Genomic DNA, 144,179 nt, shown 5'->3' with positions numbered 1-144,179 from the left:
GTCTGAGTATTTGTGTGTGTTTGCAACTGCAAGTATGTATATGCAAGTACGAGTGTGTGCGCACATGTGTGACGGCAGGTTTGTCTAGGCAACCCAGCTGAGCTGCGTCGGGGGAGGGGACGCTCCTGGAGTCAGCAACACAGGCGGGTCTTAAATGCGTATTATTTAGTGAAAAGTAAGGAACAATGAGAACTTTAAAACAACACATTTGCATACATTTGAAGATACATTTACCTGGCCTATATACATTTTGTAAAAATACACAAAAATGAAAAACTGCACGAGTTGCATACGGAAGGGGAAGGGACAGGAGTGGGTGGATGAGGAGCTAAAAGGAGAGGCCCTTGGGACCGTGATGATAACACGTCATGGAATAAGCACGCGCATAAGTCAAGTTACTGCCATGAGGGGCAGCCCTGTGGGGCTTTGTGGGGTTGAGAAGGCGTTGACCAGGCGAGGGGATGAAGCGGGGAGACTGACTGGACAGAAGTCTGAGTGCTCGTCTTCTGCTTGGGACTGCACATAGCGCAGTATGACAAGGACATAGCCGTCGACGTGGAGTAGTGGTACAGCGAAGGGACCGAGAGGCCGAGAAGGGACGGCGGGTTTTGTTTTCAAGGAGGGAGTTTTGATTTCAGAGAGAAAGTTCCAGTCTTTTGGGACTATCTTAGGGCTTGTGAGCACCGTCTCCCTCCCTTGGGTGTGCCCTTTATCTTAACAGGTCTGATAACCTGGATCAAAAAACGTAACAGCTACTGAATTAGTTGTCACCTGCAATGTTAAGACAGTGTCTGCATTTAGCACCGGATAGATGATAGCCCCTTAAAAATGCGGAGCGCGCCTCCCAGTATACGCGCAGCCCTTCAGCTCTGTGAAATAAAAGGCTAGTACTTGTGGTTAGAGAAAAAGTAATAAAGGAAAGGTTTCATCATTTGCTTGAATTCACTTTATTAGGTTACTCATTATGAAAACTTCTCAATCCATAACTTTAAAGCACACTCCTGCTAAAGTCTCCTGTAAATAAAATAAATGTTAGGTAACTCAATCTCTGAGTTGAATCTTCCCTGGCCAGCTCAATCCCAGACTTCAGAAAATAATACAAATTTCATGTCAAAATTTTCCAAAAGCTTTTGCTCGTGCAGTGGTAATCCCCAAATGGTTTGGCAGCAAACCCATGAGCATGTTTGTTCGCTGTCTCCACACGGCCCGCAGTTCCCGCCGCCTCTTCCTGCCCCACCTCTCTCTCCTCTGAACCTTCCTATCAGCTAGGAATTCCCACGGGGTTCCAGTGGCTCGCTACTGAAAATGTTTACTAAAACTTCGGTGTAGTCACAGTGATGGAAGCAGTTTCAGAAATCTGCAACTGGCCCTCCATTCCTAGCTGCACTGAGCTTCTGCCCAAGCATCTGTCCCTTTTCAGCAAACACCCCTCCGTCTGCCGCTCACAGGCAGCCTGTGGCGGATTCAGTTCCAGCAAAGTGGAGGGCCGTACAAGCATTGCTTCATTTGGAATATTCTCGTAGTCGAATATTTACACGGAGCACCCAGTCCTCTGGCTGGAATCTTTCATAGTTTTTCAACTCCCTGTCTCTTTACAAAATCATTTATTTTGGAGGGCGGTATAGGCCTAGTTTCTGAGAGGAAGCAGGCGAAGCTCCACCATTGGTCACTGATAAAACAAGATTAGCTCTCACGCTGGGAGCTGCACAAACAGGAGAGCTCGTACTCCCGCTAACATAGTCTTCTTTCTTCACAAATTTATCTTTGAAATACACCAAAAGGCATTGCTTTTTTTAAATTAATTCTTAGAATGTTATTCTGAAAGTTTCCTGAAGCTCTGATTGATAAGGGCTACTTGGAATTGTTGAGTAATTCTTTTAAAAAGACAAAAATTAGCTGTCTAGAAATCTATGACAGGGAAGTTAAAATAGTTGACAACTTGCATGAATGTCGAGGGTCAAATTTTAACTAAGAAACTATTGCTTTAAATGTAATTATCTCATTGATACTGCAAAGTCAACATTCATAGGCAGTCTGTAGACAAAAATTTATTATGTGGAAGAAAAAACTGTTTTACATAACATATTCTTTTATGTTCTGGTTAATACAGTAAACAACTTCTAAGTATCTTAAGGACCAGCTAAAAGCACCGTTCCTGTAGGTGAGCTGATTTAGGTGGGTGGGTACGTGAGGCTGAGAGACAAAGGGAGGTTCCCCCTGAGGACAGAGCATCCTGTCCGACGGCATCAAAGATACTTAACTGCACACACAGTTTAGAACAGCAGTGAGCATACCAACATACATGCGCAAGCATTGACATACGTGATGTGCACGCTGTAGTCAGTTCTGGTGCCATTTCCTTTATACCGCCAAAAGGTTTGATAAACCAGGGGTCTAATGATCACCGCGTACTTCGAACTCAGTGTCACTCAGAGGTACTAGCTTCCTCACGGAGAGCCATTCGTCTGCAGGCGGGAAAAAAAAAGCCTTGTCTAGCATTAGGGTTTTATATTGTTTCTGTAGAAGTGCTATTCAAATATGTTAGTGGATTGAATGACTTTGCAAACTGTTATTTTTTATATGTGCATTTAGATTTTTAAACTGAACCGGGCTTCTCGTTATCTTGAACATTCTTCAGAGCGCAATCATTTGGTCCTCTTGGATCTAGACTCTCAATAATCTGCTAGTATTTTGCATATGTTTCCATTGCAATGTTTTATGGTCTTACATTAAAATTTTCTTAAATAAATCTGCTCCCAGATCAGATAGTTGAGCTCTGCTGCAAGAAACTGTAAACGGACTTCTTTATTTTCGATTTGGCATAGGATTGGTATATCCTAGAGATCTGATACGGGTTTCATAAACGTTGACTATATATTACCTTGCAAGGCACAGCTACTTCCTGCTTAGATATGCATGTAGTGAGAAAAACCTCTATTAATTGCTTCACTGATTTAAATTGGATGTTCTCTCATGCATTAATTTGTTTCAAAGAAAGTAAAATAAATAAAAGAAATACTGATACCGGTTTGACCTGCTCTTCTTGAACATTCTAATAAATTTCACTCTCAAAGTTTCGACAAAGCAGGCCCTTGAAGCAATAGTTTTGCAAAGTCATTAAGCATTAGACCCAGGAAGCCTGACACTTTCTGCAGAACAGTAAACTTGCTTCACTGATAGGCTTAAGACAGAGCATAAATATTATTCTTAGTTCTCTGATAGCGGTGGAGTGCACAGTCCATGCCTTGCTGTTCTTTAAGCTGTTCGTTAACAGTTATTTCCTGGGATCATCTGGGCTTTTCCTTTTCTGCATAATAAAAGGAAAAGCTTGGCACTTCTTTAAAATAAAAGTTTCCTGTGCCTTCCTATGCAGGCCCAAAATTTGGATTTTCACAAACCCCCTAGATCGAATTGATTCTTATCTTAGTCGAGTTTAATAAACCCTGGACAAATTGATTTACAGTTCTCTCTCTTGTGTTTTTATATGTACCTCCCTAGTAGGTAATCGGTGTGAGTTTGTGAGGAAGGGGAGTCGGGTGGGGGGAGAAAGAGAGGTTGGGAACATAGTCGCCATCAGGAGAGCGAAGGACCTCGTTCTCACGCATAGCGCAGCAGGCAGCCTGAGATTGCGTGGACGTGAGGAAACGTTTCTGGAAGGTGTATAAATACAAATCAGAAGCCTTGAAGTGGTGCATACCCGTATATTTTGACCCCCGATTCCAAAGTCTAAATGGCTCCCTAAGATTTCTGGCCTCTGGTGTTTACACATCTTTTCCTAGTTATCTGATTAAACACTAAGCTGGCACTACTGTGAATTGATTTTGTACGTGCAGTTAAGGCCCCAAATCAGTTATTTTATTATAGGGAGATGATCATGTGGCCTGATCTAATCGCTCCGGGGCTTTAAAAGCAACGTTTTCTCCAGCTGGCCGCGTTAGGGAAGGGCAGGGAAGCGCCCTGAAGCTGCCTGGGAGGAAAGCAACCTTCCTGCCGTGACAGGCCACTGCAGCCACCGGCCACAAGCTGCAGGAGGCCTCTGGCAGAGGAGGGTGGGCCATGGTCAAGGCTGAAAGGGAGCCAGGGACCGAGGCCCGCAGCCCCGGGGAGATGCGCTCTGCCAGAGCGCAGGGAGCTCGGAGGAGGACCAGGAGCCTCGGATGAGAGCCATGACCCTCACCGACACCTTCCCGTCAGCCGGGCGAGAGCCTGAGCAGAGGCGTTATCCGTGCCATGCTCGGTTCTGACCTACGGAAACGGGGAGGCGGTGTGCCTGCGCCGTTCGATGCTGAGTCGGTGGGGATTCGTTACGCAGCACGCATTCTAATACAAACGCACACAACTTGCATTTAATTAATCTAAAATAGAGTCAAATTATTAGATACATTAAGAAAAGGGATAAGGTTCAGCTGTTTTACCTTTTTAGAATTTGTGCCTAAAATATACAGAGGTAATCTATTTTAACTCCATAGTAATTTAATTCTACAGGAGGGAATGCATAAAAACAGGAAAGCATACTAGAACATATTGAGAGTACACCAAATAGTCTCATTAAGCTATTCTGTGAGGTATTTGAAAAAGTATTTGTGAAAAATACTAAAATAAAAAAATAATAACTTGTGCCCTGGTCAGTGTGGCTCAGTTGGTTGGAGAGTCGTCCATACACTGAAAGGTTGAGAGTTTGATTCCTGGCCAGGGCACATACCCAGGGTCAGGGTTCGATCCCCAGTCAGGTTACAGACGGGAGGCAGCCGACGGGTGTTTCTCTCCCCCATCCCCCAACCCCCCAATCTCCCCGCTGCCCTGCTTCCTCTTTCTCTAAAAGCAATGAAAAAAATGTCCTCAGGTGAGGATGAAAAAGAAATCACTTGAGGTTGCGTCAGGGAGGACAGAGAAGGGAGTTTGTTGTGTGTTACTCAGTGACGATGGAAGCCAGCGAACATTTTTGCGCCGCTCGGGGGGCTGATCAGAGCTGTGCAGCCGGAAGATTGCTTGTCTGTCAGTGTGAGGCTGCTCCTGGAAGTGGACCGTGAAGCTGCTGGAACACACTCTATTCCGTTTTATGTCGTGAGCCTTCATGAAGATAATAGAATGGCTGTGTGGTTTGTAGTCTCGCATTGTCGTTTTTTAAGCCTGAGTGTATTATGGTGATGGTAGTGACATTAACAAAAGTATGTAAGTCACAAAGTGACAAGTTTTAGGGTGAGGATGATGAATGCAGTCTGGATGAATCCAATTTGAGATGCTGGGAAATCAAGTTATTGGATGGCAGGGAGTGGGAAATGGACAAAAATTCCAAAGGAAGGCCGCCGCCGCCGAGGTGAACGAGGAGTTAGCAGGGTATCAGGTCATGGCTGGTGCCCTCGTCAAGGGAAGAAGATAAGAACTGCAGGCGATAAAAGCACATGAATGAGAAGTGTCACACTCGGAAGGCAGGAAGCAGAGTGGAACAATTGGAAAAGCTATAAATGTCATAAGACAATGGGAGAACAGCTATGATGGTTGAGGGACAAGAGATTTTTTTTTAAGGAAGATAATGGTAAATTATTTGAGTTATTCCAGAGGTGCAGTGTGAGGAGTAATGATAAGAAAACAAAACAACAACAAAACCTTTGAATGTGGTAACTGGCATGTGGACAGTGAACTTCAAAGAGTTTCAGTAAAAAAAAAAAAAAAAAAGAGAGAAACATTTACTACATAGAAACTTCCTTCAAATGGGAAGTTGAAGAGGTAAGATGCTAACTAAGGGAGTCATTTATTCATCTATTTTTCTGCTAGTAAATCTTACTAATAGTGTCAGATATATCAGATAAGAATAAAACCAATTTGCATAAAGTATATAAAATAGTTAACTTGATATTTCTGACAGGCTTCCTGCCAGGTTGCAATGCAGAGCATACTCTTCAATATTACATATACATGACCACATACATGTACCTATTTATATTATACATGTATCTATATATGATATTCAGCCTAGTTAGCTAATTTAATAATTTGATTTTTAAAATACTCAATTAAATTATCTGTTTAATATTTTTCCTGAATGCTGAAAATACTTTGCAAATAACAACTTATTAATTCTTGTCATTTCTTGAATAAATGTTAATTTATTATCGTTCATAATAATTTCATTCAGTATAGAAATAGGCATAACCTGAGGCCTATCTCTTGAATATTTTATGAACCCAGCAAATGAACATTTTTTTTAAAAAAAAAAACCTTAAGCATAATATGCTTTTATTGAAATAGTTGAAATTGCAGATATTTTGTTTATAATCAGGCCAGGTTTATGGCCAGCATAGATTTCATTGCGAAAGCACTTAAATGATTGACAACAATCTGGGTGAACTCGAAATGGTCTACAGGACAGACACTGATATCCAAGTTCTCTTTAATATATTCACATAAATCAAATAAATTTCCCCCACCAGAATGGGAAGCTTTTTCCAGTGCTGTGTTGAAAGAAAGATTCTACATAGTGTCAATGATTAAAGACTGTGCCCATTGAGAAGTATCTAGAGAGGAAGAACGGGGGGCACCCTTTTGCTAAATGTGGCACAAACACTGCATTCAAGGACAATTTTTAAGCTCACAATGTAGGGCACAAAAGTGATGGCTGAACGCTTGAGAATCTGGAGGAAGAAATAGGGTATTGTATGTGAAGATTAATTCAAGGCTAAAATAGGGACATCTTTGAATTTGGAACCTTACTGATTTAAAACATGGTCGTTTTTAGAAAACCTCACAACTCACTATACTGTCCTGAATTGGCTCCTCCAAGGCAGCCTGTTGTCAGCGAAGCCTCGGGAGGGTTTTGCGTTTTGCTGCAGAACCCCTCCTCCCGTGAGTCCCCGTAGTCCTCATCCCCAGGCATAGCTGGGAACAGGGCGCATTCTCTGCCGCGCGCACCGCGCCAGGGTCCCTCACTCCGACAGACATCACGTTACTGCTTTTCTCTCAAGTTACTTTCTGTTTGACGGTAGGTACTCAGACCACTAGCGACACTTCACTTTTCCACTGATAGAAGCCGTGGGCGTTTTCCACGCATTTGTTTTACTTCCCAAGGTGATACAGAGAATGAATGATGGCTCTGTCAGGGCTCAGGTGTTCACCGGGGAGGCTACGATTACGCGAACTTTCAGAAGGAGTCCCAATATCAAACAGAAAGATTTCAGGTCCTCATCTAACAGTTGTAGTTTTTACGTACCCTGTTTGAGAAAATCTGCATGTCCGTGTGGACTCAGGGATGCCTTGCAATAATGACTCATAGTCCCTTCAAAACCGCATGATGTTCAAAACCGCAAAGATCAGAAATCACCAACGTCATCTAAATATCTCACTTCGTATTTGTCAACGCTGCGTCTTAGGCTTAGCGACCTAGGGAAGACAGTCCCTCTAACCCGGCTCCCAGGAATGCGCCGATTCCACTCTGACAGGCTGCGCTCGCTCTTCCGTGAGGGGGTCTGAGTGTGCCGGCCACTCAGGGGTACCCCTGCAGACAAGGCGGTGCCTGCGGCAAGAGAGAGGGCATCCCAAAGGACGCGACAGTGATCTTCATGATGATAATTTCAATGAATGATGTTTTTGCTTACATTTTACTAAAATGATGAGAGGGTTGGTTGTGAAAAAAATCCACAGACAACTTTATTTTATAGTTTAACTTAAGAAAAATGTAAATCACAGACGCAGCCAGACCATGAGAGACTTAAAATCCTAGAGAATAAAGATTCCCCAGAATAAAATTAGGTGGAAGTCATCCCGGGCTGGTGTGGCTCAGTGAACTGAGTGCCGGCCTGCGAACCAAAGGGTCTCCAGTTCGATTCCCAGTCAGGAGCATGCCCGGGTTGCAGGCCAGGTTCCTGCTTGGGTGTGTGTGAGAGGCCACCCCACACTGATGTTTCTCTCCCTCTCTTTCTCCCCCACTTCCCATCTCTCTAAAAATAAGTAAATAAATCTGCAAAATAAATATGTAGAAGTCACAAAATCTTTTCACATCTTTGAAATTCTGCAGTTTTCTGCACGACTTTCTTGAAGGTTTGTATTTGTTATGTGAGAATGGAAAGGAGAAAAAACTATGTATAAATATATAGAATAAATAGTATGTAGTATTTATATAGAAATCTAAAATCTGGGCATTAGTTTTCCTCTTAGCTCACATTTGCTATGTCTACTATGGAATTCAGAGCTTGACATTCCAGAAATATGTCGAATTGAGTTACAATGAAATAAATGTAAGCTTTGATCAATAATGGTTAATTATAGGGCATTACCATACTTTACAAAAATATATTATTTATAGTTTTTATCTTCTAACTTACACGCATACAATTCCAAATATCAACTTGTATTAATTAGTGGTAAACTAGAAGATTTTTTTTTGTTTTGTTTGCTTGGAAAAGATAATACTGAACACTTTTAAGACTCCTCAATGTTCAGTTATTTCAGTTGATTTCTGAAATACTGAAAAATGAAAAGTTTGATTTATATAGGTCTATATATCTATATGATATCTATATCTATAATATTTAATCTATTTGTGCATTTGTTTGCCTAGTATAAAATAAGAGCTGGTATATATATATATATATATATATATATATATATATATACACACACACACACACACACATACACCATGTAAGGCTATTTTAAAATCAGTCATTTAATTTAACATTTAAAGATTTAGATTGCTAGATGGCACTTACATAAATATAAATTATTATTATTATTGCTATTTTCAGGTCTTAGTCAGACTTGAAAACATTAAAAATCTTGTGTGCCTTGCCTTGCTCTGCAATCTTAAGCATCCTTTAGTTCCAGAGAAGAGGAGACGGCAGAAACGAGGACCTGGCATCGCTGTGCAGAGAAAGCCCTCCTGCGCATTCCAGCTTCTCTTGCTTCGCCTGCCAGCCAGGCTGTGTGTTCTGTTGCTCAAATTGGATGCAGGTGTGTGTCCATCCTCACTCTTTCCAAAAACCACGTAACAAATGGAGAAACAGAGCACATCCACACACCTCTCTGGCCTCGATGGGGAGAAGTGCCCAGTGGGGAGGCTCGCTGCCCTTTCCTTCCCTGGACACCCAGCCAGACCCCTCCGTGCAGGGGACTGAGTCACAAAATCCCGCTTGTCAGAGCCAGAGCTCTGGTGAAGGGAGCCTGGGGAGCCCAAGTCCCCGAGGAACATCCTACTTTAGGGCCTCTTTTAAATGCATATCAATTTTTACTTTGCTTTTTTGCGTGTGTCTGCAAATGCCAGGACTATTTCATTACTGCTTTGCTAACTGAAACAGAGTCTATTTCCAATCACTAAATCAGCCAGTCCCACTGAAGTGTAAGTATGTCATATTATACATGACAGATGAGCTATTGATACTCTTATATTTTACACTTGATGCCTTTGGAATTTCCCCCTTTCGGGGTGAGGTGAGTTATATTATGGCTTTTTCAATACTCTTAAAAAACATTGCACATAAAGAACCCAAAAGGCTTCTTCATATCTATATTCTTACTCAGAGAGAATCAACTTGGACGATGACCGCACTGTTCGTCGAGCTCTCTGAGCACACGGCGCGCTGCTCATTGCTTAGTCTGTTCTCCACACGGCATTGCCACTTCCGTGGCACACGAAGGGCGTGTCAGATGTTTTGAATGCGGGGCTTTTGAACAGTTCAAATAAGTTATTGAAATGTACATTTCTGTTGTTATGTGTAGTTTGGCTTCCACTGCAAATCTCAGTTGAATATTAAAACTATTTTTATTTACATTTATTTTTCTTTATTTTTGCTTTTGGGGTCCTATTTCAATTATGGTTGTTAGGCTTTTAGAGTAGATCTGCAACTAGTTAGTCAATTAAGTAAATATTTTAAGTTATATACCCATGTCTGTAAGATAACTTACCAACGCTGTTAAAGGGAGATGAGGAACTGAAAAGACAATAGAGGGTACCATGCTCTTCCTAACAGACGAGCGTTGCAAGAACACGTGGATCGTTTGTGTAACTTGGGAGCCATACCCTCCACATGGCTTTTGGGAATGATACCAAGATTTGCTTTCTGACTTAGTTTTTGTTTTTACATATTCTCTGGCAAAGCGATAAGCTGCTCGTCCTGCCTGGGTCCCTACCTTTCTGTCACAGAGCCGTAACCTCACGCAGACCTTGCTGTAATTATGCGTTCTTAACTTTCGTTTTACCATTCCTTTGAAAGTAATTTCAAAGTAATCCTATTAAATTGTATATAAATTGAATCTCTTAAAAATGTAGTTTGTTTTTGCTAATACAAGGATCTCTTACCATTGGTATTTTGGTACCAACACAGTAGAAGACTGGTAACTAATTTGCTTGTCCCTCCCAAGTTCAGTTCAACAATTGACTTTGGAGACCATATCATTGCATTTAATTTGAATCAACTGTATATTTATTTATTGCAGCTTAGAAGAGGTTGTAATATATTAGTTTTCTTATCATTGATATTAAGAGAATGAAGATAAAATTAAATTTGTCCAGTAGACCAGTAATTTGAATCTGGGGCTAATGAATTTCAGTTACTAACGAATTCCAATTTGAAGGAAACAATTTGAAAATTTGGTTCATAATGGCATGTACTAATTTGGGATATAAATCAGTAAGTTTTCCTGAAACTGAATCCACTTAAAGAAAACTCTTAATCAATAAAGCAAATCTAGTGTAGACTGAAATAGTTAAGGAACATCAGTGAATGCTGGTTTTAAAGATGACGTATTTTAGCTCATTATTGCAGAGGGAATGAGAAAAGGGTAACAGCAAATTAATACTATGCATTATTATGTACTTATGAGACACATGTCAAGTAAGGAGTCCTTTGTCGGGAAAGCATGTGACAGCCAAGCAGTCTGTATAAAGCATAGACATTAAACTCTGTGCTTGCACTGGTGGTAAAAGGGAAGGCGTGCCTGCTGTGGCCACAAGTTTGCTGCCTCTTAGCTCTTGGTTGCGCCTTCTCTGACGGTGTCTCCTTTATCTTTTGCTTAGTGCTGGTTTTGCTTGCTGAGGCCAGAGGTCTAAACATGAATGTTAAGTGTCAGAGCAGAGGAAACCGGACATCCTGACCTTTACATTCCCATCTTGACTGCCAAAAGAAACTCAGGTTTGCTTCTTTGCTTCCTACCCTAAGCAGTAAGTTTCATTAGTGTTGGAAAGGAGAGAGAGAAAAAAAAGGATAGAAGACTGGGAAGGAGAAAAATGTGAGATAGTGGCAGGAAGTGAATACAAATGTAGTAAGGGAAGAGGCATTTTAATAGTGTGGATGCAGAGGCATATGCTGATTCTCTCTGTGTGTATGTTTATTTTCTGTTTGTTGATAGTAATCACATGTATCAATATTATTTCTCAGTTTCTCTGCTGAATTTTGTTTTATGTATAACTATTTTAGATTCGTGTTCACTTTTATTCTTGTTAAAAGATCTCTTTTAAGCATTTTTAGTGGATTTTTTTCTGTTTGTAAATATTTCTTGTCTCCTATTTTTGAAGGAGAGTTTAAGAAGTTTTTGAGGTAAAGGAAATCAATTAAAATACAAAGTAACACATGACAGAGGCCCTAAATAAACTCCGCCTGTGGAGTTTCTCACAGGCTCTAGCCCTCCCACCCCAGGCCCCTGGGTTTCCACCATCTCCAGCCTTTTTGTTTTCATCTGTACCAGGACTTGGCCTTTTCCCTAGATACCAGCTGACCATTCCAAAGCTCCCGTTACCACTAGCCGTCTGAATGGCACCTATTTGACTATATGTAATAGTCCTTGTCTTTCTTAACCAAGTACCAAACCAAGAGATGTGTCCGTTAAAAGAATAATTACTTTTGGAGATACATTACTGTCACTGTTTTAGAAGGCATATACAACCATGATTCCTTTTTAAAAGATACTAAATTGTTTACCATTACCTATTATTTTTATGTCTAATTGCATATGTACTTTGCCTCTTGGATGATCTATAGTTTTCTCAAACTCACAGTGTTAAAAAAACATATCACAAATACCATCAAAACCTGCCCTCCCTTTGCGCCTCATATCCCAATGGTCAGCACCCACCTGGTTCTCCAGACTCGTGATTGGGTGCCATCCTAGATTCTTCCCTTTGTCGGTCCCCAAATTCAATTGCTCTATTATATCTATACTACATGGTAGAAATTTTCAGAATCTGACAACCTTTTTCTACCTCCCCTGTCTTAGTATAAGTTAGTATCAATGATACATCTCAACTCCATGCCTCCATTATTTTCTCCCTCCGTCTGAGAGCGAGGCCGGTGGGTAGACCTTAACGTTGCCTCACGCTTCCCGCCTCCTGCATTGGTGCACTGTGCAACCCCCTCTCCTTCCGTGTGCATGGGGTCTGTGACTCGCTCCCAACCAGTGGAATATAGTGACTATGATGGGATGTCATTCCTGTGATTGGGATATCATATAAGAATGTCTTTTAGACTCACAGCTCACACTTACTCCCTGTTGCTGGCTTTGAAAAAGCAAGCTGCCGTGTATCCTTCAGCCACAAAGAAATACGTTCTGACAACAACCTGGGAGAATTTGGAAGAGGATCTTGCCCCAGTAAGCCTCTGGTGAAACCCGTCTTGGTGGACACCTTGACTGAAGCCTTGTGAAACCCTATACAGAGAGCCCAAGCTGACCATGTCTTGATTTCCAAGATGATGCACATTGTTTTAAACCACCATGTCCGTGGCAATTTGTTACACAGCAGTAGATAGCTAATATATATTCCTTATATAACATGTAATCATGTTACTCCTAAGCAAAAAAACCAGAACAAACAAAACCCCTAGCAAGGACTTACCATTTCCTTCAGGAGGAAGCCAAAATTATTAGCTAGATGCTTTGTGCTGTGACGCTTACCTAGACTTCTGTGAATGCTGGACCTCTTTCAGCTTCCTGAACGAAGCCTCCTTCTTCTCTCCAGATCTTTGCACGTGTACTCTCTTATACTTTAAATTTTCTCCTCTGGCTATGTCTTTTCCCCCTAAAATCTTCTCTTCTTTTGTTACCTAATTCCAATTCATACATTTAAATCCCGGTGTAGATTTGAGCCAGGAAGTTGTGCTCAACCTTTTTTATTTTTTTCTATCTTAATGCTTTCCATACGTCATTATAATTGCTGGTTTAATTGTCTATTCTTCTCACTAGAGTCAATGAACCATGAGAGAAAAGATCATGTTCACCTTGCTCTTCTGTGTATCCTCAGTGTCCGGCCCAAAATTCAGGCTTATTAGTTACCTATCTCATAAATGTTTTACTGCAAACCGGGGACCACAGTAGACAAATATCACAGGCACTCCCCAGGCCCCGCAGTGGTGGGCGGCCATGGGGCTCTGCCTGAGGCTGCCTTGAGGGGCCTCCTCGGGTTCCGACGAGCTCCCCACCGTCTCCTGTCTGTCCCCGCAGCCCGGCCAGCTCTCATCTTCCCTTACAAAGTGTCCTGCACCCACTCTCTTCTTTGCTGTTCTTCCCACCAAGATGGCATCCCTTTTCTCTCACAAAGCTATGACCATACATCCTTTTTTTGTTTTTTTAAAGGAAATTAGCAGCCTTAATAAAAGTTGGGAAGTTGAAAACTTAAATGGCTTAATTTACATAGTTCATATAGTCCTGGTCCATATAAAAATTTAGTAACTCCCTTTTGAAATTAAAATAGGAACTTCTACAAATTTCCCTTCTAGTCTCCTTTGGACTTTGAATCTTTGATTCAGTTCCTAGTGATAAGACTCAATAAAACATCTATCTATAAATTCTCATCTCAAAGATAAGGATGTACTGAATCTTTTTTTCCTATCTCTCCAATATGAAATAAAGGTGGATCAATTAGTGTCCCTTTATTTTAATGGGTAATTTGCATCTCTGATGATTGCCATTTTTTTCAGGACCTGCACTTTACCCAAAGCAATCATTTTGGATCATTTTTCTTGGATATTCCCTGGAATTACTGCCAAAATTTATTGTAAATGGCTCATTTAATCAGGATGTATTTAGAATACTTTAATAAACTGTGATTTTGTTATAATAGCTTGATAATATTGTGATGATAGAATAGTATTAATAAATACAGATATCAGCTAGCATAAATAGGGACAGATAGAAATACTCAAACTTATTATTTATCCCCTAGTGTTTAGAAATTAAAGGGCTATTAAGTTAATGAAGTTGTCAATTCACATTAAAAAAATAACAACTTATTCTTCCATAAAATGTATAGAGAAAAGTTGACATTTGTTATTTGTACAGAGTGAAATATTTTTCGTTAGGTAATTAACTATGATGGTGGTATAAATAAGTCAGGGAAGAACATGTTAAACAGAAATAAATAAAAATCTCATAAAAAATTCCCTTTCCTACATGTTATCTTTCTATATTTCTAAATATTTTATATATTTCTAAAATATTTAAAAAAAATTTAAATTCTCTTTTCTAAAGCACCATGTGTTTTAGATTGTCAAGTAAATAAAAATGACTGCATCTTGTTTCTGTGGATGCCCCTGTTTTATTAATGATATTTTTAATATTATTATTTTTTCAACATTTCTCAACATCTGCTAGCCTAGTTGATAAGATACTGTGTTTCCTTTCATGCTTCATTTATTGAACGTGGATAGGCGTACCTTACCTTGCTTTTAGCAATGAAGGGCTTTTTCTGCCACGATTTACTTTATGTATGTAAGTCCTGAGCAGACCACGAGGACTGCATGTTTAACTAACAAAGGGATCAGTGTGAGTACCTCCAGTTTTCTACTTTGAAAATAAACTATGTGAGCCAGACTACTTACACTACCTGGTAAATTAAACGTATTGTATCCTGGCAATGGATATTAAATGTTTTATTGACTTATTTTTAACATTAACCCATTTCCTCAGAGGATTCAAACATCCTCAGTTGTGAGTTGTAGGAAATATGCTTAATATTGATTGCTACTATTATAACTAGTATACAGAGGACTTGCAAGGTCATTACTTAGCGTCAATGAAAACAGAAAGCCCTTCTTCAGTGAAATCCATTTTTTAGGTCGTCGTTACCTATTTTTAAAGCCAGACTTTATGTACTAGATTATTTGTGTGTATCCTCCTAGCACATGCTTCATAGCAGACACTCTGCTACGTATTGCAGATTCCACAGCTCAAACGTGATGGGGCTTATGACCCAGAGAAGTGGCCCAGTGACCCGTGACAGGTGCCACTAGCACACAGCGGAGAAGTGTGTCCGCCTTTGCCAGTGATAGCAGCCGCGTGGGGGCCACGGTCTCCGAGCGTGTGCTGTACCGCGAGCCGGGCGGGGCACCGCTGGGTCACCGTGCAGGCGGCGACAGTTCCCGGCGGGGGAGGTAGAGATGGAGGCTGTGGACGGGCGGGCTTCTCCGACAGGCTGGCACACGATTCTCCGCGCTGTTTTCCGTCGCAGCGTTCAAACGAGTATTTTAAACATAATGGACAAGCCTTACCCCAACACATACACAGAAAAGCCCATTCTGATGGCCCGCCCCAGGATTCCTTGAGCTTTAATCTGTGGTCGGCCGCTGTCTTCTCAAGTCCATTGGATGTGGAACAGTCCTTGTGCAGTAAACTCGGTGTAATCAGGAAGTATTTGTAGTAATAGAAAGCTTCTCTTACGTTTGTGTTAAAATATATTATGGAGATTGATATAGTACTTACACATACATACCGAGGCCAGCTGATATTTTTCAAGCTTCAGAACAATCAGCTTGTTTAGAATTCTACCTTGTAACTAAGGTTTTACATCCCCTGTGCCTTTTCAGCAGCGTGGGTTACAAATTATTTTATGCTACCCAACATTGGCCTGTGAGACTCTCGCTGGGCGGATAGCGAGGAGGCTTATGCTTCTCCGAGGACCACAGAAAGTCAGCAGCCTCTTCCCCACCTCCCCAGGAAATGTCCCTTGGCTGTAGGAATCATGTGTTTTTCAGATATAAAAATAAACACCTCAGTTTGGCGTGGCAAAAGACCATTAAGCTGCATTCAGATTATCTAGTGAATGACTCACTTCAACTGAGCAGAATTTAAATTGCCATTACGATTCATGAGTCCTTGCCTATGCGATCTAACCAAATTAGCATCCGTGATATTTTATAGTTAGTTAGAAATATGTATGTTTGCTAAATGGCATATGTGTTCTTGACACATTCTTTTTATGTGAAAGCAATATGATTCAAATGTGTTCATTCTAATCGGGAAATAGAATCTTCTGGAAACATTACAATGTAATATATGTTATGAACCATAATTTTGAATTTTTTATTGCAAATATTCAAGTTTCAACTTACATTAAGTAAATAGATTAAACTCTACTTCTACCATCTCCTTTTCAGTAATTGCAGCTAATAAAAAATAAATTGGTTTACTTTCTCTTTTGCTCATTTTTTTGTTCTTTTGTTACTACTTAGAGAAGCTATTATTTGTGGGATTATAATGCTTGAGAGGCTGAATATCCAGGATAAAATTGATTAACTTAGTAGACATAGTTTTAGTTAGAAAACATCCAATTATATGTCGTTAGCTGACGGCATGATACCCCCAGGTCAGGAATCGAGCCTTATTTGTTCTTGTCACTTAAGCCGCTGCCAAGCGCTGGTCGGCCACATGGCAGGCATCTAATCTGAGAATTCAGAATACTAGAGCCGCGCACATTTAGCCTATTTCATAATATTTCTGAACCCATCCATATAGGCTCGGGATAAAGCTGGCAATTTTCTTACTAATGCAAAGTATAATTATGGAATCATTGGTAATTCAGAAAGAAAGCGTTTTAAGACATGTTCAAGTCTTGGTTTCACAAATAAGGTATTTTAATGTTTTCTGCTCCTTATGTTGCACAAGGTCAAAGGCTCACTTAGAAAAAATAGCTTTCCTTTACTTTTCTGAGATGGCAGCAGTGAGATTTTCTAAAAAATGGGTGTAGTAAGTTATTATACTGGGTAAGAACTTGATTTTGGCAATGAAAATTGAATTACCAATGACAATATGTATGTAATGACCCATTTCTCAGATAGTGACATAAATGGGAAGATGTATTCTCTAGGATTAATATTCATAATATAAATATAGAGCATGTCCTTATTTAAAATAACCAACTTTGAACCTGTACATCATGGGATTATTTTTCTGTTTTTAATTTACTTAAGAATTTTACAATCTAATTCATCCAATATAGTATTTTATTGCTTTAAATAGGCAGTGTCATATTTTAAATAGGATGTGATTACGATTAGTCAAATTTAGTAATGTTGACTTAGAGTTGCTTTTCTTTCTTTCTTTTTTTTTTGGGGGGAATGACATATCATTTCAAAGGATAATGTGCCCAAGAAAAGAGAGAGAAGGTTCATTTACAACGGCATGGAAGTTGAATATTCTTTTCAGTTTAAAATTTTTACTCTTTTGACCATTAGTCCTTACATCTGACTCGAACAAAATAAAGGAAGCAAGCGTGCGGGGTCGGGGGCAGGCGCTGCTGGAGGCGGCGCCGGGCCTCCCCTGCGCTGTGTGCCCCCCTGCGGCAGGGTGCGCAGCCGAGTCAGCACCCGACGGGGCCACAAAAGATACTGTGAAAATGGGATAGAGAAAAATAGAAAGCTGGTTTAGGGAAATTAGAAAAAGAAAACTTCTTTTAGAAGAAAGCCTTTGAATTATAACTTTCTGTAAGGATAGTCAAATATGGGGTATGTTAAGCATAGGAAAAGTGATGAAAGTGAAAACTGTGATTTAGGTTGGAAAAATAACCGAAGTACATGTGTATTCTTTGGGGCAAATAGCAGTAAAAACATCTAAATCATCGTTTTCCCAAATCTCTCTTCCTTGTGCCGAGGCAGCATGGTTTATCATTTTTCTGATGAGAAGAGCCTACCTGTGGTTGGGAAGGGCGAGGGGAGGGAGTCGAGCGCGCGCCGTGAACCCAGTGCTTTCCAGGGCTCGTGCAGCTCCCGCCCGCTCACGAGCGCCCCCGCCCGGCACTGCCCGTGGAGCACCGGGCTGCGTGATGTCGAGGGCCTTCGTCTCGTCATTACGTTTTAAGCCTTTAGATAAACACATTTAGGAAAGCAAGTGTGTTTTACTGTGTACAGTCTATCAAGCAGAAAAGAGTATAGTTCCTAAAACGTTACTTTACAGGAATATTTTTCAAATAGAAGTACACTGTTTTGTCAAGATAATTTTTATGTACTTTTTTTTTTTGCTTTCAGAACACATGCCTCCCCAAATTTTAAGTAGTATTATGAGAATCAAAATATGTATCAGTTATTTAATATTTCCCAAATTCCTATTATAGCCAAAGATCCATAATTTGTTCCTAAGCCCAATGTTAACAACTACCTGAAGAACAAATAATTGAACTCATTTATGGTAAATATAGAAGACATGATTACTACTTAATGTTTCCTGGTCTTTAACCTTTGATAGAGAATACTGTATTGAATGATTTCACTAATACCAATAAATTTCAGTCTCCAAGCAGGAAGAAAATATGCTTATCTCACTTTAATAAATGTAAGAATAATTATCAGCCTTCAACATATGTATCTTTAATACTGTAAAAAATGGTTTTGTTTAGTGTTTCATCTAATACAATTTATATGTATACATAAATATATATAAAATAAGTATCTATATGTGTAGGTGTATGAATAATGTATAGAAATCTATTTTCATGTATGTTATATGTAATGAATACTTACGTTCCTTGTAGAAAACTAGGAAAGCCCAGGAAAGCAAGACAGATAACAGTCATATGTAACTCTCCTGGTCAGAGAGAGCCGGTCTGGACCCTGCTTGAACCTGGTTGATGTAACTGGAAGTCTCAGTAATAGCAATGATATTTGATTGCACAAGACCAAAAGCATTACATTGGCTGCTGCTTTGTGTTTAAATAATTTTAAAAGGAATTTTAGTCTAATTTAGGCTAATATGGATTACAGTTTTTCTCCTGGTCGAAAATTTGACCAGTGCTCCACAGTGCAATGATAAAATGTTCTTTAAGCAGCTAATTTTGACACATATAATGACACTTCTTTCCCAGCTGGCTGTGATTTGCTGTCAAAAAAAACTATGGTACATTTACACAATGGAATACCTGCAGCAGAAAGAAAGAGCTACTAGCCTTTGTAACAGCATGGATGGAACTGGAGAGTGTTATGCTAAGTGTAATGAGCCAGGGTGAAAGATAAATACGTGATTTCACTTATAGTGGAACCTAATCAACAAAATAAAAAAGCAAACAAAATATAACCAGTGATCTTGAAATAAAGAACAAACTGACAGTAAGCAGAGGGAATGGGGGCAGGGAGTAACGGGAGAAAAGAAGGGGAAAGGTCATTAAGGAACCTGTATAAAGGACTCGAGGACAAAGCCAAATGGAGGAAGGATTGAGGGTGGGAGGTGAGGGTGGGTGGGGCAGGGGAAAGTGGTGGCGGGGAAATGGAGACAAATTCCTGTATTTGAACAACAATAAGAGAAGATAAAATAAAAACTTCTGCCTAATGAAAAATATTTATGACTTTCCCATTATGGCATAATGCTTTTGTGTGTTTTTATCTTCTGTGAAACGTGTCACAGGTAATATGTTAATAGAAGTTAGAATTACACTTACCATTCAAGAACGACTTAGGCTTTCCTCTGAAATCATGTTGTTCTTAATTTCCTTCATGTGTCCTTTCTTGAGAGTGAGAGAGCAAGGAATAGAAAGAGATAGAATGTAGTGTAACCCATAGCTTGTCCTATTAAGCTACAGCTGTTAATATATCAATTGTGTAGACAGTTGCTGAATGAGAGTGATAACAAATTATTACAGTGCCGGCCAAGATATGTTGGGTGTTGTGTTAAAATCTTGGAATGCTTGTTGGGTTACATTGCGCTCGTTGTGAAGATTATGAATTGCGTGTTGCAGTAGAAAACCACAGGGACTCACTACTCATGAATGCTTTTCAAGAAGAATGAATTTTGAAGAATTCAGTCCTCTACACTGAACACAGTTTAGCTTCACAGCGTTCGCCACCCCTTTCCACTTTCAGCTCAAGCTGTTCTAAGCTGTGTTCTAGCCAAAATGTGGAACAATCCTGGAAAAGAAATATTATGGTGCTTTCTGATGGGTTATCTTTTTAAAAGCAGAAACACGTACTATTTGACTCGTTGGTCTTTTGCAGTTTAGTCTCATTTTCCACTATATGGCACAGAAATAACAAGTGCTCCCTTCTTTTGGTAGGGAGACAGAGTGTCCCTCGTGCCACTATGGGATTAAATTCCCCACAGCAAAGTTGACTTCATGAGAGACCAGTCTCCAGGTGAATCAGTCTGCGGCACGTGATAAACAGTACCCCTTGGGTAAGGGAGGCCAAGTAGTGGCCAGCTGTCACTGCATTCATTGGTTTGTCATCTTTTGGGTGTCCCTGAACTTAGTGCTAAAGTTAGGCATTTGCTCACCAGCGAGATAATCTCCTTTTCTCACTTTGGGTGTCATTCCTTATTCGCCATTGAAGATTATATGACTATAAAATTTGAAATGTATTCCCTTATTGTATATTACTGAATAAATCAATAGGGTTACATTGGCCTGTCCAGATTTTCACTAGAGTATCAGAAAATGATGTCTATATCAGTTTTTAAAATGTCTCTTAAAAGCCCAACTCGGGGAAGTACTTCACTAAAATCAAGCCAAACAATCTCCAAAATATCACTATTCCCCAAGCCTGAGGTATACCATAAATAAATCTAAAGACAGTCAAATGAAGAGAGCGGGCTTTTCATAAAAGATTCCTATAGAAAAGGGGAAATAAAACTCTTTCCTTTCTTGCGTGTATACATGATCTTTTCTATATGCACACAGTACCCTACATACTGCCGGTGTTTCTATTACCCCCTCTGTCTCCACACTTACAATATTAATCTAGAATATAGCAACGGATTGCCTTAGATTTGCCCTGTGTTACAGACTCATTCTGAATTGGTCAGTAAGTTCAGGTCAGTTCAGGAAATATTTATTAAATGCCTGTATTTATAGACCAGCTCTTACTCAAGGTATTGGGTGTCCACTGGAGAGGTGAAGTTTCTACTGTTATTATCTGAAAAGTATTTAATTGAACACTTTAGAAATTATTCTGCTTAACACCCTGCAAGTCAAGTTACATAAATGTTTGACTTATTTACTGTAGTTTTATGATTTACAAGTAGTATAGAATGAGCTTTTACAAATTGATAATTGACTACATTTAAAAGAGATTCACTCAAACTTAGCAGAAATGAAACTTTCCTATATTCAAATACCATTTCAAGCAGTTTGGCAAGGACTCCACACTGCCAAGGAAAGATTAAATATTTCTCTTTACAGTTAAAAGTTTTTAACTGGAATATCCACGTTTAGAAAAAGAAATAATGCCAAGTAGCACCATTCTAAACACTGAGCAGATGCCCCATAAATACTTGTTGAGGCAGATGACGATTTCTTCTTACATTTACAAGGAGACTTTTCCCCAGTATAGTCCCCACAACTGTGTTTTACCTCTTCTCTCATCTGATTTTTTTTCTGTGGCTACATTCCCAGCTTTAACCCAATGTTAGGGGTTGCCCGCGTGTCCGAGTGAGGCACGATTCTCTACATCCCTCCAATTCCTATGTATATTATGGATCCGCAGATGTGTCTGAGGGAGCTGTATGATTTGTGAAATAAAACTCACATTATTTGATCTGTCTTTTTATAAAAACAAATGCATCTAATTTGATTTCTTATGGTTAAAAAACAAGATGTATCAATCTAGTTAGGAAAAATAGTTATCGTCCATACAAATAAACTTTATTATTTAGATACCTTATATTTAAAATTTGTAGGATTCATTTTTCATCAAATTCTTGCTTGCTTTTTCCTGAATTACTTCTGGCTATTTCTTGCTTAAAATAAAATCTCTCCCATAAAGTGTGACTATATAAGACCCATGAACAATTTCAAAAGAAAGTTCTGTAAAGGAAGCTCCAAATACTGATTTTCAAAGTTATTTGCAAATGCCACCATCAGTAGGCCACGTGATCGATGCCCTACAGTTAGACTGAAGAGGGGTCTGTGTGTATGGGTGTGTGCTTGTGCTGAGTTTTAGTATCTTGTGTAGGGGTAAATGAAAACAGTTTAAAAAATTAAACCCATTGATTTCCAACCTGAATTTTGGATCATGGAACATCCAAATAGTCCGTTTTAAAAGCAAACAGTTCCAAACAAATCTTTCTCGATAGATGGGAAAGACAGCTGATATTTATTGTGAGCCGGTTGTGTCAATGATCCTATTCTACGGTGCTGTTGGCTTTGAGAACACCTTTCCTTTCGATTACAAAAGCTGGTTTTACCTCCACTTCACCACTGAGGTCTCAGGAAGTTGTGTGGGGACGCCTAAGTCTTGTGAGAAACCACAGCTGAAACTTGGAGTCCTGACGGACCCTCGAGTCTTTTTGTCCCTAAGACTCCTGCTCTTTGAAGTATCCCGAGGAGCCCCTTGAAAATTCACAACCGTGTGCTTCTTAATAGATCCCGATGTATTAATATATTTTAAAGCTGACCTAAAATGTAGGTTTGAAACAAAAACTTTAACAATAAAAGCTTGCAGCTAAGACCTTACAGTAAGTTTTAAAGACTGCTATCATAGATGTACAATGCAAAAGAATGAGGTTTAATGTTGCATAGTGATCGCGAAGGTCTCATGATCGGGTTATATGAGCAAAGCCTACTGAGAAGAGGAGGAAGGCAGGACGTGGGGTAGCAGAGCGAGCACCGCAGGCAGCGGAGCAACCCTGGAGCGCCGGGCCGCCGCGAAGCACACGGCGGGGCGAGGGAAAGCGACAGCGGCGACCTTCTGCTGTTAACTGAAACTCTCACTTGTCCGAGCCACGTTTCTTATTTGTCTGAACATGTAGGCTTCTGTGACTGTGCCTATTTCTTGTATTAGTTTCCTTTCTAGCAAGATAATCTTAGGAATCATGTATCACCGAGGTTATTTCCACACACATATCATCAGGGAACATTTGTGTATCAGCCTGTTTTAACAAATGATACATCATATGTAAAAAAATCTGTTCTCAAATATGATTACTTAGCATTCAGTTGATAAAAGTCAATGACAGCTCATATATCATACATACATATTTCAGACTTCTATTTCTGTCAGTTTTAATGCTGATTTCTTGTTACTGTTTGAGAATGTGTAATCCGAACCTAAAATATTCATATTCAAAGATTCATTTTATGTCTACATGAATTGGAATATTTTAGAGTTAGGCAAAGGGGCATGTTTTGAAATTTGTGAAGTGTTTGCTAAAATGAGTCATAATTTTCCAGTTTTAAATTATGTTCTGAGTTCATGTTATTTTTCCATCAACTTTGAAAATATTTTTCTCAAAGTCCATGCTATTTTCCATATGAGGAGTTACTTTCCTGTTTCTCTACTTGTTTTCATAGAACCATTTTAAACCTTAATGTTTATTCCAAATCAACTTCATTAATCCCTTACATTTCTCTAGTGTTTTGCTTGTATTATACTGTCAAATTATTAGACACTATTTTTAATCTTACTGAATGATGTAGAAAACTTTGAAATAATTTCATCTAATTAGAATAGTTTCTTAAAGAAGGAACTTTAGAAATCACAGAGGCCACAGGGGGTCTTTATAAGCTATGTATTATTATTTCCTGTGGACAAAAAAGTTTTCTTGAACACAATATTTTTCTAGCACTCAGTTTTGCAAATATGCTGTCTGTCCAGGAAAGAGCCCTTAACCTACAAGAAAATACACATGTACATTGAACATAAGGGCAATAACTATAGAGATAAAATGAGTTAATTGTTGTGAAGTAAATCATTCTTCAAAGCTTCTGACTTTGATTATATGAAGGCTCTAGCGTTCTTTGTTGCAGTGCTTCAGTACACCAACCAGAGGCTGTAAACAACCGCCGGGCGTTGGCCGGGGGTGGGGCACTAACTTGAAGCAGATCAAACTATTGTAGCGTAGTGAAGTCTTTGTGTTTCTTCTCCATGTTTTCAGGCAACTATAGAATATTTTCACAATAGTCATTTTGTGGATACAATGATGGCAGTTTTAAAATTAATTACAGTATTACAATAAATAATACATACTATGTCATCTATATTATATATAATAAATTATAATAATGACTTTACATCATTCTTTAGAATATATAAAACCTTAAAATTAATATGCTGTGTGTTTATGACTCTCTATAATCTTGAATTACTACAGATTACTCTTTTTGATCTAAAGAAGAAAGCAGAGATGTAATTATTTTGCAGGCGATGGCATTTTCCAATAAAATCCCTTAAGATCTATGGTGGCATTAGTCAAGGTAGAATATAATTTATGGCAGAGAGACTCCAAAGCATAATGGATTAACCAAACGGGTCCCAGTCTCTATCTTCTCTGAGGTGGAAGTGCGCCCCGCCCTCCCCCGACCTCTGCAGCAGCCGCTCTGCCAGGTTCCCGGGGCTCGAGGGGCCTCCCTTGTGCTGCCCTCCGGCCACCCGCCCTCCGGCCACCCCGGGGCCGCTGACACCCCCATCTGCTCCGCGGGCAGGGAGCGAAAATGGACCTCCAAGAAAAGCCACTTCTGTTCAAGCAAACAACATGAAAATCACAGCTACTTCTTTCCTTTCTATTGTGAAGGGTTTGGTCCCAAGGCCGCCCCTTCAAGGGAAGCAAGAAAACATTTAGGCTATAACCGGCAGACTATGGAAAAAGGAAAAACCGAGTGGAATAACTAGCAATCTGCTAAAGGGGATATTGCTCATTTTCCTTCTCTTTGGGAGAGGCTGTTACTTCAGGTTACGGTGTGTGAAGTTTGGGTAGAAAACATGTCATTTATTTCAACATGCAGACGGCCCTCAATGGTTTCACCCTTCACGCTTTCTCCAGCGCTTGTCGTAGGAACCTGACCCTTCCAGTCAGGAACCTTCGCCTTTCTGTTCCCCTCCCCCCGACTTTTAACGCGGGTAGGTCCCCTGTTTTCTGAAGTAGGGGGCCTCTGCGAGCCTTGAGCAGCCCTGTGTCAAGAGCCTTCACTGTCTTGTTGAGGTGCCACATCCACAGCTCACAGAACTCCCCCTGTCGCTGCTCAGCAAACACTGACTTGGTGGCACAATCTTACTACTCCCTCTTTCTCTCTGCTTTTTCATTGTAAAACTGCTCAGATAGATGCCTGCACCTCAGCTTCCATTTGCTCACAGCTGATTCGCTTCTGGGAGCCAATCTGGCGCCTCTCCAACACTCAGTGGAAAATGTGTTCTTGTCAATCACCAAAGTCCTCGCGGATTCCAAGAGACATCTCAGCTCCACTTCGCCTAAAACAATGTTGCTGCATGTCATATTGATTTAGGCTTTTTCTTTGTTATTTTCTACCTTCTTGCTTCAGCTGCCATTCCCTGTAGCTCAGTGTCTGATTGTCTCTGTGCTACCGACAACTCAGAGTCTCTCAGGTATAGTTGTCTCTCAAATTTAAATTTCTTATTCTAGTACCAGTTCATGAGCCTTCTGCATTAATATTATTCTACTTAAAAGGCTCTTTATGTCCACCTTACAAATCCTTGCTGCTTCACTAAGATTTAGATTGAATAATGAAAACATCAGCTTCCTTACGAAGCTTTTGTCAATTTTAAAATCCACAGCTATCTTCTACCTTCAAACTGATACACACTTAATGGTTCTCTTTCCTCCTGTATACACTTTCCACACTTCAAATATATTAATTACCCCACGGAGAGGCTTTTTGGACACTCACCGCTTCTTGGGAAGCGCAAGGGCGCCTTCCAAATTACGCGTCTTCGGCGCGTGGTTCGTGGCCTGGCACTGAGTTGACACTCAGCACATGTTTATTGAATGAGGTTTGTCCTCATTCCTTCAGTTACTCTCCAGATATGTCCTTCTGGATGCCCAGATGTCACTTGGCACCTCAATTCAACATGCACACGGTGGAATTAACACCCATGTCGTGCTACCAAACATCTCTTTGTCATTGTCATTGCAGTGATCCAGAATCAAAGAAGTGGCATCCCTTTCATCCATCTCGTTCCCTCAGTGTTTATCCCTTCCAGTCATTCACATGAGCCACACCCGGGTTTCGGTGGTGGGTCATCTCAGCTTGGAGCACCGAAACATGGAAGCACCGAGAGCGCCTCCTGCCTGTGATCTTTCCTCCTCTGTGGCCAGAGTAATGTGTCTAAACCGCACCTGTGATGCTGTCACCCATACTCCAAAAGTAAAATCATAGTTGCCTATTGCTTTCCAGATAAATATAACTTCTGAGTGTGGCATTTAATATGATCTGTAGTCTGACTCCAATTCCAAACTTATTTTTTTAGTGCGCTGCCGCATGAACACACAGATCCAAAAAGAGGGTCTTCTGACTGCTCCTCATAAACGATTTGCTCATTTATTGAAGAAATATTTAGTAGGTTAATGTGTGCTAGACATTGTACTGGTTTAAAAGGATACGATTCCTGCCCCCACAGAGCTTAGCTTACAGTTGAGCAAGGATGACAGACAGCTCATGCTGAACGTGATTTCCTAGGGCCCCGTTTGGTGACGCACGTGAGGAGATGCATAGTCGCTCACCTCAGGCGCACCGCCTGGCACGGAGGAAGCATTCAAAAATATTTGTTGAAGGAGTTTACAATGTAAAAGGCAAGACAGAGGTGAATGCTAGTAACAATATGATAGGAAAGTGCTATGTTATTAATACATATATGTAGCACAAAAACATGAAGATACGATTGCCTAGCTAGCACCATAAAACGGAAAACATCAGGTGTTCGTCTAGAGTATTAGGGGCCGTTAGAGACCAGTGGGGCGCTGAGCCCACACCAAACTGCACAGAGCCTGAGCTACCACTGAGGGCGTGCCCGGGGCGGGGGGCTGTGAACACTCCTTTCCAGGGCTAGCACTTAGGGGCAGGCACCCTCCTTCGCCGGCGTCTGGGCTGCGCCCAAAGGGGACAGGCGGGGGTCAAGAAGCGTGCAGAGCAGCACGAGGCAGCAGGAGCGGCACCGAAGCTGACGTGGAGGCTTGAAAATACCTGTCCCACCTGGGAAATGGGAGCCTCCTGGGAGGACTGACAGCTGGGAGCTGTCAGATAAGGCTGGAATGCAGCTGGAACCAGATTTTCAGAGTCAGGAATGTCTTAAGAAAAAATTCATCACCCTCTGGTAATGGCAGCTCTTCAAGGAATCTGACGCAAAGGCTCACTTTGTCATACCCTCTGCTTCCTTTCGCCGCCAAGTCCGTCATTGTTCAAGTTTCCCTTTTTCTGCACCCTGCCTGCCGAAGACCAGTCTTCTCCTTATCCGGAAACCCATGGCACTAGCTGCCAGTGCTGCTCTTCAGACACTTACGTACACAAAGCTCACTACACGGACCTCAGAGGTGCTTGTCCTGTGTGTGTGTGCATTTAAAGTTCCTTGCAGTTTGTAATTCATAAATGCTCAGCATATTCATATTCTCAAGTTATATTTCTTGGATAAATTACTGAATGAGTGGAGGTTGGCTTCTGTTTTGTTTTGTTTTGTTTTGTTTTTCTTATAACAGTGCAGTCTTAGGGCTATGAGTCATCACCCACCTCAGCAGTGTGGGTGTCTACCGGCTCTGCCAGCCTGGGCCCCAGGACACACCAGCAGCTCGTCCCTGGCCTCCCCACGTTACCTGGGGGTGAGCGAGCGGCCGCGCGCAGTGACTCGCCCGCTCCCCGCTGGTCCCGGCGGTCAGGGATGAGACCACGCGGGTACAGTGAGGCACCATGACTCCCCCTCCACTGTCTCGTCTCTGCTTTCTATCACGTTGTAAAGCTCTTACTCACCGCGTCCTGAGCTGCCGGCAGGCTAGGGCATTTCCCGAGGCAGGGGCAGGGGTTCCGGAGCGCTCAGCCTCCAGCCTAAAGAGGAAGATCTCTTGGGCTCCTTTGTGGTGTGAATGTGCTCATTCTGAGGGTCCCATCGCCGGTTATCAGAAGGAAGGTAGGAATTATTTTCTACATGTCACTAAGAATCAAGGAGGAGAGCTTGCAGATAAGTGGGTTAAAAAATGCCAAATCAGAAATGCAGCATTTCACAGGTCTGGGGGGTGGGAGCAGTCACAACCTGGGAGCCAGCGCCGCAGCTTCCTGCTGAGCCTGTGCCCGGCAGGCGTCCTGGGGCCTGGCTGCAGCTGCGGCGCCCTTCTGCCAGCAGCGCGCGCGCTTGGCGCCCACAAGGCAGCGCAAGGCCTCGCAGGGGCTGGGACTCGAATGCAGTTCCTTCTCCTGCCCGTGCGGCCTCTCGCTGACCTGTGAGTCATTTTGCTCTGAACAAAGCTCCTTTGCTCTCCTGTCCTCCTTGCTCACGCCTTCTCCTGGGCTTCCCCATCCACAGAAGCGCTGATGGTAGAAACTTCTAGGTCTGTGAAGGGAGTCAGAGGCTCCTACGCCTATAGGCACTAGATCGGTGATCGAAGTGAAGAAACAGGATCAGAAAGAGAACAGTGGAAACTGGAGGGGACAGCACTCGATTTCCAACTGACGGATGCCAATGGGGAGCAAGGCACAAGCGGACCCGCCGTCCAAAAGGATTCTTTAAATCCTGCGGACTAACGAGAACATACCTGCAGGTCTGCTACACTTGCAGCCTGTCTCTGTCGTTTTTTTGATACACTGGGATTAAGCCTAAAGTTACATTAATTGTAACTATAGGGTGGGGCAAAAGTAGGTTTACAGTTCATATGGAAAATAATACACTAATTAATAAATAACAATACAAGACTAAACTGTGTTTGGTGTACTTACAACTGGAAATTTACCTTTGCTCCACCCTATAGAGGGATTTATTTCTCTTTGCCAACTTTATTTTAGCCAGAATCACTTATTGATTCAGGCGACTGAGTTTTTATCTCGCTGCTCAACAGTATTTTTATCTCCATATTAGAATACTATGATGTGTCCAGATCAGTGGTTACATACATTAAATAAAATATAATTAGAGCTTCTGTTGCTCTTTTGTATGTACCACTTCATTTGTTATCGCTTGAGCTCTGATAATAGGCATCAGTCGCATTTTTCCATGGGCCTGGCCACTGCCAGCGCCGCAGAGCTGGAAGCAGTAAGCGCGCCCCGTGTGAATCAAGGCGCCCGGCAAGGCCTTCTGGGCCTGTGTGTCTGATCCACTGAGTTGTCCACTTTACTTCAGTTGTTTCTCAGCCTCCACTTTCCAGAGTAACTTACTTTTGTGTTAGACCTTAGGTGTTTATCATGGAGCTCTGCCCTGTAATTCTGACACATTCAAACTTCCTCAAAGATTAGTCTGCCAGATTAATCATAGGCCTAAGACTCCTAATGATAGATAAGTCACTGATCCTGGTGACAAGCTGTGACAGACGGGTCGGAGTTCTGATGGACATCGACGACCTGGTGCACGGAAATTTTTTGCATGCTTTGCTTTTGCGCTGGAAGAGATTTTTTACAAAGGGTCTTTCATTTGTAAGATAACGTGTTAGGCTGGGTTTTTAAATCTCTAAGTGAGTACCTGTTTTGTGCAAGGTATATGATAAATGCTTCATGAAATTAACTATTTTATCTTCACAACAACCCAGAAAGTTAGACACTTTTTTTTTTTTTTTTTTTTTTTTTTTACCTATTTGGAAGCTAGGAAAACTATGACTTAAAAAGGATAAGTAATTTGCTGGAGATGGTTGTTTAGTTCTTAGAGCGAGCCAAACTTGGGGCTCAGTCCTTCCAACTTCAAAGTCTTCCCAAGACTTCTGACTCCAACTACAATTTTTCAGTTTTTCCAAATCACTCTGTTTCTATAATTTGCTAGGAAGACTCGCAGAAATCACTGAAACCTGTTGCATTACATACCTGTCTATGATGAGCAGAGGGTACACATGAAAGCAGATGTGTCTGGCAGACAGTGGGACAGAGCCGGATCCAAACGTGAAGCTTCTGGGTCCCCAGGGGCACTTTACCTTCCTGGCATCACTAAGACTTTGTCCTGAGGACTGAACCCAATATCCATCCCCACCCCACCCAGGTCCAGCTGATAACACAGTGGTTCAAAGCCCCGACTCCCTGACCACATGGTGGTTTGTTGTTTTTATTTTGGGCAGCGTCAGCGCCCACCCTGAGACATCTCCTCAGCACACGCTCTTTAGGAGCCCTGGTTATCACCAACTCTCCAGGTGTGGTCCCAGGGGCTACCACGAAGAAAACACTGCTCTCAGGAAATGGCAAGGGCTGAGCGGCCACCAGTGAGGAACCAGAAGCAAAGGCCCGCCAAGCTCTCTATTCTGTACTCAGCTAACACCTACCCGAGCCAAGACTTAGCCCTGCGCCTGCTGGGCTGCTCCCGGTATTGTCCGTGCGTTCCCTCCTCATTCGCCTACCACGTAGTCAGCGCCCAGTGCATCTTAAGTGAATGAACAAGCCAGAATTATTTTTCCCTCTGCACAGAGAAAGTAAAATTCTATGGCAGTAATGATGCACTTGAGTATTTCCATCCTTTTAGGAGTGAAATACTCTAAGAGGCATGGGTTAAGCAGGAAACCCTTCAACGGCGCCCTTGGCCTCCGGAACCAGCAGTGTTGCCGTGTGAAATCACGCGGAGGTGGCGTCGGGCCGGCGCCTGAAAGTCGTGGCTTCAGCGAGCGCAGACGAAGCCGAGTATAAACTGGTTTGTGTGAGAATATCATTTCCTGCGAGACATTCCTCTCCGGAGTAATGCTTGCGTGTGATCATGTGAGATTTTCTCTTAAATTGGACATAAGCTCAGCCATGTCTTTGAAAACAAAGTTCTTGTATTCAAGATAAAAGCCAATTAAAAATACAGTATGAAACACGTGCTAAGATTCAATCAGTTGCAATGGAGAAATGTGAGTGAGGAAAAAATTCTAGTCAAGCGAAATCAGGATTAAAAAAAAATTACCAAATTCAAATCTATATTAAACATCTCTATGTTTTGCTTAAAATAAAGTCTCTGATCCCATTTAATTATAAATCACCTCTATTAAGGCCTTAATCCAAAGCAGATAATGGGGAAGAATATTTTTCTTTCATCTTTCTCTGCTTTATCTATTGTCCTTTCTATTTTTCCAAATATTACACCATCAAAATGGAATGAAAGGGAACAATGCCTAACCTGTAATTTGAAGTGGATGGCTCATTTTAAAGTGTTGGCCCGCAAAAGAAGAGAGATGGAAGGAATGACATTCAGTGTGATAGATTCTTTGGAAATTTTTCTGATTATATAATCACATGGGCAGTAAAATAGACAATTATCTTTGTGAGTATATTCCCAGACTTCTAAACATGATGCTTTTAAAAATTTTTATTGTATTGGAATCATTTATGTCTTAACATTTCCAAATATATCTAAAGATAAAGTTATTCTGCTGTTCTGTTCATTCTACAACAAAGAGCTAAAGTTGCAAATGTTACAGTTCCAGTGATATATCCCTTACACATTTCGCATGACTGTACATCACCCTAATGATGCTTTCCTAAAAGCAAAATGTGCTAATAGTGTATCATTAGGAGGGAGTGAGCTTCTAATGTCAAAATAGTGTCATATTCACTTCCAATCTCATGTAAAGACAGCTTTTAAAGACCACATTCATGGTGCAGCAATGGCAGCTTTTAGGTTCTTGAAAATGGTAACTAAGGGAAACCAGTAAGATAAACTCACATCATTTGAGCCAAGAAGAATCCACTTTCCTTTAATATTCAATCTACAGCTTCATGTCTGCAGTGACCTGTGATATGCCTTTCTCTCAAGCTTTTACTTTTTTAAAGAAAAGTACCATTTTTTTTTCTTTTATTGATTGCAGAGAGAAAGGAAGGGAAGGAGAAAGATAGGAAGAAAAAGTCAATGTGAGAAACATCAATCTGTTGTCTCTCGCATGTGCCCCGGCTGGTGACCGAACCCGCAATCCAGGCATGTGCCCTGAACGGGAATCAAACCGGTGACCTTTCAGTTTACAGGACAATGTCCAGCTAATTGAGCCATACTGGCCAGGGCCAAGCTTTTTCTTTTAGTTCCAAGAACCACAAGTCAACTAGAAGGTGGGCTTGTGTAAGCTAATCAAAGCGGAAGGGTCCTGGGACTTCTGCGGGGAGGAGGGGAGTGACGGGAAGCTGACCAGGAAAGCGGCGTGAACAAGGGCTGCTCAGCAAGGTTTGTTCTGCAGATGTAACTTGGTTCCCTGTCCACTAATAAGAGTTATTAAGAGTCTTCCTCATACAGGAGAGGGAGGAAGACATCTTAAAGATGGAAATGTCCTTTATGAGTGTGAGTTTCCTTTACAAAAAGAAAACTTATGCCTGTTTTTTAGAGGTTTTCCTGCATCTGGTGGTTCTTAATTGCCATTAGCTCAAAAAAAATCCATATGCCAAAAGAGGCGTATTTTGGAGTGATGTATTCCAGTGCACCTCCATGAAGAGGTAGAGTCGTTTACTGGTTTGCAATGAATGGGCAAAACGTGGCCAAAACACAGGTCATCGGTTAGAGTTCCATTTGTCTTTCTTAAACTTCTATTTCCATGACAGGTAAAAGATTTATTTTTCTCAAGCTTACTGTATGTATATGCTGTGTTCATTAAATCTATCTGAATCACTTGAAAGCAAATGGAACAATTTTGATTTTATACTGATTGCATTTACCAAAACTGCAGCTTCATATTTAGTGCTAAAATGACCACTGGCCTAATATAAATGTATGAGGCAAAGAAAAAGGAAACAGAAAACCTGAGAGTTTCTATTGCATTATTGGAAGTTTACTTCCTGTGAAATATTCATAGTGCAGGTGCTTAGTGAGTGCTGCTGAAAACTGTGTAAACAAAAACAAAGGCAGTACCTCACATCTAGAGCATCATGTCCCCGGAAAGAGGCCGGGACCAAGACGGTCTGCCCTCGCACCGTCTGGAACGTGTGGGGTTCTTGACGTTGCACAGGACAAATTTCAGGACACCAGTCCAGGTGATTTTGAGAGTACATTGACTAAAGCTGGGGACAGTGACACATAGGAAGGGTTTAAGGTGGAAGAGGCAAGATCGCAGCAACAGGAGTGAGCCACGGTGGCTCTGCCTTGGCCCGTTGGAAAGGTGAGGGAGAGTCGGGCCTGGGCAAGGCCACCGGACCCTTCAGAAAGAAAGTTGCAGAGATGGAAGACGCGAGCCAGCTGGGCTGTATGGACTCAGGAGACGCGTTACAGAGGCAAAATGAGGGCCGTTGAGACAGGTTCAGGGGGCAGCCCAGGATGGGCTGCTATTGCCCACTGCTCCTCTGGTTTCAAGTCTCATGGGAGCTCCTAGAGCTTAGGAGAAAGAAAACAAGGATACATGCCTGAGGGGGGAAGGGGGTGAGGAAAGGCTGGGGTCTGCACAAGGGAGACCTTGCACTGGGTCCTTTGTCTTAAGGGTTTTTATCTGTTTTCTAAAGACAGGAATTTTAGGGCAGGTCTCAGGGGAGGATCTCAATAAAATATCATCTTTGCAGGTGTGTCCTCTAATTTAATGATGCATCAAAATGAGTTTATAGCGAAGTTAGGGTCATTCTCTGGTCAGTTTCACCTTCAAAGAATGTCACTGAAGAGGGACTGGGACAGAGGTGTGTTGGACCTGGCAGGGTCTGGAACGTGCAAACCGTTTGCTCCTCAGTATCCTTGGTTAGGGAAGGTGAGGCCTTGTGATATATTATCTGGCTTAAATTCTTCTGCTATTCAGCTGTCTCAGTTTCCCCATTACACTTGCCAAGGAACTTTCCTAGCTTCTTGCTGTCCTGCCTTAATCGCAAGAGAATAACACTTCAGAGGTTGCTATAATTATTGCAGTTTTTAACTATCGTAACAGGAGTGATGAGATTGATGAATATTGCTCCTGAGACCCGGTATACATTGTGTCCTATTAAATGCATATTCTAGATCTTCACCAGGCCACGTTAAGTCTGTCCTCTGGTGCTTCTGCTGTAGTGATTTTTTTCTCATTATTTTTCTGTTGCTAAGAATACACGTTGTGTAACTATGGTCTCTTTGTGACCATTGGCTGTCAGTGCCAATTATAATTTAAATAGCCCAGGCAAAGAAAATTTAAATTTGAGCCAGCAAATAGCTGTCTTCAACACATTACTGAAACAAAGTCGTTTGGAAGGCCCAATGAAGTCCCTTAGCATTCAAATTCAGCAGGCGAAGACTGAAAATAGGCCAAATTTAAAATAATTTTTGTTAGTGATCTTGATAAACAGGTTTCAAAATATGATAATTTAGTTCTCATCAATCAAAGAGAGTTATCGCTAAAGTGAAATACACTCAGATAGGAAAACAGAGATTTAAAATTGAAATATTTAAGGCATGAGAATTAATTATCCTCAGTTTCAGCAAAGCTCAGTTCCTTTATTTATTTATTAAAACAAACAAACAAAAAAGGAAGACACTGCTTTTACCAATAAAACGGATGCTCTCTATTTATGAGTAGGAATGCCTTTTGTATCGTTTGTCCAAGGGGTGATTAATTTGCATTAATCATCCCGAATTTCAACCCATTCCCCGCATTTTAAGAACCCTGGACATGGATAAGAGGGAGCATCAATACTCTGGAGAGTATCTGAATGCGCCGCCCCAAAACATGCACTTGGGCATGAGAATTATTTTGAACGAAAGACCTTTAAAAACCACAGATGCAGGAAAAGCTCTTTACTTTTCCCCCTAACTGCCTGAAGTATAAATCTCCCCTTTTGTACCAGGAAGAGAGCTCTTCCTGGAGACAGCACACCACCTGGGAGACCCACCTGCATGGCGGTGCTTACTTACCAGACGCCTCCTCCCCTCAGCCTTCCCAGGGCTTGCCCAGCCTTTGCCTGGCACTGCCCTATTTTTAAAAAATATTTTCCCCCACCTCAAAGAAAGCTAGCTTCCTCTAAAGTTAACTTCCTTTCTGGCTCATAATTGATCTTTTCCCAGTTCCTGGTGAGACCTTTCTTTGATTTTAATAACATCTTTAGTCACTTAATTGGGACTACTTTTAATATTTAAAAAATGCATCTCAAAAACAGAAACCCCTTGTCAAACACTGCATCTGGTAAAATCTGGTAGGATAAAATTCAAATGTATTGCCTGGTCATCGCGATATCTATAACTTCTTAAAAGTTGGCCTGTTCTGCTGTTCTGTGGCTTTGATGTGCAGGAGTGTCAGCAGGGCTGGGCGGGGGACGGAGGTGGGCAAGCAGAGCTGTCCCATGGGATAGAAATGAGGGGGCCCCGTGGCCAGCTGCAGAGTGAGCGCTTCGTCCAGAGTGAACAAGTCGCTTAGTTCCAGCTGGTATTTGCCATGTACAGATGAGGGCCAACTTTGTCAGGTACTTTGAAAACTAGGTAAAATCTCCTTTTTTTTTTTTTTTTCAATGGAGCAACTGGCAAATATTTGAAAAGTGTTTTGCTTGCCAAACAAAACCCGAGGGTAGAATTCAGCCACCAGCGGCAACGCTGACTGCTCAGTCCGAGGGGGCGTATTGACTCTGCTCTGGGCACCGTTTTACTCTTGCTTCTTTAGCTTTTCTCATACTGTTTGTTTACTTTTAAGAGCTTCTTTTACTGACCTCTGTCCCTGTTCATAAACCATGCTTCAAGGTCAGTTTTCACCTCTCTTCGTGCTTAGTTCTAGCTTTTCAGTATCATGCTCCAATATCACCTTTCTCTGGAAAACATATTTATTACCTGATGATCTAATTTGTGACTCTGTCACATACTAGCTTTAGTTTTATTGTTCGTTCTGCCAAGATTTTATGAAAGATGAAACTTTTGTGGAAAAGACTAGGAGATGTGCAGTCCAACCCCTCACGTAAAGGCTTGGAGAAGGCAAGTAAATCCTCTGTCATATTGTTACCACCATATTGTTAGCTGGTTCCAGATTCCAGAAGCTTTTTAAATTGCCTTGAGTATTGCTACAGAGCCCCGCCGGTGCTCTTCTGGAACAGTCGTGGGGTCCCACTGCCCGGCGCCAAGAAGCGGGACTCCCAGTGCAAGAGTCTGGTGAAAACGGACAGGGGCTGTTTAGTTCAAGGTTCCGCAGGTTTAGAATATTGGCAGATTTCTGCCGGTAAGTCCCCCTCCCTTTAAAACCACCCAAGGACCTGTGCTCCTGCCTCCCTTCGCCTAACCAGGCCAGTTTCAGAATGCGCCAGCCGGAGGTGCCGGCTTCCAGAAAAGCAGAAGCCTGCGGCTCGGCGTTCCTGGTCACAGGGCAGCTGCACGCGTCCCTCGCGAATCCGGCTCGGTAGGCAGGTCCCCACAGCTCCGCCAGCTCGGCTGCCCCTCTCCTTTTTTCAGTCTGGGCCGCAGGGCTTCTTCCTGACCCCCAGAGGACCTCCTCTCCCCTCTCTTACACTCCCGGCCTCGTGGCGGACCCCCTTTCCTCTCAGCCCCCCCTCATTTAAAGGCTCAGCCCGGAACTTCCTGCATGACCTCATACCCAGCCCCTCCTGTGATGTGCCACTTTTGCCAGTTGCCCTGCACATTTTACCTTCTCTTGGCTGCCATCTTTAGTCCGGGCAAAAATTCCCAGCCACTTCCAGGGTGGGCGTCTGTCCTCTGCCTCTTGCAGAGGTGCTATGTCCTGGCTATGTCCCGAGTCCCTGCATGTCCTCAGAGTCACATACACAATTTGGCCTGGTCGACAGCCCTCTTCCCTTCAGGAAGGTGTGGCTATTTCTTTCCATGGTTATGCAATGCATCTTAAATGACGCATCATCCACTCGCCCCACTCCCCGATCAAGGGTTGTGAGGGTACGCTCTGCACCCCGTTACGGTGTAATGGGTGTTAAATACATATATGCTGGTTGATATAAGATGTCTATTATTGTAGTAATGCCTTTTTTAGACATTTGCTACAGTTTCTTAAATTTAAACACAAAATTCTGCATTCAGCAATGAATGAAACAATGAACACTCAGTTTTATAGAGTGCTACCTATAAACTCTAAGCTTGCTCTAAGAAAATGAGTTATGTTTTTATTTCTAAAAAAACACACACACCCCCAAAACAATGGTATGTGTTTGCATTCCATGTTAAGCTGAGAAAAGTGGGTGTGCAAATTGCTTTTGTTTACACAAGGCAGCTGTGCCTGTGTTGAGTTTTAGAGGCAGTTTAAACTGGATTAACCATTTTCCCTTCAGAATTTTGATGCTGCTCATGCACACAAAACATTGGTATTTCATTTTTACCCAGGTGACTCTTTGGTAGTGGTAGAGTTATTTTTTTAAGATATGAAATATTTCTGATTCCCAGAAACTATTAAAATCATGTTATGTATACTTAATAAACACCACTCAGATTTAACAACATACATTAAGACTGCAGTACCTGTGCCCACCTGAAAGATGTAAGGGGACTTCGTTACCGTAACCGCTGTCCTACAGCTTGTATTAACATGGTGATTACTGTGGAAATATCAGTTGTGCTTGGGCAGTAAAGAATGGTCCTTAGGAAGTAGGCAGGCTTACCACGGTGAGATTCTCCATCCTGTAAAATCTGAATCTGATTTTTAAAACATTAGAGACATTCCTCTCAGTACATGGCACATTATTATTCTTGCTTCCAGACCCTTTTTTATTTAATGTGCATATTTCCTTTTATCTTCAAACCCTACTCCCATTTCTTTTCCTCTGTAGACAACAATGACTGAGTCAAGATGACTGTAAATAATGACACTTCTCGCATCAAAAGATGGGTCTGCTTCTATTTACCCTGAATCCGAGCTGGCCTGCGACCAACTCTGATTCCAACTTTGTAACGCTCACTCTGATGGCATGATGCTATGTGAAGGGCAGAGGTCACCTTTCAGGGCACTGGCAGCTTCTGCCTCGCCCTCGTGACCTGCCCCCTTGCTAAAGGAGCCGTGCTGACAGACCCTGAGTGCGGAGTGGAGAGGCAGGGCGTCCCGGCCGAGCCGAGCCCCTCGTGTCCCTGCCAGGTGCCGGCGTGTGAGTGGTGAGGGCAGGGACTCCACAGGGCACCTCCACTGCCGGTAGAACACATCCCATGACCTCTGGGGACACCAAGGGGCACAGATGTCACCGACTCAAGCCAGGCCTGAATTCCTGACTCACAGAATGTGAGCAAAATATATGACGAATGTTGTTTTTAGCTGCTAAATGTTAGAGTTGTTACTCAACAAAGACAACTGGAGCAAGATTCAGTCTATTGTGGTTAGTGTACATCTTCCCCTCCGGCAAAGTGTGTGCTCGTAGAAACTATGTGTTTGTTTTGTGGTGCAAGTATTTTGATTTACTTAAATGTTTCCATGACATATATCTCATTCTCTTTACTGAGCACCACGTGTTTGATATTCACAGTCTCTACGTTCTGTTTTACTTCAGTTTGTTACGCACACTAATTTTGTGCACCCAGACACTTTATGTTTTTCCTCCCCATGTGAGCACCCAAGTTGCTACACATAATTCTGTGATAAAGATTCTGGAAAATTCTCTTTACCCACTTGTGTAAGAATCTCATTGAGTTTGTAGGAGTTGAATGACCCAGCACAGGTTATATCTACATCCTGTTTGCCTTAGCAATGACGGATTTTCTGCCCTATGGCTTTGCCGGTGTATGGGGTCTTACCTCATCACATTCTCTCCAATAATTGAAATTATCCAGCCTTCTTGGTTTTTCCTGTATAACAGCTCAAAATAAAATCTATTTTAAATATACATGTTTTTTATTAGAATACATGTTGGCCTTTTGTATTTCCTTGATTGTAAATTACCAGTTCATAATCATGGTTATTTTTCTATTAGTTTGCTGACCTCTTTTTGGGTTTTCAGAAGCTCCTTGTCTATCTAGAGGTTTTTAAATTAAATTTCTTGGGCTGACATTGGTTAATAAAATCACATAGATTTCAAGTAAACAATTCTTTTTTTTTTTTCCCTAGGCTCACTTCTCTATTTTTTTAGTCTTTTTAAAAATTTTATTTGTTGATTTTAGAGAGAGGACGTGGGAGAGAAACATCAATTTGTTGTTCCACTTATTCATGCATTCATTGGTTGCTTCTTGTATGTGTCCTGACTGGGGATCAAACCTGCAACCTTGGCATAGCAGGCTGATGTTCTAACTAACTGCGCTGCCCGGCCAGGGCTTGGACACACGGCTCTGTAATATAGCGTCTGTGTATCGTATTTGATGCCCACCACTCAAAGTCAGACCTCCCTCCACCGTCACGTGTTTGAGCTCCTTTACCCTTTGCTACCTCCCCACGCCCCTTCCCCTCTGGAACCACCATGCCCTTCCTGATCTTGGAGGAAAAGCTTTCATTTTCTCACCACTGAGCGTGATGTTAGCTGAGGCGTTGTCAGGTATGGCCTTTATTATGTTGGGGTACTTTACTTCTATGCCTGTTTTATTCACACATAGTGTTTTAATCATACATAGATATAGCTTGCCAAATGCTTTTTCTGCACCTATGGAGATGATCATATGATTTCATCCTTTGTTTTATTAGCATAGTACATTACATTGATCAATTTGTGTATATTGGGGTATCCTTGTGACCCTGGAACAAGCCCCACTCGAGCACAATGTATTATTTTTTAAATCTATTGTTGTATTCTGTTTGCTAGTATTTTGTTTAGGGTTTTTGCATCTGTATTCATTAGAGGTATTGGTCGGGTGTGTGTGTGTGTGTGTGTGTGTGTGTGTGTGTGTGTGTGTGTGTGTGTGATCCTTGCCACGTTCGAAAGGATAGATATCAAATCTTCTTTAAATGTTGGTAGAATTCACTAGTGAAGACATCTGGTCCTGGACTTCTACTTTTTGTTAGGTTTTTGTTATATATCTAGAGATTGATCCCTTGTTTGTTTTAGTCATTACAAATATCTTGGTTCGTTCTTTCATTGGTCTTTTCATGTTTTTCATGGTGTCTTTCCTAGAACAGATGTCTTTATTTTAGTTTAGTTAAATAACTAATTCCTTGCCTTATGGGCTTTTGAAGTTTCATTTAAGAATTTTTTCACTGCCACTAAGTCCTAAAGTACTTGTATTCTTTCTATTACCTTTATATTTTTACCTTTCTCACTTTAATATTACATCTGCCTAGAATGCATCCTCATATATGGTATAGATTGGAAACTCATTTTTTCTCCAGCCCCAACCTACTAAACTGTATCCTTTTAGTACTGATGTGTAATGTCACTTTTCTCTATAGTAATTTATTTTATATACAACCATATATCTCTACAGTTTATTCTCTTCTACTAATATATTTTTCTGTTCTGTCCCCTTTTTAAAGGTTGATTTAACTATTGCCAGAATGGCCTTCCTTTGTGTAAACTTTAGATTAAATGTATCTTGTTTCTTAAAAATATTAACTGGGATTTTAATTTTTTAGATTATATTGAATTTACCTTTTAATTTGGGGTGAATTGACATCTTTGCAACTTTAAGAGTATGCAATGCTGTTCACTTATTCAGAGCATCACCTTTAATCGTACATTACAAATGTCTTTCTGATGGAGTTTATATTCCTTTATAAGTTTATTTGTGAACCTTATTATTTTGTTGTTATTGTGGGTGATAACTGTTAGAGCACTTTCTGGTTACTCTACTCGTCAGCAGTTGCTGTGTAAGAAACAACTAGGAAATCATCACAGGGCATAGGCTGGTGCTAAGTTCCACCCGGGTGCACATTGATTGGTTTGGGTGATTCTCTCTGTGGAGGGACGAGGGCGGGGCTCCCCAGGCTGTGGCCTTGTTACCATAGAAGCCAGAGGCCCGGGGTGGGCGGGTAGAAGCAGGCGCTGCTGGGCCTGGGACGCTCACGGCCAGTTTTGCCCCCTCCCATTGGCCAAAGCGGGCGGCCCGGCCCCTGTCAGTGGAGAGGAAGAGCGTCCTTCGCCCGTAAGGGCCGGCCAGGGCGGGTGAGAACCTGCTAGACGCTGCTGAGCACCGTCAGCCTTCGAATGCGCAAAGTGAATTGAGAGAATTATGCTGTTAATTTAATAAAAAGATCATTTGAAGGGTAGTGTTTGATTTCAATTACAGAAATTTCTGAACTCTACCCATAGAATTACATGCATTAAGTTTAATTAATTCATAATGCTATTGAACATCGAGGCAGCTCAGAATATTAGAGGAGATAATTTTAGGATCTGTCCTATTATTGTGACCTAGTTTTATATAAGGGTTTGGGAAGTTTTGTGTTTTTGTTTTTTTTATATTTGCTGCGCATTTTAAGATATTAGTCACTGTATGTAGCATTCAATTATGTATATTGACTATAGTTAAATATATTACACATATTTCCCCCTGAGGGGAGAAGTGAATAAACATCTTTCATCCAACCGGGACTCAAGGACTGAAGCTCTCTCAGTTTGATGTTAAGCAGCTCAGTAGACACAATTGTCAAATAGTCCCATCTGTCTCGTCACGTCTACATGTTGCTAGAAACAAAAGGAGAACTTTACTGCATTTTAAGTTAAATTGAAATAACTAGATAAATCAGAATCCTAGTAAAACAAAAAAGTAGCAAATGTTTTTAAATTTGAGATCATAAAATACTGTTTTTCCAGTAATTCCCAGTAGTTAACAATACCCTCTGACTTTATTGCGTACTTACTATACTATTTTTTCTCAAACACTGTTGCATATAAAGTTCACCGTGAATTATTTTATTTGATAAAAGTTATTTATTTTATTTTAGTTGAACCAGATTCCTTGGAGAGTTTTATTTATTGTTCTTAGACTGAACTCTAAAATTAATTATTTTATTTTGCTATATGTTGGTGTTTGGAGTCTTTGCCTGGAAAATGTTTTTAGGTAGTTGCATTATAGACTCTAGAAGAATGATATATTCAAATAAAGATGTTTTTGGTAATAAACCAGCATACTTTTATAGAGATGTAAGAGATCTTTTATCATTTTATACATATATTATATATCATATATGAAGGCTTTATTGAGTACCATTTATGTATAATTTTTATACTGATACATATATGTGTATTTATATATACATGCAGTTGTATTTTTATGATGGAATATATGCTTAAATGATACATAATAATGCCTTCATATAAACAAGACCAGTGAAGCAACTTAAAACAATAGCAAACAATTCTAAAACTACAAGCATAACCTTGAACAACAAAAACAAAGAAATCCATCCTTGAACTGTCAGTTAATTTTAGCAATAATTTGAGAAGCACTAGAAATGCAACCTGAAGCCATATGTTTTCAGTAAAGTGAGGAGGCATAAATAAAAGCTGAAATTCTGTTTACAAAAATCTGTTTTGAAGGACACTGGTGGTTTGGTGCATTACGTAATAAAACCAAGTATTAATTCAACCTCCCAGTAGCACAGCCTCTTCTAAACAGTTCCTCTAAATCCCCCAGACAGGATGGAAAGAAGTTAGCAAGAATAACTTCAAGGATGGTGTTGTGGAAAGGAGCCTCATAAGTATTTATTCAAGAACTTTACTCTCAGTATAGCTATTATAAATATAACATACCAAGTCTTCACTGAGAGTAGAATTTGTTTCACTAAGTCGGGGATAATATGAGTTTAAGTGGACTTTATCATTTAAAAGGTAAGAATCATTGGCATTATTTAAATTCCTAAAAAAAGCAGGAAGAAGTGGTTATGCTTGAAGTTATTTGCATACTAAAATATTTCAGATATGTTAAATATTTGAAAATAATGCAATAGAAACAGTAATATAATATTGTTATATTAAATCTTAGTGAGTGGAGAGAGGAAAAGCTGATAAAACATTATCACACAGTAATATCTCTTGACAGTCATGGAAGATACAACTAATCTTCACTTCAGCAAAAGTAGAGCACCAAGTGAATTTCAGAGTCATGAGCAATGTATTACTCTCCTCTCTGGTACTTAAGCAGGGACACATGGTAGAACACACACACAGGAATGTTTTGCTCTTTAACATCTCTGGTTGTGATTCATGGCACTAGGTGATTTTTATTCCTGAGCGCAGTTCAATTTGTATTCCATTTGGTGGAATTCCTTTTGCAGTGCTGAAATAAAGCCCATTGCAGTTTGGACTGCTTATAACCAAAGGGAAAGAAATCACAGCTATTCATAAAGCATATAAGATGAAAAAAAACAATAATCGACACTATTGTACACATTTAAAGAGAATTTTTTGCAAACAATCTATGAAACTGGCTCTATTGAAACGACCCCCATATATAGCACATAAACACTATTTTATTTCTCACTGCCAATAATAATACACCAGGAATGTTGTGATTTAATGCTCTGTTGGGATGCTGCTGGTGAAGGACACAATCAGTGGCAACGTTTCAAAGGCCCGTGGTCGCGCGATTCCCTGGAAGAGAAGTTAACTGTGACTCGCTATTGTTTACTGTGCCGTAGTGCGAGTTTGAAGACATGCTTCGTAACTTTTTAAGGGGAAAGGTTGACTATTGCTACCCTGATTTCAATTTGGCATTAAATCTTGTAGAAACATAAAGGAGAAACGCTACAGGAAAGAACTGAAGATGATTGAAAAGATGCTCTTTTAACCCGGGTTAAAACATTCATGCCCATTCAACAGACATAGCATTGTAGACATTCGTTGTCATCAAACAGCATCATTCTTAGGAAAAGTGAAAGCCGTTAAAGATAATTAGCAGGATGACATTTTATTTTCTGGAGAGCCATGCCAAAAAAGGATATATTAGTGTTTTTTTTTTTCAGTGTAAAACAGATATATTAAGAATAAACTATATATAATCTTTAGCACCTCTAAAAGGTAACACAATGGGAAAGGATTTTTTTTTTTTTTTCTCCATAACATATTATTGAAGAATAGGACTCCCAGGAGCTGGGCGCAGCGATCCATCAGCTCCCGTGCTGATTGGTCACTGGGGGCCAGCCCCCCGGAAGGCAGCCTGCCCTGGGGGGGGGGCAGCCCCCTTTCACAAAGTGCCTTCCGGGGAGGGCTCGCCCTGGAGGGCTCTGCGCCTGGGGCTCTGTCGGCAGGTAAACGAAGGGGAACCAGGTGACCGTCGCAGCACACACCACGTGCACCACATCTCTGCGTGAAATCTGGGCACAGCTCTTTCAAGCTTCCGGGAGCTTTGACCCTGAAGAATGAGCGAGAGGACCCGCTGCCGCGGGGGGTCTCTGAGCCGCGGCTGGCGGTGTCTCCCTGCTCCACTGCCCTTTTCCCTTTGCTCGGCTCTTACACTAGCTTCACTGCTGTCCTTGGTGGCTTCCCTGGTGACAGGACCCAGACCCTGCTTCCTGACAAGCCCAAGCCCTGTTCTGTGTGCTCTTCCTTGCCATGACAGCTACATTTTTACCATGGATCACAAAAGCTGGGCACAGGAACGCAAAGAGGTGCCCAGGCAGATTACTGCGGTGGAAACATATTTCCACCTTCCCCCACGGTGGTCAGGATGGATGCTCCCTTCTAAGAGGGTTACTCCTCTCCTGGATTCCTGGTCTGTTGGCACAAGAAGCCCAGAGTGACCCATTTGCAACTGATCTTTAGAGTTCAAAGGAGCTCTTTTTGTGTCCCTGATGGAAGTGCGTCCCCTTTGGGCGCCAGGCCCTCTAAACCCTCCCAGTTCAGATTGTAAGAATGGAAAGCACAGATTCTCCAACGTCACTTAGTGATGATAGTAGTAGTGTCTCCTCTTCCTACTGCTGAGCTTCTGGGTCCAAGTGTTCCATGCATCGGAAACGCTGCTCCATATGAAAGTCATTGGTTTAGAATGTGCACTGCATCCTGAGAGATGGCGCCAAGTCCCCCCAGTTACCCCCTCCAGGCTGGTGCTTTACCTGGTTTTCAGCATCTCTTCCCACCATTTTATAAGGCCAGAAGCTCCTGGGAGGTATAGAGCCAGCGAATCCCACGATCATGCCTCGCCCCTGCATGCCTTTTGCTGTGAAGTACCCTGTGCTGGTAGATAAACAGTCTTTAACTCCGCAGATGGTGCTATTGGCCGAGACCTGGCAGTAGCAAGTGCAAACCCATAAAGAGAATATAAGTCTATGTCTATCAAAACAAACCACTGCTGCTTCCTGGGTGGAGGGCGTCCAATGTACTCAGTTTGCCGCCATCTGCCTCATTGGCGACTCAAAGGCTGTGCCTTCGGGGGCCCAGCGCTGCAGCGGGTCCTGCAGCAGCAGCGGTACTTGGCCTGCAGCTGGGAGAGCCATGCTCTTGGGCCCCGCGTGGCCTCCTCCATCCCTGCCATGCGACCGGCCCAGCCGTGCGCCGGCTATCCAGCCCCCGGGACGGCTGAGCGGGATAGCCAGCGTCGCCGCATGATGGTTTGTCTGCACAGTTTAATGTCTGCTTTTCCCGCGCGCAGTGGGTGACCAGCTACATTGCCCAGAGCTCCGCTCTTTGGAAAGGTTGTCCCTCGCCACATTCTTTCCAGGTTACCCCTGCCAAGTGCGACCTCCAGCCATTTCACAGGCCCGTGAAGCCATCTGTGAATATCTGTGAATCATGATTGTTTTCTGTATCCTCAGTCAGTTGCTCACAAGGGACCGCTTCGTCAGGCGTTAGACATGAGCTGCCTCTGGGGTGATACACTGCGGTGCAGTGGCCCTCCTCAGGGGGCAGTCCCCCAAATGCCAGGCAGAGGACGGTCTGCTATGAGCGCGCCAGCAGCCGGGGGAGTGAGTCCTTTGCTTGTGAAGGGAGATCTGGATGGATGAGCTAGTTTGAAATCAGGAAGATAGTTTACCAGGATAGGAAAGTAGAATGCATGGCTAGGTTTTACCTTAAGGTGACACGTGTCTTGACACTTTGCCCCAGTGACCCCAAACTCAAGGACAATGAACAGTTGTCCTCAGACTGTAATTGTATAAAATATAGACCACGGGCCCTCCCAGCCATGGCACGGTATGAATGATCTTTCTTACCTAAAAGTCAAGTGCAAACTCTACAGTTTGGACATCAAAAACTCTCTATAGTCTGTCTGGTCCTAATCAATATTTCAAACTAATTTCTCATTTTTCTTAGCCACTTACTGTTTTTTTTTTCTTCAGTGCCATTAATTTTATACTCCCACAGACCCCTATGAACAAAATGTTACTTTTAACTACATTTTTACAGGCAAGAAAATGAAGCCTGGGAGAGCTTTGGTAAATTGGCTAAAGCCACACAGTGTTCTACTGGCAAAACAGGGTTGTCTACCATTCTTCATGACTCCAAAATTTTATTCATATTGCCTGCCCTGTTTGACAAATACACGAATGACTTAGAAATGGATCTGACATCATACCAATAGCCAAAATACTTAACTCTTAAAAAGAAACCCTTATCTCCATTCCTTAATTCATTTCTTTCTAACTGAAATAACCAAAGTCAGTCCATTCCAATAATCTTTCAATAAACTAAATTGGAAAATTACTTACAAATAGGAATTGCTATGCTTTTTAAGAGTTCTGTAGTTCAATAAATAGCTGCCTATACTTCATGCCTTTGACTTTATACAATGTATCCAAAGTAATTTCCCTGCAGAATTTATAGGCTCTGAGGCGCAGAATGATATTGCAAAGATCAGAGGTGTTTTTGTTTTTATTTTTTAATAATCCTTAACTGCGCCTCTATGGCAGTTTCAACCAATGGCAGAACACAGAATCTGGGGTTTCTAGGAGATCCTGTTTTGGGGGTTTAATCGCAGTTGGTTTGAGGGTGACAGGCTCGCCCTCTTCTCCATGGGATCGCGTCTGTGTGGAGGGTGGTCTGTCTGACTGTGAGGGCTGCTGTAACAGTGCATCCCACACTGGGCATTGTAACAGCAAATTTTTTTTCCATCGTAGAGGCTGAAGGTCTCAGATCAAGGTGAAGGCACGTTGGTGTCTCCCGAGACCTCTGTCCTCAGCTTCTGTGGAGCTGTCCCCATACTCACGCGGTGCTCTGCTTCCACAGGTGTCTGTGCTCAGGCTTCCTCTTCTACCTGTCAGTATGCTTTGGGTCCCAGCCTACAGGCTTTGTTTTAACTTAATCACTTCTTTAAAAACCCTGTCTCTAAATATGTTCACATTCCAGCGCACTGGGGGTTGGGACTTCAGCATTTGACTTTGGGAGACGCAATTCAACTCATAGGCAGGAAGCGCTTGCAGAAGGCACAGCATTGGAGGGTGACGCTGGGCCTTGGTTGGCCTCTGGCCCCTCACATGCCTTGAGGTGTGTGTTTAATGTGCCCATTGGCCACTCTTGAAGCTCTAGTTATAAAATTCACAGGCTTTCTGCTGGTGCCTGTCCTGCCACGAGACCACTGGGGTTAGGACTCCCTGTCTCGAGTGACTTCCGCGTCCTCTGTAGCAACTTCCGCAGATGCCTCAGTCCTCCTCTACCTGCAGTACTGCAGGTGGCCTTTTCTGGCCTCTAGCCCGGTGGGTCCTTGAAGGCTACCGCCTCCCTGTCAGCAGGCACCAGATCCTCTTTGCTTTAGAATACCCAGACTTGCCTGCTGATGTACCATCTTCCTCTTGGGGCGAGCACCAATTAGTGCTGCTTCTTAACTGTTCCTCTCTTTAACGCTCTCCTTTCTCCCTCGTCTTGGAGGATTTTTTCCTTCTTTATATCTAAAGGTAGGGGAGGGAATGGGAGAATGAAGAAATGGTTCTCCCTAAATCTATAACATTTTGTAAACCTATTATTTCTTTTATCTGGACCATAGCTTTTGAGGGAAAACCAAGAATTTGCCCCCCTTAGACTCTGGTTCCTCAAAGATACAGTTGTCTTGTGTCTTTCAACCTGAGAGGAACACGTTAGTTAAAAGGGGAAGATAGATGAAAACGTATCATTTAATATTTCCGAAAGGTATCCCGCTACAAAGTGTCCATCAGAAGTCTAGTCCCAGAAGTCACTGCAGCTGTCCTAATGAGTTCAGGCCTGCCACCTGTTTCTTAGGGACCTCAGTTACCTGTGAAATGAAGAGGTTGGTAAGGATGATGCCTGAAGGTCTTCTCGGGATGAAGATCTTCTGCCTCTGTGAGGATATCTTTGTATCTCAGTCTTTGGGATGGCCACTTTCTACTGGCACGTTAAGATAAATAGAACTAAAATGCCATGTGTTTTTCCAGTTTTTAATTTCACGATTGTCTGTGGGATTTTATGAATACTCTTTTTCTTTGCCTGGTAGAACTACAAATGATTATAATTTTATATGACTTTTCAGGCAATTCCACTGCCCTCAAAATTTTTCATGACCTATCATTAAAAAAAATAATAATACATTTTCAGTGCATGCAGCTCTGAGGGTTTTTCTCTCTGAGAGAGGCCAGATAAATAAAATTACATGGGGTCAATAATTTCAAAATCGGCTATCGAGAAGGCATATTTCAAAATAGTACCTTATTGAGTTACTTGTTTTGCATGTCTTGGAGCCCGGCCCCGCTTTTGTTGACAGTACTTCTGTGAATGTTGACATTCCAGCAGCAGCGCCCATCAATTTGGGGTAAGTGTTTGGAGTATGGACAGTATAGGAGATTGTAACTCACCCTGTACAAAATCTGCTAAACTGGTTCTACCTGATTCTAGTTCTTATGAAGTTTTGAAGGGAAAGCCCAAGTGTCAGCCATGAGCAAAATGTTAGGGTTGAACTATAAAGCCTTCAGAAACATATAGAATTATAATTAGTAATGATGAGTGAAATTTTAAATGGTTGAAGTCTCCCTTTGGGTAAGCATGTTGAAACCTGACTTGATTTATGCCATTTCTCTTGGATATAGCCGGAAAACTTTACACTGTCAAATTTCTGTTGTCACGTCTACTACTGGTGTTTGCTAGGCAAAGAGTTGGCGAAATTTCAGTAAGAGATTTGCCTGAGCCCAAACGTTGTTCCTGAGAAAACAGTGGGAAAATGTAGTAGGTTGAGGCTGCAGGTTGTGTTCTCCTGAGGGAGACAATATACAAATTTAGCAGTAACAGCCACAAAAAGTTGACACTTTTTAATTTGGCTTTATTAGTAAAAATAATAAAGATTTGCCAGTTTGGCCATATTTTTTTCTTCACTTGAAAGCCTGGCCCTCCGTCCACGGTGAGGCCGATGTGCTCAGCTCCATCGCCGCCTCGCACGTTAGTCCACGTGGGCCCCCTGTCCAGAGCTCGCGTCTCCCTCCATCCTCCATCTCCCTTGTCTCTTTTCTCTGTGTGCCTAACTCCTACTCGTCCTTCAGGATCGGTCTGGAAAGTTGCTTCTGGCAGGTGATGAGTTTTCCAAACAGACTTTGTGGGGTTTTTTTTCCACTGTGTTTTCACAGCATTTTTATGCCGGTTTTGTAATATGTATCACGCTATGGTGTAAGACATCTCTATTATTTTTCTTTTTTGCCTTTCTTCCTCACTAGACTGGAAACTTATCAAAGGTAAAGCTGTGTCATTTCCTGACTTTCCCGTAGCATCTTGAACTTAACTCTTCACCGGGATAGTTTGCTTATGTGATCAAAGACTAACTCTGCACATCAGTAGGAAAATGATTAAGTCCATCATGGTTCTGAGTGGTTAGAGTACTTCCTTGCCTAGTCTTAGGGCTGGAAAAGAATGAGAAACAGAGACGTGACTAATGGTATACCAGATCTCCTTCATCATGTGTTCAAGGGCAGGGAAGTAGGGTTGAGCCTGGTGCAACCTCAGCAAATGGACGCTGGCCTTAAAGACTGTCCCGCTCTCCCACGGGGCGGAGGAGTGGGGATGGCTCAGGAGCCCCGCAGACAGACTACGCCTGACCAGGGGGTGGTATCTGGGGCCCCGCATACATTTCCAACAGAGAGCTCAGCTTTCGTCAGTGTATTCTGAATGCTACCTCAGGCCAACCTCCCATCAGAGCCTAAATAAAATTGGCTCCAGCTCACACCAAGTTCAAAGATCCTGTTCATTTAAAACCTATTAATTATTTTTGAAAATTACCAGAGACATCTCTATCACTTGGGTCTTGAGTATCTATCTAACTATATGCTATTTCTGACCTGTAAGTGACAGCGATATTCATTGAGATATACACAGAGCCCAGCAGAAGTAATGCCTGCTAGAGTGTGGTTGGCAGGGTAATGATATGGGTGTAGTAACTTACAGTTTTAATCTGAACATTTCACCTAAAATGTCATAGGGTGTGCTTAAGTGTGATATTGTTGTGTTTCAGAATGACATGCTTATGGTTTTGTAATAAAAGATTTTGTAATAAAAAAGGGATGTTATTTGTGTCAGGCTATCTATCTGTCTATTCTCTCTCTCTCTCTCTCTCTCTCTCTCTCTATCTATCCACACACACACTTAAAATAACACAGAACCTGCATTTACGACTGTGCTAGGTGCCCCCTGCCTGTCCTTCCCAGACCGCTCCGGGGACACAGACCTTTCCTCTCTCTGCTTGTGCTCGCGCTGGGCTCCACCAACGTGCAGACCCTCTGGGGGTGCCAAGGAAGCACAGAGTTCCCCGGCATCGGTCATAATCTATTTCTCAAAAAACACATACCTCTCTAAATAAAAAAATTCCAGGGCCAAATTTAAAGGTAATGATATTTTCTTTGCTCATTATGTTAGCCATCAGTTGGAATTTATATTGGGATTCAGGACTTCTCATTTGAAGAAACGTTTATATGGCTTCAACATTCGAAAGCCCTTGCTGTAGGGATTCGGGTTGCAGGTGTAACTTGAGCTGCGCAGGATGTCCTAGGCACAGTAAAATGCACTGTTCTCTAGGGACAAGCCTGTAAGATAAGGACTCAGTCCCTAAAGGGGATATGACACAGGGGTAAGAAATGGATGCTTCTGGACGCCACCCTAGTGACATGCCCTGACCTCACCCTGCGGGCGTGCATATTCAAGCCCACACCTGCAGCTTCCGAGTTTGCGGTGTCTCAGGCACCTGGGAGCTTTTTGTTACATGCTCAGGGACCAGTGCGTCCACGCCCCTCAACTCCGCTTCCCCGAGGAAGCCTGCTCCCTGCCGGCTGCGGCAGCTGTGTCGCCGCATCCCTGGGGCGCCGCGCGGGAGTGCCGGCTGGCTGGGGGCCGTCTTCCGCTGGGCGGCCCCCCTAGGCATGGAAGTTCTCTCCGCGGCTGAGGGGGTCGCATGTGGCCCCTCAGCACTCGGGAGGGTCTGCGATGGCTGGGGGCAGCAAAGAGTGAGCCTGCTCTTGCCATCGGTCACATTTTGTCAGTGGAGGCAAGAAACCATGGTAACACTCAGAGATGCACAGAATTTCTTGTAAACACCTTCCTCAGTATTTGCTTTAGTTCCTACTCACTGGGGATATGAATTTTCTCACAGTGCTTGGGGACAGACACCAAGTCATACCCTCAATTTTTCTGCCTTTACTTCCTTTCCCCCCGGACTAGCCCTAGCGCTGGACACACACACGCATGCGCGCACACACACGCACACACACACTCTGCTCTTTCCTCCTTCAGTCTGAACATAGTGCGTGCAAACAGATTTCTGGAGTGGCCATCACCTCGGAGTTGGCAGACTGATTCCAGACTGGCACAGGCTGGGTACAGCCAGGACATCCCGCTGCCTCTATGTTTTTATACGATGCTAATGTCTGTAAAGTGCTTTCACGTACTCAGTTCTCTCAGTGACCCCAATACTGCTAGTTCTTACCCATCGCCGATTTCCAGGGAAGCCAACGGAAGCGTGAAAGGGCCGAGGAGATGGGCAGGTCACAGGAGGAGTTAGTGACGCGTGGCGGTTACATTTATGTGTCAGCTGGACCGGAGTTAAGGATGGCCGGAGCTGCGAGGGTGTTTCTGGAAGGGATTAATTAGCCTTTGACTACATCGAATGAAGGTCGCCCTCAGCAAGACTCTGGGTGTCGTCCAACCGTAGGGCCGGAATGAAGCAAAAAGGCAGGCGGAGGGCAAACGTGCTCTCCGCTCGTGCGGGGCCACCCTCCTCCTGCCCTGGGACATGGGGGCCTCAGGCAGTGACAGGCGTGGGGTGGCCTTAACGTGCAATGGCCTGGAAGGGCTGGATTTACTCACAGGTATTCTTTTTCCCATTTGCCCAAGTTTCCCCTCCCGCTCAGCTTCTCCCTGCTGCTTTCTTTTTAGGTGTAACCACTTAATGCAGGGGGCGAGGGAGGAGGAAGTGTGGAGGGGGGAGTCATCTGAACCTCAGAATTCCCACCTCCTCTGAAAGTGGACCAGGCAGGCACCTAGGACTGTGGTTTGGAGCCATGAGAGTTGGGCTATTGTAGTGCAGAATGGGTCCTGAGGGAGTGATTTTAGCGGAGACCCCAGCTAGTAGCTCCCTAGGAGCCTTCACTACTGGCGGTCACAGTAGCTTCTGGGACTGTGTTATCACCAGCGGCACTGAGCTTGCTGGGAGCAGGCATGTTTCAGGGATTTCCCACAGTGCCTGGCACAGCGCTGGGCAAAATAATTAGCTGCTCAGCTGCTGGCATTTAAAAATGAAGGAGGAGGGTGAGTGATGTTCACACTCTCTATACGATTGGGAGACTGAGAATACACGGCAGTGAAAATGAAATTACATGCTTTTCATTTGCCACTGGTACTACCTAGACTATAAATTCATGGGAAAAAATGGTGGCGCATAAAGGTCTTAGGGAGAGAAAAGTTATTATTTCCAGGCACGCTGTCTAAATAAAACAAAATAATAAGGCGACGTGTAAGAACCGTTCTCATTTCTTAGAATACATTCATGCAGAAAACTGATACCATATACTGTCTGCCGCTTGGTGTAATCCGACAGTTCATTTCTGGAAGCACGTCTGTTGAAGACCCGATGAGCAGGAGGCACACTGGCCGAGCTCAGCTCTGACGCCCCACAGAGCGTCCCAACGCCTTCAGTGGCTCCTGTGCGTGTGACCCGTTGGGCAAGTTTTTACTCCTCATTTTGATTTTCCACATAAGTAACCCCTATTTTAAGGCAACAATACGTGCTCACTCATTCTAAAGAAACTGAACCCATGCAGCATAGCAGAGAGGAACAACCACAAGGTCTGCCGACTTCTTCACCGTCCACGTTTTTCCGAGCGGCAGATTTTGGTGAGAATGTAGAGGATTTTGTAGTCATACGCTTTTTTCCAGGATTGACTCTGGGAGCAAAGCAGGCAGTCCAGGGCCCCATGGCCGGAGACGCTGTATCACATGAGAACCCTGTTTCTTTCCTTAGCTTCACTTTAGAGGTTCACGGCTTTTGTTTATTCTCATGTCCTGAGTTAGTTGCGGCTTGAGAAGGATTTTTTTTTTTTCCTTTTACTTTCTCTCTTCATTTAAGAACTATTTTTGTTCATTTTATTAGTGTGGAGGGAGGATAAATGTAGCTAGTGACCCCCAAACTACTGTTTGGTTTACAAAAGCTAAAATGGGAGGTGCAGTAAGATTTCCAAAGAACTTTGACCTTGTGCCCTATGTCCTCAAGGCTTGCGACCGGCAGGGAATAACTGGCCAAGGCAGGGGACAATGGTCTGTTTTGCTCTGGTCCAGCCCCGGTCCGCTGGAAGGGCCAGCATCGATCAAGCCAATCTCTGAGATCCGTTGTCAATTTGGAGCTTAATTACCTTTCAGAGTTCAGCCAGTACAGGCAGCACAGCCATGCGTAGAGTCTCCCTTGGTCCTTTCCACGGGCCGGCGCGGCGGGTGGCCGGGTGTCCCGCGCCGAGGACCTCCAGCCTCTGCTGCTGGGCTCGCTGCCATCCGCGGCCCCCAGCTCCCGGCCCCTTCAGAAACCCCCTCGCCCGCAGAGCCCCCCCACTGCCCAAGTCACCCCCCCCCTCGGTGGCCACACCCCATGGCTGCTCTCTATGGGAGACTAAACGCTGGCCTTTGGGACGCAGCACCCGCTCTGTCCCTGTCCCCCTAGGTAGCAGCATCTAACCTGCAGGGCCCAGTTCAGCGCTTCGCACAGGGGAGAGCGAGCCCTTCACCCCCTCGAGGCAGTTTATCCAACAGTCGCAGTCACGGGCTCAGTAACCTGGGCTAGAAGCTGGTGCGTCCCAGAGGCCCGGTGGCCGGGAATGACTCCCTAGGGACAGCCTCATCAGTGGGAAGGGCAGGGCGTTGGTGGCTGCACGACTGAGTGCCGCTGTCTTCCTTAGACGCCAGTCCTCTTGCCTCCAGAGTGGCCTCTGGCACGGCCGCAGGCAGTGCTGGAAACCAGCCGGGGGATGGGGCCGCCGCAGGCGAAGGACAGAACCGAGGGAGCCGGCGGGAAGGTGAGCGGCGCGGGCGGAGCCCGCTGCGGTGCGGCCGCCGCTGATTCACCGGGGCGGCGCGCGCTCCTGAGGAGCAGAGCTTCAGAAACAGCAGAGTAATGGGTCTGAGTCACTCATTTTAAAGGGTAATTGACCCTTAAAGGATGGAAATTTCAACCTGACCATGAGTTGATTTATGAAAAAAACCTGTTGGTGCTCAGCAAAATTCTTGTTGACCTATTATTTGAAAGTCAGTCAGACCTCCATAAAGGAGCATAAATAATTGGGGGTAATGGATATCTCAAGCCACTTGGCTACACATATCTGTGTATGTTGGTCATAATTTTATTGCTTTTAGCTTGAAGCCATTGTAAGTTCATGGAAATTATATTAGTGAAGTCATGGAAATTTTTTTCATTCTTCCTCTTTTACTCATTAAAGTAAACTAATGACTAAAAAGAAAGAAAAGAGCTTAAAACGAAGAGGTGCAGTATGGGTACAGCACAGTAATTTCGGTGTAGTGACCCTAGAACAACACAGTGGGGGTCATTTTTACTCGCCATTGAACTGCACTTAAATAGAGATTTATTAATGGGTTTTTATGTGAAGGAATGAAGAACACAGATGCGGGCCTGTCAGCTTGTGGGTACAGTGTGCAGTACTGTCGTTTTAACTGTATTCTGCCCCATAAGAAAATGTAAAATACAGATGGAAAATATCAGCTGCTTAGTAACATTCATTTGACAACATGCAACTGACAAGTAAGGACAACACATCTGGAGATCTAGCTCAAAGTATCTATGTAAATGAACCCAGGACAGGAAAGAGGCGAAAAGTAGCAGGAAGGTAAAAATATTCTTGAGAACATACATGTATGTGTGATACACACACACACACAAATGATATTAAAGTCAGTAGGAAATATTCTCAATTTAACACCAGCAAAGAACTAAAATCAGGAAAAGGGACAGTCACCGTTGTTCACCGATGACTCCATAGGCTGCCAACAACTTCACGGCGCACGTGGGGATTCACGGACAGACAGCCGGCGCGGCTGCCCCCCGAGCGAGGTCCCTGCGGCTCCGCCGCAGCGAGGGGAGACCCTCACATCCCCCCAAACATCGCCCCCAAAGCCCAAGAGCCCATCAGATGTCAGGCGAGCTGCGTGCCCTGCCTCATCTATGTCGTTTATCTTATTTACACTGGAAAAAACCTGCTTCCCCACAGAGAGGAAATAAACACTAAGGTGGCATTATCACTTTAGAAATTTTGCATTTTGTGTTGCTACATTTTATTTGGGTTTCTGGCAATAACACTTCTTTTCAAATAATAATAGGATATACATTATATTGAATAATAGCATTCATTTATAAAAATTACTTAAGAAACTTAGTTTATATTTTCTGTCAGTTTAAAACCGCTCTACGTGATGGAAAGAAAAAGAAGATACAATTCCTAACCTGGAGACTTTTGCGCTCACCTAGAACTAAATATTGAGATTGTACTGTAGGTTGATGAATGAGAAAATGATATAAGACTGAAATAATTAAAATAAAGGGAAATAATTGCTTGCTGATGCGATATAAAAGTTTCATTTTAATCATATCACTCCATTGCTTAAAATCATGCCATAGCTTCTTACTGCCCATGGGATAAGTTCCCAAGCCTGTGCCTGGGCATTTAAGTGCCTCCTGAATGTGTTCCCAGTCTGAACGTCTACGTTTACCTGCCTCCATCGATCCTTCTCTTGGCTTATACTTGTCTCCTCGTTCCCCCCACTTCTCCCAGTATCACCTCATCTCCACGCCTTTGCTTTTCTTGTCTCCTCTCTGGGCAAGAAAGCCCTTTGCCACCTGCAGCCAGAACACATTTTTCTTTCCTCCAAATACCCGTCCTGTGGTTGACAGGGCGGAAGAAACGTTCTCTCACTGCGCCTCCCAGAACACAAACAAACACACTTTATGGAGATGAATCCAAGCTCTCAGGTCCTCCGATAGAGGGTAAACCGGGAGAGGGAGCGAGGAGCCGGGTGCGGGGGAGGTGACGGAGAGAGAAAATAAATGGGCGTGCAACCTGGTAGATTGGCTTTGGAAATCTGAGGAGCCAGAATATATGATATTCTAATCTCTCAAATTTTTGGTAGACTCTGCTACACACAAAAGGCCTTTTGAGTGTTTTCTTTGTCTTTTGAAATAGAAGAAATAGTATAAAGTCCACATTTGTTTAAATGCCAGTGAGGAGATGAGGGAAGAGACTCAAGATTTAGGGCACAAAATAAAAATTCAGGGAGAGCAGGAAGTAGGCATAAGGGGCGGCTAGACAAAAGTCTCTTTTGTAGGGTGCAGCAGGATTTTTAGGGCTGGCATGCCCTTTCCACAGACATGAACTGGGGTGCTGCGCAGGCCTGTGATGGGGAGACCAACCATCTAGGCTTGCCTGGCACCGTGGGCTTTCCCGGGGTGGGGACAGTACTGAAGCCAGAGAGTCCCAGGCCCCACTGACGTGCCTGGGCCCCAAGCACACATGTGGCCCCTCACGCACAGTGTCTGGAATTGCTAGGGATCATTCTCCTTGTATAATACGTGATGAAATGGTAACACAACTTCTGGGGATTTTTAAAAATCCCCACACACCTGATCTGTAATCTAAGTCTGCCCCCCCTCAGTGCTGACCTAAAGAAACGTCATCCTTAGCGGTTACCCTAAACGTTTATCCAGCGCGTTCTTGTCACTCTTCTTGACCTGCCTTGAGGTCATCGGTGGTGATCTTGCTCCTTTCCTATGAAGGACATTAGTCAATGTCCAGAGAAATGTGTGACTGTCCCAGCTTGTGTGTGTGCGTGTTCCCTGGAACCCAGAGAGCAGAGGCTGGGACCGCTGCTAACATCCTGCAACGTCCAAAACAGACACCTTCCACGCCCGAGAAGAAAGATCCGGTCCAAATGCCAGTGTTGCCCAGGCGGAGAGCCCCTGACTCAGCCCCCGACTCAGCCCCTGACTCATACTTCGGTATCGTAGTGTTTGTTAGCAGATACTTGGCTTGCCATGAAGATTTGATCTTTGAAAACCATCAAAGTCATTTGAGGAGAAAGTAGCCCTGGAAGATCTGTTTTAAAAGCACCCTTTCCATGCCAAGCACGGAGCAACATCAGGAAAAATAACCTAAAACATCAGAAGGTACTGTAACCAAGATACAATCTTTATGGGCCCGCACTGGAATGGAAGCACACGCGGTAGCCTGGGCTTGCTGGGGCTCTGGCCCGGAAAGCAAACGCAGGCCGCCAGAGCCTGGCTCTGCAGGGGACCAGACTCCGAGTGCCCTGGGACTGGCAGGGGCCCGGAGCCAGGCCCGCCGCTGAAAGCCCCAGACCAGTGGTGGCTGTAACACTCCAGGAGAAAGGGCAAAAAGCTCCTCGCCGCCCGCGGCGCTATCTCTTTGATAAGGTCTGGATTAGTCGGTGAGGCTCGAGGCCGCCGTAGACATGACTGCCCTAGACTTAGGCCGCCCCCTTTCCACGGGCTGGCAACCAGGTCAGAGGACAAGGGCCCCTGAGGGTTTGGCATCAACACTGTGTGTTCTGTCCGGGTAGGGAAACATGTTGCCTACAAGCTACAGGACATCGTACAAGCAGGGGAGAGCAAAGAAAGAGAAAGGAAACGCGTCCCACGTGAGATCAGCCTGCAGCTGACAGTCTGGGGGCCCGGAGGTGAGCCAGCAGGGTTGCCGGTTCTCCTCCTTCTGGACACGTGGTAGGATTTCACAGCCTTGCTCTCAGAGTCAGGGCTGGAGGGCGGGGAGAAGTGACCCGTTTCAATTCCAGGTGGAGGACTAGAAGGGCTGGTAGGTGCTCCTTCATGTTCCTTTCTTTCCACCTTAGAAAGAGGTGTATTCCAGCGAGTACAAGGTCCAGTAGCCTGGTCTCTGATTGAGATCCCGTGGTCCCTCTGTACACCTGAGACGGACATGTAGCTTATGTGCGGTATCTGCCCATATTGTTTTAATCCACTGAGGTTTTTGTACGATGCAGCAAAAGTTATCTTATCTGGACTGATACAGAAATCATTCAAGAAATATTTATTGAACATTGAATGCTTAACAAGTCTTTTTTTTTAATTTAATTTATTTTTAGAGAGAGGGGAAGGGAGGGAGAAAGAGATGGAGACAAATATCAATGTGTGGTTGCCTCTTGCGTACTCCCTACTGGGGACCTGGCCTGAAACCCAGGTGTGTGCCCTGACTGGGAATCAAACCGGTAACCCTTTTGGTTCACAGGCCAGCACTCAATCCTCTGAGCCACACCAGCCAGGGCGAATGCTTAGGAAGTCTTAAATGTGTTGAGTGTTAAGCTGGGTATAGTTTGGGTATTGATAGTAGGAATGGTATAAAATTGAGAGCGATAGACAAAAGCGAATATTAATAGGACATTTTGATTAGTACATATAGGAGGAGCAAAATTAAGAAAATAAATCAAAGTCAGAATCAATGTCACATACCTGGGACATGAATAAGGTGGTTTGGTCTGCAAGGGAAGGTGATAGATTGAACTACATTCTCAGGGTTGAGGGACACGTCATAGAGATTCCCAGAATGTGGTTATAATTTTCATAATAATGGCTTGTCTGGGAGGTTGGGACTAGAGAGGCTGACTTATTTGTAAACATTCCGTCTATTCCATTGTCTTGGTCCATACTCACTAGACAAGCAAGCAAAGATTGTAGTGAGTCACTTCTGTGATACTCAGCAAAAATCAGAGTTTGTAATGATGTTGTTAGATTGATCATTGACACGCTTTAATGTTTTGGTATAAAGAAAATGGCTACCATGCAGAGAAAGGAGAAGAGAGAGTGCCAAAATATATTTTACAATTTACACTTCAGACTTGCCTCTTTTACCCAACTTTAAGGAGCTTAACTTTCAGCTATAGAGTTGGCTTCAGGCTGATGTGAAGAATAAATAAGAACCTTCTCTGGGACATAATCTTTTTTATTAGTTCCATTAAAGATTTTAGGTTATATTTGTGCATGGTGAAGTCTAATCATTACAGTTGCTGCTTTTGAAAACTTTTGATCCTTATATAATTCAAGGCTAGATTTAGTGTCATGAGTATGTAGAAATAGGCTGTGTTTAAGTGAATTTATGTTTGATTTCAGGAATCTTGAAAAGATGAATATTTTCTTATTGGGTCATGGCATTTTATGATCTTTGTTGTTATGGTTAGAAGCTTAAAACCAGTGTTAGCTTTATATAAAATACTCAGTGCAAAGAAGTATAATGTTAAAACTGCTTCATGAGAACTTGAGAGGGAACTAATTAAGAACCAAGCAACTAATTCATACATGTTTTGTTACTTTAACAAAGGAACTAGCATATACACAGGCAATATATGGCAATTGATGTTAAAGTATTTTGTGTTATTTTCATAATACTTTTATTGGATTTAAAACACTTTTTACTATTTTCATATTTTTTGGATCCATACATAGAGCAATTTTCATACTAAGTGTCAGAAAGCTTGACAAATGCTGTACTATCATATAAAAGATAAAATAAATATTGCTGACAATACCATTTAAGCTAAATTATGAAAAGTTTAATAATGTGCCCATGATTTAATGTACATTTTGTTTTTGGAAAAAGTATTCTGACAGAATTATTATAATTAGCAAAGAACAAATTTTTATAAGCTATAAAACCTGGAAACTAAGTAAACTATGCACGGTTCAAGTATTTGGGTTCCTAATTCAAACATTTGCTAGGTTTTTATACATATTAAATTATGCAATGATCTCCAACAATATTTCTACCTATTGAAACAATCTCTAAATAGTCAAAACTTCTTGAAGATGGCATTTTCCCCAAATTTCCTAACAAATTTATAGTTAGTCATCAGGACAAAGAAATGGAGCCAGACCCAGATCAGGTTCTGCTCCTCCAGAATCTTCTAAGAATTACCCTGTTTTCACACAGTCTGGGAATCTGTTTGGAGACTTTTAAACTATTAGGAAACAAGTGCTTAAGCCGCATCTGAAAGCAGATGCTTGGCGAACCAGTGGCCAATTTCTCATCCTATGTGGGAGAATTCTTTGTGTGTGACATAGAATGAGAAGCAGGCCAAATGATCTCAAAACAGCATCATTGGAACATTTTAACTCCATGAAACACGTATTTCCAAAGGGAGATACTGAACACTGTGGAATTTGTTTTTCCCCCTTTATGGGGCAAAGAAAATATTTTCCTTTTTTCTTCTTTTAATATATTTTTAAAACAACCGAAAAGAAGCCACGCGTGTTTTCTGAGTAGCATCGTCTTTCTGCCTGCGGCGGCAATCCTAAGTTCTACCTGGCTGGCCTACAGAAAGAGCATTATGGATTTTCTATTACAGGTGTACTCAAGGTTGAGGCCTCGCCTTGGCCAGGCGAAGAGCTGAACGGGTTTTATACCAGGACGAATCACTGTGAACGTCAGGACTTGGCTGCCTGCAGAATGCGCGCCCCCTTTCCAATCGTGGACGCGATGTAGGACTTTGTCAAAACCTGACAGCCATACCGGCATGCCGTGCTTTCTATCGCTAACCTGCAAGCCTGAGTCTTCAGGCGCAGAGGCTCTCTTGGCTATTGCAGCTGCCGTGAAGCGTGGGTGGAAATTGCCCGGACTGAATCCTTAGAGGCGGGAGACAGACGCTCACTTCTCCAGCAGAGCTGGCGGAGTGCGTGGCGCTCATCGCACTGTTTTAAGTAGTTTGAGGTGTTAACTCGCGACAACCCTGTGAGCCAGGCGCTGCTCTCTCCCCGTTTCAGAGAGTTGCGTGTCGATAACTCGCCTCCGTGGCGTGGGCATCGGGCACGGCCCTGCGGGACTCGTGCTCGCCGCGCGCCCGCAGCGCACCCGGCCGCGGCGGCGGAGGCTGGAGCCGGGCCGCGGGGAATGCGGCCCCCTGCCCGCCTGCCGGCGCTCGTACTTTCCCCGCGGGCTTGGACGGTCTGGAACTGTCCCTTACAGGTTGTTTTTTAAGCTTTCAGTCAGTGAAAAGGAGGGAATGGCCGCCGGTTTTGGTGGTTAATAAGACGACCGCTGAGAACGTGGATGAGATGTACTGAGAATTCATTATTCTGGGGTATTTACACAGGAAAGGACTGACTCTACAGAGAAAAGTCACTTCTGAAGTGTTGACTCTTGAAATTATAGAATTATTGAAGAGAAATTATGGAGAAAGTTTAGTATCTTGGTGCTAATCTGGACAGAATTTTATCTTTAACTGTGTAGGGACCAGAGGGGAAGCTTTCTGCTGAGCTGCCTTATACGTCACCGCACGTATATCACATATGTGATATATACATACAAATGTGATATATGTATCACTAATGCAGGGCAACGTTTTCCATTTAATTGCTATGGGAAGGCTTTGCGACCAAAACTTCACCCTCGTGACTGTATCGCAGGGACTGGTCTTCCAGGGGCTGAAGCCTGAATCCACGTGGCTCTCGGCCTCTCCTCCCAGCAGACAACCTGATTCCCGCCAGCCCGAGCCCTCAGCAGCCCTGGTCCACGAAAAGCCACCGGCGAAGCATTGCGTGCACGTCTCTGGACTGAGCCATGATTCATTCAAATGGAAGTAAACATGAGCCAGTCACCTCGTGGAAATGGCGGCACGTGCCTGGTGAACGACAGGGGACGCAAGTCCACCCCGCAGCCTGCGAAGCAGGGCACGCCCCATGCAGTGCTCAGTGGGCGAGAGGCGTCCTAGTTCTCTAAGGCAGGGCCCTTGTTCCCCTCACTCAATGCAACTTCTCAAGGTAGGGCTGAAGCAGGAAGACATTCTGTTAGTTCCTCTAACTGAACCCAGGAAAGGGTAGGGTATATACATGTGCCAGCTTCTGAAAGTTGTTTCTTGGGAGATCGGAAACATTCATTTGAGAAGAGTCAAAATAAACTGTAGGCCAAAAGAGTGTCTACAGATTAAACAAATGTGATCCAGAAACACTTGGTGTGAAAACTGAAGTCAAAATCCTGCAGTAAACGGGTGCACACCCTCTGTATCGCCCGCCAAGGACAGTGCGGGCGGGGGGGGGGGCGCGGTTTCAAGGGGGAGGCACGGGCAGGTGTGGCCACGCGGGGACAGGAGTCCTTCCTACTCAGCTCTCAGCTGAGGGTGGTCCTGATGCAAAGGCGCTCCTGGCGGCATCGTGGACGGACACAGAAGCAGTTGCTGCAGGAAGTTCGGGCCCTGAAATTAGAGCAGGACAGAACACGTGCGTGGAGGCCACACAAATAGAGAAGAGTGAGCTCTGCAGCTACAAATACTCAGTGACAGGCATTTTGTAGTGAAAATTAAAAGAAGCCACTCCCTGCCCACCCTTAAGAATAGAATTAATACAATCTGTTGCTAATACAGGCAAATGGGAAACTTAGGCCAATGAAGAGCCCCGCCCACAGATCATCCCCCAGGCTCCTGGGGCCGGGGTGGGAGAAGCAGCAGAGGGACTTAGTTTTAACTTCCTGAGGGTGAAATTGGGAATTAGAACTGCAGGGCGCATTTTCGGAAGCTTGTGACAGACCATTTTTCTTATGTGAACCGCGCCGTAAAATCAGCTAGTGTTTTTGGTTTTTGGTTTTCATTGCGTGGGACCTTTTCCAGCATGTTGCTCAGGGGCCAGGCAGCCTTCAGATGGCACACTCAAGGGCTAATGAAGACTGTGTCACAAAGCGACTACTGACACAGTGTGGTGAGGATGGGGGAGACCAGCACCGAGGCGCCAGACCCCCTGAGGAGCTGGAGCGGGGAGAGCCACTGCCCCGCAGGCGCGGCCTGATTAGAGGAAAGTCTGACCAGGGAGGCAGGCGGGGAGGCCTCCGAAGGAATCCTTCTCAGTGTCCCCCCCGCCGCTGCCTCTGCTGCTCACACCAGCCGGAATCCAGAGGGCAGGGGGCCCGGAGGGACAGCAGATGGGAGAGAGCACCCAGCGCTGGAAGCAGCAGGTGCAGAGGGCGCAGAGTAGGTCTGCAGGGCCCAAAGCAGCACCTTGGAAACACTGTGAGAGCATCTTTGCAGCATCAAGTCTTGAGTTAAGATGGGGGTGGGGAACCCAGCGGCGCCCAGTCTGTTACTTGACGTGTGTAAATCCTCTCATCAGCAACTGTGACAGAAAACTTTAACAAGGCGTTTTTTCCTAGGCGCACCTCCTCAGTATTCAAGGGAAAAATCAGAATTCTGCCTTCGATATTCTGGGGAAAAAAAAAACTCCCAGTTCTGAGATTTTTTTTTTTTTTACTTTGATTAGTATAGAAAAGCGTTAATTTGCTAAAAAAAACAAAACAAAACAAAACTACACATGTCTGAGCCAGTAGAAGCCCTCGCTAGCCTGTCAGGAATAAGAGAAGACAGAGCGAAGGAGGTATCATTTTATATTATTATGAAATACTCTCCGAGGCCCTGCATCTTTCCACACAGATATTTTTATGCAGAGTAATTAATGAGGTGTTCTGCCCCAAAGAAAATTTACTTGGAAAGTACAATCTGTTCATTGTTGAAATCCTTTTCAAAAGTAAAATGTGTCAAAAGTTCTGTATGCAGAACAGTAACACCAAGTACCCACTGTCTTGGAAAAAATCATCAGCATTTTTCAAAAGACATAAAACTCCCTGAGAATTCCTCCTTGGGTCCTTTCAGTGAAAGCTGATGGAGCAGGTCACCGGTCCCTTCGAGAAGGGACAACTTTCAGATGAAACGTGGGAGGCGGCTTCCCCCTCTTCCGGTTCCCACCCCAGACGCGGGCCCATGGGAGCCGCCGCGAGCCTGGGGGTGAGACAGCTCGGCCGTCGTGCGCCCTCTCGGCGTCCGTCACCTTCAGGGCCTCCGAGCTGTGCGACGGTTTCCACCGCCGACCTGGACGGCAGAGGGACGGCGTCTGTGTTCCGACCCGACGCTCCCTCCACGGTCCCCTTGGCGTCTACCTTCCAGCCCCACCGAAACCGCGGGGTCATCGCGGCGACGGGCGGCGTGCCTCCGCGCATCCTCGGAGGACAGCGGCACGGGCCGAGGCCTCGCAGCCTGAGCGCTTCCGGAGGGGCCTGAAAACCACGGCTGTTTTCGGGAATGAATAACCTTGGAGCTGTTTGCCTTTCATCCCTCCTCCAGGGAAATCTTTTTGTGAGCCTTGGGAGTGGGGTTCTTGCGATGTCGACGGGAAAAGACTTTCCTGGGGCGCGCACGAGAGGATGGGGCTCTACGCCGTGGCTCACTGATGCTGTGCCATTTAGGGGGCCCCTCCTGACCTCCCAGGGGCCGGCTCCGCCCGCCTGGCCGTGGGAAGGCCAGCCTCATCCTCAGCGGGGCCCGGAGGCAGGCCCTGCGCAGAGTGTCTGCTCTGTACTTCGGGCCGGACCGGCGCCGTGCGTGGTTCCAGCCGCCACCCGCCTCAGGCTCCGGCCCGCAGCCTGCGTGCGGAGCAGTTGCAGGGCCGTGGGCCACGCGGCTGTCCAGACCCCGCGGCCATGCAGGAGGCAGGCAAGGCCGCCATGCCAGTGCAGGGCACGAGCAAGAGACAGAAACACAGAGCGAGAGAGAGATTTTCTGTGTTTCCCTGGGATTATATTAGTTTGGATTTGGGATGGGCCGGGTGCGCTTTCAAGAGAACCGATCAATTTCCCAGGCTTCCGGGGGCTTCGGAGGGGTCCGTTCTGCCGTGAGACCGACAGGCCTCTGCGGTCCAGCAGCGCCCCCTGCCCCCACCCCACAACAATCCGGTGGGAGGGGGCAGGAATGTGAGTCCGCCATGGCCTGCCGGGGTGCGAAGCTGCAGCTTCCTGGCCGAGCAAGCAGGCTCGTGCCCTGCCTAGTTTATTAAGCTCAACGTCCACTTCCCTTCGCTGCCCTTTTCTGGCGAGCTGTTCACGGTAACCACCCCATGGGCCGCCTCGTATGCAAGGCTGTCTGGTGCCACGGCCTCTGGATTCAGGCTGGGTTACTTTTCAGGCATGAAACGTGTAGAGTTACATAAAAGCATCATCTCATGTCAGCGAGAAACCCCTCGAATACCTGACTCAAAGCCATAGCCGAGTGCCAGGGACGTGCTTCTCAGGCTGCACTCGGTTTCAAAGACATCGCTGTTACAAATGTATTGATAGGTACGTGCCATGGGAAATAATCAGCTTAATGTTCAAAGCTGAAACTCTCGAGGTCCTTTTCTTCCAGAGAAGAGTCCCCTGTCATGTTTCCTCTTTCTCTGCGTGGGAGGTCAGGCTGCGGTTAACATTTGTGGTGCAGCCGGACCGCGAAGCCGTGGCTCCAAGCACCCAGGTTCCCGAGCGCGGGGCCTCTGGGGCTCGAGCCGCAGCTCCAGTGCCGGCTCTCCCAGCTTCGCACAGGGTGCAGACAGCATGCGCTCGGAGAGCAGGGCGCAGGCTGCCTGAGATGCAGCAGCTTTTAACACAGGGCACAAATCGATGTCATTAAGCGAAGGCTTTATTTCTTTGGACAGGCAGGGTCGCTAGGGAACAGAGAGATGGAGCAAGCCGCACCCGCGTGGAAAGCTCTCTGCCCTTCAGATTCAGAAAAATGTGCCCTGCACAGGCAGTCTGCGGGCGAGGAGGAGAGGGAGTTCATTAGCAAGTCAATCCTGAGGACCTTTGTGAAGCATTTATGACGCTGTTCGCGTTGTGGGCGGTTTTTATATGGCCGTGCAGAGCTTTCATCACACTCAGCAGCTCACAGTTGAGGAGCGATACCGGGGTCAGGCCTCCTCTCCTTTCAGTGACCCTCCTGGTAACCTCAGAACCGTTCTACTTACCTGTCGACAAGGAGACAACAAATACTCCAACATGCAAACCAGATCCTTTAGGGTTTAGAGGTGTGAGCCCCGCAGAGAACCCAGGGAATCCGGAGGAGAGCCCGCTTGTTTGGGATTCCCCACCTTCGTCTCTCAGGTCTGATGGACTAAGGCCCGCCTCTGCTCAAAAGCTCGCCATCTAATGCTCTCTGCATCTGTCCTGCAGGCGGGGGGCGGGGGGGGGGGGGGGGCGCGGGGGCGGGGGGCGGTGAGAGGGAGGACTCACAATGGGGACTGTTCAGTGTGTCACATGCTGGGAGAGAAGCAAGCAAAAGACGCAGTTAAGTGCTCAATTAAGGTGAATTTTTGAGAACTGGGGTGTGTGAAATTTAAAATTTAAGTAGCGAATCTGCAAATATATGGGTTTTTTTTTTTTTTTTTTTGGTATTGTTCTACTGAGACTCGGTTAAACTATTTTTTTTTCCTTTCTTAAAAATTTTCATTTTTGGTGTAACAAATGGTTTAAGTCCTAAATATAAGCAGAAAAAGCCAACCTCATATTTAACTTCAATAGTAACTTTAACAAGCATTTTTTAAAATGCCACATTGTACCTTAATGTAGTACACCTCGCTGGAAACACATTTTGGTGTAATGTTTCCTTTCCTCAAAGCCTCAAGCTTAAGAAGGGACTAGGAGAGGGCGCAGCAGCCTGGGCTCTGAGTGAGAAGCTGGGAACAACACGAATGCTGGTCTGGTGGCTGCTGCGACGCCTCGCAGGGGCTGAAGTGCGGGCTCGCGCTAAGGGAGCTTCCTTTGGTCTGCAGAGCCCATCTTCCTGGTCAGGACACACTGGTTGACTTTTCTCTAGAAATCGTTTCAGCTTGCTTGCCTTGCCCCCACCCATCTTTAGAACATATTTCAGAAGGCAGGATGGTACAAAAAAAAGAAACACCGTGGATTTAAAAAGTGTTTTAATAACGTTATAATTCTGCAGGGGACCAAAGGTTTGCCACCCCGAAACTGCCTCTGGGGACCTTGACTTGAAGCTGGCCATTAAGAAACCAAAGACTCAGAAATGACATTTGAACCTCACCCCTTTCTTGCCCAAGAGAGTGGAAAGGGAAACCTGCTGCAGGAAGGAAATCTCAGCACACTCACCTCGCCTCACTGGGTCGGCCCCTGGGCCCCAGGGTGGCTGGGCTGCCAGTCAAGATGTGCTCAGCCTTCCCTCATCTATCTGTAAAGTGCTTGCTTCCTTTGAAGTCATTGACCCTTGCCCCCCTTTTCCTTTGTCCATAATGACACATCCCCACCACCTAGTTCTGCTCTTCTTCCTCCACTACCTGTAAATTGCCCCTTCTCACCTCTGAACTCTAATAAGCCCCCTTTCTCCTTTGTCAAAAAAGGTGTTACATACCCTGTGTTGCCTGTCTTTGGAATTTTTATGCTTACGTGAATTCCCCATGTGAAAATATTAAAACTTTGATTTTTTTTCCTTTTAATCTGTCTCTGTTGATTTGATGAGTAGCCCAGCCAGAAGAATTTAGAAGGCGAGAGGAAAAGCATTAATATTTTTTAGCCCCCACACCCAGAATGGATTGGATGACACCCTCTCCTGCGCGAATGGGGTGGACATCATCCCGTTCAGGATGGGGGCTAAAGAATATTCACGCCATCGCTTCAGCAAACTCCCTGATAGGCACATCCACAAATAGTGTTTAACTACATATCTGGCCACTCTGTGACCCAGTCAAGTTGACACATAAAGTTAACTATCATGTACTGGTATTTAAAGAAAAGTCAAACTTCAGAGTTTTGGAATACAAAGTATTTCCTGTATTTTAAAAATCTCTGTGATATTTATGACACTTTTATTGTTTTAAATAATGACTTTGAATTGGAAATTCCTGTTCAGCAATGGACTTTCTGTCTCCTTCATGATTTCTTAAAATTTTGGCAGCCACTGAAACACGCTAAGGACATGGAGATACATCGATTTAATTGCACTTCATGAGGGGATGTTATTAGTTTCCTCGTATGTTGCAATTCTTTGAAGCTTGTTATGGGTATAAAATTATAATGTTTGAAAAAAGCTATACCACATGCCAAATACTTATCTCACAAATTAATGAAGAAAGCAGAGGAAGACAAAGCTAGTTCAAAAGAGACCACAAGAGACTAAACCATAAAGCCAGTGAAAGGGAAAAAACCTGAAATAAGGCACGTAAATTCGAAACTGGTTAATGCCCTACAGGGCAAGCAACCCATAATCTTTTGTTTTTTGGTTTTTTTTTTTTTCTACTGGATAGAAAACATCTGCATTTCTATTTGTCAGCCTTTATAGGCAGCTTATCAATCTTTGAGTTAAAATTTAACTTTACGAAATCTGGGCTCTAAGAATAGTACATAATGAGTCATACAAAGTTTCATTTTCTTAGAGCATCCGATGACTCTTAGGGGGGTTGTTAGGAGAATGTTCTTGTAAGATCAGGACCAGGCACAGAGTCTTTTCACCTTACGCCCCAGCCTGGGGCGGTTTTCGTCACCTAGAAATGAACGGTTGTGTGAACCTGAGAGGGGGCCCATTCTCATCTTTGACAGAAGCACTTAATATTCAACATTTTATTTAGACTTTTAAATGTAAGAGACAAAGGCAGCTCATTTAAAGAAGTATTCAGATTCTTTGTAAAATATCTATTTAATACAAATGTTTAAAGGGTTTATTAGAATGTTGTCTGAAAGGGTGAAATATTTATGTGATTGAATATTAACTAGTTTGAATTTAATTTTTAATTAAGAAATATTTTATGTACAATATAATTTCTATTATATTACTACCTGATGTAATAGAAAAATAACAAAAATATATTACTAACATAATATAATAGAAAAATAACAACCCACCCCACATATATAATACAGTCTAATTTAAGGAAAAGAATTACAGTATCATTAAAGTTCCAACCACAATCAGTTCTCAACTTCAGAAACTACTAATTTGAATTTTGTTTTTAGAATTCATTGCTTTTTAAATAGTTTTTAATACAGTGTTAGAATTCATATATATTTAATATAGTATAAATTATATCATACTGTATATATTATTTTGACTTGCTTCTTTTCATTAATATTTATCTTTTTAAGATCACCCATATTGAGGTGTTTAGCTATTGTTCATTCTTTTTCATTTGGGTTCTCACCAGTTTTTATCTGTAACAAACTTTGAAACCATAAAGTCTTGTTCCTGCCTTTTCGTACATTTCCTCAATGACATGTACGTTCCCATAGGTGTATAGGGTCAAAGTGTTTGTGTATCTTTACCGTTATTATATAATTTCCAGTTTTTCTGAGCAGTGATACCAAGTTGTTCCTTCCCCAGCGATGTCTGAGGTTTCCTGGTGCTCCACAGGCTCGGCAGTACTCGGTATTGTCAGAGTTTTGCCCTTGCCAGCACAAGTGTGTTTCACATTTTTATTTGTCCTCTAATGAGGTCGTACATATTTTTGGTGTGTTTTCTTTCATTCATGCTTCATCTTTAGCTGAATGCTTTTTCTTGTCTTTGCCCCATTTTTTAATTTTTTAAAATTATATTTCATTGATTACGCTATTACAGTTGTCCTGACTTTTCCCCCTTTGCCCCTCTCCACCCAGCGCCCCCCACTCCCTCAGGCAATCCCCCCACTATTGTTCATGTTTATGGATCATGCGTGTAAGCTCTTTGGCTGCTCCGTTTCCTATATGGCACTTCCCATTCCCATGGCTGTTCTGTAACACCTATGTGTACTTCTTAATCCCCTCATCTCTTCACCCATTCTCCCCCTCCCTCCTCCCATCTGGCAACCTTCTAGTAACTTCTTTTCTCTTGCTTTTAAGAGTCTCCCTTTATCTTTAACCTTTGGCCTTTTAATAATGATGTGTCTTGGAGTGGCCTCTTTGCATCCATCATAATTGGGACTCTCTGTGCTCCCTGGACTTGCGTGTCAATTTCCTTCACCAAATTAGGGACATTTTCTTTCACTGTTTTTTTTCAGATAGATTTCCAATTTCTTCCTCTTCCACTTCTTCTAGAACTCCTGTGATGTGAATGTTGGAACTCTTGAAGTTGTCCAAGAGGCTGTCTATACTAGCCTCATTTTCTTGGATTCTTTTTTCTTCTTGTTACTCTGCTTGGTAGTTTTCTGTTTCCTTATTTTCCATATCATTGACTTCATTCTCAGCTTCACCCACTCTTCTGTTGTTTCCCTGTAAATTCTTCTTTACTTCAGCCCTGGCTGGTGGCTCAGTGGATTGAACACCAGCCTGCGACCCAAAGGGTCATTGGTTCAACTCTCTGTCAGGGCACAGGCCTGGGTTGCAGGCCAGGCCCCCAGTTAGGGCCACGCCATAGGCAACCACACATTGATGCTTCTCTCCCTCTCTTTCTCCCTGCCTTCCCCTGTCTCTAAAAATAAATAAAATCTTTAAGAAATTGTTCTTTTTTTCAATTAGTGCATCCTTTGTTAGTGACTGGGTCTTTTTTATGCTGCTGAGGTCCTCACTAAGTTCCTTGAGCATCCTCATAGCCAGTGTTTTGAACTCTGCTTCTGATAGGTTGCTTATCTCCATTTTGTTTAGCTCTTTTTCTGGAGTTTTGATCTGTTCTTTCATTTGGGCCATGTTTCTTTGTCTTCTCGTTTTGGCAGCCTGTCTGTGTTTGTTTCTATATATTAGGTAGAGCTGCTTTGACTCCATGTCTTGGTGGTGTGGCCTAATGTAGTAGGTGTCCTCTGGGTCCAGTGACACAGCCTCCCCATCACCCAAGCTGGGTACTCGAGGTGCGCCCTTTGTGTGGGCTGAGTATAACCTCCTCTTGTAATTGAGTCTTGCTTGCTGTTGGCAGATCAATGGGAGGGATTTACCCAGGCCAGTCAGCTGCAAGGACTGGCTGTGACCACTGACCACCACCGTCTGCCTCCGTGGAGGCTCAGCTGTGCAGGGGCAGGGTGGCGGTGCTCCGACGTGGTCTGTAGGTGTCCACTGGGTGCGTTGATCCTGGGGCTTCCCAGGCGGTGCAGGCCAAATCCAGCCCCCACCTATGTTTTGCCCGGGGCTCCCTGCCTGAGCTGTAAAGCAATCTGAGATGGCTGCTGCCTGTGCTGGGCTTGGAGACTCCCAGGTGGAGCCAAGCTGTGACTCCGATCTGGCGGCTGCTGGGGCTCACCGCAGCCAGCTGCTGCTCGTTTGATAGGATTTGGGAGCCAAGACCAGCCATTCTTATGGAAAAGTAGCTTGTGTGGGCCTGTAATTTGGGTGGGGCGGAGCCTCTGGGGATCTCCAAGGTGGGTCACACAGTGTTAGCCAGGTTGATGGGGTCTCAGATATGGCGCCAGCCTATAGGCTCTGTGAGGGGAGGGCTCAGCAAAGGGACAATGGCCTTTGCTCACCCCAATGCTAGATACTTCAGTCCCTCCCTGTACACCACTGGTGCCCTTCCAGCAGCCACCCCGGTGCGGGAGCTCAGAGGGAGTGAGTCTGAGTAGGTGAGCCCGTGGGTGGGTTCTTTAAGAGGAACTGCTTAGGGCTCCAGCAGCCTCCTCCACCTACTCAGTGCCCACTGGTTTTCTCAGCCAGAAGTTGTGGGGAGTTGTCTTCCTGGCACTGGGACCCTGGGTGGGGGGCCTGGTGTGGGTCAGAGACTCCTCACTCCCAAGATATCTCTCCCGAATTTTTATCCACGGGGGTGTGGGGCCAGCCCGTTGTGCATCCGCGCCCCTCCAACCAGCCTGGATGGATGTGGTTTCTTTAATTCGTAGTTGTCAGACTTCCATTCAGCTCAATTTCTGACATTCCTGAGTGATGGTTGTTCCACATTTTAGTTGTAATTTTGATTTGGTTGCGCGAAGAGGTGAGCCATGCCTGCCTACGTTGCCATCTTTCCCATTTTTTAATTTTTTAAACTTCTTCGAGTGGTAGGAGTTCTTGGTATATACTGCTGCTACTTTTTTGTAGTTTTATGTGTCCGCCTCTTCACTGTTCCCTTAATAGCATCATTTGATGATGAGAAACTTTGTATTTTGAAACTATTTCAAATTTACAGAAAATTTACAAGGACAGAATGGCGGGTTCCCCCTGCATTTACCTGTTGTTTTCTTTAGCACTCTACACATGAATGCACATGCCATTATTAGTATTATTCCTGCCGGAACGTTTGCGGTTGCAAAGCTTGTATAACATAATTCTGGGCATCACCGTTCACGGAGATCACGGTGAAGGCAGTGCCTTCCCTGGGCGTGAAGTCCAGGGCTGCTGGGTGGGGGGTGCTGCCTCCCCGTGGGGACTTGGTCTAGATTAGGACAGCGGGACAGCTGGCGCCCCCTCGCAGTGCCCGCCATGCCCTCCTGTAACAGCTGCACTTCCCCTGCAATGCAACCGGCTGAAGTATGTAGCATGGGTGTCATGCAGCTAGAACACTTGCTCACCAGAGTTGGAAATCCAGCAGTCCCACCGTTCTTCGCCTGCAGGGATGACGCCAGGGCTCCGCCCCACGCCGGCTGTAGGAATGTGTCTGTTAGAACTGCTGCCTCTCTGTTCTCTTGGCTGCTTTCCACATACATGTGCCTGCGAGAGCCTCTCCCAGGGACGCGCACACCCCAGGACGCACGTACAGCTCCTCGGGTAGCGCGGCTATTGTTTTATTCCTGGAGGTGCTACAGGTCACTGTTAATGCGCTGTCCCCCGGCCAGGGGGACGCGGTGCTTTGCGCTGTAACTGACTAAAGTATTTTTATAACCTTTTAAAGGTCTGTTGTTAAAGGGTTACTTATATTTTGCATTTGTTTTTCCCCCTCCTGTTTACAACACAAGAGGTGCCCCGTTTTTCCCGGTAGCAGACTGTTAGTGTCTGCGTGAATTCGGGCAGGAAGGAAGAGGAGCTGGCGGACTCCGGCCGCCGGGCCCCTGGGCGCTCCCTCCGAAAGGCCGCTTCCAGCTCTCCGGGTTCTCGTGAGATTTCAAATCTAAACATGTCGTTACTGATTAAACAAATAAATGGCAAAGATGTCAAAGTGCATCGAGGACTCTCAGAGAGAACACAATGTGTCCAAGGGACTGCTGGCCGCCGTCGCGGGTTAACTCCGCAGCGGCAGCTGCCTTCGACAACCGTCCGCGGGAGGTGCGTCCGACGGGCCGAGGTGGAGCGCGTCAGGTTGGGTCACCGCCTGGCCCGAAAGAGAGTTTCTGTCTGCGGACCGTGCCCTCGGGTTCCTTTTCGGGGAAATGCTGCTGGGCTGGGGGCGCGGCACAAAGCCTCCTGGGTGCAGGCCCCCGCGAGGGAGCAGACCCGGACAGCCCTGCCATCGATGTGCACATCATCCTTTTATTAGTGCGAGGCCTACATTTTAGTAAAATTGGCCCCTCGTGTCTGAAGTCTGCAAAGAATTAAACCCCGTTCCCCGCCGAGGCTTACACGTCGGTGGCAGGAAAACAGTAGCAGCGGATTCACCAGGAGGAACTGAGACTGTCCCTCGGATTTTTAGAGGCGAGAGGCCCCTGAGCCAGGAAGCCCCGCCTCTTCCTCGGGGTGGAAGGTCTGTGTTTATCTTGTTCGGGAAAGCGGCCGCTTCCCTGTATTTCTCAAATGAAGGTGCTCGCAGTTGCCTTTTGAAAGGCCATCGGGGCTGTTCATTCTTCATCGCGTTAGAAAGAGAAAAATCAATGGAAGTGAGAAGGGCCGGAAGTCTCTCTACTCTTTCGGGCCTTGCTGCAGGGAAGGGAGCCCGGCGCTTTGCTGTCGGGGCGAAGAATGGGTCGCCTCGCAGCTCCTTGCCTGTCACGAAAGAGGCCTGTAAAGTAGGGGCCGCGCTCAGCCGGGAGGCAGGAGGCAGGGGGTGGGGGCCCAGGGGGGGCCCTCTCTGAAGCTCCCGACCAGGAGTTCAGAGCCGGATCTTCCCTCCTCAGTCAGACATTCTGTGCTTGTGTTTAATTGCATTGAGAAAAACCTGTATATGATCGAAAGCTTTGTTTCTCCTTTAAAATTCAATAAAGATTTAAATTGTAATAGGATTTGCTTTTGAAAAACAGCTCATTCTTATTAACATCACACATCTCCTACAAACAGAAAAGCAAACCAACACCCCCACACAAAATTGCCCCATTTAAACCCAATTAATTGTAGTTGAAAATATTTTTATTGTTTTATTAATGAGGTTCAAAAAAACACTTGTGTTGGTTCATTTCATATTATTGAGAGGTTTACTATTATTCATAGGAACTTAATTATTGTTACAATTTGCATATGTTCCATGATTTAATGGAGAATATGTAAATCAAATATAATAAGAGAATAGGGTTGCTGTAGAAATAAAAAATTAATTATGTCATGCTTAAAGCACTTTTAAATATGTATCATATAATTGCTTAAGCCAGTGCTTCAGCATAGACAGGGGATCATCCTCCTGAATAAATTTATGTTGTCAACTGGCAGAATATGTAAATCCTTGAACTGTAAAATTTACTACCTGAATTACATTGTGCTGGGAATAGCTGAGTTTACAAAGCATTGGTACAAGAGCACTGGCTGCTAATCGAATATAATTTTGACTTTTGAATTATTGCAAGGCATCTACAGCCAGATAGGAGAACATACTCCTTAGTTTCACAGGTTTCTTTCTTTTCCTTGAATACCCAACACCCAAAGGCAAGTTTTCAGAACATTGTTAAACTGCTCTCTTTGGGGACAGAATGTTTCTTCCTCGCTCCAGTCTTTATGTTGTTTTCTCTGTCGTTCTCCTTACACTTCAGTATGTCTAGCCTTTAAGATGCATCAGTTAAAATTGGGGTATGGCACCACCCGAGGCAGGACAATACCAAGAGGAAGAGAGGGCCCAGGTCACGGCACCTGGGTAGCTCCCGGCGGCACCGGAGGAAGGACCCCGTGCACACTGAACGCATAAGACAGGCTGATGCCCACGTTCCCGACCACTGAGCTGAAGTTAGGGGTATCGATTGCATCGTAAATTTAGGAAACCTAACATTTCAGTTGGGAGTCTTCAAAGTAGAATCATAATGCGCAAGCAAGGGTTACATTTTCTGCAAGGGACTAGTGATGAAGTGTGTGTAAGTGTGTTTTCATATCTCAGCGGATGTGTCGGCCGGGTGAGCCAATCATCTCACCTCTGTGGCCTTTCTGCAAACTTGGAAGCCTGTCTAAATTGTATTGTTAATTGAAAATATATGTATGTGTATGTACAGCAGTTTATTTACACAATGGATAATGTCAAACACTTCAGACCTTGAGAACTTCCTAAGCTCGGTTTTGAGTTGCAATTGAATCGAATTTTGAATGTTATTTTTCCCCATTTTTGTGCAAGGCTTTTTAAAAATAAAGATCAGTTTCTAGAGCACTTTTTATTTTGAAAATAACTTTACAACCAGAAATCTGTCTCTGCTAAAGAAGGCTAAAAGTTTCAGTGGGAATATTAGGAGCTGAACAGCAAATCTTTAGGATTCATTCTGGCTGGAAGAGTGTTCAAGATAAATGGTTTGTTTTATTTTAGTGCTTTATAACTGAGGGTTTCAGAAGTGCTACTTTTTATTTTTCTGTAAAAGAGAATCTGCAAATTCTCCTCACCACCAATAGATATATATATATTTATGGAGACATGGGTCTCTCTTAGAGAAGAGGAGTATTTTGCCAAGTTTAGCTTATGCGTAAAAATTATGGCACTGAGTGTTAGTCAGGATTCTCCAGAGAGAGAGAGAGAACCAAGAGGATATATATAAAAATATTTATTATGAGAAATTGGCTCATGTGATTATAGAGGCCGAGAAGTTCCATGATCTACCACCTGCAAGTCGGAGGTCCAAGGGGCCAGAGGTGGAGGCCCAGGCAGAGGTGGGGGGCCTGGGCTCCGGGGCTGACGTTCCTGTTCCAGGGCGGACAACGGTTTGGCGGTCTGGCAGAGAGAGGGACAGATGGACAGACAATTCTTTCTTCCTTGACCACTTTGTTCTGTCAAGGCTCTCAGGGGCCTAGAAGACACCCCCTCCCCCCCCCCGCCCGCGCGCTGGGGAAGGCAGCCACATCGCCCAGTCCTCTGGCTCAAATGCACGTCCCTTCCTCTCAGACATGCCTGGAAATAATGTTTAATTAAGTACCTGGGCACTCTGTGACCCAGTCAGGCAGACATGGGAAGTTAACTATCATGCACTGGTGTTTTAAAAAACTCAGACTTCAGAGTTTTCAAATACAAAATATGTCATATATTTTTTTAAAAACTGAAATTTATGACATGTCATTATTTCAGACATTCAGATCATGCCCAACTCAACTGATATTTTTATAGCAATAGATATTTAATGAGTCTCTTCCATGTGCATACTGGTATTATCCACTTTTGTTTAACCATATTTCCTGGGGAGTTCATGGGATTTAAATCTGGTAAATGCAGGCGTGGTTGCGAGAATACGAGGCCGCGTGTGGCCCCGCTGAAAGCGCAGCTCCCCAGAACCTACCCGCCTGGACGGGAATCCCAGGCCCGGCACTTACCAGCCTTGCTCTGTGGTGAAAGCCGAGGAGCCCTGGGGCCTTGCTCATCCTCACCCTCACCCTCAGCTCCCGTGCAGAGATTATATTGGTTTCTACTTCCTAAGATTGTTGTGGGGGGCAAATAAAACAATCTCCGGGCAGCCCTGAGCATGGCGAGAGGCATTACGAACAGGCAGAGAGTCCCCGATGCCGCTCTTGCAGGCCGTCTGCACCGGCGCTCGCCTGTCCTGCGAGTTGGCCAAAGCCCTCGCCCGCAGTGGTTCTTCCTCGAGAGCGTGCACGGGAATCTCCTGGAGACCTTTTTCTTTCCCCTCCAAAATGCATATGCCGCGACGAATGAGAACCACGGGGAGGGAGGCGCCCCGGCATTTACGCTTTGAAAAAGTTACTCAAATTATTCTTATGGGCCCAATTCTGGCGCAAGCTAGCTGGGAGAGTCCAAAATAAGGGATGCGTTTTATTGTAATTCTATGCACCTAATTATCATGGCGGTACTATTTTGTATTCACTAAAAATGAGTCTTTCCGTTCTCCTAACTACCCTAGAGACATTTGTGGGGGGTGAGGCAGATAAGGCCTTGAAACGGAACACTTGCAGGTTGCTTAAAGTTGTGTTCCTTTATAGTTAATTTACAACTGAAACTTTTAAAAGCGTGTTTATCATATCCAAGCTGATCATATAATTAACTATTTCTGATTTATTTAGATATGATGCCATGTCACATTTAAGAAGCTGCAGTTAAACATACAACAGTCATTAGCTCCCTGCTATTTCTAGCACAAATGGGTTTGGTGAGCACCTGTGTATCACTTTAGGCTTCACTTTAGGGAAAACCCTGGGGAGGAGCCAGTGAGGGGGGAGGGGCGGCGGGGGCGGGGGAAGACTGCCGAGGGAGTAAGGCAGTGAACAGTGTATTTTATTTTAATTTATTTTTAATGAATGAGGTTTGAAGTGGGTACATCTGAAGTCCAGGATACTTTCTAGTTAATATTTTTGCCTCTAAATAACCAAACGATGTGAAGTGCGTGTTCCTTACCCAGGGCTCCCTCCAGGGCAGTCGTGCTTCTCCGTGGACTCTCACTTCCTTTGAGGCTTAGCTGGTCCTCGAACGCAACATCAATTTTAACTTCCAAAGCCCCTTGGACACAGAGCAAGGGACACACAGGACAGCAAATCCCGATCAAGAACGAGTGCAGGGAAATTGCGCACCTTTTCACTTAGAAGGCACAAACGTTTCCAGGTTTAAATTCTTTTGAAGCAGTTCCACCATTCGGGGAGGTACAGAGAGCGTGGCCCACAGCGGGGGGAGACTGGCGACTTCCCTGGGCCTGGCTACAGGGACGACGGGGGCCTGGGCACCAGGCCCCTGAGTGCCCGGGACGGGGGCGCCGGGCTGTGCGACCGGGCACCTCGATCTCCTCTGGAGGGTGCCAGGGTTCCATTTTCTGCCTACGTCTCTGTTTGATTTCTGGGGCCCCTTTGGATTTCCTGCCTTGGTGACAGTTCACAAATGAATGTGCCGGCGCCAGTAGGCGGGTGGCAGGCCTCGGCGGGAGCCAGGAGACAGTGGTTCCAGGCTGCTCTGCTCTGTGCCGGGGGAGGGAGCGCTGGCCGCCCGCGCCGAGAGCGCCAGGCCTGGCGTAGGACAGGACAGTAGGCTTGCTTCCAGCCAGTTTTCCAAGTCCAGGACTTCAAATGGGGCAGAAGCTGTTTCTCAGCCAGAGATGAGGTGCTTGGTTGAAGAGGTTCGCAATACTGCTTCCATTGTATTTTAGGGTTCGGTCAACATGCCTGTGCAGACGATTAATCCAGATTGTGTTTGTTCTTATTGCGAATTCGATGGGAAAAGATGCTTATAATCTGCTTTGCTTTGTTTTGAAAGTTAGCAAGGGGTTGAAACAAAATCATTCCAAATAGCATAAGAAAATATTACAAAATAAGGCTGAATACTGTTTGAGAATAGTAATGCATTTTTAGTCACCTCCTTCTCACGACATTCGAATGGTGTAATGACGAACTCTAAGCCAGGAAGGGCAGAAACTGGTCACTAATATTTCTGAAGATAACAAAGGAAAAGAAGAAAATTACCCTGCAAATCAGGATAGATTTGCTCAGAAACATTTTGTGTTTCTGATGCTCAAATGTTTCTGGTGCTCAGAAACATTTCGTTGATAGAATGATGATGAAAATCCAAGTAATGAATATCTAAAGAATAAACAATTTATAATTTTTACTTTTTAAACGCAGTGTTTGACCTGAGTCGAGGGGCCGACTGCGACACAGTGCCCCACACAGTCGGTTGCAGGCATTACCTTCACGGGCACCTTACTCCACCGGTTTTGGATTCACAGTATTAACTGCCTGGTGTTTTTCTCCTTTGAACATAATGTGTTATGGCGCAGAATTAATTTGAAAAGTACTTTCTGAATCTTACCAATATTTAGTCATGCAGAAACACTGAAGAAGAATGAGTCATCGCTAAATAGTTATTTTAAACTAAAGGGTAAGGAGATTGGGTCCTGTATGAATACATATTATATATATCAATTTGTAAAGCTAAATTTAAAGATCCAAAAACTTGCAGTTGCTTTCTTTGACGTTTCAATTCTGCTTAATTTCACTAGGGTTTCTCCAAAACTTATAAAATATTGCCTTAAGAACCTAAGGATCATCTGTTATCATTCTGAATATATCACATGTTAGCAACACTATGATTTATCATTTAGCTTGATTTAGGCAGATGAGCTCAAAGATACTGTGCACTTTCAATTCAACTTGGTCAAGAGCTGTAACTCCAAATTTTCTTGTCTGATTAAATGCAATGGTTAATGAATTATACCCTGGTGTGTGTGTGTGTGTGTGTGTATTTTTTAACAGCATATTGATAGCAATTTAATTAAAAATGAGAGAAGCTAATGGGCACTGAATGCTGCACTGACCCATATGCTTCACGTTTACTAACCTGTTTAATTCTCGCCACCACCTAGAAAAGCCAGTGCATTTATTCATCCTGTTTTACAGAGAAGGAAAATCTTGAAGAGAGACTGGAAGTCGCTGTGGAAGGTATCAGAGCTAGTGAATTTTAGAGTTCTCTTGCCTTCTAGCTACAGGATATGCACTTTGGAAACATTAACTGGTCTACATTCCAAGACAACACATTAAAGCGAAGGAAAGAAGCCTCACATGTAAGGGTGGATATTTAAGTATCGCTCAGTGAATATTTGAAAATCTCCTGTCAGGAATTACAGTGAAACATACTATTTTCCTCCACGCTTCTGCAATCAATTCATATGCTTAAAATTTGTGAATGAGATATAAGAAATGCAGAGTCGGCTTACAAGTAGTACTTTAATTTTTCAATTGTGTAGTGAAATTAAATAAGCAGGTGGGTAAACTGTCTTCTCCTGGATGAAAAAGAGATGACTTTGAATATGGGTAGAGGGCATGATATAGCCAGTTGATCAAGCTTACAATGTTTTGCTGATTTTCAGTTAGCTGAACCTTTTTCTCCTTTTGGGGGGCAGAAGTTGTTCTATATATTTCTCAGGAAGACGAGGCAGAGAAGCAAGTTCCATGATGCAGAGAAACTGTCTCAAATGTCCTAGGTTAAGACCCCTCCCAAAGGTCAAGAACTAGTCACAACAGCTGCGTAGCTACTCAGCAGAAATAATACCCGGTTCCCCAGCCCCGCCTCTCTGTAGGTCAACACACTGGGTCTCTCTCTCTTCAGGAAGCATTTTAAGGTGAGTTGTAGAGAGGGCTCCTGTTGACCAAGCCGGTGGTAGAGCATGAATGGCGAACTGTTGACACCCCTGAGTGGACATCAAAGTCTGGGTTTGCTCGTCTTGAACACTGCGTATCCACACAGCTGCCCAGGGCGGCCTGTGCAGTGTTCCAAACCCTGTCAGAGCTGCTGCTGGGACACCCCTTCTCAGCAGGGGTCACTACCAGTGAAGAGAGTCACAGGAGAGTGCCCTAGACTTGGGCACCTTATCTTTCCACCTGCTCCCTACATCTGTGGGAATAGACCCTACTCATTTGTAAGTCATAGGAGGAACGCTCCTCCTTTCCAAGATGAAACGAGACGATCAATGCGCACTGTCTTTGCTGCCCACAGCGACGACTGCCCCACGGTCACTGGACCTCAAGCCGTGTGGCGCTGACCACCCTGGACCAGGTAGAGAGCAACCTGGAAAACCAGGGCTAGTGGTAAAGCTTTCGATTCCTTCTTCCCCGAGAGAGACAGTGACACAAGCTACAGAAGAATGGTGGGCAGGAAGCATTGGGGATGGAGAAAAAAGTCCGCAATCACCAGCTGCAAGACAGAGCTGCGTTTTGTTTGGCAGGGAGAGGCCTTTACTGTTTCCGTGGGAGCAAAGATCACATGCATACAAATACTAAGGAGCAACTCTTGAAACCTAACAAAGCCAGTATTTACAATGTTCAACCCGTGGTCCGTTGTTTGCATTTTGAGGTGACACATTCAGCTGTGGCAAATGGCATGATTTTATAAAGTTTTTGGATTTCTTTTCATTGTGGATGCTCATCCGTCAATTTTGCAACAATTCAAGGGGCAAAAACCTCATCAGTTTTGTTTTACGTTCAAATCATAAAATTAGGTGGTAGACTATTAATTATGGTTTCATTGTCGTCATCATTTAAAAATCTCCTTTTGCCTACGATTTCTCTAAAAGCAGTGACAACTAAACACACGTTCAGCTTGACCTTCCAGAGGGGCCATGTGTGCGCTAAAGTGCAGTCGATGTGGCACAGTTGGGGAATCTCAAGTCACTTCCCCTTTACCATAAAGGCAAAGAGAGCACTAGAGTTTTCCCTCTTCTGTTTCTATTTTGATTCTATGCATCAAGTGAATTCATAGATTCACAACGCGATGAAAAGAAAAGTGCAGGGTCAGCGCTCAGCCACGGTGCGCCCCACGGGGGAGCTACACCTGAGAGGCAGCCAGGGTTTCCCGAGTATCCAGAGCGAGGTGCCCGGCTCAGAGCCCGGGCCCTGGCCCACAGGGCCCCCACCCCCGCACGCAGCCCAGCCCGGGGCCTGGAGCCCTAGGAGCCCAGCCATTCAGAGCACCCGGCTGGCCCCACCGCGCTCTGTTAAAAGCCTTGCCTGTCATTGTGAGTGCTCTTGCTTTTCCAGAGTATGTTTCTCAAACTGCAAACTAGTTCATGCCTCAGTCCGAACCAAGCATGAGCTCGGCGTCCACGCGGCTGGGGCTTCAGGGGGTGGGCAGCTGCGCGTGGATGGCTTTCAGACGCCGGCTCCCCGCGCTCTGCCCGTGCCCAGACCCGCTCTCCGCACCTGCTCACCGACGGGGACATTCCTTTCCCGCGGACAGAAGCTTTCCACTCATAATTAGAAACAGGACTTAGGGAACCCGCCCGCCAGGGCGTGCCAAGCCCGCGGCCTAGGTCGCTCCCCGGGGGCCATGTTTCCCTGGGCTCTGCCTGCGACCCAGAGCTCGGGAGCGGCCTCCACTGCGCCGCTCGCTGCGCGCCGCCCTCTCCTCGCTCGTGGCCGTGCGGAAGCGTCCTTGGGAGACGTCACCGAAACAGGCCAAGTTCCGAAGCCGTTGTGCGCGGGCCGCTTTCGGAGGTGAGAGCTGCAGATGTGTTTCAAGAAAGTCAGAGTTTGACCCCGGCTTTTTACTGTGTCAGAGAATTGCAGTGCCCCTCCGTGTGCGCGGAAACTCGGGCCGCGGGCGCCCCAGCACGCGCGAGGCTTTCCACGGGCGCCAGCAGCCACACCCGCTCCCAGCCGCGCGCCCGGCCCGAGCACGTGGCCGGCATTGGAAAACAGGGCTTCACCCACGGGCTTAACCCGTCGGCGCGTGGGCCAAGGCTCAGCGCAGCGGTGCTGCTCAGAAGCCGAGCGGCGCGTCTGTCGCGCGGACACGCGGACGCGCGGCGCGCTGTCACCAGGCCTGGGTGCGGGCCCTGACTTTCCGGGGGCCCCAGCTGAACTTCACGCCAGGCATTTCTAGGCCTGAGGCTGTCGAACCCCTTTCAGCTTAACCGCGGTACAGAAGCAGCACCGTGGTCGCTGCTGCTCCTCCCCGTCCGGCTCGGAGCTCGTCTGCTGCGGCCCAGAAGCCAGAGCACCCGTTCCGTCTGCCCAGGTTGGCGGGCACTCGGCCCGGCCCCACGCAGCTTCCCACGGCCCCAGTGTAGGCAGCACCCTTTCCGCAACAGAACTGCTCTGTTTTCTGTGGGCTAACGAGGTTCTTCACTTGTAAGTTCTTCATTTGATACTGGATCGGAAAAAACAAGTTGGTTCTCAGCGAGAAGTGCTCGTCACAGTGGCTGCGCATCCGCGGCGGAGCTACGTGTTCGGTGGTTTCTGGAGAACGTGGGTTTACGCGTTTACAGAGGAACGTGGAGAGGACAGAGTCTCTAGGACCGGCCCGGGTACCCGGTGTGGAAGGGTAATGATTCATTTTCATCCTTGGAGGGTTGCTCTCGGTGTTCTTTTCCTGGAGGTGGAAATTTTGTCTGCTTCCCACGCACCCACCCTTCGCTCCCGGGCAACCGCCGGGCTGAGCCTGCCGGGTTCCCAGAAGTAAAGCCGGGGCCCGCGGTGTTACCTGCTGCCCTCAGAGAAAAACCTAGATGTTTGACGGAAGATTTTAGAAACCAGACTGTAAGTGTGCTATTTAGGATCTAAGCTGGACAAATAATCAGCTAGACTGTTTTGTTTTGTTTTCCTTTTGGTTTGTTGTGGTTTTCCTCTGGTGAACAACTGTCAGAAACATTTGTGACATGGGAATGTTGAATTGTTCTCCATGTTAATCTTCTCACCAGAGTTCTTAAATCTACCAACCCATCAGTTAAGATTTATTTTCCCCAATAATTAAATTATACTGGAGTAGCCCTGGCTGGTGTGGCTCAGTGAATTGCCCGCCGGCCTGTGAACCAAACAGCTGCTGGTTCAGTGCCCAGTCGGGGCACATGTGTGGGTTGCGGGCCAGGTCCCTGCTGCGGGGTGTGTGGGAGGCAACCACATCTTGATGTTTTTCTCTCTCTCTTTCTCCTCCCTTCCCCTCTGCCTAAAAATAAAGAAATAAAATCTAAAAAAATTTTAAAAAATAAATAAATTCTACTACTTGGTGTAAATTTAAGATTTAATAAGCCAGATTGGGGAAAATAATTGACTTTGCCTCTCCTTCAGTGAGCTATAAAAATCAGACCCTCTCCCAGGAATTGGGTTGGAAGTGGGTTGGAAGTTGGAAACTGGAGAGGGGGGAATCCCAGAAGGAAATGGAGGTACCTACAGTTTGTCATTGAGCACAACTTAGACTATGGACAAAGCAGGTTCACTTTTTTGTGTGTCAACCAAAGAATAAGGACTTGGCAAATTGCATGTTTAAATGTCCTAGAGATGCTTTATGGCAGCTCCAAGGGGCTGGGCAGCGACCTGGGGATTAAGGTTGGCTCCTGTGGGCCCTGCAAGCAGCTTGCGACATGGACACGTGGACTTGAGTTCGGTTGCCCTCCATGCCCCAGACATTCTGAGAATAAAGTTATGCGTGTAATCTGCCCTCACCTTTGCTTTGAGGGTTTTAGGGCTACAATTGTCTGTGCTCAGAGTGAGCATCAACAAGGGACTGAGTTCAACAAGGACAGCTCTCTGTATCCTGCCAATGGTCCTACAAAGGGGGTGATGTTATGATCTCCGCTTTACCGCTAGGGAAGCAGAGGGAAGGAGAGGTTCCATGGCTTCCTGTAGGCCACACAGGCGCGTTCAGTGACCTGGTGAGCTCAGCACCAGCCAGGTTTCATCGGCTCGTTCTTTTATTCATTCATAAATTTATTGTGTGCTTTCTGTACCAAGAAGATGAATTTAATCACAAGCAGAATCTGGCATTAGCGGCAAGGTGATGCTAAATGCAAGAACCTTTAATAGAGGCAATGTATTCATGACTTTTCATACTAAGATAGATAGATAGATAGAGCCTCAGTTCTTCCGTAAGAATATCTTTTTTTGAAGGAAAACAAATACATAGAAAGACCCAAAATTGGGATAGCTGAACAAGAAGGAGGAGAGGCTTTATATTCTGGTATAATAATTGTCATATAGAAAAGCTAAGTGATTTTACAGAAATTTTCCATCCCTTGTATTTGGATATTTTCTTTTTGAGTTTCTTTTTTTTTTTTTTTCTGGTGAGTGGTCATAAACATTGTGAGTTTCATGCAATATTTTTTACTGTTTTCACTCTCACTAAAGTTTTCCCACTTCAGTTTTTGAATCTGCCAACCTGCCAGTTTCTTTCTTTTTTCTCACAATTGTTTTTCTCCGTGTGATTTAACTGGGTTAATTTCCTCAAGTTCACATTTTTATTTTATGATGTGGACAAAGCCAGAAAATTTTTATGAGAAGTTTTATAAAGAAAAACACCCTGAATCATTAGGCCAGTGATTCCTTTTTATTTGCTTGCTACTCGACAGCCTTCAATGGCCTCAGCACATGGTGAATATGTATTTTTTTAAACAAAAAAAACAAAACGATTGTGGAAGAATGCATAGCATCAGGAAATGACTGGAATGGTCTAATTCACAGTAGGAGTTTTTAATAACTTTTCTAAGAATTTCATCTTCAGCTCTTTATATATTTCTCGGAGGATATAAATTTACTTTTCACTTTAAAACTGGAGCAGAGCTTTTTTATATGGAATTTGCCAGGCACGGTCAGTGGTACAAAATAATGTATATACACGCTTCTCAGGTTATGTTTCTGTAACTCGCCCATCTCTTGCCTCCTGAAGGTGCCAGGATTTCACCTCTACTTTTTAGAACTTGCTGGTGGCCTTTGGCCTTTGTCATTTGGTCACATGGTTACTGAATGTAAATACCCTTCTCTACCTACCACAATTGCATAAACTCAATGAATACTAAATTTATTTTTTATCTGCTTTTCTAAATAAGATGAGAGAAAGAAGAAAATCAAGACATAGAAATATGTGGTATCTTTGGTTGAAATAATACAGGTTTTTATGTTGTGTCTGAAAGTTGCACTTATATATGTGGCTATTTATAGAGAAGTTCAGAAAACCATAAGGAAGGTTCAGAAGACTGTAAGAAAAGTCATCTGGCATTTCTGCTAATGATCATAGCTAAAAGCAAATCAGTAACTGTAGCTCAGCATACAGCTGATCTCAGTGAACATGGCTGGTGCATTTTTTAAATAAAATGTATATTCTGCAGTTAGTGTTACGTTCTGTGAATAAGCCAGTTGATAATGGTCTTCAAATCTTCTAACAGTGTTAACTTTTAACACTATGAAATGTCTCTTTTTCTCTCTAGTAATATTTCTTGTCCTGGAATCGACTTTGATATTAACGAAGCAACACCAATATTTTTATACTGAGTGTTACTTGGTATTTCTTTTTCCTTCTTTCATTTTCAGTGGTTCTCAGTCTTTATAGAGTTGATTTCCTGTAAACAGCATATAGTTTGAATATTTCTCCAGGTATTATAATAATTATTGTTAACTTATCATATCTACGTTTATTTAATGTGACACATTATTTATAACGTTAGAAATTTATAAGACCTTTTGTTGAGGCGACGGGCAGGGCCGGATCTGAGGGTCACTGTCCGGGGCCAGCTGAGGAGGGAGTGGGGCTCTGAATCCTGCAGAGCCCGTCCTGGAGTTGTCACAGATGGGGGAAAATAATAAACTATTCCAGACCCCTCTCTGTATGTCTGCCAGGAGAGGGGCAATGGCTTTTCCCTCTAGTGGAGACGGCAGCCCAAGCCCCTTTTCCCAAAGGCTTTTACTGGAAAAGTTACCAATGGGGCTAGGTAATAGGAATGTACAGGTGATCTCATTACATTTGTATGTTAATGTTCCTAGAGAATAGATGATGTTTAGGAAGACAAATGGCAGGAACACACAGATTTATGTGAGTCCATTTTCATGGGTCCAAAATTGGATGAGTAAACATGAGGGCGCCAAAGGGTATAGGGTCAGGGTCTGTGAATAGTGTAAATTTCCTTCCCGGCATGAGCTGGCTATCATAGCTTTTGAAGGAGAAATAAAGCATGCATTAACGAATTTACTTATGGGCCTGATTTCCCCTGGGAACCGCCAGATCCAGTTTAGGGCTGTCTCCAGTATTGTTTCAAGCCTGAGCCAGGCGGGGGGAGGGCAAGGCAACCAGGAAACAAGGAGATTTCTTAGAGATAGAATGAGGACCCTGGCCATATCCAAGCCAAGCCAAGGGGTGCAGGTCTTTTTGCCCTTTCTCCATGTCCCCCAAGTTTTTTCCCTGATGCCCACGTGGCTGTGCCTGTCTTAGGTTGCCCCTTCCATTGAGGGATCTTACCCGTCTTGACTGCCAGCCGTTCCCCAGGGCCAAGCGGGCTGATGTGAGGGAGGCAGGGGCTGTGCCCCTGCCAGGGGGACAGGTTTTGTCTCCTCAGTGACCTGTTTTCCCAAGGCCTCCTTGATTAGTTCCAGCCTTGGGGTCCTCTCACCTGTCGGAGGGGCTACAGTTTCTGAAACTGACAGGGCGTTTCCCAACACCCTTTATAATAGTCTCATCATATATTTTAATTCCACAAATGTTATGAACCTCACGATATATTGTTATTTTTGCTTAAGGAAAAACCAATGTTTTTGTTTTCTATTTTTACCTGATTTAAAATAGTTCAATAAAAGCAAGACAATATTATTGCTTATTTACCCACATGTTTACTATGTTTAGTGCTCTTTATTTTCTCCTGTAGATCTGAATTGCTCTCTGGTACCATTTACCTTCTGTTTGAAAAAATTCCTTTAGGAGCATTTGTAGTGTGTGTATATTCCTTAGCAAAGATTTCTTGGTTTTTGTTTTTCTAAAAGTATCTTTAATTCATCTATAATTATAAGGTATATTTTCGCTTAACATAGTTATATATTGGCAGTAATTTCTTTTCTTTTAGCACCTTAATATTTCATCTCATTCTAACATAATTGCTTCTGAGGTTACAGGCATTATCATTCTCATTTTTGTCATCCCGTATGTAATGTGACTTTATTCTATGCATGTTTTTTAAAATTCTCCCTTTATGTTTGGTTTTCAACAGTTTAGAGTGTGGTATATCTTGGTACTGATCCTACTTCGGTATTACTTACCTTCCTGAATCTGCATTTGTTTTTTTAAAAAACATTAAGTATTTTAGCCAATATTTATACAAATATTTTCTACCCATTAACTTTCTTTTCTTTTTCAGAAACTCCAGTTGCATGTGTGTTAGTCCAGCTGACACTGTTGCTTTTTCATTCTCTAGCCATTCCCCGCCCCCTAGGCTTCAGTTTGCGTAATTTTGTTGACTGCTTTCAGATTTACTGATCCTTTCTTTAAATGTCCCTATTTGCAATTATGTAATACAAAGGCCTTTATTTAATATTGCATAGGTGTTTCATATAACTATAGTGGTTTCTTAGGATTCCTTTTTAAAATTTTGTGCATCTCAAGTTCATTGCTTTTAATTCCAAAACATGGGATATCTGAGAGTCTTTCCTTTTATTGTATTTTTTTATTAAATGTGAGCCATATATTCCTGCTACATCTCATATCTATTGATTTTTGAGTACATGCTGGATTTTTGAGTAAGGCATTACAGTAACTTGGGGTTCTGTTATCTTCTTCTGAAGAGTGTTGAATTTGGGTAAAGAAGGGAGTTTATTAACTACTCTGAACCTGTGGAGTCTTGATTTTAGGCTTTGTTAGTGTGTGTCTTAGTTTTTCCTTTAATCATAGGATGTGGGTTTTATTCTTAAGGGCATGGCTATTCTCAGATTTGAGTGGAAATCCTCACTTGTTTGCTGTTTTCTCAATTGGCAGAGCTTGAAGTTCCATCATTATCTCCCTAGCAATGGGAAGTCTTGGAGATGTCTTTTCAGTCCTTTCAGGCTTCCTCCTGCTTTTTCTGATGGGCTCCTTAGATTTTTTTCCTATACGGCATAGCTAAGTGCCAGACAGTGATATGAGGGGAATTGTATGCAGATTTGGGGCTCCTGGACGTCCCCCATCAGTTTCTAGATACACTCACAGTCTCCAACTCTGACCTCTGAAACATGAGCCTAATGTAAGTTTGTTTTTAGCTTGAGAACTCTTCTTTGTGAGCCAGAAAGGTGCTAGGCCCTCAGGGAAAACCTATGCAAGTGTTCGTTTTACCAAGGTGTTTCCCATTTCAAAGACGAATTTGACCCAACAGTTCTTATCACAAGGAGAATTTTTCTTTTTTATATTATAGCTATATGAAATGATGAATGTAAATCTATTACAGTAGCATTCATTTTACATGTGGTATACCTGCAACTTGTACAGTGATACAAATCAATTATTACTCAATAAAACTAGGAAAAAAGAGAACTTTAAAAAAAGATGGGCCTACTCCACTTTCTTCGTGTTTCTTTGGCTCTTCTGTGCCTCCAAATACATGTTTTTGTATTTATTCAAAGTTGATGATTGTTATAATCTGGGTTAATATGATGTGCACTGCTTTGTCATCACTAGGAATGGGATTCTTTCGTGTTCTCCTTACAGAAATTCATTTCGTCAGTCATGTATCTTTCTTTTTTAATCCTCACCCAGGGATATGTTCATGGATTTTAGAGAGAGAGGAAGGGAGAGGGAGAGAGAGATGTTCCCAATTTCATATCAGTCTTCTAGTCTGTTCTGCGTTATTTCCATCAAAGGTTGGCATGCCTCAATGTTTCCAGGGAAATCCATCACTAGAGGTATTCTGCACAGAGGGTGTGCAGGTTGGAGTTCAAACACGCCTGGCTTTTATGAGACGTGTGACCCTGGGAAGCCTCATGTCCTCTGATATGGGTGTTTCTAATGTCTCATTGAAGAATCATAAAATAGATATTAAAAGGAATTTTCTGAAGATTAAATGCAATGAAGTTACTCGATTTTTATCAAAAGTGTAAATAAAAATAATTTTATGTTATAAAGTGTTAAATGTGTGTTACATTAAGGGTGTGATTTCTTATTTAATAAGATTTCACTTCACTTGGGTTAAAATCCCCAAAGTTATTTTAAGTTCAAAACATATCTTAAGTCACATAACTAAACATGTTTTCAGACTATATCCTCTGAATTAGAATCAGAAATTTCACTTAGCACAAGCTTTTTTTTTATGTTGGTGAAGCACACGATTAAAGTCAGAGGCCCCTTTTCTGGGGATTAGTTGATGGTTTAGTAAGAAAACCAAATATTTTTAGAAGAAAATGAAATTAAATAACACTACAAGTAGCTGACCCAATAAAAGTTTAAATGTGCATATTTATCACACACACAAATATGTGCATGAGTGTTAAGAATTTACTGGAAAGTTAAAAGTGTCTGGAGGCAAATAATTGATGTACAAACAGTAACAAAAACAAAATGGCAGCAGTATTTCCAAGAAAGTTTTGATATAAAGGAAGGAGGAAGTGAACATTCAAAGTTAGGTATATCCTGTGGCTGTTAGGCATACTCTGAGTCTACTCAGAAAATTGGGATTGAATGTGTACCACCTTACCTCAAAACACAGTCGCTGTGGCTGTGGACTTCCAGACAGCCTTCCTGTTAATCAATTCTGATTTTCTCTGCCTTTCTACACACCAAGGAATATGTTTCTTAGGACACTTTTCTGCCATCTATAGACCGGGTACAATCTCATTTCAGGGTCGCTGCTGTCTCTGGAGTGACACACCTCTGATTCCTTGGGGAATTAATAAAATGTTGACACACTTTTGATGGGAAAATCTGGTTCATTTTTCTGATTTATGAAGGACCTCAGTGGTTAATGATTCTTTTCTTTGTCATTGAAAAGAAGGAAATGGAGGGACAAGAATAAGTGAGAATCCACTTTTGTTAGTATCTCCTAAGCCTGAAAACTCTTAATATGCTTCTGGAATAACTGTACCAAAAGGAGAATTGGGATGTGGGGCTGGTTTGTTTTTCACTCCAGTGGCAGAAGGATAAATCTATGCACAATCGGCGGTACGCAAGCGTTATAGCGTGAGAATTCATCCATCATGCGACTCCTATCAAGACGCCCTTGATAGGACCTAAACTACTTTTCATGTTACCTTTGAAGTGAAAGAGGATGGGAATTACAGCTATTCAGGTTTTTGTCAGAAGGATTAAGGATAAGTGGTGGGGAGAGGCATTAAAACTTATCAAAAAGGACTATTTGCATTGGTGATTAAATACTTTCGAGGCAGGCTTCTTCTCTACCAAAGCCGTGGTGACGAGTCTGAGGAGTTTGAGAGCAGGAAAGAGAATTTCTTGTGGGTTCAATGAGAAAGTAAGACTGATATTTAAACATGTTTTTATTGGAAGAATAAACACTAATGAAAAATCAAGATTCAGCTAATATATATTTTAAAAATTTTACAAATTATTACCCTTTCTCAGAGAATGGGAAATGACACCAAGTAGAGATTTATTCCAAAAGAAATAGAAACGCTACTGCCCATTGGAAAGGAATACATTGTTTTTCTGTCTTTCTTTTTATACTTTGTCTTTCTTAGGATATTATTGTAAAGTCCTTATTGTGGAACTATTATTTAAAAGTTAGCTCACATGTGTTAGAGTGTGTTTACATTTACCTGCATAATAAATCTTTCATTTATTCCCAGCGTGACCTGCTCGGTGGAATTCATCTTGGAGGGCGGATATAAAGCTCCAATCAAGGAGGACAACCAGGGCTTTTCCCAGGACCACCCTGAAGGTAGGTGGGCATCCCAGCTTTCCGATCGCAGCGCTAAGGCCTAGGCTGAATTGAGAGAGTGCTGACTCTGTCTATGTCCCCTGACAAGGATAGGGGGGTGCTCGGGCCGCGGGACCGGGGCTTCACTGGCTCTGGGGAGCTCTTCACGGGGTCATGCCAACCTAGCCTCCGTTCGGTTTATCAGTTAAACTGATAAGGTTTAACGTCTTTCCTCTTCTAAAGCAATTTGCATTTTACTAAGTAATAAAGGGTTAGGGCCAATCAATGCAGAACTAACCCGTGAAGCTAGGACTGCATGCGGCCTTGCAGGAGGCCAGGCCGAAGGCCTCTCTCAGTCTCTGCCGCTGCGGCGTTGGAAACCAGTGTTTCCCTGGGCCGCCCAGGTGGCGGGCGGGCACACTGAAGGTTTGTGAGACTGACCGCCCTAAGAATAGGGACTCAGAATGCGGGTGCCAGTTCCTGTTTCCATCATTCAGCCGCGGCTCGTTCTTTCTCCTGTGAATGCCGGTTTCAGCCCTTCTTACACCCACCTACAGGGTTCCTGTGGAGGAAGGAAAACTCATGCCAAGAAATGTTCTATAAAAGGACTTCACTCCTGGTTGATAATCCCTAATTGATCATTTTAGATAAGTGAATTATGAGGAAAATTTTACACGTCCTAGCCAATGTCTGCTTGCTAAAGAAAGGTGAGCAAAAAGCACTCCATCGCGCAAATAAATCAGCATTTTTAAAAGCCTTTGCGGTAACACAAAGTTTAAATAAGCTGAAGAAAGTTTGCCTTCATGTAAAACATCTTCCTAAATAAACTCTGGCTAGCGAGGACCGCGGAGCTCTTACTAGGGCGGAAGCTGTAGGGGGCAGGTGGAAGGGGTCATCCACAGCAGGGTACCGCCACAGACCCTGCTGTGGATGACCCCTTCCACCTGCCACTCTACCTGCGATGGGGCACTTGGCAGTCCATACTGGGGCCTCAGGGCAAAGCTGACCCCTTGGCAAAGCCTCATGGAGTGTAGTGAGTGCTTACTGTGCTCTCCTGGGATTCTTTTGCTGCAAACATAGGGCCAAGTATTTAATCTAGTAGCTACTCGGTCAGACAAGGTATGAGGTTATTAACTGATAATATCTCATCTCTCAAACAGAGTAGAACATTTAGGGTAAGAGAAGGTTTGCTTTGGTCTCCATGGTGTGCACCTCTTGTGGAAACTTGAGTCTACAAGTAAAATAAAGTGTAGGGGTTGCTCATTAGATTTCGGATCTAAATTTAAACTAACTTTTATTTATTTATTTTTTTAGAGAAAAGACATTTTCACCTTTTGTAGAAATATGGAAGTAAAAATGTAGAAATACATAAAAAATGATAATTTATGAAATATATAAGTGTATATTATATAGATAGGAGTATATGTATTTACAGGGGTGGGCAAAAGTTAGGTTTATAGTTGTGATACAAATAAATAATACAATACTAAACAAATCATAATGCAAGAATAAACTTTCATATACTCACAACTGTAAACCTACTTTTGCCTACCCCTGTATAATATTATGAGTGTTCACATTAAAAGTTATCCACTAAGCCATATGACTGATGGAATTCCTGCCGTCTACATTTCACTACTGATAAGGAATAAATATAGTTGCTCTGGTGCGATGGAACTTCTTTTGTATTGAGTCAGGAGACCTCAAGTAGGCAGGGAGAATCTTCTGTGTTCTCATGTCTAAAGTGTTTAAAGCAGAGCTCTCTGATTCCAGGGCCCCCTGGACCTTACCACACTATAATACATTATAATCTGACATTTGTATGACTCTATGTATAAATAAAAGTGACTCCAATTTAAACAGTCCTTAATAATCATTACACTAGTGGCGAGTGAAAAAGCATACTTTTATTAGCTTTGGAATAATATTTAGGGACTAAAAAAATAATATTTAAAATAGAAGAAAATGTCTTCTGAAAATATAACCTGCACTCATGCAAAATTATAAGGACCTTATGATCACACCTACAAAAACACATGATAAATATATAAATGTTTAATGGAAAGAGAACGTATGTAGAAATCCACCAAGTGATTGAATTGTGGTGGTGGGCTTGTGAAAGATTGATTTTTCATCTTAATATTATTTTTATTGTACCACGTTAATATTTATTTCTAATTAAAAAGACAAAAAAAATAGAACTTGGGAAGTGTTAAATACCACATTTTACTAAAAAATGTTTGTAATTGGTCCTCCAAATAGCGTCGCAGAAACCACTCAGTTTGGAGAGTCATTCTTTATTGCTACTGAGAAAAAGGAATCTAGTGGTACCTTCTAACGTCGCGGCATTGGCGTTAGCTGTCTTTACCAAGAATTGTAAAAGACGTGTAAAGCTGATGGTGGGTGCCTGATGGAGACCCCCAGCGTTCTGAGGGTGACGGGTGTGCGGCTGGACTCACATGGCCCCAGCCTTCTGCCTGTCCGGGGGGTTAAGCCCTAAAAACGCGTCTGGATTTAGAGGGAGGGCCTGAGTCCAGCCAGATGGAGGACCCCTCCCGCCTCTGAGTCTAGAAGTCCTGTAGACATGGTGCAGGCCAGAGACACATTTGGGAGCCATACATGAGACCGTGCCATCTTCAATTGGCTTATACGACAACATGTAGTTTGGGAGAGAGAATGCTTAGTGATCTCTTGAAAATGTTGAACGAGACGTCATCAAGGGCACGTAAAGTTTTTAAAAAATCCAAACTGTGTATTGCAGCTTTCTGGTTATTACGATAAACTTTGCGTCAACTGAGTGATATTTACAACTTGAGACCTGAAGAACAGCAGGGCTTCAGTTGAAACCTCTAAGATTTGCCCAATAGTTCCTTAGATTATTAATTGGTCCGGGTTAGGCATACCAGTAAAGTTACCTTTACTAGGGCTTGCAGAAAACTTGGCATTTGTCCTTGGGAAAAAAAAAGCATCTTGAGTTTTCTTAAAGGCCTGTGAACCTCAGGAAACCTCTGAATGACCCTTCCTACAAAGTGGTGGCTTCTAGTGATATCTGAAACCAAGAATGTTTTGTGAAGGGTTTGGGTTTCACTTGGAAAGCCGTATCTAATCCTGGGGACTGCCTAATGAATTAAAAGTCTGGTGCTCCTTGGATCCTCATAAAGGCAGCGCTACGTGTAAAATCCATGACTTTTACTACAGAGCAAGTTTCTCCTCTTAATTAGTCATTTAAAAGTGCCTAGGTTTTTTAAAATGTTCTTTCTGACATTTATTCTATCATCAGTGTCACCTAAAATAACAGTGTATGTTGAAGTCTATCATTTGAAGCTGTGGCATGGTTTCTGTTAAGTAACAGATAATTATTATAACAGAAAACTATTTTTTAATACTATTACACATTCTAAAAGTATTTCATGTATTTTCTAGATCAAGACAGGCTAAGAGCAGCGAGCTGTGGTGCGTGGAGCTGGGGTGGGGGTCGCCACCTCCCCAGCGGCGCCTGGCTGGGTGGTCTTGGAGGTGTGGCGCGGCGCGCTGGCCGGCGTAGCTCTGAGCCCTCGCACCCTCTGTCCTCCCTGGCGAGGACACATGCAGGCCTCACGGACGCCCCTCTCTCACAGCGAGAGAATTATTCTCCAAAATGGGGAAAATGACATGGCACGCATGAGCACTTGAAAATAAAAATGTTTCCCAAATGTGTTAGAAAAGTAACATCTACAAATGATTTCCCAGGGAAGCAGGCATTGTAATAAATGGCTAAGAGACATGAATTGGGAAAACCTTCTTTGTTTTTTCATCAAATTATCTTTTGTGGCTTTTTTGGCCTAAATGAATTTTTAAACGTTCTTCCTCTAAGGATTCATTGTCTATCATTTTTTTAAAACTGTTTTTATATCTCAAATTCTTTGATAAAAATTCCTGAGTTTTGACATTGTTTATACTTCAGAATATGTTTAGATATCATTATTTTAGGGCCTGTTTCTATTTTAGAAATCAGTAGAAAAGATTTAATAATATGTGAATTGCTGAGAAAATATGTGTATGTATACATATATATTTCTTTCACTTGTTCTTAGCCATTATGTGACCATAGAGAGAAAATAAAAACGTTATAACGACTGATTGCCAGGGAATTAAAGACAAGTTCTAACAGGGCCAATAAAGAAACCGAAATCCTGGAGAGGTAAGAAATGACCTTCCAACCTTGATGTATGGGCCCTAATGCTTTCTTTCCTACTAATTTTTTTGAACATGTACAACCATGTGTAGTTCATTGTTTAATTTTATTTGAAAGTTTTAGCAATAGTTTTTAATAGATTTATCAATTGATAAGAGATATGTTCTGTAGCGACAAAGGACCAGTCCCCCCGGATGACATATCTGTGGACCGATTGACCAGAGCGTATGGCTCAGGTTCAGGAGCTCCACTGAGATTGTTTTTTAACCCTGAGACTTTATGAGCAAGTAGAACATCAGCATCATAAGTCACATAGATGCTTCTGACAAATACAACCTGACCTCCAATCTGTCTTGTGTAGTCTTTTTATTTTCATGGACAGTGGAAAGGTATATGTGTTTCTTGCAAATTTGTTAGGGAAAAGTTATTTCTCTCCTTTCAATTATAAGGCCATCCTTAACGAAGGTCGGCAGATAATCAAGCGGAAGGGATGCGGCGCGTGAGCGGTGGACCAGCACTTCAGTAGATGCTGGAAGCGGTGGAAGCCCCGCCACCACCAGCGATCTTATTGTCCCGCCGCTGTCACGGTCATTGACCTTTGTAAACCATCCTATAAACCACTGCTCAAGCATTTCAGGTTTTTAAACCTCAGCGACTTTTGATTTGACTTCTCACTGATTATGTTGTCAAGGCCAATGCTTCGTCCTTCTACACAGAAGCCCCCCGTCCGCCTGTCCCACTCTCGGTGGTTTCTGGTTCCTGCCACACAACCACCTCCTGAAAGAGGCGCTCACGTGGCCTGGCATTGATAGTTTAACCCTTTTGTGTGCTGCATTTGCATAACTCTCACAGCATACATTTCCATACCACCTGGTCATTTAGTGGTTGTGTGGGTCACTCTGTAAATATATCCCAAACTTACTCTTCTTTATCTTATTAAACATATTTGATTTATAAACTGCCTCCTCACACCTATGTATTTTTGTAGAGTGTGGCCAATAGATCATGAATTATAGTGCTACACTTTGCTAAGAGACGACTTTATTGATGAAGAAAGGATTTTATTATAGAATGTTAAATCACTTGCAGGAATGAAAGTTTGCTTTTTGAGGAAAGAGTAAGAAGATGAGATATGTGATGAGATATTATATAGAAAACAGACAAGCCCATTGAACTTGTTTTTGATGATAAAGATGGCTTTACTCAACAAGGAACACACTGTGTGTGTTACATGCAGATGAGTTGGCCCCGCCGCCCGGCGACCCCGTGGACGAGCGATGTCCACAGCAGCCTGTCCTCACGGCCCTGCTCAGCTGCTGGAGACTCAGCCTGCGGCTTCTCTTTTGCAGTCAGTGCATCTCACCTTTGGTCTCTTTTATCCTGCTGTCTTCTATTTTTCTCAGCATTATCGTTTTTCCAGAAAACCCTGCTTTCTCATGATGTGCCCAGGATAGCCAGCCTCCGTGTTGTCATTTGTGTCTCCAGCAGTGTTCCGGGCTTGCTGCGCTGTAGGATCCACTGGTCTGATTTTCCGATGGCCCAGGGTATCCGGGGAGCTGTCCTCCAACACTGTGTTCCAGACGGGTCCATCTTTCCCCATCAGTCTTCACCGTCCAATTCTGCATCCATATTTGGGAGTCTGGGGCTGTGAATGATCTTCACCTTGGTCGCTAATGACAGTCCTTTGTTGCTGATCTTTCCTAATCCCTCCATGGCTGTCCTTCTGAGTCTCAGCCTTCTCTCGATTTCTTGGCTGCAGCCTCCGTTTGAGTGGAGGTGGCCTGTCAAAATGTCAGCGTAAATGACATTATCGTTATGTCTTTCTGCAGTTGCTAACAAAAGCGACTTTATTTTAGAGAAAAAAACATAATATGAAGAAGCACTATTTGGCCAATATACTATCATTAAACTATCCAAAGGATTTTTTTCTTGTCCATGTCAATTCACTTCTTTCTAATAAATGTCCCCCTTTTTTTCTCCTTTGACTATGCCGAATACTCAGGCACGTGTTGATGAAGGAAATTCAAAAACACCCAGAAAGCAATAGCTCCATATGATTTTCCTTAAGGCCAAGTGTCGCATACTCTCCACACCCAGTCACCCAGAGGGCAGGGCTCCCGGGGGACAGTGCTCAGGAAAGCTGGGCCCAGTTGCGGGGGGTGGTTCGCTCCTGCAGCCTATGTGTCTGTGGTCAGTTTTGGAGCAAGTTACTTCTCTACCCTTGGAAACTAGGGAGATTCGGGAGGAGTAGTTTCGGGACTCTGCTTCTGTTTCTTAGCCCAGAAGATATTGTGATATAAGAATAGGCAAAGTATATCATTTATGAAGCTCATCTAAATGGGAGGTAGAACTGAGGAAGCTTTGCATACATTTTCTCATTTAATTGACAGAGCCACTGTCATTGTTGTCCTCCCCTTGGAGAGAGGAAGGAACTGATGCACCCAGAGTTTCAGGAGCTTGTTGAAGGACGCAGTTTGTAAGTTCCAGACAAGGACCGCAGTGCAGACTAGCATTTCACACAAACAGCTCCGAGGGGCATGCACGCTTGGATTAGAAATCAAGTCTCTTGTTTATTAATTGGGTCACTTTGGGTAAATTAACTTCTCTGTGTCGTTGTTCTCAAATGGAAAGAATAATTATTTAATACATGCAAAGGACTTAGGGTTCAACACATAAGAAATGCTTAATATTATAATGCTAAACTTTCTTCAAAGAATTTTATTATGTATTAAATCAGTATGCGGATCATAGAAATGACATGTATAAATACAAGCATTCAGACTTTCATGTTTGAAATAATTTTTCAAGAATGGCTGTATTATGTCTGAGACATAATGTATGTCTATCTTTTTATGCTGAATAAGAGAGGAATGCCCTGCTTTCTCTGATAGCATAAAATGTCACTTTTCTGTACAACATGCAAATGCTTTATTTCCAAAGGCCAAATCTAAAGGTGCTGTCTGGCTTGATTTATTGGGCCTATTATAATCAGGACTGCTTCGCCGTGCAAACTAAATTGCTTTAAGGAGGATATCTCTCCGGGAAGCGCCTTTCCATTTTGGCATTGCATGGCTGTTGAAGAGCTCCTAATTTACGCTCGCGCAGCAGGAAGCTTCCTGTGCTGGGACTGGGCTTTTTTTTGGCTTCTCTTCTATGAACAGGGAAGCAGTTTGGTGGGAAGAAAGGGAAAAGCAACACCCGACATCGTCACAGCACAAATAGCAACATGACAAAGAACATACAGGTGCGCACAGGTGCGGGCATAAACGCAAGTTCAAGAACCCCATAACTCACCATTAGGTTTCCACGGGCAGCCCCCCACGCAATCCACCCCACAGTGGCGGCGAAGAAGGCCGTGGGGCTGGAATAACGGCTGGCAATAAATTCTTCATGGACTCTGGTAGATTTTACAACCTCCCCTTCCATCCTCTAGTTGAATTCAACATTCTAAGAAAGAGCAGCCATCTCTTATAGCTCAGCAAAAGGAAACTGGAGCAGATGAGAGACTTCCGTGAGGGTCTGTATCTGCAGAACCGCTAAGTCCCAGGTTCCAGTTCTTTCCATTACAAAGCCTGCCTCCGGTCAAAGGTAAAATTAAAATGGCTCTGGTCATTAGCTGGTGAGCCAATAGTCTAATACTTAAGTACGATTACTATTATATGACGAGCATTCAGGGAAGGTTCCATTAAGTATGAAGAGGCTGTTATGGATAGGCAAGGTAAAGGGCAAAGATAACAGAAGTGACGTGGCCTTTTGTGCTTTGTGCTTTGAAAGTTGATTTGAGTTAGCAGATCAATGTTAAAATACATGAGCGACAATTTGGGAGCACAAATGAGCATGTCAGGAAATAGCATGGCTACGTGGAGGGCTAGACTTGGAACAGATGAGTAGGTGGCGGGGGGGAGGTAGAAGACATGGGCTTTTTCCTTACCACCTGGGCCTCCCGTCGTCCAAGGCTCCTGCTGTTTCTTGGAGACATGTGGAAATACTGGTGCAATGGACAGGCCATGGCTCAACCATGTTACTTTGATAAGGAGTAGACATGTCTTTAAACACTAGCTTAATTTTTTTTCAAATGTGTTGAAATCTAGAAGCAACAAGATGAATAAATGTATCAAGTTTGCCAGACACGAAGGGCAAAACAAACAACTCGTAAACAACCCACATAACCAAGGAGCGTAGCAAGGACAGAGCAAAGGAGGGGGAGGACAGTGACTGCAACGGAATATAGCGATTCATCAAAGACTGTTATGGCCTGCCGTAGTCAATGGAGAAAGTAACACCTTTCATTCAATGTCACCTGTGAACTCAAGATGTGTGGCCAGTGGAGCTTCTCCCCTCCTCTCTCTTCTGCCTTCCTCTTCCTGACTTACACAGTACAAGGAAGGCCCCTGTGGAGCCAGGGCTGGGGAGAAGGGCTGCTCCCCACGCCAGACAGGCGGCGGCTGCTGGCCGCACGTGTTCTCCGCGTGGTGCGTGGGTCCGCGGCTGCCAAGGCTGTCTCAAGAGCGTCCAGAAGCTCGCTTGGCCCGAGGGCAGGTAGGGACCCAGAAGGCTGACGGGCCACAGACGGATGGCCACCGGGCAGGCCGAGTTCTGATTGAATGACACTGAGCTACACTCCCTACTGTGCTCAGCCTCCTTTCTCAGAGGCCAGGCTGGGGCCCGAAGAGCAAGTGCTGTGAGAGGCGGTGCCCCTGGAGAAGCTGGGGCCAGGGCAGAGCCCGCCCGGCCGTGGGGAGAGCGCGCAGCTCGCCCGAAAGGGAGGAGCTTAAGGGAAGAAAGATGAATGCTCTTCGTGAGTTATTCCCTGTGCTTAGTGATGATTAGATTTTAATGAGGTGCAATAGGAATGAAATGCTTTAAATAATAAGGGTTTTGAAGATTATCACTGGACAGAACCTACAAAACTACGTAACATAGGGAGAGAATGACTTGGGTTTTTTTTTCAACCTCAATAATGTGGGAATTAAAGGTCTCAAGTTCAGCCTGTATTCACGTAGTCATCTTCCACATATTTTTTGTACACATGCTCTCGCTCAGAGCTTCTTCTATCTCGCTAGTCGCCTCCTTCCACTGTATTTAGCCTTAGCTTTTGGATGCAGGCCCAACATCATTAAGCTGGGACACCCTCCGAGCTGGCTTAGGAGGGGGACAAGGACCAGCACTGCCTCCTCACTCAAACTCTCCGGGGTGGAGGCGAGGGACGCCTTGTTTAGCTTCAGCCTCAGTCAAGAATTTACCCTTGCACCCCAAAGGAAGGCTGGTTACCTTAGGAACTGGAAGGTAAAGAGCAAAGATATAGAATCCTCGAATACAGGAGCTGCTACTATTGAATTGGCTAGTGTATCACACGGAAGTCAATAGATGCATATTTAATTGAGAGTCACCTTAACTATTATACTATTAATGACTGAAAATAATCTATAACAATAAAGGGCATAAAAAAGCAAATCTGCTGACAGTGAATATGAGAAACGGACAGTGTGGGAGACGAAAGGGAAGCAGAAGAGTCTGAAGGTGAAGGAACTCAAACAGATGCAGAGGTTACAGGGTTTTCTGTGTGTGTGTATAAATGTTTATTGGGAGATAAAATATTCATGATGTTTATATGAGATTTAATAAAATTCCAAGTTGAATAACTACTTCTATTATCGATTTATGTGAGACCTTAATTGGTAACCTTTCCTGACGGTCCCAGTAAGCATTCCGATAAACAACGTGGGCTAAAGCGATGCTTCTCAGACCAGGTGGTCGTCACAGGACAAGTACAGCCACTGAAATTGTGTGGTTAGAAATTCCAGCGAGCACTTCTTTATGTCTACGGAATCAAATGATAGGCCGTTTGAGCTTGTGTTTCATGTGTCTAACACTATTTGCTTTTTTATATACTCATTCTATGGTATTTTATGAAGTTATCAACCCATGAAGGGTGGAGATAAAAAAGCCTTCGCCGCAGTTCCCTGCACTCTGCTAACTTAAATGGCTTTGGTTCCGATGGTGTGTTCCATAGTTGTTTGTGCACGGGCATGCTCACTTCAAAAGCCCGTGTCCAGACGGGAAGGCTGAGGTGAAATTTTGTATGTCATGACCTCTTAAAAGAGGCTTTAAAGAGTGCAGCATCGGCTCCATAGAGCTGCCCGCTGAGCAAGCCCAGTAGAGTCAGGGAAGAAAATGAGTATTAAACGAGAGGGTCTGAGAGAGGGGCCACTATTTAATAGTACAAACAACTACCTTTGTGGGAATTCTCCATTTCTGTACCCATAGACACCAGAGAAGAATCTGTTTATGGGGAGAAAACTTCATTTTATACCATTTAAAACTGGAGATACTAATATTTAGCCTATAATGAACACTCCCTTTTTCTGGGTATAACTTTGCTTCACTACTTTTTTAGCAACCCATAATAATCTTTTGGCAATAGCACTTTTTTTCCTTCCCATTTTCTACACTTTCCTTATCTCTGTTCTTTTCTTCCGTCTCTGTATCTGTGCTGGGTTGTTGGGAGTTAGATAAGTACTGGCTTAAAGTTTTATTATTAACTGGAAATGGATTTGGAATAGAATGTCACTTACTAAATATGTCATAAGTGATGCATATAATTTCACATTTGTGTATCTATAAATAGAGATAAACACATGGCTTATATTTCCCAGCATTAGCCTTGGGAATCTTTAGAAAAAGTATTTATATAAATCTTCAATAATATAAAAAAGAAACAATAGAAAATATTAAGATAATCAAGGTGGGAAAAGTAGTTTTTAAAATGAGCTACTTAATTCCAAGTCAGTGAGAGAATCCAGGAACATTATTTTGATGTGACTAGATCTGTAAATATGAGGACTTGGCTCTCTTTGCCGAGTACGGAGAACCTCGCAGGGTTACTTTTTATTTCTGGTCAGACAAGTTTTTCTATTAATGTTCAAGTTATCTCCAGCAGTTCCCAGACTAGCTAATTATCAGGACCGCCTGGGGAGCCACCAAATAAACCTCTGTGGAAGTGAGGCTTGCTCATCCCTACATTTAAATGCCTCCACAGGCGATTTCAATGAATGGTTTACTTTGGGAAGCACTTGTCTGGAGGCAATAGTCCCAAAGGGGACAAGAGCTGATTTAACATTTCTATAAGCACCCTAATTCAAGTCGGAAGTTACAGTCCCACTCCACGGTCTAGCTCTGTGGCATCCCATCCTCCTAAGGCATCAGCTAAATTGTGGGGCATGCGTCCTGTTGTGGGCCCCTCTCGTCACCTCCCGAAGGGACGAGGACACAAATTTTCTCATGCTGCCCTCTCCCACCTGGTGACTGCGTGGCACTGAGATGAGGGATTCGATGACTCTGCCGAATAAACCGGCATTCCCAAGAGAAACTGTGGCTGAAAAAATGAACAGAGCATTAAGAGGAGGCGGCGCAAAGCCCTCCCACCCCGGAGGCTTGAGCGGCAAGCTGTGGGGAGACGGTGGCTCTCCCAGAAGCGCCCACCGTGGGGGACGGTCGGGGCTCTGCACGCACCATGGCACACAGCATCCTCAGAAGTGGGACACAGAATTGTAAGAACCCCAGCACATTATCCGTTCAAGTGTCTTCAGGAAAAAGCGCGTTTTAAGAGAAACCATAGACCCTCGAACAGCGTGGGTTTGAACTGCATGGGTCCACCTACACGCAGATTATTTTTTCAATAAACACCTCTGTTGGTGTCCATCCATGCTGTGAGCCGGCGGGTGCAGAGGACTGGCTGTGTGCATTGACCTACGTAGGGGGTTTTGGTGTCTGTGCCGAGGGGGTCCTGGAACCAACCCTCTGTGGATCCTGCAGGAAGGCTTACGTTTGGGGGGTGACAAAATCACACATAGATGTTTGACCGCACCCCTGACCTCCCCCCGACATTGGTCAACAGTCAACTGAAAGACGTCTAGAGAAGAATTCTCAGACTCACAGAAATACTACTCCAAGTGCCAATGAGCAATTGTCACGATTTAAAAAGCAGACAGTTAAAAAAGCACTCAGTGCTGGTGAATTACGCATGTAGAGCATAACTGAGGCAGTGGTTTTAAGAATACATGATATCAAAACAAACCTAATTTCATACAATGTTTTATTTGAGAAATAAAACTGTTCAAGGTCTGGGATTAATGTTTCTATTAAAATGGCAGTGTCAAGCTAAGCAGTATTTTCCATTATTATTTTTAATTTTTGATAAGTAGTTGCTTCTAAGGACAAAATTAATTATTGCACTGTTTGATATTGCCGTATTTGGCAATTAACAATTGTGCTCTTCCATTAAAGAAAAGGTTGTTTTACAAGGTCTTAGACCCAATTTAAAGACACTGGTAGGAACGAAAGAATTGCATTACTAAAAGCACTTTAAAAATACCAAAGGCAGTCAGGGAGTTGTATTTTACAAGTGTCTTCTTTTTATGTGTTGCTAGGACTGTACCTTTAAAAACTCACCTTGATCTTTTGTTCCCATCCTTAATTCGTCAGATTAATCAATTCTCAAAGACTTGAGCAATGATAGAACAGATCACTCCCTGATGGAAACCTGTCATTCAGCTTTTCTGGCATTCATTCATTGAAATGGGTTCGCCCCGTTCCTGGACATAATTTCAGGGATGTGTCTATATTCTCACAAATGAGCTGTTTAAACACCTGGGTGATCTCACCAAAGATTTCCCAGCACAGAGTTACAGGCTGGACTCAGCCGTCCCCTTCTTCCTCACTATACTTCTTAGGTGTCCATCCGGGGAACCCGACTAGCTTCGGGCAGCGGTGTATGAGCAGGAGATCTTGAAAGTCGGCGGGCAACACAGGGACGGGTGGAGGCTCAAACCCTGGGCCCCGGAGTGAGGAGGCATGAGCCAGAGCCCCCACGCATTGTTAATCAGAGAGTCATTTACTGAATACACAGTGTGCGCCAGATTTTAAAGAGTGGATTGAGTTCTACAGGGAAAGCCTAGATGTTTCGTTAGGTTTTTGAGACTGTGAATTGCATATTCAGGCACCTGAGACCTGGGGCAGAGCAGAGTGGCAGAGCCTGGCAACGGCCCTCGTTGAGCAGAAGATGGCGTCCGAAAAGGCGGGCCTGCTGAAGACAGACAGGAAGGGATGAGGGACCCGTCGGCAGCGCGCAGCATCCTGCCGCAGGGCCAGGCGGGTTCCCTAGGCCGGGCGGCGCTTGCTCAGGGCTGCCCGGCTCCTCCTTCCTTCTGCCTGAAAGCGATGTGGGTCTGCAGTTATGCCCCCTTAGCCGGTACCTCCCTAAAAACAAAACTCTGGGGTATCAAAGGGACGCAGCCTGGCTCAGGTGAAGGTAGGAGAAGCTGGGAGTGGGAAGGGGAGAACCACGTCCCCTCACCCTGGAACGTTCAAAAGCAGAGCCGTCTTCCAGCCTCCTGCCTCCCTTCATTCGTCACTCGTCCCCTCAACAGATACGCGTCGTCTGCTTGCCGGGTATTATTTAGATGCTGGGGATGCAGCAGTGATCAAAATGGCAGATTTCTTGCTGACGTGATTTGAGATGCTAGTGAACAGAGAGTAAACAAATATGTAATATAGCAGGTGGGGAGAACTGTGCTGAAGAACTAAGTAGAGTAAGTGGGATAGAAGGAGACAGGCCCGTTCTGTCCAGGTGCACGGAGGGAAGGCATTCCAAGGTGGACACGTTTGGACAGGGGTAGGAAGGACATGAGAGAGATGCTGATTTGGAGACTCGGAAGATGAATTTCAGAGCGAGAGAGCTCTAGGGGCAATGCCCTGAATCAGGCACGCTTGGCTGGAATAGGGCAGCGAGGACACCGAGACTCCTGTGGCTGGGGAAGGAGGCGTGTCCTAGCAACCCCGTGAGGAAGTGCCCCAGGGCCCATGGGGAAGGATAGACGGCCCCCGGTAGGGCCGGGGTCTATTCGCCAGGGGCCGGGAAGATACGGAGGATTTTAGACAGAAAATGGCGTGGCCTGACTTGCACCTGCAGAGACTCCCTGCTCCTGCGGTTGGCAGAATAGGCTATAGGAGGCAAGGGAGGCCGCGGAAGTCAAGAACAAAGTAACTTTTCCTCAGGACTTTAAAGCCTTACTCTGCTGAGCGTTAGCCTTCTCTTTTGCTGGTAAATTGTATATGCGTTATTCTCATTCTTTTATTTGGAAGATTTTTATTTCATTACTGATAAGCTTTTAGGATCTTCTCCATATATTTAAATTCTAAAATTTCATGATGCATCCTGGGTAATGATGTGCTTGTCTTTAAAATGTATCATGCTTAGCATTCTGTGCAGCCTTTCATTTTAAAGATGTGTGTCTCTTTTTCAGCTCCTGGAACTTTCTTCTATTATTTCCTTGAAAAAATGTTTCCTCTTATTTCTTTTATTCTTTCTAGAAATTGTATTAAAATATTTAACGTCCTGCTTTAACCCTCTCTGTCTTTTTTTCTTATTACAGAGTTAAGAATGATTTTGTATCTCTGCCTCTCTCAGAAGCAGGAAACCAAAGGCAGCATAAAAAGACTTTGTCTCAAGGAAAAGCATGTGCTTCCATAATTTTTTTTGTGTGGAATTTACTAATATTGTCCCAATGTGCTTCATATATAGGATTCTCATAAATCTGTATCAGTTTCCTCCTTTCTGATTCTAAATTTATATTCTCCTTTCTCCTAATCTTTAAATGTCATTTCAATGGGATATCAGAGAATACGGGATAAATTGGTCCTCTAAGTCTAATGCATTTTAATGGTGTCATTACCTTTAAGGGAGAAGAAAAGGTGTTTGCTCAGTCGCTTCAGACTGTTCAGGTAGTGCCACAACTTCTTTTGGCTAAAGCCACACCTGAATAGCTCTCCCCTGTGTCCCTTAGCCTTGGATCTGTCAGTTTGTATAAAATAATTGCTTCATCCCGTAGCTCCTTTTAGATGCCAACTAAATTAAAATCATTTGATATAAGTGGCAAACGTCAGGATTTTTCTAGAATAGTGTTCTCTCTGGGATTTTGGATATGGGCTTGACTTTGTGATTTCAAGTATGAGCTGTATATACAGATCATCATTTTTTTTAAAAGGAGCAAAACAGTACATTTGATAAATTTTGAATAGTGTATGGGATTTTCAAGTAAATGGACAAATACAGACACATTTAGGACAGTTTTGTGAAAGTAAATTAAGCTTAAGCATGTAGATGCATATTGCTCTATGCATATGAGAGCCATAGTTGTTTCATCGGTGCTGACTGTAACGTGTGGATACGGATATGCAGCCTTTTATTGATGATGCCATCAGATCTATGGCAATTTGATTCTGGAGAAAATAAGCAGAGATTAATTTGCCAAGAATCCCCTGCTTGTCAGAGAGCCCATGTTTGCAATGTGTGAAGAACTATCAATATAGCCCTCATTTGCTACAGAGAAGTAGATGAATGACATGAGAATTTACTGTTATAACTTGAAGAAGAAAAATACCAGAGACAGGTGTTATAGACTAATAGAGCTTAAAAATGAAACCAATTTTCTCTTTGCAGTTATAAAAACAAAGTACTGCCTGGTCTCTAAATACCCAGTTGAGTTTTAATTGAGGTCATATAAATACCTATATACTGGAATTAACTCATAGTAGAAGAAGTTTTGCGTGATGCCTTAGCTTATAAAGCGTGTCCCCTTTTCCCAAGCAATGATTATGTAAAAACATACTAGTAGACATTTTTCCTGTGCTAAAAATTTTCCCTATGTAGAATTACCGTTGCTTTAAGAGTGATCCTGACATTTCCTGAGAAGTAATTTAAGAACATTTTCAAGTGACGATACTGTAAATGCATAAAACTCTGGCTCGCTCTCTCTTTTTTTAATGTTGCATTTTTATTCTCATATGATATAAGTCCATGGTTTAACGCAGTGATTTTCAACCAGCGTGCCGCAAGGATTTTAAAGCTCTCAATACTTGACTAGTCAGGGGCACTGAGCTCTTTTCCTCCAGATTGTGCGATGGCAGCCAACACAATAGATGTCCAGTATACATGAATCAAAAGCATACCTCTTTTTCTGTCATTTCAGCAGAAATACGTTGTTTGGTGTGCGGCAGAATCTTACTCGTTAATTCACGTGCGCCGCGGGCGAAGCGGCTGCCAGGCGCCGGCTCTAAGGGGCCGCCGTGCCCGCTGCCCCGGCGCGCACGCGGGCAGGGGCTGTGCACGGGGTCCGGCCGCGCTTCGCGGGTGGGCGCCACGGTGTCCTCGCCGGCGGCCCCCCCCCCGCTGGCCTCGCCTTTGACCACGTCACACACAGGCTCGCGTGCCCCCGGGTTAGCCGACTCCTGCCTCCGCTGTACCAAGAGGAACTAGGTCCGCGGTCACCGGTGTGGTTGCCCTCCGGGACCCGGGCAGCCCTGGGGCCGAGCTCCTGGGAGAGCGCGGCTCGGCCGCCTGCAGGCCCAGCGGCCCCAGCGCCGTCCAGGTCGCGCCGGCCCCGGGCCGTCGGAGTCGGGGGAGGAGGCCTAAAGGCAAGTGGGAAGCCCTCTGTGCGATTCAGGTGTTTTCCAGTAACGCGCCCATTCAGTCTGTTAACTGAGAGTGTGACCTCGCTGTCGCAGTTGTAACTCAGGGGTAGGCGGCAACCGTCTCAGGAAACGCACGAGCAGCCACCGCCGTTCAGCTGGTGGCCGGTAGTTTTGGGGACTAGCGACCGGCACCAGGGAGCTCTTGTGCGGCATCACCTAATATAGTAGCTGCGAGCTTGATGTGGCTGTTTAAAGCTAAATGAGTTCAAAGGAAATACAATAAAAAATCTGTTCCTCGGGCTCACTAGCCACATTCCCAGCGCCCCACGGCCGCACGTGGTTCTGGTAACACTACTGAACGGCCCAAGCGGCGCACAGCCCTCGCCCGGGGCGGGGGGGCGGGGCGGGGGGCCGAGGCAGGGTGGGCAGCGCTGCTCAGTGTCAGAAAGCAAATGGGGTGGCTGGGGCGGTGGGTCCACTTCACCAGGAAAGGAGGTGGGAGGGCGTTAACTGTAAGCCCCACCAGAGAGATGGAGAGGAGGAAACTGGGTTATTAATATGTGTGCTCTATCTTGATAAATGGACCCAGAAAACAGGGAGCGGCTGAGCCCGGGTGCCTGTGACAGCTGTAGAGTCAACCATGCAGAGCTGGAGCTCAGCACAGGCGTTGTCAGAAAGAAAACAAAACAGAGACGTGGCAAACAGCAGCTTATAAACGTCCCTGCCTTTTGTCTGTGTGTTTTGGGCTGATAATAAAAATAATATGTGAGCCCCGAGGAATGTTTGAGAAGCAGAGCAACGTCCTTGCCTTCTATGCAGAATATGCTAAAGGGCCTTTGTTTCCTCCCTGACGACTGAGTCATCATTACTGAGTCGTGGAACAATGCGTCGGCCAGGGGCTAGAGAGCAGCGCTCTCCCGGGCGGGCTATTCAGAGAGGCTTGATGCCTGCGTCGCTCCCTGTATCAGGTGCCTCTGCGGCCTCATTTTTGTCTTGCCCTTTCTTTTACCTCCTATCTCGTTGTCATCTGCGCACCTGCGCACCTGACTCCTCTGCGTCTGGCAGCCCCCCTGCGCCGCTTCTCCCTCCTGTCCTCTCTCAAGTCACACGCAGGGAGGCACGGGAGAGCCCGGTGATAAAACTGGCCCCACCAAGCTTTATTTCACCTGGCTGTCTAAACGCCTGTGACCTGCTCTGCTACTATGTAGCATATGTGAATATTATGTCCAATAGTTCCTCGCTTGTCCTATCCTGCCGCCTCCTTGGAAATTCTCAGTTAGGCACAATTGACAGAGCATGGAACTTAAGGACGCAAGTCGGGGGTTCGACTCATGGCTCAGCCGTTGTGCCTTGACCAGGGCCAATCTCATTGTATCTCCGTAAGGATCAGTTTTCTCATCTATTAATTATCTTGACTGTTATCATCCCTAGCACTAATAAAGCTCTCAGTAGGTGGCCTGCGATATTCTAAGTACGTTTCATGATTAGTTTATTTTAATCCTCACAATACTCTGTGAATTAGGTACCGTTATTTAGCCACACTGTACACACGAGCAGACCGAGGGTATAAATAGATGAACTAGCTAGTCCTCATACCTAGGTTTCCAAGTTGCAAGTGTTCTGTTTCCTTGAGAGACATCTAGTTGTCTTTTGGGTTTACAATTTTATTCTGGGTAGTGGGTTTCTAAACAGTAACCCATGACAGGGCCCTTTCCAAGTCTGGAGAAATCGGGCTGCGTGGTGCCCGCGCTCCTATCTGGTAAATGGAGGGCAAGTCCTCTTCTCTAGTGAAGACGAGGTGGGCGGAGCATCGTCGCCTGGAGAGGACAAAGCCATGCAGTTTGGCTGCGGTCTGTTCAGGTTCTGTAAGAACTGGGTGTGGTGTTCACTTAAGCCTGAGACTTAGAGAGAGACAAGACGAGGTTTACATGACAAGGAAAAAAACTAATCCCTTGGCTTTTATGAGAAAAACCGGTTCAGTAGAATCTTTGCTCAATTTGATTTTTAAAGTAAATTTTCTAAATTTTATTTTGATACTAAAGATTTATGTTCACGTGAGGTCCGTGACCCTGTTTTGCAAATAAACAATGATTCGAGTTCTGAGTATCTAAATGTCTTCTAAAGTATTGATTGTACCTCCCTTATATTACTGTATAGAAACCGGGGACTTTACTGAGAGGAAGCGGCACTTAGCTGTCTTTATTTCAGGGAAGACGTGGATCTGTGAGAAGAGAGCCCTCGGGTAGGCACAGCTGGGGAAGCTATTTTTGCTTGGAAATGACTGTCGGCGGAAGTTGGGACAAGTGGAATCTCCCGCGGAACTTGAGATCTGGTGATGAGGTAGCTGTAGTGGAACCGCATGAGCTAAATTTCACATGAAAGTAAGTAAAAACATATTAAAATCAGTAATTATTTTCAAAAAGCCCACTTAGCGTGGTTGCTCAGAGAACTGCCGGGGATTCCCGTCTTCCTACGGTTCTCGCGCGCACGCAGTCTCTCGCTCCCCCCACCATCGTAGTCGTGCTGCCCGAAATGTGCAGGCTGAGTTTAGCGTTCATGCACGTAAGAAGATTTGGCACTAAAAAGATAGAATAGATTTTAGTTTAGTTGCAAGAAAAGCGATATATTGGGTCTAGCAGCATTGCCTTCCAAACGACTGTCGTAAAGTTGAATTCCTGCGGCGGTGCGTCGCGGGGGCGACCTGCCACACGCCGCGAGCTCTCTCCTCGGAGGGGCCGGCCAGGCGTCTGGGGCCGGGTGCCGTGCCAGGACACAAGGCGCCGAGTAGTGCCTGCTCGGGACTGACCGCCAGGGCTCGGGCCGGCTGCAAGGGCCAGCTGCTGCAGTGTGTTTGGAACAGGGGACCTTAGAGGCCACTTTCCTTTTGCGGATTTTAGGGTAGCCACTAACAAATCAGCAAAGCAAACCTGCATCCATTGGCCATTAGCTACCAAAGCTGGCTGGTATTTCTTAGTCTCTTTTTCTTCTTAAGGTACATGGCACTGCCCAATGAAAGGAACACGGTTAAAGATATACAGTTGGCAAAATTCAGAATAATTTAGATTACAGTGCACCCACAGGATTGAAATGCTAATTTAGCACTAATATGTGTTAAAATCTTAATAAAGTATTTAGATTATTTAGGAAATCCTGGAGGGAAAGCAGAAAACGAAACAATCTCATAAAACAAAGCATTATGAAGGGATGCCGGAACTAGGGGTTGAGGCTGCAGAGTGGGAAAGCTAAACCTCACTGAAATCCTGTCTTGACGAGTTTGCACCGTGCGGCCTCAGCTCTGGGCTGTGTCAGCATTCTGTGAGGCAGGGCACAGGCCGGGTTCTCTGCGTCCTTACTTACTCAAGTGTTCTGCCTTGTTGTTCTCAGGCATGTTCCTTCTCTCTCTAACAACGTATCCCAAGTTCCCAAGCCATAACAACACAAGCATTGTTATTATGGCATATTATATACTTTTTAAAGCATCAGCTGAATTCTCCAATGAGCCTTGTGTAGCTCAGACCATCTAAATGGCTCATTTGCTTGACCTTGACTTAACCACATCTTTCCGTGACCCCGTGAATTATCCCATCTTAACTCCCCATTTCCTTGCCATTGATCATCCATTCTCCTGCATCAACAGCTAAGGTTTATTCTTTGTAACGAATTCTTTGTCACAGTCTTCTCTGGCAGGCAATGCTAGAGCCTTCCTTCAAAATCGTGTAAATAAGTTCCTTACATGATATTTAGCATTGAAATAAAAACCCCACTTGCTTTTTCCTTTGAGAAGCCAGGACAACGCACAAGGGAGCGGTACAGGAAAGATGTTCTCTTTCTCGAATTGCAGGGTCGTGATTTTTGGGGCATTAAAAATTGAGAAAAATACCTCAGTAGAGTGGTTTCCTCCTCCACTAGAATGACATGCATCTCGATAACTCATCGGTTGGCAGCGTTTTATAAGACAAAGTTCTGGAAGTCAGCGACTGCACCCAGATTAATAACGTCAGGAATCTAAGTAGAATTTACAAGGCAGACATGGCCGTGGAGACATGGCGTTAGATAAAGGGAGCTGAGGAGGAAAGGGAATGTGAACCCTGTCCCGTGGCTGGGGGGCGGCCGGGGGTGGGGGGGCTCCTGTACAGAAAGGGTGGCAGCACCGCGTAGTTGCTGCAGCCACAAGCTGAGACCTGGGCGCTAAGTGATGTTCGCAGGAATCACGTTAGAAAAGTGGGGCTAGGTTTCCATTCTAACCTCCTATTTTTCCCCCCTCAGTTCTATCATTAAAAAAAAAAAAAAAAAAAAAAGATTGAGAGTAAAACTTCTTTAGCTTGGAATTCAGCCAAAAATGAATTCCTTTCTGCATTCTTGATTAAAATCCACTCATGTGTTTTTGCAGTTATTGAATGTGGGAAGGAAGAAATTGATCAGTTTCACGCCATACGTAAAAAATAGCCTTCTGTCCCTGCTTGAAGCCCGGCAAACAGGCAATAAAGAATATGAGTTTGGCCTTGTTTGAAGAAACTTGGTATTGAGAAAACAAAGTATGATACTTTCTAATTAAAAATAAAATAACCCATTCATAGAATGTAAGCATATGCTTACAATAAAGTACAGACTATTCTGTGTTTACTTCCCATTACATTTGCAAAGACAGACTTGGGACTTAAGCAAGTGCGCATTCCTGAAAACCTTTAGTCCTACTCTAAAATTAGCAGGGCGATGGGAAAAATAGGCCTTGGGGAAAGACTTTCCCAGACCCATGCAACTTTGTAACTAAAGTGATAGTTTTTTGTTTTGTTTTGTTTTTAAATCAGTATTTCATGAAGCCACTTAGCCTGGGATGCTGCTTAGGGATACCCCGCAGGTCCAACAGCAACGAAGGGCGAATGTGGGCGCGGGCCGCGGAGGGCACAGACGCAGGCGGGGCCCGGCCTCTTCCTCTCCTCGGACGTCGCCCGCACTTACCAGTCATGTGTGAGCTCACTTATGGGAAAGAAACAAGGTTACAGTAAGCAGCAGCCTGCTCAGGAGCTTTCTGTACCTTGTCGTGACTTCATTGTCCACGTCTGTATATCTCTTTCTATAGTTGACCAATTCTAGTGCGCCGAAGGAGCCCCTCTCTCTCTCTATGTCACATATGGTCCCCTAAATCTAAGGCCCAATACATGCATGCATGAATCTCCGCTCTCCATAGCCACCTGGCCCCGTGCCCGTGGCTGGGGGTAGGAGGCGCGGGGGCAAGAGGCCACCGCGATAGGCGTGCAAAGCCGAAGGGGCCCCCCCGGGAGCTGTGAGGATGACTTGGGGAGCCCGGGGCCACGGCAGGCGTGCGGACAGCGCGGGAGAGGCCCCAGCGTCAGGCGCCGCCCAGAGCTCCGGGAGAGCAGTGACTAGAGGAGGCATGTCCCGGGGGGCCGGACAATCGTGGGCTGGTCGGTGACTTTCACAGGAACAGTTTCAGGTGAGCACAGGGGACGGAAATCAGGTTTCAGGAGTTGGGATGCTCGGCTGAAGGAAACAAGTCCGGGAAGAGAGCGCAGAGGACTCGGCCAGGAAATCTGACTACGAAATAAGAGGAAATGAGGGCAGGCGCTGGAGGGGGCATGGCCCTGGGCGCTGGCTTGCTTAGCAGGGAAACGAGCGTTTAAATGCTGTTGGAGGGCGAAGCGAGCCGGAACGGAGCCTGGCAACTGCGGTACCGCAGAGAGTGGTCCCCGAGGAGGCTGGGGGAGCTGGGGACAGAGATGACGAGGCAAGGGGGCAGATTATAGATCATAAAAGGAGGAAAGGGGAAATGAATGGGCTGCAGGATTAGAAGGGAGTTGAAGGAGTTTTGTCTGACATCCTCTATCATCTTTGAAGTAGAAGAGAAAGAAAGGTTCTAGTGTTGGGTGTTTTGTAGTAGCTGCTGCTGAGGACAAGAAGAAGATGGGGACAAGAAAGCGGTGGCAGGGCCCACCAGGAAGGACAGGAGGGCACCCCGAGGAGGGGCCCCTTTCCTGATCGCGCCTGGGCTCGGCTGGAAGCCCCCTGAGTGTGACCCGCACACCTCAGGACGAGGGGCGAGGCACAGCTGTGCCTAGGAGACATTTTCAAATCAAGTAAGATTGCTCAGGTGGAAAACACTGTATTGTACCAAGTAATGATTTAGAAGAGAACACAGGACATAATACATTGGATCTCGTCAGCAAATGGACTCCAAAACGTCCTGGCAAAACTAATCCCTGACCTTGCCACTCACAGCGGAAGTGCAGTGGGAGACACACACGCCTCAGGGAGGCCTCAGGGACAGTGAATGAACGCATGAGACAGCAGTGAGGCCGTGAGTGTGAATGGGAGCTCGAGATGACTCAGAAAAGCTGTTCGCGGCTCGTGTGCAATAGACGTCACACCAACGCAGAGGCCGGCCACGCAGAAAAGCCGTACATCATTACTCGAACGGCTAGAGAGGACTCGCTCTGAATAAAAGAGCGGGGGAGGGCTTAATTCAGAATTTATTTGAATTATTCTAGTGTCTGACGTCAGTCGAACACCTCAGCAATCAGAACTGGCAATTTAGACTCCTGGGCTTTTATAAGGATTTTAAATGTGGAGGGCATACTTCTTTATTATCTCTCATTGCACTTCACAATGTATTGCCTGTTTTTCTTTCAACACCGTGTAGAATCCTTTTCTCGCGTAGGAGGGTGCTATTTAGGATGTTGCCAGGGGCAGCCTGAATTAAAGCCGCAGCGGCAGGAGAGGAGAAAGGGGCCGGCGAAGACACACGTGCATCTCTGGGTCTAGGGTACACGTGTGATTATTTGAACACTGGAGGCAAAGGAGAAGAATGTTGCAAAGGTGACATACGGTCTTTCTGTTTGTATGATTGGATAACTGCTAACGCCTGTGACCAAAACTGAGTATATCTCACAAGATGCAGGTTTGGAGGAAAAGTGTGAACGTCATTTTGTGATGTTTAGTGTACATTGCCCGCGTGGTGGCTGGAAGGCAGGCAGCCGAATACATAGAATTGGAGCTCCGGAGGAGAGCTGGAGATAAGGGTTTGACTGTCACGATGGAGAACCTGGTAGTTGTAGTCTTAACAATAGTTCCGATTGCCCAGGCAAAGCAAGTAGCGTGAGAGAAGGACAGGGAAGACACTCCGAGGAAGAGAGAAATTCAAGAGCAGCCGAGCGCCTGGAGCCAGGCCGGAGGCGCCGGGAGCGGGGCTCCAGCTGAGTGGGGGTCTGGGCAGCAGGGGAGCTCCGAGGGGCCAGGCCTCTGCAGCGGGGGCGTGGCCCCCGGAGCACCAGCCACAGGAGGAGCGTATCCCCTCAGATCCCGCCCTTTGGGGGTGTCAGCGACCGTGGAGAGAACAGCCACCACGGAGCGCGGTCACAGTTGAACCCGGGGACGGGGCCATTACCTGGAGACAGAGCCTTCTGTTTTAGCAGGTTTGACACCTAGAGGATTCTGCTTGGAAGGGATTCAAGGGCCCGGGACAAATTTTTTTTCTTAATTTAAGAGAGCTGGACTAATTTCCATATTGATGGGGAAGACTAGTTGCGAGCAGGAGGATGAAGAATCGCCAAAGGAAAGTGAACGCTGGCAGGGAAGTTCTGAGGCAGACAGACATGATAAGATCTGGCACAAAGAGGGAAAAATTAGATTGGACAGAAAGAGAGCCACGTCGTTCCCTAAGGAGGAAAAAGGGTGTCTCTCTTACAGCCGATGCTCAGATCTCTTTTGTTCTGGATGGCTAGAGTCACTGCCTGTGCACCCCCAAACTCCAAGAGAGACGCCATTAGACACTTGACGGATGAGGTGAATGACTCGAGTCACGCCAACGAACGGTCTCTCAGGTAAGAAGCAGGAGAGCACGAGGGAGCTCTGCCCAGGGATGGCGTCCCTGAGCTTTGTCACTTCCGACCACGCGGGGAAGCAGCTGCGTAACCGAGGCAGGAAAGGAAGCTTCTGGCGACAAGTGGGGCGGGGGCCCCCCATCCCCAACCCCGCGTGTTTGCCTGCTGCTGACTCCGCATTCACGGCCCGACGCCCTCTGTGCAGCCGGCTTCCCAGCCTGGCTGCCCTGCGGTGACTTCCCCACGGTCAGGTTGCTCCTTTCTCGGGGCAATTCGAGGCCTATTTCCTTTGGCACCTGGTTAGCAGAGAGCCAGGCCCTGGAGACCCGTCACTGCTGGCTGCGGTGTTCAGACCTGGGCTTCGGAGCTGGGCAGGGCTGAGCCTGGCAGAGATGACGCCATCGAAGCCCCGTTGCCCCGTGGGGCTCTGCCCAGCGGCTGCTCAGCTCCCCTACATGACATCGCTGTCACCTTTGGTCTCCAAAAACGTCTTTATCAATCCAGATGTTCATGAGATCGTGCAAAAGAGGGAGACCAGTGAATCATAAGGTTTATCCTTTCATTCAAATCCCATGCCTTAGGCCTTTCCCAGTTTTAGTTAATGTCTGGGTACCTGGCTAGGCTTCTCTGCCTCTTTCTGCGCCAGCCCTGCAGGGAGCTGGGTCCTAGCTGCGCGCTGCTGCTCTTAAGTCAACCTTGAGAGTGCCTTCCGTTGTCTCTTATTCTAGGGTTTTGGGTTTTTTGGTAAAGGGAAAAATAGCTAAACGTATGTTTTAATTTCTCTTTTAAAAGAAGGAAAAGCAAAGGCTCCATTGTGACCCACTGTTTCACAGAGACTCGATTTATTCGATGGCCTAAAAGCATGGCTTTGACGGTTCAATCACAAGTGCGGTCAGAATCCAGGTATGAAAATGACATTAAGCCTCAGAAATACTACACTGGTCAATTAAGTGCCGGATAAGCAAGCATTGAAAGGGCCAGCAAGACAAGAGAAAATGTTTAGCACTTTGAAGAAAGGGGGGGAAATGAACTTTGAAGGAGAGCTGATGCTTTCTGAATCGAAGACAATCAGAAAGGTGTTTTTTTCTCTCATTTACCTTTTAGTTTGTTCCTCGCAGATGTTGACTCAATTTACCAACCTCTTTTCATTTGTGTCTTTCATTCATTCATTTGTGTCTTTATCACTGGAAGGATGACAACAGTTGATATTTGTGTGGGATACAACCAAAGCACCCATTTTGGTGATGCTCAATTTAGAGACAGGGCAGTAAGTGGAAGCAATTGCGAAAAAGGAGGGGTTCTGTGTGCCCAGCGAGCTCACAGCGCTTGAAACCAAGCTGTCGAGGCGACTGCATACTTCACAGCCCTCCCTCCCACAGGAGCTCCGGTAACGGTCAGGGCCGGTGGAGGCCCCCCGCCCCGCTCGCTCCCCCCCGCCCCCCGCCTGGCTCGCACACCGGGGTGCAAAGCTCAGACCCATCCGATGCAGGAATACACGTGTGTGCCCTGGGAGGAAAAGGTTTTTCTTTTTCTCTCTAAAGTCAGGATTTGTCAACTGTTAAAGAGACAAAAGAAAGGATGTTTACATGAATAACGCGTACTGATGTATTAGGCTCCATGCGCAGGCACTGATTTCAGTTACTGATAGACGGGTGGTGCTTGAATTTGGAATCGTGTTTTCCTGGACACCTTCGTGTGGCAGTGTTGAGAAGTCAGGAGGGAACGTGGAGAGAGACTCAGGTCCGGGCCAGGTTGTGGGAAGCCTCGGGAACAGTCTGATGTGTATTTCACAGCAGTACGGAGGCGATGCTCTTACATGAGAATGTGGCATTAAACTTTCCATCATTTTAAGAAAAGGATTATATAGTTAAGTTCTCTTTGTAGTCATAGGGCTCACCTGCAAGAAGCGACCAATAATATGACATTAGTGTCAAGACCCGCCCCATGTTCAGTTCTAAGACTTATGAAATACCTTAGAATTGGGGCAAAGGGCGGGCCAGCACGGCAGGGCCAGGTGGGCAGCGCCCGCCCTCGGGTAGGATAGAGAGAGGCGGGCCTCGCCGACCAGCGCCCCCCAGCTCCCACCCCAAACAGTGGGTGTGTGCGCTTTTGATTCTTTGTTTGCTTGCTTTCCTTCTGCCCTTTCATTACATTAACTTGGGCTTAAACATCTGCATTAATAAAGGATAGCCAACAATAGACATTAGTCTTATGTTTGGACGTATTTTGACCTTCCTTCATTTTTTAATGTCTTTGTGGTATTTTAATGGGAAGTTGTGAGGAGGCGTGTCGGGCACCGCCTGGCTCCTGCTGCCGCAGCTCGGGGCTTCTGCAGTCTCCGAATTCTCAGTCTGTCTGCTCGGTGCAAGGCACTGCGTGTCTCCCGGATAGGAGAGGCGCGAGGGGCCGGGGGAGGACAGTGGCATGAGGGATGGTACGGCATGAAAAGGGTCGTTATTCCAAGGAATAGATAGTTCAGGATAAAAGCAAACTTCTTCCTTCATAAGCTCTCATTATCAGCCAAGGGCTCACCTCTAGAAACCTCGTGTTACGAACAAAAAGCACATGTTATAGTAATAACCGACTCTCTCTCTGTAACGTTCCTCCCTTGGAACTGGCAGCAGAGGATTCTGAGCTTTCCGTGTTGATCTGATGTTCAGGACACCACGCTGTCTTTGCTTTCTCCATCCAGAACTCCGAGTACCGTGCTGTCGGTTACTGTCCGTGGCTCTGCTTTCTATTATTCAGGTTATAAGCTTCTAATGAAGCTTAGTCATTATTTTACTGGAGGGAAACCCAGTTTGTGATTTATTTTGCTTCGTGCCATGGTATTTCATGTGAAGTATACAAGCATGATCGTCATATTTTAATAATCCCATTTGAGGTTTTCCAAAGGCCGTGAGTATGAGGTTTTCCGGAGGTCGGAGAGCCACAGTTAGGAAACACAGGTTGTGTGTGGCTGGGCCTGCAGGACTATAAGGCGCCACCTTTTATCGCTGCCCAGTCCTGTAGGGTCCAGCGCTCATGACCTATACGGCTCTTGTCCCACTCCATACCCAGACAGACAGGTGATTTGCTTACATTTAAATAGTGTTGAGTTTATTTCCATGTGTATATTGTCAAAACTCATATAAAATTAATTTTAGTCAAAGTATGGATATAAAAACTTGTCCTAAGGAATTATTTTTAAAGCCTCTGTGATCGCGGACCAGACTCCCTAGCTAGAACGTAAGCTCCGTCTCTCTCGGGATTCAGACCTGCAGGGCAGCGGACCACGGTCCGTTTGCACGGAAGCCTGAGCCCTTCGTGGAAAGGGGAGGCCAGGATGGAGGAGCCAAGCTCATGTGGGGAGTGTTGCTAGAGAAGGGTCATTTCAAAAACAGCCCGGTAGGTTGAATTCAGATTGTTCTCTTGCCTGGTACCCCCAGACTCTTGCTTAATGCTATCAAAGCAAGTGGCAGTGAACGTGTGGTAAATGTTTGCATAGCAATCAAACCCACATCTCCACGGACACGAAGAGCAAAGGTGACTTCTGCCAGGACCACTGGCAGCAAAATAGCAATGGGAGAGGGTCCCTTTGACATAAGGCCGGCACCTTCACGTTGCCCTTCCTCCCCCCCAGCTTCTTTGGGCATGAGCAAGGGTTGCCTGGAAGGGCAGAAGCTTTCTGGCTTTTCACACTAGAGAAGGAGAGGACATCTCCATGGAAACCAGCAAGGTAAAAGGAGCAGTAAATGCCGAGGAATGGTCAAGGCCGTTGGTGCGGGGCTCCCGGGTGAGAAACCTCCCTAGGACTCCTGGGGGAGCTTGGGAGGGTGTGCGGGGCGGGTGCTGTTGTGCTTAGTGCTTGAACGGCAGGTGAAGAGAGAGCCAGGGAAACGGTGTGTGCTGGTGCTATACTCATCATGGCAGGCATTTTCTTCCAGAGTAATTCAGCTTGGGAAAGAGGAGTTAGCTTTCTGTTTTTATACATCTGACATCAATTTCAACGTAGGTTCTTATTCCTGTGTTTAAATAAGGTAGAGATGTTGGCTATATAATCAAAATATTTTCTGTATTATAGAATTACTAAACCTGTATTATGTTTTTGCTAATAACTTCAAACTTAAAACTTCTAAAATACAGCATACTGTTTCAAAATAATATGCTTCTTAGATGTGTTCTTAAAACTGATCCATAGAAACATTTTGTACAAAAATCTCTGCCCAATACCACCCTGAGTGACTATCTTCTTTGTTTTTATATTTCGTACATTATGAACATTTAAAAATTTGTCACAGATCAAAGAGAACCTAGTTCTGGAGTGAATGGATGCTGTCTTTGTAACCTAGAAATTAGTATAAAAAAATTGATGGACGATGTCAGTCTGTTTTAGGGAATACCAACAGTACATTAGATATTTATAGAACAAACGCATTCAGTCTTGACTTCGGCCATGTATTTATGAAAGCTAAGAAATTTCTAAGATTTCTAAGAAATCAAGAACAAGTGTGCTATCTATATCTAGTTGTTATCATGTGGCAAGAGGAAACTGGAAACATTAATAGAATGGAGAAATTAACCATCTGGACTTGGGAGACAAGAGTATACTCCTTCGACCCTCGCTTAATTGAAATGTATTTCCTGGAGGAAATAAAGGTTTGCACAGACTCACAGCTCAAAGAGCCCCTGCTTAGTGGTCTTTCCACTGGGAAAAAACACTCTGAAAACTGGCATTTTCCCCCCCAGGAATTATGTAGATGGGGATTTCAGTGTTGCTCTTTCCGCCCTCCGGGCCTGACCAAGCCATATGCGAGGCTTTGTTGGGGAGTATTTTAGTCTCTCATATTTACTAATGTCCACAAAATCATCCAGTTAAAAAATATGGAGGATTTTGTTTACTTGAGTTTTCACTATCTCTTTCCAACATAAAGAAAGTGTTTTCCAAGCTCCATAAGGGCAGAGATTTGTCTGTTCTCAGCAGAGCAGGGTCCTCATGTACCAGATCCTCATCAATATTTGTTCAGCTTTAGCTCCAGCCCAAGGATATCAGAAAACAAACGGCATTTGGCATTTCTTCACATGCATTCGGAGCATGGTACGCGTTGCGCGAATCCTGGCGTGCCTTCATACCATACTCTACAAGTGCCCTTCTTTAATAATGATTGGTCAGGAAAGCCTGGCCTAATTTCTTTAATTTCCTGGGAAATTAAAAATCCAAAATCTTTCTTCCTTTTGTACTTGGCTTATACTTCACAGCATGTGCTACTTCCTTCTACCCTCTCTGTGACCCACCCCACGTTTTTTAATTCCATAGACTTGCAGAAGCTGGAGTAACATTTAGACTAGGACTAACATTGATGAATAAACTCTAAGTGGAAAAGAGAAATGAAGGACAGTTAGCCTTGTAAGGAAGCCGTGGGCCTGGGCGGTCAAAACGGACCAGCGCAGAGCCAAGGGGAGCATGGGAAGCCGGCCCAAGAGCAGCCCGAGAAACGCCCTCCCCCCGGCAGCCTGCGCCACCGGCCGCTGATCGCCCCAGGCCCCGCTGGGCCTTGACCGCCCCGGGAAGAGAGGCCCGAGCGCTGAGAATGCCAGGAAGTGCGTTAGCTCTGTGGGCAAATTGGCCACAGTGACATTCCTGTTCTCCGGCTTCTCCTACACGCCGGAGATCGATGGTGCTGTGTGGCCCTCCATCCGCCGGTTTTCACAGGCCCTGAGACCCGCAAAGAGAACGGGACCTGTGTCCTGGGAATTCGCTAGTCCATGGTTAAAGAGCATGGGATTCGCTTTTAGCAACCATCAAGACAGTTAATGAAGTGCTTCCTATTGAAGAAGCCTTATGGTTAATGGGTTCAAAAGTTGTACAGATTTCAAAACATGACTTTGTTTGTTGGGGGGGGCGGTGTAGGTGAGTGTATATATGCATATATAAATATAAATACATGTAATATAGGTTTTCTATATGATTCTATGTATAGGATGCGATATACATGATACATACATGTCAAATGAGGCATGCGGTCCATTTTTCTTTCTTTGCTAAAGCCCATTTGGCACCACAAGACCACAATGTAGCCTAATGAAAGGCTCGATTTTTACTGGAGCAGAGGCAGGGTAGGCCCCTGGAGGGAGGGGGGCCTTATGCCGGAAGGGTCTGTGGACGTGTTTAAATAGGGTAGGTCTCTAACTCATTGGAATTCCAGTCTTATTAGCTCAGTGGGTTCAAGAGTTCATAAGAGCATAAAGCCCCCACATAATATTTGATATGCTTTATGAAGTCAGAAGTGAGTTAAGTAGATGTTAGACAGAAAACAATGTTATTTAATCATCTACTGGTTCACCTGAGGCATTGCACTCAGCCCCAAGATTTTTGTACCATTTTATCAAATTTTACAACGATTACACAATGTAAAACCAGGCTTTGCACACCAGACAAACTCTGAAGAAAGTGAACTTAAGATGTTATACAGGTAATAATCTGGATTCCTCTGGTTCTCATAGACGAAACTGTGCATGAAGAAATGTACACTGTGCATTATACTCAGATTATCTCTTAACAGATTTTTTAAAAAAAAATCTCATTTATTTACATTGAAAAAGAAGTTCTTTTGCATTTAGACTGACATCTCTGGAGTTCAGTGACATCAGGCTCCTTTGGCAGACTCCGAAGCGGCCATGTTTCCACAGTCAGAGCAAAATAGAAATCATCCAAGTTAACTCAGAAAAACTGTGGCAGGATCACACTGGCCTCAGGAAAAGAATGTCTCCTTAATTAAAATAAAATAAAAGTAAATGAGTGGATCGAAAAGCTGTGGTACATTTCTACAATGGAATACTGCGCAGCAGAAAGAAAGAAGGAGCTCCTACCCTTCCTGACAGCAGGGATGGAACCGGAGAGCATTATGCTCAGTGAAATAAGCCAGGTGGTAAAACACAAATACAACATGATCTCACCTCTGAGTGGAACCTTATGAGCAAAACAAACGAACAAAATAGAAGCGGAGGCTTAGAAGTACGGCGCAGACTGACAGGGACCAAAAGGGGGGGTGGGGGGGGGGGGAGGGGGGAGCAGGTGGGATAACAGGGGAAAGAAAGGGAAGGATCCAGTCAAGGAACATGTGTCAAGGACCCATGGACATGGAAAATAGGGTGGGGATTGACTGTGGGCATCAGGGGGGTGGCGTGATGGGTGGGGCAGGGGAGAGCAATGGGGGGAAAATTGGGACAAGTGTAATAGGACAACAGTTTTTTAAAAAGTAGGCAGCGCAGGAGGGCTCTCCTTGAGTATCAGCATTGATTGCGGATGCCGCTGGGAAGCTCCACAAGTGTCTCTGGCACTACGGTGGTACAGGAGAGAGGAGAAAAGAACGCGGGCTCAAAGTGATGCACTGATGCTTTGCTAAGCGTCGAGGATCTTCGCGCTCTCCCAGGAACGGCAGTGATAGAAATTTCAGAATAACATTATATCCAGCGCTGGAACTAGTTTCGCTAGCGTCCATTGCTCTTCCCTTTCTTAACTACTGCAAACAAATTCAAGTGAAAACAGAAAAAAAATAACGTTAAAAGGTACAAGTGTTGAAGGTGGTACAGAAAAGAGAATAAAAAAAGATGCTATTTGTATTTTTCTCGTAATAACAAAAACGTAGACTACTATAAGTCACAAGTATGAATAAATTGTTCCAAGTATAATAAATATAGGTTGAAGACAAATATAATTTTAGTAATGGTACTTTGAACTGGAAACCCAAGTATTCTATTAACAGTTATAATCATGAACTAAATGCTCACTTGGTTAACAAATACAAACCAGAGATAATTATTGCTTAGATAGCAAATACAGGGGTTACTTACTTTTAAACAAAAATCAAGATCTTAATTAAGAAAAACATGAAATTCGTGGTTGTGCCTCATTAATTAGTGTTTGCCATTTTTTGACCCTATTTATGATACTAAATGAAGATTCATAACTCCGTGCTTATTGCTTTGGCAACAATCCTTTAAAAAAATCTTTTTAAAAAAATCAAAGATGCACAGATACTGCTAAGTAGCATATCAGCGTTGGCGTGCGTAGGCGGCGTGTGCGCGTGTCCGCGTCTCTACGCGTGGTGAGGTGGCTGCTGTGCCGGCCTCCCCGACCTTGGCTCGGCCCCTGGGCCCCTGGCCGTGCCGGTCCTCGGCGCGCCGTGTGCTGCTGTAAGGAGAGCGTCCCCGCGTGACATCGGGACGGAAGCCCGACCGCACGCTCGGAGGCTCTGCTGCGGGGCCCAGGGTCAGCCTGTCTCGTTCTCCTCCCGTGACAGCGGGAAGGAGAGCAGGACCACTCCGCAGGCTCCCCGGGCGGTGACGGCCGCCGATGCCGAGCGGAGGCCCTGCCCGCCGGGCCGCGTGCGCGCCGCGCCGCCTCCCCTCCCGCAGCTCCGGGGCGTCTGTGCGGGCTCCCACCCGCCGGCCCTCAAGGCGGGTCTGCCGCTCCGTGCAAGGTGGCAAGATCCTGATTCCACTTGTATCTCAAACACGTTGCAACAAAATGTTGTGAAACAACATTGCTATGCCTGTCACTGTTGTCTCTGTCGGGGAATGTTTAAACCAACACAGCGTGGAGATCAGTTCTTAGAGTATTGGACCAAATAGCAAAGAGTTTCATACTTCTTAACTAGCATCCCGGTTTAACTTTATGGCTGAGCAATCCTCATGTGCTAGGTAACACTGGCGTTGTAAACCCCCACAGTAAAAACCCTAACCTGCCTCTTGTACTCCAGTTACTCCGAGGAGGCGGCCTCCTCTCGCATCTCCAAAAAGACTGCGTCCCGCTCGCTCCGGCGCAGGGGCAGGAAATGCTTACCCCGCCCTTTGGGATCCTGCCCACAGGGGCAGGAAACTTTCCCTATGACTGTAATAAAGAATGTAGTGTTTTCCTAATAACCAAAACAGCTTACACGATCATTTCCGAAGGGATTTTGTAATGTTAAGAGACTGAGTGAAAGCAAGTAGGTGGTGTGGGAAACTGGAAGTAAAAGGAGAGGAACAGAGCGCGGTGAGAGGAACACAGGGGGAGCCCGAGGCCAAGGGGGGGGCCAAGCGGGCGACTCCCGAAGAGAGCGCTGCCTGCGGCGGCGGGGGTGAGCCGTACGAGGACCCCGGCCGAGGAGGCAGAGAAACCCGGACCCCCTTCGCCTCTGCAGGCGTTTGTTGCCCCTGGGTGCTTCTGTCCCTGCTTATCCCGACTGTATCAGTTAGCGATAGCTGCGTAATAAAGGCTCCCAGGGGCCACGCCCGAAAGCCGCCACCGTTTATCATCTTGCCCTTTCTGTGGGCCAGGAACCCCAGGTTGTGTGAAGAGGTGGTTCTTACCCGGGTTCCGTCCCTTACCAAGTAGCAAACTGTTGGATGGCTCTACTGTCATTGGGAATGTCGGGCGGGGAGGGTCCGCCTCTGAGCTCACCCAGGGGACTCTTGTCAGAGCCCAGAGGACCCACTGCCACCTTAGTCACGCGGTTCCCTCCACGGGGTCCCTTCAGGGTGCAGCAGCTGGCTCTCCCCAGTCTTTGATAACGTGATCTTGGAAGTGACATGTTGTGTTCATCACAAATGAATCATAAAATCCAGCCCGCACTCAAGCGGAGGGACGCAGCACACAGACATGAAGACCAGGAGGTGGCCATTGTGCACTGCCACGCACACTGAATTCGATCCTGGGCCTCAGGCTAATCCCAAAGTTGGGTGCAGGTGACCAGAGAACTCAGGTAGGAGTCTGTAAAATGGCAATAATGTACGAAGGAAGAGCTTCACTTTCGTTCAAGTTCTACTCTTCATCTAAGAATTCAGAAATGCAATTATGACAGCAAATAACATGTCTTCTCTCTCAGAGGTACACACATAGGATTCTTTTTTAATGTTTAAGTTGTGACATCTGGCATTTGCTTTAAATAACTCAATTTTAAAATATTGGCGTTTAGAAATACTCCATGGCAAAGATGAGTTAAGCATTTGTTGAACTGGTTTATGGGTGCTTAAAAAAAAACCCGCAGTAATTTATCACATCTAACAGTTTTAACCATAATTTCTTAGAATAATGTAACTCCCAGGAAATATTCATACTTCCCAGTGTGCCTTCAAAATGTCTTTTTACAGGTGGCTTAAGTATCTCGGGTCCAAATAAGGATCCACCTTATTAACTTAACTAAGTGTATGCGTATAGTGTTTTTACACTTATCTCCCGTATTTTTTGTAAATTTCTCTTTGTATCCAGAGGGTTGACTGGACACAAGTTCAACTCTTTTGGCAAGAATATTTCATAGGGAATTCTGTGTACTTATTCTGCAGCATCAGGTGATATGTAACGAAACTAAATTGATCATTTTGTCCAGGTGTTGCCAGCTTGAACAATCTGCTGTAAAATTATCAATTTTTCACCTAATTAATTTAGACTTGCGATTATTTTCCATATGAATTCTTTCATTTTTTGCTGTGAAACAGTAATTTTCCAATTGGATTATTTCTTTGGCATTTATGTTAGAATTCTTCTATAAAGAATGCATTTATATCTCATCATCTATTTGGTGTCCCTGAAATACAGTTTATACAGAAAAGGCAAGATAAATGATTGATTCTCTACTTCTGGATCAATTTTTCTAATAAGTTATTGTCCTAGAAATCTGAAATTAATCAATGAAAGGTTTATTGGCATCATGGATTTTTAATATATTTGATGTGTTTCAGTACACTGCTGTGATAGTTACAAACATTGAGATTTCATAAATCCTTCTTTGTTCTTATTCTTCTCAATTCAGAAATATCATTTCTCACATCGATGCCAGTACTTCAAGACCCGCTTTGTTTCATGCCTGTAGGTTTGCTTATGCTGATGCAGTACACTCTGGGAAGATTCAAGATGGGTATGAGGTGCACCTTTCTTTTAGAAAGTAAGGGAACAGCTGTGCAATGATACATCCATCACAGGTAGACTTCTTTCTTGATACAATTTAGGCTGGCGTGCAGAAAGAAACTAAAGATCTAGAAACTGATTTATTTACAATTCTCAATGCCTATATACCTCTTATAAAATGTCTATGTAGCTCAGGCGCACACTTAGAGTAGTCCTAGTCACCAAACTTGTTAAGTGATGCTTGATGGATAAAGAAATACAGATTTTACATCATTCCAGATATCTCTTGCTGAATTTTTGTCCATAAAATATGCATAGTAAATTTATTGACCTCTCAACAATTTTTGTAAATAAAGCCATACTCACCACCTACAAGATATAACTTCCAAGAGATTGTTGCCAATAGCATGCATACTTGATTTGAAATTTAATGCTGTATAAATGAGAATTCCAAAACAGATGTTGGGCAAATTTGTGTGACTAATAAAAATTAACTGCTGTATCTCCACAGCCATTAAACTAGCCTTTGGATAACACTCTTTGGACTGCAGAAGGGACTTTTTTCCTAAGAGAAACTACCTAATATAAACAACTTCGATAACGTGAACAAAGAATATAAAATTAACATCATTTCTCAATCACAAAAAAACTGACTCTCACACATCAGGGACATGTTAACCACATGGATTTCTCAAGACATGGGTCTTTCAATGTATGAAAGAGACAGAATGAAACATTTTACTTTCTGTTTCTGAGCTCTTCTGCTATGAAAAGCCTTCTTATTACACGTCTAATAATTAGTCTGAAGGATGAATAGCAAGTCAGGAACGTCTGTAGTGAGCTCTGTTTTTTGTGTCCCCCTCTTCTGGGTTCAATACTTGCACAGCAAGTATAAGCAAAACTGCATGATTATCACAACGATGCCGCAGCTTTCCCTACTTTTCTCTGCGTTATTTATTTTTAGGTGATCTGATGCTCCATGCTTCGTCCAGTTTGCTCTATTTCCCAAACATTCCTTGAGGACCTTTTCTCTTCAAAACTGGTTTGGGGTTGTAAGGGTCAAAGATCCAGGGGGGCATGACCTGCCCCTTGAGGAAAACCCCACCCCACTGGGAGTGACAGACAGGCTGCGAGTAACTGAGGGGAGACCGAGAGGGGATGGGCCCGCGGGCCCAGGCGTGTCACCGAGGGAGGCTGGGAGGCGACAAATGTTTTGTGTTACTGCTGAAGTGGAGGTGCACTGATATGGAAAAAGGAAACTTTTCAAACTCACTGCTGAGTGACTAAGTCTTTCTTGGATGGTAAAGCAATCCAATCTCTCTCTGTATCTCTCTCTTTTCTTTTCCTTTTCTCTCTTTCTTTCTTTTTTTTTTTTCTTTTTCTTTTTTGGATACCTAACGTCAGCAATTAAATACAGCTGGTTTTGTTAGGTGATTTAATGGGCTCCTCCTATGAAAAGAAAGCGCCCGTGCCTCTTCCGTTCTATAGCAATGACTGTGGCGTTTGGGAAAATGGGATTCATTGTCTGGACTTAGAAAATCCCTTCCCTTTTTTTTTTTGGTCTGGATGACATATTAATGACTGGATTCACCCTGCTTTTGCAGCAATTACCTTATTTGATTTTACTTTTTCTCTTGCTGGGAAGTTATGAACACATAGGATTCTGTGTTCAACATGAATGGTTTGATTGCCAACTGTTACAATTGATTGTAGCCGTTTACTACAGACAAGAATAGGAGGCTGAAAGAGGGACCTCACACAGAACACAGAATTTGTCACTCAGACAGCAGCTGCTCCAGTACTTGGAGGTAACCCAGAATGCAAAGCCGAACCCAGGCACAGCGGCCAGGCTACTGCTGGCAGCTGGAAGGCCCACAGTGGAGGAGCTACCAATGTGGTGTTCGCAGAGTGGCGGAGAGCAGCGTTTTGTGCCTGTTATACGTGCTGTTCTTTACAACCAGAAACACAGTGATTGCAGCCGTAAAATGTGGTCAGACAGCCTGGAATGACTGTGCGGACCTTGGGAAGGACGTCTGTGTTGGGCCAGGTGTCGGCAGCCCCGCGGCAGGAGCCTCGACTGTCCAATGGAAGTAGGTTAATCGTATTGAGTGGGAAGTGGCTTTTTGTCGTAAATAGCCTGCCCCAACTGTGGGTGTCTACCTGAGAAATCAACACACATACCTGCTGTTTTATGACGCCATTCGCCCCTAAATTGCTTTTAGTGCGTATCTGTGCAGTGTAACAGAAAAGAAAAGAAAAATGAGAACGCATTCCAGTTTGGCCTTTTATTTTAAAGCCACCAATTGTCAACCAACACCAAGTGGTTTACTTACGTGTTCTGAAGCACTATGTTAGCTAGTTAACATGTATATGGAGTTTGACACCCTTTCTTCTCAGCTTGAGAGCCACCTGTGCTGTTGTTTACAGCATGGCGTGTGCAGTGCAAAAACAAAGTCTCCGTCATGTTTCTCCCATAAAACCACCTGTGATGAGCCTTTAGATTTCCTACTTGCTCCGCCGTGAGCTACACTGAAACTTGACGTTAGCTATATTGGAATACAAGCTCTATTTCTCCCATTTATTTTGGCGATCTTTGATAAACATTAAAATAAAATGACCTCCTTTTTTTAATGTAAAATCAGGCCAATCAATGTTTGGTCTACTCTCACGAAATACATATGCCTGCGTTTTGTTTTCTATAGAGGGGCTTCTCTCCCCAGTAGGGTTTTCTCCACAGAGCCGAGTGAGTTCATGTCACTTTGATGTCTTCTTCAAGAGTCAGCTGTCGGGCTTGCTGCCTTTGCCCCACACTGAGGTGTGCTCTCCCACCTGCACAGCTCAGAAGATGGCGGGGGCCTCTGACTAAACTGGGGTCTGGGAGATGGGCAAATACCCAATTCTCTGGGATAAAACTCGATCGGATGGGAAGAGGGAACAGTACAGGGAAAAAAAGGATGCACCATTTGTGATTGTTAAAAAAAGCTTTCCTATGTCAATAAATTCAACTTGCAAGGAATTTATATTAGTGTCTTCATGTGGGTGTTTATAGGTCAGAGATTCTTTAGTTTTCTTATTTGTCCATATTAATTCTTTGCCTTTTGATAATCAATTGCCATTACTTTAATAGCTGACTGATTTGCAAACATAATACACAGAGAGCACTTACCTGGAAGACTTAAGAATTGCCATGTGTAAGAGGGCATTCATAACCGGCCCTTGGACAAAATTCATGCAATCACTTAAAAATCAAAACAATTTAAAAAATTAAACCAATTACAGAGCATTCAAGTTTTCAGCCTACAATCTGCAGGTTGTTTATACTTTAAAAAGGTAGAAATATATTATTGATATGAGAATTCTATGGTTTCTTTCTGGGAATTTCAAAGAGCTGCAGGGACTTTTCAAGAAATAATAAAACCGTCTTTGAAAGCAAATGTGAGAATATAAAATGAAAAACTAGATAAAACCCAGGGTAATTTTAAGTGACCACATTCACTTATCGTATTAAAAAACAGCAACAACAAAACTCACTATGATCCGTCTGATTTATTCCACAACCAGTTTAACTGACTCAGCTGCGGACCCCAGCCCCACGAGGGCGGGGCATGTCAGCCTCCTCAGCCTCCTCACCCTGACGCCGAACTGAGAACAGCTAAACAGGAGTTAGCCAGCTGCTAGCTTATTAAAAATAAAACAGAGATTGCCGAATAGATTAGGTTCTGGCTTAGATGATAAAATATCGTTATCCTAAATAAATAAATAAATAAATAAGATCAACCTAAGTATGATTTTTAAATCTAATTAATTTGCGGGCTTGCTATTTATTCGTAATCAGAGATATCCGTAGAAGTGAGATTATCAAGATTACTTGAAGCCCTGTTTCGGTTGCCTATTTGAGGTGATCCATTTTAGCCAATGAAAAGACACTTAATTTAACCTTTACACTCTCACGAGTGTGGACCAAACAGCACAGCTTGTCACATAGGAGATGTTTAGCCGCGCAGTGATGGACTGTTGTTGAGCCCAAACTGGAATTTCTGTGATAACTTTTATATTAGCTTTTACGAAGGTGTGATACACACTAGATTGCTTATATAAATGTATACATACTTGATTCCTCAAGCGGTTTGCAGAGGGTTTTTTTCAAAGAGCAAGTTACTAAAATATTCCCTCAAATCTTCAGTGGAGTCATCAAGTCAAAGAAATAATATAATTTTGCTTTTATGAAATTGTATCCTGAATTAAATTAACAGAGAGAATTAAAAACATCTGGTGTTTCAAAAGGGCTAAGTTGATTATGAGTAACATTTTTATTAGATGAAATTTAAAGGTACGATTATATTTTTGTTCTTGCGGGTTAGGATATTCTGCTCTTCCTAAGGTGGGTTAATTAGAAAGTAAAATTTTATCTTGCCTAATGGTAATTTTATTATGAGGAAACTATTTTCTCCAAAAATACTCCTTTTTTTGGTGCAAGAGGAGGACATAACATTTAATGGTTATTTCATTTCAAAGATTTGGTCATATTTTAGGCAGATTCAAGAGTTGGATGGGCAGCTGCAGCATATGCTTTGATGTTCTGCAGAAATAACTTTACACATTAGATTAGGACCCCCCTAATAATAATGTGAACACGCTAATTTCAGGTAAGGCTTCTGGCTGCTGGCTCTTCTAGCAATGTCAAATCAAATTTCCTCCACTCTCGTGATTCCAGCCTTGCTTAGCATGGCTACCAATCAAAAGGGGTTTCACATTTTTCATTGCCTCTGAAATCGTGGTGTTACCCGAGAAAATAGAAACAAACGATATCTATGTCTCATTCGTCCTGTCCTTTTCTCTTGTCCCCTGACCAGCACCCAGCTCCTCACATGCCTTCCACATCGACTGGCTGATTCCTCAGCCAGTGGTCAGTTCAGGGCCCGCAGCATCTGTGTCTTTTACTCTAAAGAGTTAACAGATTAGAGGCTGCAGCTGAGGATGGCTGGCCCTGGGCAGGCCGGGGGGCGGCCACGCAGAGATGATCACACATCACTGAGGCCACAGTATCAGTTTCTCTGAAGGAACAAACAGCCTGAGCATGAAATATAAATGACGAAAATCAAATTTAAGCTATAGTTTTTTGCTCTAAGACTAATTGGAAGAACCTGAAGGTATAGTAATGATTGCGAATTTAGATTGTCACACCAAGGGACAATGGCATTTTATGGTATTTCCATAAATTGAATTCAGAAGCACTGTGGAGTTGGGTCAAGGACCTCGAAAATAGATGTGACCGTCCACATTAAATATACATATACACAGAGCAGTGATTGTTTGATGAATTATTCATCACAGTTACAAAGTGCATTACATATTTTAAAAAGAAATGCTAATCCCAAACTTTTTAACATTAACACACACACTGTCACACTCATGGGATGCTGTACTGTTGACTTGTAATCTTGATTTGAGTCTTTTGCTCAAATATTCTGATAGTTGCCCTTCTCACATTTTACAAACAAATCTATGTAGATTATTGATTCTCTTTAGTAGTACATTTTGGAAGACTGAACTACATATTTTTAAAGCCGACTTAGGGCCATTTCAAACCTATAAACTAGACATGTGTTAGGATGCATAACAAGTTAATTACTTGTTCACCTTCTCATAGCAAAGGGAATTTTCAAGCCTACATTTTTTTTCTTGCAATCTGATTGTAACATCTCATTCATTTAAAAAAAATATCACAACCTCCCCAATAACTTCTAATAGTCTGATTTGATTTAATGAGATGTCAAAGCCCCTGTTTACTCTACGGCTCCGTTGGATCCTGCATGGCTTGGCGTTGCCTGCCCTGCCAGCCGGCAGTCCGAAGCTGTTCGATGGGAAATGTTGGTCTTGAAAGTCTTTCTCTAGGGGCTGCGGTCAGGAAAGATGGGCAATTATAACCTCCTTAAACTGTCGCTAACCTGGGCTCTTTATTTTATTTTATTATTTTATTTTTGAATTGCTGAGCTTACTTGCAGGAAATAAATTGGAATAAGGAAGAGCCCAAAGAATTAAGGGAATAGTGACTTTCCATATTATAAAAGGTGACCCCTTGATAGGGAATCTGCCCATTGAGACGCTCCCTTCAGTCTCCACCAGACCCGTTTCCCAGCATCCCCAGCTCTTTCCGTCGGTCATGTGTTCTGGACTGGTACCTTCTCCATAAGATGCCAAGATCTAGTCAGAGCGGTGGGAGTCCATCCTTTGGGGAACAGCTGTCTCGTCATGCTTTAGGGGTGCTAGCCTACAAATGCAAGCAATAGAAACCCAAACTAGTCTCAGGGCAAGTCACAGTGACCAAATGAAAATTTACCTTTTAGTTATTGTTCATTTTGAATCAAAACAAAGTTACTGTCTGAACAAAATACATATTTAGTACTACTTGCTCCGTATGCAAAAATTCCAGAACATGTGTTGATATGATTTTTATCTTTTTCTTCTTCATTCTAAGTGAGATAGTTATAACAACTATTGAGAAAACTACTAGATACTAGACAACCCCCGTGACTTACATGTATGGTGTTGCGTTTATCCTCCACTTTGCAAGGCCTCAGAGAGAGGTTCCCCCCAATATGCAAAAGAGAGAGTGGAGTTGCTTGGGACAGGCAGTTTAATCTGTCACTTGAATGACGGCAAAGATAAACACTCAAATTTATTTTTCCTAGTAATTTTATTTAGTCATCTTTATTTTTAATGAATTTCTCTCTCCTTGAATCTCCTCCGAGTTTGTTGGCACGCTATCAATCAGTAGCAGAAAACAGAAAAATCATTGGATTCTCTCCTGGAATGAAGTGGATGGAGACTGTATGGAAAATAGTGTTGCCAAGTCAACCAAGCACTCCAAATAGAATTCAAATCTCATGATAACTACAACCACAATATGCCAGGAGGGAAACAAAAAAGAAATTGTTCCCAAATGAAAGAGGAGGAAAAGCAGCAGGGAGCAGTCACACTCTTGCTTCTTTGAATAACTTGCTTTATGTCCTTGGGTGATTCATTTAATTTCCCTCGGTTTTGAATTCCTGTCTGTAAAATGAGAAGATTGGACTAAATCAGTACTTTCCAAATTACGAACCTTGGAATAATTGCAAGGAGGCCTTGAATTCATATGCTTTATATTCTTCTACAATCACTCGGGTCGGAAAGTCCAATTACAGCCATGTGGGACTTGGAAAAAAAATTTTATATTTTTTATGAAGATCTTTATTTGAAAAACTTTGACGCTCTGCCTGAATGATACGTGAAGTCTTGTCAGATTACAGGACACCACTCTTTTATGAGTTCGATGCCCAGATGCCAAGCTGTGTTTCTCCTGAAGCAGCTTTGTTACTGGAGAGAACAGTTATTGGAAATACCAATTAGGAGGATGCTGTATCAAGCCTGACTTCCGCTCATTGATTTTTTTTAACCTTGGGCAAGTTATTTAAATTTTCATTCCTTTATTTGAGACGGCTATTTGAGAAGTGTTAGTCGAAGTTTGAAGTGTCCATCAGATGCACGATGCTGTTGCTGGTAACTATGCTCAGCCTCCTGATGCTGGCTCTGCAAAGCGGGGACCAGAGGTAGCTGCCGCTTCCTTTTCTCCAACCCTTCCACGTTCAGATGCTGCTTATCTCCAGCTATTTTTCAAACGCTCTTAGGCTGACGTATTATTTGGGGTTTAAGGATCTTTAATACTTAGGTAGTAATTCAAGTAGTAATACTTGTTATTCTTAGAAAAGAAATAGTATAGATTCTTATAAACAGTTAATAGATCAGCTGGAAATTCAGTCGAATAATAACAACTTCATATTATTTTATATTTATAGGACATTGTCTTTTTCCTCTCTGTCTGTCTTCTCCCTCTCTGTGTCTATAAAAATATCCATCGAATTCTGTGGTCTTCCTTCCCTGTGCTGCGGCGTGGTCCTCGGTTCTTCCCTGCCGCTCTGTCCCATGTCGGGTGCCCTGATGCGCGCCTTCGTCCTGCTTTCAGAGCCGCACTTGCGCAGAGGCCCCCGTTTACGCAGTTGTCAATAATTCCCTTATCTCAGTCCCGGGTGACACCGCTGACCCGCTGAAGCCGCTGTGGCCTCGCCAGGGCCGCTCAGGTTGCTGCGGGGCCAGAGGAAGTTCGCTTCCCATCCAGATACTGGATTCTGCTCCTTCCAAGCTCAGGGCACGGGAGCAGATGGGCTCACTTGGAAATGGAAATACACGGTTATCTCTTGACACAGAAGGGATTAGGGCCCTGTGCATCGGGATGGCTGAAGCACCCAGCTTTCGGAATTATTAAAGACGCCACTTGAAAGTGGCCGAGATTCCCAGTGCTCAGCCAACTTAATCTTCGTATTAACTTTTAATTAGTCTTTTAACAATGTCTTACAGACATGGGTGGATGGTGCAGAAGGTCAGCCAACTTACTGTTCATTAGCAAGTTTGCTTAACTAAGGGCTTCTCTCTCTTTTTTAACCTTCAGGAAAATACATGAACTAATTTAAAACAGAGAAAAATGTCCTCTATAGCCTGATAATAAGGGATACAATTTTTTTACATTCAAAGTGCTTAGCCAGCAAGCAAGATTATTTTGGTAAATTGATATGTTATCCTTAAATATGACTACAATAACAGCCTAAAAGTAACAGCAAAAATTTGTCTTGAAAACATTGTAATAGTAAAAGTAATTTTATGTATATTTATTTTTAAAGGGCTCCTTTTACCAAAATTCCTTTTAATTGAAAAACAAATTCACATTAAAAACAGCATTTTAGGACATTTATAGAAGTGGACTGACCTGAGATTTATTGAAGTTCTTGTCTTTTAATTTCTTTAGTTTACCTCTCCCCATCTAAATATGGCAATTGTATCTTTTCTGGTATCGAAGGCCTTTCCTCCCCAATTAACCGTAGTTCTTATTTTGTTCTGTCTAAGAAAATGTTCTATTACATTGTTGTGATATAATATTTACTAGACAATATCTTATTCCATAAACAACTTATGACTGAAAATGATCTATCTTGGTATACATTCTTCTTAGGAGTGGTCTCCAATTTTAATGTATGCAACTTTCCTTGGTTCCTAAAGGAAATAAAAAGAATAAGGAATACAAATGCTGCCATCCTTGAGAAGGTAACCATCAAGTTGATTACAAATAGAATTTGATGAAAACTAAGCCGTGTTGTAAGTTTATTTATCTCCGGAATAACAACCACAATTTACTGAGTAACTACTAGGTTCCAGCGACCATGCTAAGCACTTTACATAATCCTCTTAATTTTTCACAAGAATCTTTCAAAGTAGATTTATGATTAGGATTTTATAGTAAGAGGAATTGGGCTTAGAGAAGTTAATTAACTTTTGAGATTCTCACACAGCCAGTAGAGGATCTATCAGAACCACTAGGAAAGATATATTATAAGACTTTGCCATATCAGTCTGACCTCGCACTCCCTGAGAGCCAGCTTAACAGTCTGCAGGGGTGGAGGGAGGCGGGGGCGGGGAGCTGCCTCCCTGATGCTGGAGCTGAAGTCGGCAGGGCCGGCCGCTGGGCCAGCGGTGACGGCTCTGAGGTGCCGCAGGCCGAGGAGAGCTGGGCCCTGGGGTGAGGGCCTGGAGCTGCTGTCAGCCCTCGCCCCAAGCCCCCAGTTCTGATCGTGAGGGTGTGGGCAAGACAGCCCAAAGCCCTCTGCCACCGAGCTACACGTCCTCCGGCCCCAGGCGCCGGGGAGGCAGGAGGAAGGGGAGGCAGGAGCTGGGGAACCCTGGTTACGCTGCTGTCCCGCCACCAAGCTGGGCCAGCAGAGGAGTGACAACATCGTGGTGTGCACGGCACAGGTACTCGATGCAAAAAGGGTAGGACTGCTCGAGGCCACTGCCGCAAAGCTACCTGGGGAACAGCAAGAGAAGGAACAGCGGGAGGGGTAGTGCCAGAGTAGCAATCTAGTTAAATTGTCCCAACACTCCAAATCCATGGGGAATCCAAATCTCTTCTGATACCAAATTCTATTCATTTCTCTACAAGCATATAGTGTCCTATTTCTTTATGGGTAACTAATGATTTTAATTGGTTTTGGCTCTGAAACCAACTGTGCTCCTAATTTTTCTCATCCACCATACTTGTATCAGTCTATACATTTTGGGAAATAAAGATGAAGATACACTAAACTCCCATTGACCAGATTAAAAAAATCTCTGAAAGTGAAAATATTGCCTTATTTTGGCAGCAAAATAAAAACGATTGAAACGGAAACCCCCTCCTCCCACCCCTTCCCCTGGATGAGCCGCCCCAAGGTGGGCCTCAGCGATTTGCAGATCATTCTCAGCTAAAAAGACCCTTCAGGCTCAAAAGAAACTTCTGCCCCTTCCCTTACCTGTCCAGAGGAGTTTAGTTTAGGACCCTGGCCCATGGGAAGAGCTGTCACCGGACAGGACCTTACCTATCTAAACACAAGGCCGCCACACGGCTGATCGCTTACCGTGTTCTCTCCCTGCAATGGCTTCCTGAAGCCCCAGGGTGTGCGACCTCATTCCCAGCTCAGAAGGTCGTGTTTCCCTCAGTTTCCCTTCCAGTCTCTAACCCTTTCCCGTGGGTGGGGTCTCTGACTTTGTCCTGTTTGTAGGGTTCCCATACATACGTATGTAATTAAACTTGGTCGCTTTCTCTTGCTAATATGCCTCACGTGTATTTGATCATGAGAGCAGCTGGAAGGACCTTGAGGGTTCAGGGAAGTCTGTTGCTGCCCCACAGTTGTGTCGAGAGAGAGAGAACCCCAGAACAGCGTCTGCTCCTGGAAGGCCCACACCTTTACCTTCTCCCAATGGCAGAATGCGGCCACCGTTAGGAGTCCCCTCACCATTCTCTATTCTTCTTCCCCTCAGTAACCCCAGGGTGTCCAGGGCCACCAAGTGACCCCTTTGCCCCAGACTAATCCTTACTTGGCCCTGTAGCATCTTTTTTGGCATCTACTCATCCCCCCTCCACAAGCTCGGCGGGCTCACGATTCGCCTTTAGCAGTATTTTCAGCCTTCCCTGATCGCCCCCCTCTCTTGCTCTGACAGAAGTTTGGCTCTCCCCTGAGGGCTTCCTACCCGCCCCTCAGCAGCGGCCGTTCCCCCGCTGGGGCTGCCGGTTCACCGGCCGCGGGCGAGGCAGGCGATCGGGGCTTCTCGATGCAGCCACCCGAGCCGGCATCTCTTCTTTTTGATACATCCCCCAGCTCGTTCCCCGGTGCACATTAGGGTTTCACGCTGTCGGAGCTCACCAGCACCTGTCCTTTCTCACTGTGTCGTCTGCCAAAGCCACGACCCTGTCTGTCCTTCTTGGAAGAGTTTTGTTCTTGCTTCCCTGTCACTTCTCCTGTGTTACTTCTGTCTAGGGCCTTCATGACCCACTTCCCTGAAACAGGCACATTTCTAGCCTCATTAATCTTTTTTTAAAATTTTACTACAACAATTACGTCGCTGGCTCTATCAACTCACTTTCTCAAGATCAGAACTCTTGTCATTATTGATGGCTGTAATCACCCCATAATCTCAATTTTGAGGGTCTTGCTCTTCGAACACCGTGTCTCCTCGGCTCCTGCGTTCCACGCCCTGTGCTGAGGTGCTGTGCCGTCCTTGCCCCCGATGCCTTGGTCCTCCTTTCACGCCTAGAAGTTCATTATTGTGAGTTTCCGTCCACTTCGTTGCCTCCAATACCTCCTATATGATCATTATTTCTATTGTTTTCCTATTTTAATTTCTCTTCAATGCAGATTCATATGTCCAAGAGCCTACTTGACGTCCCATTTGAATGTTCACTATCAACTCAAACTGAACACTTGTCAGACTGAGGTGATCGGTTTTTATCTCTCCCTCCCCCAAACGCAATCCTACTTCTCTTACCACCTTCAACATTTCAGTTAATGACACTTCCATTTTTCCAGCTACAAAGACTGAGAACCTTGGAATCACCCTCAATTCTTCTCTCTCTTTCCACAACTTGTGGCTGGTCTGGAGGTAAACTCAGCTCTGCTCTGAAACCGCGTGTAGACTGTTGTCCTTTCCATTCACTTTCGATGGCACCGCTTTTAGGAAAGCTTTTTTATCTTATTATTATTATTATTATTATTTTGGTTTGGATTGTTTCATCCTTTCCACCCTTTTTTGTCTGTTCTCAAAACACAGCAGTCAATCAGAGATACTCTATGACAATAGTAGCCAGAGCATGTCACTCTTCCCAAGAGGCTTTAATGGCGTCTCACGTCACTGAGAGAGTAAAGCCAGTCGTTAAAGGGTCTAAGCGTCCCTATGTGATCAGACACCCTGTTTTCTCTCCGCTGTCATTTCCTATTAACTTCCCTCTCAGAGACACCGGCGCCCCAGCGTCAGCCCCTTCGCGCGCCCCGTGGTGGGGTAGGAACTGAAACGCGCATCTCCTAGGCCCTCCAGCGACTGGGATGCGCATGGTTCCCACCAGTGAAATGCGCTTGTGAGGCATTTAAAACGTGGGGGTCATGAGGAGGCCAGCCTCTACGTCCTGCACGAGGACTTGGAGGCAGTTGTGGTGGCTTCGGTGCCCTTGGAACTGGCCCTAGGGTCACACACGTCTACCACAGTGGTGGCATCGCGCTGTGGTGGCAGCCACCGGCCCCTCTTCTTCCGTCATGGCCAGGGTGGTGAGCCCTTCGACCATCTCCGTCGGGAGCCGACCTCCCTGCCGGCTGGGCCTTGCGCCCTGTGTTCCGTGGTTAGTCCTCCTGGGCCTTTGAGGAGAAGTGTCCGCTCCCTGACGGGTGTTCCCAGCTACGGGCAGGTGTTCCTGTTCTCACCCCGGTCCGCTGCAGGCCGCCCGCGCGGGGGCGCCCGAGGAGCCTCCGACCACAGTTCCCTCCCGCCGCACGCTCCCCCGCCCTCCGGGATCTGTTTCCTTAGTGCTTGCTACTTTTCAGTTTGCGATCGATTTAATATATTGATCTATTTATCTTACTTACTGAATGCTTCCACCTGAAAATGTAAGGTTTACACGGACCAGGAATTTTTTTGTTGTTGTTGTTGTTTTTTACTCAATGAGTGCGGCCTTGTACGTAGCAACTACTCTGGAGACACTTGTTGAAAGAATGAATGTGATCAGGTGCTGTGACTCTTTATGCTCTATTTATATGCATTTGTGCAGAAATGTAAGAATGTATATGTACATATGCTGTTGTGAGGTATATGCATTATTGATAAAAAGCCAGGCTTCTTTAAGTCCATTTTGCTTTACAGCAGGAATGAAAGGGTATTCAATAATTTCAGCATAGTTTCCTTTCTTGTCCAGAGGGTTACAAAGCAGTGCTTATGTTTCAGGACTATACTGATAAATTGAAACAATAGCTACAAAATCCGAGAACTTTCCTGAATGGAAGAAGGGGTTCATTGTTATACTTTTTGACCTCAGATTCCATTAGAAATAACATGAGAAAGGCATTTTAGTTTTCCATTTGACCCCAGATATTTGGTTGGTTTGATCAGGCTTTAAAGATTTTTATTTTTAGCTGCATAGCTGCACTGAAACTAAGCTTCCAGATTTTTCTGACATGCTCTCAGTAGCTTCTTTCTTCCTTTTCTTCAAGTAAAAGAACAAGGCAGAAGCAGAATCTATAGGCTCCATTGCATCCTAGCCATTAGAAAAATTAACATTGTCAAATGCGGCTTGCCTCCCTCTCATTCTTTAAATGCTTCTTGTCCTCGATGGGTGTGCACAAAGGCCATGAATACTCCACGGCAAATAATTGGCGCTACTCTCTCCCCACCCCCACCCGGCCCCCCCCAACAGAAGCACAGCCGCAAACACACTCAGCCATACATACTCACAGGCGGGCACACAAAAGCTGCACCTCTCCCCAGCCACACACACACATACACAGAGAACTAAAAAGGAAAATGAATATGTGTCCTTTCCAAACAGGGGAGAATATGGTGGCTTCTATTTCCAGTATCTGATTTTTGACTATCATTCCCATGTTTAAAATGAGAAGAGATTAGTACCTTATTTCATTATCAGGCATCAGGGAAGTTGAAAAACCTCTCCTGGGATTATATCCATTCACAGAAATGAAATGAAATGATTTGCTGATACGCAGTTGGGTTGAGTTGAGGAATTTTGTTCCTTTTTCTTGAACCAGATCACTTGTCATTGGAATTAAAGCAAGATGTTTAGCTGCCTTCGGGGCCTTAGAGTTGCTGGAATGGGCCTTCTGCTTCTTCCTCTCTTCTCTCCCCTCAACCCAGTCTGTTTCATTCTTTTGATGCTTTCGGAATTGTCTTATATAATTTTAAGAGAAATAGATTGAAGGCCCAAGAATCAATGAAACTGTCAGATATGAATGTAAATTTTCATAAATGAATGTATATGAATGGAAGTGTTCATTTACAGATTTTAAAAAAGTCTGTGCGAAGACTAGCTATTTCTAATATAAAAAAAAGTAAGTATCCAAAAAAAAACAGAGGACCCACTTACATGAACATATCTAGGGAGAGAAACACAACCAAAGAGCAAAATGCAAACTCCTTGTTGTTTTCTGGGCCCCCTTTTCCCTAGAATTATTGCGAGGTCTTCGTTCCAACAAGCACTCAGCTCTTCCTGTTTTTGTGAGTGAGTCTCCCTACCACAAGCACCTTCGAACATTTTTCTTTACATCAGAGAAAACAAGATAGCTCATATAGTTTTAAAATGCAAAAATATTTATTATGTCAATAACAGTACATTTTTTTCATGAATTACTTCATTAAAAAAAGGAACAATGATGATATTTCTCAAGGGTCCCCAAGGCACGGTCATCATGATCTTTGCAACCAGTGCCCACACCGAGAGGAGAGCCAGCACTGATATGCCCCTGGAAACCAGGCCATAAACTTGAAGCCAAAGTAGACTCCTTCTACTAGATTGCTAGATAACTGGACTGCCTCAGCATTTATAGTTACAGGAAATTTGCCTTATAAAATAAAGCAAGCTGAATGGCAGCAGCACAAAAATGTAGGTAATTTCCTTGACGAAAAGAATCATCTAAATTTTATGGTTTGTTCTTGGTATACAAATAAATGTAAAATGGAATTCTCGAACGTGTAGACTTTTCGCCAGACTGAGTGGGTGTACCTGCCCCACTCTGCGAGCCGATGCCGGGCACGTGAGGTGTGGCTGAGCGCCCGCTCTTTGCTCAGCGCGCATCAACCACGGGCTCAGAGGAGGAGAGCACGGTGACCGTGGAGGTTTTTCTTGGTAGTAATTTTCATTTGTCGAATATTGTCAGACCTGAAAGCCATCCAAACACTGCTGGTTGTGACTGGCGTGCGAGCACCAGCTACCCTGCGATCTGACACAGCTGGGGAGTGTTCAAAGGAACAACGCCTGGGTTCAAGAAAGAAATGCAAAGCCAAACCTTCAGCTTTGGATTGCCTTGTTGCAAAAAACATGAGAATAGTATATGGGAGTCACTGAACATTTTTGACATCTTGGAAAATGGTTGGTAAATACCTCGGAATACTTAAGGCCCTTTTAAGACTTTTGTTGAGTTAAACTTGGAGTTTTAAAATTATTTTAAGTTATTTTAAAATAAGTTATTTGAAGTTATTTTATTGAACGCAGATTAGATACACTTGCTACAGACATCAAAACAAAGACAGATTGTACTGCTTAAGTTTTGATACTATCTATGCTTGAAATTTAGACTCTATACTACTAACCTGGAATTGGACAATCTATACAGTATTTTATGTAAATGCTTATTGAATGGTTGATTACCAAAATTTGGAAAATAATATCTAGAAAAGTAAAAAACTTGAATTTTCAATAATTTACCACTTTTAAAAAATCCATATCCAAAGAATAGCATGCTTGGGGAGTAAATCTGACATTTGGGTTGCAAATTACTATTTTTAATTTTTTAAATTTATAAAACTCTGAACCACACTTCTTTTGGCATCATCCATAACCCATATAGCTAAATAATGCTGCTTAATTTTTATAGATAACCCACCATCATACTAACTCATCAAGCTATCAAATCTAGGAACAACTAATTTCCAAATTCCAGATTATCACTTACAAGTTCATTGTCTTGGGGAAGTTACCGAGTGACCTTCAAGTCGGGACCGCTTTGCAGAGATGTCGTGAGCCCGGCACCTAGCGGCCTGGTACCTAGTAGAATCTGAAAGAGCTTACTGTCAGTGTAAGTTTTACACACAATTAATAGCTGACTCCAGCAATCTCTTTATGAAGAAAATGTTTTGATGCTCCAACTGGATATCGAAAGGCAGTTCCAAAGGCCGAATTTATCAACAGAAGGGAAAGGCAGCATAAAGCAATTGCTGAGCTGCTGTATAAAACAAAATACCAAGAATGTGATCTCAGGGAAAAAAATTAAATGCAACTGAGAACTTTAAAAAGGCTGTACATAGTCATATAAAAGTATTAATGTAATATTGATGAAACTATAGAGATGCATGGCTGATAATGGCTGAAGAATTTTTTAATCACAGTGGCTTTAATACATCTGTTATGTTACATGTGATATCCGATTCTCATCTATACTCTAGGAGTAGAACTCTGTCCTTCCTAAGCCTGTAGTAGCAGCTTCCATACAAACATACAATGACTTTGTGTAAATGGGCCCACCCCTCCCCCTAACCGTAGAAATCAAGAAATAGACTTGATTGGACAATATATCCAGGTTGATATGAGGATGAACAAAGTAATTCTACAGATTGGTAAACAAAACAAAACAAAACAATAAAAAACCCTCCATTAAAAAATAAAAAGTCACTGGAAGCTGAAACTCAGCACCGGAAGAGGCTGGAACCTTGTGCGGGTAACAAGATGAGTGATCAATAACACCATTCTCCTTCCCTCGAAGTTCCTGACCAGTGGAGAGATAAGCGCAGGCGTCAGGCAGAAGGCCAGCGCAGTCCTGGTCCCACTATTACACAGCTGCTTTCACTGGACTGCAGAGTTCCCCTCGCCCTCTGGCCTGGGTCCTGCTGCTTCCCGCTGTCCCCTCTGCTCACCCCCGTGGGCTTCCTCTTGATGCGGCATTGCTCTCCCCTACAGGGTTACCTCCCCGAGGGCCAAGAAGGGATCTGTACATGGGCCAGCACTTTCCCAGGGGAAGGCCCCGGATGGGGTTTTCCTGACACACGTAGTCCCCCTTTTCTGGCTGTAGCCTTGAGATAGGTTATTTCTCCCTTTTGAGGGGGAGACGGGAAGGTCCGCAGGAGAGCTTCTCGTGGGAGCGTGCTGGCATCGTGCACTCAGCCATGTCCCTTCTCAACCCACGGAGCCGAGCAGTCGGGGCTCTGGTCCCAAGAGTGTGGCTGTCCCACTCAAGGGCAAGGCAGGCTCTCGTCGACCGCCTCCTATGTTTTCTCTTGGCGCCACTGGCAAGTCTTAGGGAAAATGCAGGCTCCTCACTTTGTGCCTACTTATAATGGGGAAGAAACCTACTCCGTGCAGGAGGCACAGGGAGGGAGGTTGGCAGACTCTTTCCTGGAGAAGATTAAAGAGGCTGGGGAGGAAACGGTTTGAGTGGCTCATCCGTGGGATGTATTTTCCAGGTGGGCCCTCTGTTCACCCCTCTAGTCCAACTCCCCCCTTCCCTTTAGCTTGGAGCCCACCCAGGAGGCTGACTCGGGTGGAATATGTT

This window comes from Pteronotus mesoamericanus, unplaced genomic scaffold, assembly GCF_021234165.1.
Source record: "Pteronotus mesoamericanus isolate MK-2021 breed Mesoamerican mustached bat unplaced genomic scaffold, CSHL_Meso_final contig_163, whole genome shotgun sequence".
NCBI lineage: Eukaryota > Metazoa > Chordata > Mammalia > Chiroptera > Mormoopidae > Pteronotus > Pteronotus mesoamericanus.
This window is presented reverse-complemented; position numbering follows the sequence as displayed.